This window comes from Poeciliopsis prolifica, unplaced genomic scaffold, assembly GCF_027474105.1.
Source record: "Poeciliopsis prolifica strain line A6 unplaced genomic scaffold, Auburn_PproV2 SCAFFOLD012, whole genome shotgun sequence".
NCBI classification, from domain to species: Eukaryota; Metazoa; Chordata; class Actinopteri; order Cyprinodontiformes; family Poeciliidae; genus Poeciliopsis; species Poeciliopsis prolifica.
The window spans coordinates 8,033,972-8,135,000 of record NW_026562387.1 but is presented as its reverse complement, the minus strand read 5'-3'; the positions used below and the strand labels follow the sequence as shown (position 1 = coordinate 8,135,000).

The 101,029-nt window shown below is 41.3% G+C and overlaps 4 protein-coding genes across 10 annotated transcripts in view; 3 read left to right on the top strand and 1 right to left on the bottom strand.

Moving 5' to 3' along the window:
- Positions 1-2,712, bottom strand: part of skida1 (SKI/DACH domain containing 1) — a 5,107-nt gene extending 2,395 nt beyond the window's left edge. The window contains exon 1 of the mRNA XM_055037885.1: positions 1-2,712. This exon is cut by the window's left edge and continues 2,395 nt beyond it. Within this exon, the coding sequence (XP_054893860.1) occupies positions 373-2,712 (2,340 nt within the window). The 3' untranslated portion in view covers positions 1-372.
- Positions 2,713-10,903: 8,191 nt separating this feature from the next.
- On the top strand, positions 10,904-55,506 carry mllt10 (MLLT10 histone lysine methyltransferase DOT1L cofactor). 5 transcript variants are annotated; one of them, XM_055037484.1, is made up of 20 exons: positions 10,904-11,320; positions 13,930-14,009; positions 15,730-15,784; positions 18,350-18,459; positions 18,551-18,654; positions 19,020-19,113; positions 28,330-28,428; positions 29,641-29,977; positions 30,720-30,938; positions 31,726-32,205; positions 37,908-38,068; positions 45,942-46,053; positions 48,206-48,278; positions 49,261-49,457; positions 50,678-50,827; positions 51,622-51,680; positions 51,763-52,046; positions 52,230-52,253; positions 52,865-52,949; positions 53,044-55,506. In XM_055037484.1, exons 1-20 carry the CDS (start codon positions 11,158-11,160, stop codon positions 53,314-53,316), a joined length of 3,159 nt encoding a protein of 1,052 aa, XP_054893459.1. In that variant the 5' UTR covers positions 10,904-11,157; the 3' UTR covers positions 53,317-55,506. The 5 variants fall into 5 exon arrangements, with proteins under 5 accessions (XP_054893459.1, XP_054893460.1, XP_054893457.1 ...); XM_055037485.1 differs by having other exon boundaries at positions 31,723-32,205; positions 52,233-52,253; XM_055037482.1 differs by having other exon boundaries at positions 31,723-32,205.
- A 28,767-nt stretch (positions 55,507-84,273) lies between these two features.
- commd3 (COMM domain containing 3) lies at positions 84,274-89,195 on the top strand. The gene is made up of 8 exons (XM_055037503.1): positions 84,274-84,440; positions 85,150-85,261; positions 87,561-87,624; positions 87,735-87,769; positions 88,294-88,354; positions 88,444-88,500; positions 88,609-88,662; positions 88,982-89,195. The coding sequence occupies exons 1-8, from the start codon at positions 84,302-84,304 to the stop codon at positions 89,039-89,041; spliced, it is 582 nt and encodes a 193-aa protein (XP_054893478.1). The 5' UTR covers positions 84,274-84,301; the 3' UTR covers positions 89,042-89,195.
- Positions 89,196-90,244: 1,049 nt separating this feature from the next.
- On the top strand, positions 90,245-99,394 carry bmi1a (bmi1 polycomb ring finger oncogene 1a). Of its 3 annotated transcripts, none has more exons than XM_055037501.1 (10): positions 90,245-90,646; positions 94,883-95,004; positions 95,099-95,195; positions 95,455-95,510; positions 96,068-96,115; positions 96,212-96,320; positions 96,841-96,880; positions 97,111-97,209; positions 97,346-97,426; positions 98,812-99,394. In XM_055037501.1, the coding sequence occupies exons 2-10, from the start codon at positions 94,893-94,895 to the stop codon at positions 99,193-99,195; spliced, it is 1,026 nt and encodes a 341-aa protein (XP_054893476.1). In that variant the 5' UTR covers positions 90,245-90,646; positions 94,883-94,892; the 3' UTR covers positions 99,196-99,394. The 3 variants fall into 3 exon arrangements, with proteins under 3 accessions (XP_054893476.1, XP_054893474.1, XP_054893475.1); XM_055037499.1 differs by having other exon boundaries at positions 94,834-95,004; XM_055037500.1 differs by lacking the exon at positions 90,245-90,646 and having other exon boundaries at positions 94,020-95,004.
- Positions 99,395-101,029: the final 1,635 nt, after the last annotated feature.

Here is a 101,029-nt window from a genome sequence, read left to right as displayed (position 1 = left end):
TCTGAAACCCTGCTACCAGTCAATCCAACAGGTCGAGCAAACCAGGAAAACCGACAAAGAAGATTACGCCAAAAAAAAAAAAAGATAAGGGAGCAAAACATATTGCTTAGATTGAATAGCTTATTTTGAAAAGAGGTTTTCAGGCATTAATCCACGAGATGTGTCTCACAGTCCTGTGGAGGCTTCAAGTGGGATCTTGTGGCTTTTCTTCAGGGAAGTGAGGGGAGGGGGGCATAAAAACGGAATGTAAATCCCAGATAAGGAAAAAAAAGTTTGAAAAATAAAACAAATAAAGGCAAAAAGGGTGAGCACCTTAAAACACAGGATACGTGGAAATTGACATAGTTGGGACGTTTTTGTGTGTGTCTCAGCTCAATATTTCCTGGTTCTCTGAGTGTGCAGTGGGGGAGGGAGAATCTGGCCGCCTGGCTGCCACTTCCACACGGGGTGGGACGGAGGAGGAGGCCCGGCTCCCCTCAGCGAGCTCAGTGAGTAAGCAGGGCACAAATCCCCGCTGCTGTCAACGACGAGCGACGGCGGGGATGGGAAATTCGCCATCAGGGTGAAAGGCGTTTTTGCCGGAGAAGACGCTGCTACTGCTGCTGCCGAGCTGCTGGCGGTGCTGCGTTTGCGTCTGCTCCGTAAATCCTCCGCGGTGGAGGACGACGAAGAAGATGAGGAGCAGGAAGAGGAAGAGGGAGCCTCGTTGGCTCTAGGCACGTTTTGTTTTGTGTGCGTCCGGGAAAATCGGGGTTTCTTTGCCTCCCGCCCCGGAGCCCTGCAGGTTTTGTTTCTCTGCTCCCCCTCCTCTGCGCTGGGGGCGTCCTGGTTACTCCTGCATTCCTGAGGACCGGAGGGGGACCTGGGGGCCACGTCGGGGCTTTTCTCCGCGGCTTTAATCCCGCTGCTGGAAAAGCCTCCATGTTTGATGGCTCCGCTGAGATCCGCCTTATCTCCTTTACATTTGACCGCAGCGGTGTGGCTCTGCAGGTACTCATATTCATCGCAGCTTTCCTCAACTTTTATTTTCACGTTGCTGAGATTGAAGGCTGTCCTGCAGCTGTCGGGGTCGGGGGACGCGGCTGCGTGGGGCTCCTCGCACTCGGTCTTTATCCTTTTCGGCGGGGTGCTCGGTTTCAGCTTCTCCCGCTTGTCGACGCATTTTCTGTTCTTTCCGGGGTCATCGTGTGCGCTGAACCCCCGGGACCTGAATGAGGCCGGGAGAGAGGCCTTGTTCGGCTCGAGCCCCGGGGAATAAGGGACCGGCTCCTCCTCGGTGCTGTTTGGGTCGAACGCTTTTTCTTTTGCCGGCTCGGTGAAAATGCTGCCGTTAGCCGCCGGGTTTAACTGTAAAGAGCCCTTCCGTGGTTCACCAAAGTAACACTTTTGATGTTTGTCCTGCCTGATGTCGCCCTGACTCAGCGTCCTGTGCTGCTGCTGGTTGTTGTAGTGGAAGGTGGGCTGCAGGACCAAAGGTGCTTTCCCGGTGTGCAGACCCACCCGTGCACGTCTGAACCGGATGCTTTGGACCGAAACGCGGCTGGAGACGGAGCTCGAGTCGGACTGAGTGGAGCTCTCCTCATCTTCATCAGAGCTGACCTCTGAGCTCTCCGACTGGGTGTCGTCCTCCTCCTCCTCCTCGGAGCTGCTGCTGCTGCTGGAGAACCCGGAGCCGAAGTCCGAGTCCTGGCCCTGCGGGTCCGAGTATGTGCTGCAGGATTCGGTGTCGCTGCTGTAGCTCTCCGCGAAGCCGGGCTCGTTGTTGCTGCTGCTGCTGTTGTGGTGGTGGTGGTGGTGGTGGTGATGGTGGTGGTGGTGATGGTGGTGAGGTCGCGGGTCCAGATAGAAATCCGGAGTGAGGTGGAAAGCGCCGAAAGAAGCTCCAGAGGATTTGGGCTGGACTAGCAGCACCGGCGGCGCGTGCAGATGCACGTGTTTGCTCCTGCCGCCCCCCTCGCGCCTCCTCTTCCTTTTGTGGAGCGAGTCGCCGGCTGAGCGCAAGAGCCTCGACTGAGCTGCTGCGGCGGCGGACTGAAACAAGACCGGCTGCCGGAAAAACGCGTGCCTTTGGCTCACAGCGAATCTGTTCCCTGTAAATTCCTCAGTTTCATAGTTTTTGACGTGTTTGCGGCCGGATTTGGTCGTCCAGCGGCAATCCCGTCCGTGGGCTTTGTGGTAAAATTGAGGTAGTTTGGCGTCGGTATGACAAGAAGAAGGACTCAGCTCCCTCCTCCTCCCCTTTCTGCCGTGCAGCGCGAGATTCTCCGGGACGCCGTGCAAACTGAACCAAACTTTTTCCTTCCACATCAGCTCCGCGTCCGCGCGCAGGACACCCGAGGGCACATGTACCTCCTCGTCAGCGTCCACGCGAGGGCAAGCCGCTGTCGCTCTCCTCTTCTTCGCTGACTTCAACACCCGCTCCGTCTTGCAGGAGACGTACAGAGCCTCCACGTCCTCCCGCGATATAAGTGTACACTTAGCGGCGTGGAAAGCGATGGAGTTTATTGCCTTGAGCTTCCGAAGCTCCTCCAGGTCGCACTGGTGCTTCTTCACCTTCAGGTAGTCCATGCGCTTGTGCACCGTAGTCCGAGGGATGTTCTTCAGCAGGTCGGTGAAGACCTGAGACAAAGCAAACATTTGCTTCCCTTTGATGAGCAGGTATCCCAGTCTCACTCCTTGCATTTCCTCAAACCCGCAAACCAGGTCTCCCATGTTTTGGCACATCAATCCATGCAGTCTCTGCTTGGACTCTGTGGATTCACCAGCAAATGGCACAGGGTCTCGGGCTCAAGGCATCCTGCATACCTTTAATCCATCCACTCTGCTGCTGCTGCGTCATGAAAATGCAAACTTTGACATGCGGAGTTTTAAACGGGGCTGTCCCTGTCTACCAGCTTGCCGACAGCGTCCACCCCGGTCCGGCATGGTGAAGGAATGCGCAGGGATGCGTCCACCAAGCCGGGGGCCGCCGTTGTTACCTGCCTCCGCCCGGCTCCACTCCCCCTCTGGTCGGCAGCAGGACGAGGGGTAGGTGTGCACCACTGCCTCAGCCAGAGGGATAAAATAGCGAGAGGAGGAGAGGGAGAGAGGGAGGTATTGCGAGGGTAGGGAGGAGGGAGGGAGGAAAGAGTGAATCGGAGACAGGGGAGAAGCAGAATAAGAGCTAAAAAAGCAGCTGCTTTTCTGGCTGCTGGCTAAGCCACAAATAAAAAAAAGAAAGAAAAAAAAGACCGACATGCAAAGGGAGGTGGACCAGTCTGGAGACACCTTCATCAATTAATGCTGGCGGAGCGGACGCCCATTGGACGGCGCTGACAGGTGATGCAATAAAAATGGATATTCCATCCCCAACCCCCTCCCACACCCAGCCATTACAGTAGTTTACAATTGTGCCCACAGTCTGCCGTTTGAGCAAATAGTGCTGTTCTAGAAGGAGCGGATGTTTCTGTAGCTACACACACACATATATATACACACACACACGTCTGTACACTCACAAAACATATACTATTCTTTATTTCAAAAATAATCAGCAACAACTCTGGAATCCGGTAAAAACCGGAATGTATGTTGTTCCCTTTCGGTTGAACAATAAGGTGTAATATGTGTAATATGCGCATGCTTCTAAAATAGATCCATTTTATGTTGGCGTTTGTGTGTCGACGTGACAGCGCATTTTAAACAAATTGAAAAAAAAATAGCTATATATATTTATTTATTTATTACGTTCCAATTATGCTATCTTTTTCACGCTTGCGCAAAATGACCCACATGTAAGATTACAGGTTGGGGTTTTAATTCTTTGACTATTTAGTTCAAAAGATGTGGATATTGCTGTAACATTTCTTATGCGTAATTACGCACGGCTTATTGAGCGAAAAGTAAATAACAAGTGCCTCTTTTAATACGTTTAAGGTGTAATTATAAAGGTAATTAAAGGAGAACATATTCAACGTTTTGCTTTGTTATTCCCTTTTTTGAGGCAAGCAGGGAACAGTGCAGAACAGACGTAACAGTCAGGGTTGCTTTTCCCTTTCCACATATTTTTTATTTATTTATTTATTTAATTGACGACTTTTCTAAATTCTGATGTGGCCATTATAAATACACTTTGGGACAATTATAGAACATATCATATAATAAATTATAATTAGTTTATAAATTGACCCATGGATACTAATGCATTTCTGCAGAGCATATTTTTAAAGAACAAAAAAAAGCGCTGAATGTAACTCACCCGTTTTGCACACACTTTGTCTTTGCGCAGCAACTTTGCGGTATAAAATGAAGACTCGTGCATGTACGATTTTTTTTTTATTTTTCATTTTTTGCACGTACTGACTCAGACGCACACACACACACACACACACACACACACACACACACACACACACACACACACACACACACACACACACACACACACACACACACAAGTCTTGACTCGTAACCTGAAACGAGCGCGCGCGCCCACCTCATCCATCCACACACACCCGACAGGCTTCTCAAAAAGAAAAGGGAGAGAATGCAGCTGAAGCCTCCACCCTGTGGGCTCTCCGAATAACCTATTGGTACCATTATCGGTTAATTATTTGGAGGGAAAGAAGAAGAAGAAAAAGGAAAAAAAGAAAAGAAAAAGAAAGCATTTTTCTCATTCGATCGCCCATTGTCCCAGCGTCACATTTTCTCCAACGCTTCCGTGCTTCGACATTGTTTTCTGGATAAAACACGTGAGTCCCCCGTGGCCCCGTCCCTCACGGGGTCAGCCTCAAGACTGGGCATGCTCATCTCCGCAGCATTAAGCCTGCTTATGTTTATTTACAGGCTTGCCAGCATGTATTGAATAATACCGACGTCACCTTGGCGTTACCTCGAAATACGAGCCACTTTTGCACAGGCTGGTGAATCACTGAACACCTTCTCCAACGTGGAGACGCGCAGTCACCAGAAAACCAAGCACAGCGAAGAAAAAAAATCACAAAACTTTTTAAGATGCAAGTTTGTCGTTGTACACCCAAATTACATTTTGGATTAGGCTACAGAAGATTGGAGTGTGTGTGTGTTTGTGTGCGCGCACCTTTGAACTCCTATCTGCGATTATGTGAGGCCAAGTCTCTTTAGCTCAGAAAACTCCCACTGCAGCTCAGGATCATTTGACCCACATTCTCAACGCTTCTACGTGCAAATGGACATCTTCTGACTTTGTTTACGGCAGAAAAAAAGAGAGACAAAATTGAAAAGTGGCTTTCAAGTTTTGTTTGTGCATGACAGCAGAAATGCACTCGGAGTTTCACAGGAGCTACTGTGGGGGTAAAGTCCGAATTGCGTGTGTGTGTGTGCGTGTATGGAGAGGGGGGTACGGGGGGGCAGCCCAAGGATCCCCACGCACAACCACTGTGCGCGCCGTGTCCGTCCTGCATGGGGGAGGTTTGGAAAAGGACAATCAGGGCTTGTTTCATCTTAACGTCTTGCTCTTCGGATAAACTGGATTCCTTCTGGTGGAGACAATAAACTCCCTTTGTTTTACTGCCTCTGATCTCGTTTCTCCCAGCGATGTTTTATACTTTCATTTGGCGAGAGTCAAATCGTCTCAGCTCCTCCCACACCTGTTTCTGCTTCTCGCTTGATGTCAAATAAATAAATCTGTTTTAGTTTCCACCTGTTTGAGTTTCTTGCTTCATTAAAAGTTCAGCTTACCTGTCACGAGCTGTTGTTTTTCGCAGCTCCTTTTCACCGTTTTAATACTGTCTGTGTCTCACCAGATTCAATAAACCAACACATCTGCCTGCATGCGCAAAAAAATAAAAAAATAAAAATATGCGCACAACTCAACACAAGGTCTGAGCACATTTCAGTGACGCGGTGAAGCCCCCCCACACCTCCCACAGTTCAGTCGTTTGAGGGGGGAAATAAATACATTTATTTCACTATAAGACCAGGGTTTCCTTCCAGATGCCACACAGCCACAGACCTCCCCCTCTCCATGCGCTTGGAATCTGGTCGGGTCTGCTGGGGAGGAAGTGAGACCAAGAGTGGCCGAAGCAAGACACCTCAAACTCGGTGGTAATATTTACAAGCTTCCGTCGAGGGGCATGGCGCCCCTCAACGAGACGAAGTTTTGGACGTCCAAACTGTCCCAAAGCCCTGGCATAAGGTTCCAACTTAGCATACCGAGTTGGGCTTGGCTGTAGCAACAGATTGGGGCTTAAGGGGAATCAACAGGACGCAATTTAATAGTTTTGCTCAGTGGAACTGGTTTTCAATCCTCAATTCTGGTAAATGAAAGCTAAAAACGAAACGTGGAAAACTAAATAATCAAGATTTTTTTTGAATGAAAAACAACTTAAATCTATCTATCTATCTATCTATCTATCTATCTATCTATCTATCTATCTATCTATCTATCTATCTATCTATCTATCTATCTATCTATCTATCTATCTATCTATCTATCTATCTATCTATCTATCTATCTATCTATCTATCTATCTATCTATCTATCTAAGAGGAGCAATTAATTGTCTCCAGCTTTCAATTTACATAAACCAAAAATTCTGACATTGATATTGACATCAATATTCTGGAATTGAGGGTTTTGTATATTTTTCTAAATAAAACTTTCCACACTCAACATTTCATTTCGGCCTGTGCTTTTTGCCACAAAGCAGCAGAGCAAATCTCCTGAGCCCCCCCTCGCCACCCCCTCCACCCCACCTCATCCCGAACACTCGTCCAGCCGAACGCGTCGCTCCTCCCGCTCCGCCGCTGCGGCTCTCATTTGTTTCGCATTCAGTTTTATAGAGACACTTGGTCAAGGAGGCGCTGGCACTTGTAAGAGCGTGGACATTTTATGACACAAACCCACTGCCCCATGCCAAAAACAATGGATTCCTCTCCACCCCCCACCGCCACGAAGAGAATGTGATTTTTACTTGCAATCCGAGCCTGAAGTATGCGCGGACAGTGGTGGGGGGAGGGCTCTCTTCACCTTTCACCCCGCCGTGTTGGGACTGTTTGTATTTTTCTCCCCCCCTCCAGCCCCTCCTCGGTCCCCTGTGCTCCGTCAGTTAGCTAAATACTGATGAATGCGGTAAGCAGAAAAAAAAAAAGGCACAATTGGAGGGGGTCGGCTTCACCTTCCTGTGTGTATCTTTGCAGGCATACAACAGACATAAACAAGCCATCGCTGTTTACTGAAATATCAGGTCTTGAGGAAGGCTTCCTACAACCACTGGAAGAGGAGATGCCAAGAAAAATAACTTGCAGCCTGAACTGATGTCAGGTTCATTTGGTTTCACTTTTGCGTTTGCTTGGTGCAGTGGAATTTGCATTTATGCAACAGGGAAATGCATGCAAATATCACCCCCTACCACACCCCCTTTCAATTCTTTAATTTTAAAGGTAAGTCAGAATTAAGTATGGCACATGACGCACCAGCCTCCCACAACACTGCAGGGAAAAGAGATGGATGAATGGATGTTTCTCTCGCAACATTTGAAAACTTTTTGATTGAAAAGCTTTGGTTGCTAATCTTCATTTGCAACATCCAATTTGTTAATTATCATTTTAGTGTTTTTTTTTAATTATATATCTCACACACATGAAAAAAATAAATAAAAGAATAATAGTTTAATAGTTAATAATAATAGTTTAATTCCAAAGGAAGTGTTGCTTAAACCTGTAAGGGTGATTGCTTGAATGCAGATGTCCTAATTCACACACATCAGGATTTATTCTGCAATCCCCTTGTGAGTCCCCATTTCCCAACACACACACACACACACACACCCACACACACACACACACACACACACACACACACACACACAAAACATTTTAAAATGCAATATTCCTTTCTTTCTTTTGGTAAAAGAAAGAAAGGACTCATTACAAAGAGTACAGCCTAGACATCTGATTTGCAGGATGCATTGCTTTTGCAAGTTGCTTCTTTTTCTGCAATTCTTTCTCCTTGCATGCTCCATGTTTCCCATTATACACTTACGAAACTCTAAAATTTCACCCGTCTTGTAAAAACATAGCCACAACCACATGAAAAGTGTTGTTGTGGGGAGAGGAGGGACAAACTAAGTGGAGTGTATTTTTTTTTAAAGTTTGTCCTTAACTCTTTTAAGCATTTGCATGCTAAGTTCACGGTGTTGCTTAAATTCTCAAAAATTGAGTTGTCAACTGGTTCAACTACAGTGCAAGATTTCTGTCTGAATCCAAGAATAAAGTCAACTGAGCTAATAACCAATAGAGGAGATTGTGATGAGCTTTTGCTTTTTTCTGTGTGTCTATCCATGGCTGGAATAAAATACATACTCTTTCAAGAAAAAAAAATCAACTAATTCTGTTGGTTTAGTTTTTAGTTTAAATAGAGAATAAATTACATAAAGTATTATCTGCAATTTGGGGACTTAAACAGGAAGAAGGCAGCATCAGTGCTGTTTTCTGTTTGCAAAGACATCTTTTCTTTGACATCCCGAGCAGCATTACGTGTTATTTGTGCAGACTCTGACTTAATCAAAAAGCAAGTTATAAAAATTATTTCCCATTTTCAGCATTCTCATCAGCGATACGGGCCTTTCCACCATCGCTGCCCCCCTCCTTTCGCCTCCCTTTGTTCTCTCTGGCTCTAATAGGTTTCCCCCTGCCACACACCATTCACTTTTTTTTTTTTTTACTTCTTCTTCTTTTTAACCCCCACCGCACACACACACCCCCATCCCCATTTTAGTGCAAGGTCCAGTGTCGACTGGAGCATTTGAGCAATTTGAAATTAAAGCAAACAATGGGCAGGCACTCCCAGGGACCTCTCGCTCACCATATTACACGGAGGACGCTCGTGTGCTCCTGCACATTACTGGCAAGTCATTACGTTTCTCTGGAAACCGAGCGCAGGAGCACGCTCACAGGAGTCACTGATGCAAGCAGCAGCTGAGTGCTTGGAATGGCGTGTGTGAGTGTGTGTGAGCATCCTTGACAACGGCATGGAGAACTGTCAAAACAAAGCGGACTACTGACATGCTGATATGCAGCTACATACAATACATACCTTCGCAGGTTTTACGTTTTAGGGAGTTTTTTGGCTTAAGAACTCACCTTTGTGCTTAAATTTCCCTTCGTAATAATAATAATAATAAAAAAAACTGATGGTGATTCTGTAATGATTTAAGGTGAAGCACTTAAATCGCACCATTCATTTGAAACTTTTGCTGTTTCAAATGTATGGTTTAACTTAGTTTACAGCAGAATATAAACATATACATTCACTGGAAGGAAAAGAAAAAGGAAATTAAGGGAATAACTTTATATTTTTCCCCCTGGCAGCCAATGCAATGTGGTGGGTGCGGTTGCCCTGCAGTGTCAAAAACTTCAGAAACAGATTTTTTTTTCGTTTGTTTTTTAATAAAATGATTTCATAATTGCATTTTTAAATGTAAATAAAACAGTTTCGATTTATAACCTCGCGAGTCGCCATGAAACGTTTTCCCAGTGTGAAACACAGAGGCTAATTGTCCTTAACCACTGTTCAAATGAAGAAGGAGAAGTAAACAAAACATTGGTAAAAGGCAGGTATGTGCTGATCTTCGTAAGTCTGCAAACGGCTGCAAAAACAGAACTGCTCACGTAAACATTTCAATATTTAGAGTCGGAGGAAAAATGTAAAACTGTGACAGTAACCCAGACGAACAAGGCAGGAAGAGGACCAGAGTTTATTTGGCTGCAACCGACAGTGGGGGAGGGTGAACACTGAGAGTAAAGGAAAATACACAAGATTATTTAAATGGGCAACTTTTAACATATAATCAATAAACATCTCAAGTGACATAATGTGGGTGAGAACAACTTGGCTAGTAATAAATTATGCACAATTTTTTAAAACTTGTTTGCTTACTAAACAATAAAACCATTAGAGTTGATGAAATGTGGAGTTAGATCTTTCTTATCAGAGTTTTGCTACATGAATTTAAGCAACAAATCATCATTACAAGCGTTTCCACTTGAATAACCTGTATTACAGTCAACATCAGTTACTAAAACCATTTTGCATTTGGTCGAAACTTATTCATTCATAGCATTTAATCCAAAGTTTCCTTGGTGCAGGGCGACCCGGCAAAGAGAAGTGCCTTTAAAAAGAAATTATTTTCCAGGATTCACATAGAAAGTAGGAGCTGACCTTGCACATCTCTCTCATGCATGTAATGAGTGCAACGTTTCAATGGCAAAATAACCACTTAGTTTGAAGTATGTCAATATAACAACTTGTAATTTGAGAAAAAAAAATCTATTGAAAATATAACAGCTACATTCCAAGTTTTTCTTGGTATGTATTTTGCACAATTTCAATTCGTCTGAACACGAAGAGTTTAGCAGAGCATTGTTCTGTCTGAGGTATATAGTCACAAGTGCAAACGTTTAAATTGCATTTAATTTTTTTTCAAACATATATTTGTTTTGTGCTGCCGCAATAACAGTCATGTTTCACTACAAAGGATGCAGGAAGAACTGACATTGGATCAGATTCTTTAGGGAGTGTAACTTTTCTCAGAGGAAATTTTTTTCAAACCACAACCTAAAAGCAGAGCTAATGGATGTAAGGGATTCCCTCAAATTACCTTCTCCTTGACTAATATGCAATATTGTTAAATTAAATCAATCATTCATTTATTCTCTTTAGCTTTTTTTTGTAAGCAAACTTAATCTCTAATCTTTCGCATAATATTTTCCTCAGAATTCAACATGTCTGCGCAGCTTCTTGTTACTCTGTTGTTGACTGAGTTTAGCAAAGTGGAGTCTCCTTTCTTCCCACGTCCATGAGGGACCCAAAATAAAAGAAGAAGAAGAAAAAAAAAAACCCGAACCGTTACTGACGTCGCTCTAATCACTCACCGTGCGTCGTTACGCATTTCCTGTTCGCTACGAAGTTCCCCCTCTGCTCCACCGTCGAGCCCTGACGGCGATGTTTTGGTGAAAACAAAATAGTGCCTCGAAAAGGAACGCAAACACGCCTAAAACATGACATGTCGGTGGAGTGGCACCTAGAACGGCGCTGCGGATAAAACGACGGTCGTCTTCGACGAAGTTTTTTTTTTTTTTTTTTTTTTTCTGCGGTCAGTCCTTGTGTGTTCCTCCGCATGTCCGCTTTCCTCGTAGATGGTCTGCGGCGAGCGTTGTCTGACGGCGGACGACAAGCTGTTGACGAGTAACATGAAGGAGATGATCGGCGGTTGCTGTGTGTGTTCGGACGAACGCGGCTGGGCGGAGAATCCGCTGGTGTACTGCGACGGCCACGGCTGCAACGTCGCCGTGCACCAAGGTGAGCTGCTAGCCAAGCTTTAGCCGTTAGCCCTCATGCTAGTTAGCGTTGTCTTGTTGAAAGGTTAGCCTCCTCCTCCTCCTCCCCGCTCCTCTCTGCCTGGTTCCCACCAAGGCCGAGCCGAGGTCAGGCTCCGCACATGCTGCCGGGCTCCTCGCTGCTTCGGCTCGCCGGCTAGCTCAGCTTGCACGCTGATGGGAGCTGACAGCGGCAGCATGAACACGTTGCTGGCTGCGAGCTGTTGCCATTGTTTCCTTGTCAGAAGCTGTTACGAAAGAGGAAAGGACCACACTCCCTTTGGGGGGCGGGAGGGGGTGGGGGACTTCAAATTGAGGTAATAATACTGGTCTAAAATCAGGCAAACCTAGAAAGCAAACGTCCAAGTGCAGTCCGAGCACCACAACACTCTGCAGGCAGGGTCCCACTACAACAGCTGAGATGACTCAGATGATGATGTCTGATGTTTACATTAGCAACAGCTATCCATGTGTCCACTTAGTAAACACAGCCAAAGACAGAAGCTGCTAACAACTGTAAACAGATCCAAACAGCTGATCAGCGTGTTTTGTTTTTTGTCTTTTGGAAGCTGCTACTGAACTTTTGTTGGCAAATACTTTGTTAGTAATTCGGTTCAAAAAGTGGTACTTGTATATTTGTAGATTCAGTACACCAAGGCTGTATTTTGAGTTTTTTTTTTTTCCAGTTAGTTTTATTATGCCTTACACCAAGTGAAGAATTAAGACTGTTACTTTACAGCAATTTTGAAGACAAATTATGTCATTGCTTTATGGCATGGCCATGTTAGACTTGCTTAAACATGAGGACGACTCATAATTTGACAACTATCAAGAAAACTGTCATTGCCCAGAAGAGTGCTGTCTTGGAGATGTTGTATGTATAGAACGTTGAGTGGAAGGAAAACAGTATGGTAGGGAAAACAATTGGATGGACAACAGGCCTTAAATAAAGCCCTAAGAAGATTGCAAAGCAAAGCCCAAAGAGTCCATATGAGATTCATGAGGCGTTTCTAAAAGCTGAAAATTTTGGAGTGTTTTATGCATCTGAACTTACATTGAGACATATGAAAAGTTGTGACCTATTATCAAAAATAGAGACTCCCAAGAAATGCCCAGCAAGTGTTGTTTTTTACTGAATGTTATAGTTTTAGTCATAAGAAAACTGGTCCCTTTATTTTGCCAAAGGCACAAATTTATTATTGTGATTTCTTTTTTTTCATACTGAAAGCAGCTGCAAAGAACGTATTGCCTTGAATACAAAATTGATTTCAGATTATTTCCGTTTTTGACCGACTTTACTTGGCACAGGAGTCGGAGTTTTACTTCTCAAATCAGTTGTTTTTTTTGTATGAAAGTAGTTGAAATCATTAAAATAAACCACTTAGCTGTTTTAAAAAAAATCCCTCAGCTTTAGGTAAAATAAACACAGTCTCATTGCACTGTACTTCAAAACCATGACCCATTTATTTTTGTAGCAGGAGTGAAAAAGGAAAAAAAAAACAAAGAATGATACTCTGGGTGTGTTTTATTTGTACTATTGGTCAGGATTCTCACTACCATGACAACAACTTGAACTCATTTAGCATCTAAACAGGTCGATCCGTCTGTCAACGCAAAGCCTGGGCATGTTTTTCCCACACCTTGCTGCACGCTGCTGGTGAGCAGGCTGAAAGATAAAATAAAAAAAACTTCTCCAGTTGAGAGCCTGAGCAAAAATCTTGGCACCCAGAAGAAGAAAAGTAAAAACAGATGAACTATTAAACCGCAACACAAAAACTGGAAAGCTAAAAGACAGGTTGCTATACTTTACAGCTAACTGCTCAAACAGTGTGTTGTCAACTAAAATTGGGATTATATGTTGTGTTGTTTCTCCTAAAAAAAAAAAGCAAGAATTTGGAAGCCAGTTCTTTTTCTGTTAAACATATGCAATATTTATTTAGCTTGGAGTCCGGTTTAGTTTGCCTAGCAACATAAAAAAGTCTCCCAAGCCTTTAAGTGATTGGATCAGCTGTCCTTGTTCTCAGGATTTTGGATTATAGCTTTTCATTCCAGTGGATTATGGGCCCTGGTCACATCAGAGATAATCTGGAAATGTGTAGGGGTAGGCTATTTAAGATGCTCTTGCAGTATTTAGGGCAGCTGGATCGGTGTGTTTACCTGCATTGTTGTGTAAATGCTTACGTGCCAAAAAATGTGGTTTGATTTTGGAAATCTTTTTTTTTGTGTGTGTGGATGCTGATGAAACAGGGGCTGGAGTGAGATTTGCTGAGCTATGATGGGTGTTAGTAGCAGCATTGGAAATGTACATCCAGAGCAACTGATAATTGTAGCCAAACTGCTGATTTAATGACAGCTGGACATTTTTCCCCCCTGACCTTCAATATTTGTTTAAAAATTATACATTTACCCCGAATGCTGCTACATGAGCTTTTCATTAATTATTCAGTGACTACATGTATGGAACTTTAAGAATGAGGTTAAAATAAAGCACATAGGGTAAATACACCGACAGACTAGTTTTACTGTTTGTTGTAATAATGATCGTAAATGTTTTACCTGTAATAATGTCTGATTATTTCTGCCTCTCTTCAGCTTGCTATGGAATTGTTCAGGTGCCGACTGGTCCGTGGTTCTGCAGAAAGTGTGAATCCCAGGAGAGAGCGGCCCGTGTGGTGAGTACTTTACTTTTTCTTTCCCTTTTGTCTTTTTAGGACCTATTTTGGTTGCTTAATCATAAACGAAACATAACATTACACACCATTTTGACACGTTTTCCAAAGTTATTAAGAAATGTCTGCGACGAGCCTTGGCCATCACACCTCTTGGTTGGAACCAGTAGTAGCAGCTTTTATCTTAAGATAGTGTCAAGGGGTAGGGTAAGACGTTTTGCTCTATTCTACCACTCTTATCAGTGGATGTGACACCAATTTTTCGCTATAACCATTGGTTTTAAAATTTGTTCTTATTTGTAATCTTTTGCCCAATAAAATGGCAAAAATGTTCACATGCATTAATCTTCCAGTAGTATGTTCGAGAGCACCAGAAAGCAGAAAAATAACTGCAATTTGGAAAGGCTATGGCTAATTTAACATGCAACACTGCACTTAGATGGAGCAACATCCTTTGTTCTTTTATATACCAAAGCCTTCCTTAGGTAAATGCACAGCTCAATGGCTGGTAAAACTAATTGAGATTTGCAGTCTCAGACCTGTGGCTACACAAACTACAGCAAACTTAATAAACTGGAACAAAGCTTTGAAGAAAAGTTGGCAAAACTTCTTTCGCCATTATAAAACAGACCTATCTGGCCTTGTTTAAACAACAATCTTGTACCTATTAGAGTTAACATTGGCTGAGACTGCTGGATGTAGTAATACGCCACATCAGCTGAAACTGGTCAGTTTGCTTTGTGCGGCCTTGTCAAGAGTGGCAGAAACTTGTGAATTTGTTATCAGTCAGGTCTACAACGGTATCCATGTTTGTGTGAAAAAGAAAAATGCAGGAAGCACAGATGAGAGAGGGGAGAAAAGAGGCATATATCTGATATTATTATTGCAATATTTACCAGTATTGCCTCCTTTGCAAAAACTTCTAAAATCATGCAACTGTTGTACCTCTTTTCTATTGTAGTTCTTGATTTGGACCATATGGGCAGTTGCCCAGGGTGGTATTAGAATAGGGAGCACACACAAATGCTAGATCGAAAAATATGTAACATATCAGTCACTTGCGCATAGACCAAGTTTTCTATTGTTATGACTGCATACAGTCAATATGCATTGACTGTATGCAGTCATGTGGTATCACATGTAGTGGCATGTGATACCACTACATGCGTATCAACTTGTTAGTTTTATAATAAGGACCAAATGTGGCAAACTGACCCAGAGCTTTTGGCTGGATGCTCCCTAAGTGTAAATATTTGTAAAATACTCATGGTATGCTGCTAAATAAACCATAACACTTTTCAGTAAACCACAATATTTGTAATTGCCACCTTTGCTACCATTTCAAAAGCAGCATTTTGATGGAAGATTTGTTGAGGGGAGATTAAGCTGAAGCATTTTTAGGTTTTAAAGGGATTTATGAAGCAACCCTAAAGTTAGTTAATATCACTTTAGGTGATTTGTGACAAAGTGTAGCTGAGAAGGAGCTGACTCATCAGAAGCAATGCAGAAAGCTGATGGGCTGGAACCTTCCCTGTGCTTATAGTCCCTCTGAGGAATAACGGACCTCAGATGGCAGATGAAATTTGGGTGTTTTCCTTAAACGTTGCTGGCGGAACACCCCACAGTTGGTACCAGTCCAGCTCAAGTCCAGAAACACTTCCGTTCTCTTGTGTTGACTTGTTGTTCCTGACCCATTTTTTTCCCCCCCTTTTTTCCCCGACAGAGATGTGAGCTCTGTCCCCACAAAGACGGAGCCCTCAAGAGGACGGACAACGGAGGTAGATCCGATCCCACACGCTCCCATGTTGTCATTATTTACACGTCGCCGGCATGTTGATGGACCGTTAGCCGACTGAGAGAGTTATGTTGCTGTTTGTTGTGTGTGAGTGCGTGTGTGTGTGCACACCGGTCTGTTTTATAGGAGTGTTTGAGTGTGTGTGTATGTTTATGAGGGGGCGGGCTGGCATGAGTATAGTGCACGGCCTGTGAGGAGTCTCCCCTTTGGGGTTCATGGAGAGGTCATCTTGGTGGAGACTGTAAATATTCTCTGTGCATGTAAGTGTGTGTGTGAGGCAGTCAGAGAGAGGCACAGCTGTGGGATTGTGTCCAGGCCTGCAGGGAGGCATGGGGACAACACTAACACACACCATTTTACTACTTTCTCTTTTATTTTACCCTTCTCATGACCCCTCTCTGTCTCTTCTTTCCTTCCTCACCAAACCCTTTCCCTCATTTCTTCCGGCTCTTGTCGGCCCCTCCTCACTTGTTAGTGTGTTTATTTGTACTTTCAGGTGGGACAGTAATAAGGCAGAGGAGAAGAATTTGGGGTCGTTAGCGGTATTTCCATTACAACTGTACGCAAAACTTTGGGGATATTCCAGTAATTCCAAAAACCCCCCAGCAAATTCAAAGTTATCGTCCTACCACTTTCTCTCATCTTATTCGCCTTTTCCACCAGCAGTAACATCCAGATGTTGATCACACAATTCGTGTGATGCAAAATAAAAACAGTTTTACGAAATGCAGTAATTTCGATACAGTTGAAAAACCACTTGACCCAAACGCAAAAACCTTTAATCATAAACCGTGAATTTTCTCAAAATTGACGTTTCCATTAAGTTAATTTATTTTTGTAATTTCAATTTGCGCAATTATGTGATCAATGGAAACGCAGCTATTGACGCAGCATTCATTTGCTTGTTGTTTAGAGCAGAGCAATACTGAATTGTCATGGAGTTGGTTACATCAGACACATCTGTAAAACACAGTGGAAAAAAAGTTCAAACGTGAGGCAGCAGATTGAAAGTTTAGCTCCTGATTTAAAAAGTCTAGTTTAGTGAGGAAACCAAATTAAAGCTTGTTTTCTTGGCGTCTTGAGCTAAGATGAACTAAAGAGCAAAAAAGGTCAATGCCTAAACTGAGGAACACTGTGTTGCTTTTATAGGCCTGTTTTATTGGGCTCTTCCAGATTCTTGGAGGGTCTTCCAAACAACAACATGCCCACATTTCACACCCGCTCCACCCTGCCGTCCCGCCCCTCTGGCCTTCTCCCCCAGTCCCACTCAGCAGGTCAAAGGCAGGTCATGGGTTCAACTGTAAGTTTAAGCCTGTATGTGTTTCAGCTGTTGATGGGAGGGGGAACAGACACCTTCAGTGTGGCTGCAGAGACTCCCACCTCCATTTGACCTGCTGGTAACCTCGGCCAACTCCTCCTCAACTTATCGTCAATTTTGTTGCCCCTGCGACCGTGCCCTGCTGTCACTCTGCAGCCCTGCAGTTTGTCTTTGTTGACGGGGCAGCTGTGTGTGTGTGTGTGTGTGTGTGTGTGTGTGTGTGTGTGTGTGTGTGTGTGTGTGTGTGTGTGTGTGTGTGTGTGTTTTAGAAGTCAACGAACAGATGCTTCAGAACAGAGGCAAATAAATTAAAGCGGTTGACTATTTCAATGTTTTTATTTTCACCTTTTTAATGACAGATAAAAATAGATTTAAAAAATTGTAAAAAGATTAAAATACTTTTTTTTGTGCTGATTTCTGTTACGTTTTCACTAAACGGGCTTTTATGAGACTACATATAACTGTAAGAAAAAAATGTGCTGGTATTGCAGTTCCACAAAAAAACTATTTTTACTGCTACTAAAATGGTAATTATTTAAGGACATATCTAAAACAGTTTCTATTGTTAATTAGATATTGATAAGTAGACACATACACACACACATACAATTAAAACATTCAGCAGAACAGTCCCAGTTTAAAAATAACAAATTATTTAATCTACATATGTTTTCAATATCAAGAATTACATTTTACTTCAGTTCTAAAAACAAGATTATATTTAGAGTTTATTTTAGTCACATTATTTCAACACATGTAATGTTGGAAGGCTTGACTAAAATGTAGGAAAAAAGACTTGTTTAATTTTGTAGCAGTCCAAGAGTTTCTAAGTAAAAAATTCTTAATGTGCAAGATGTTATTGGAGATACTTCAATTAATGGGCCAATAGGATAGGATTGGTCTGCAGAAATATGTGTGAACTGGTCAGTACAACACTTTCTTTGAGACGTCAAATTGTAGGAATCTTAAACTGGAACTTTTAAGCTCTTTGATGCGTATTTCTTTACTGTCCACTTGTTGGCTTGGTTTTTCTCTCTGAACAGTTAAGTCTTTGTTGGACTCCTAGAAGTCACTACATTTTCTGCATATTTATTTCCTCCTGCTTTAAATTCACAAGTTACAAGGAATGGATTAAATAAATCCACACATCACATCAAATGTTGCAGAATTTGTTACACATGGTTAACATTTTCAAACCGGTATATGTTTATTCTTTGTGGGTGTTTTCAGGCTGGGCCCACGTGGTTTGTGCCCTGTACATCCCTGAAGTGGAGTTTGCTAACGTTTCAACCATGGAGCCAATAGTTCTACAGTCTGTCCCCCATGAACGCTACAACAAGGTAGAGACACCACAGAAAACTTGCAAAATTTAAAATGTGAAAATGTAAGTTTTTCCTTTCCTACAATGAACTTTGGTCGCTCTGTGTGCAGACATGTTACATCTGTGAAGAGCAGGGCAGAGAGAGTAAAGCCGCCACTGGAGCCTGCATGACCTGCAACAAACACGGCTGCAGACAGGCCTTCCACGTGACATGGTGAGGCTTGCGTGGGAGCCAACTCATCGGCCACCAGCGTTTTCCTGCTCCACATTTTTATTCTGGGCTCCATGTTTCTCCTCAGCTGTGTGCTAACCTTTATGACATGTTGAGCTAAGAAATTGGCCCAGGAATTTAGTTTTTTTAAAAAAAAAATACAATTCCTGCAACTCAACTGCTTAAAAGCACTAGGAAAATTTTTGCAAAAGCCATGAAGTTTTCTGTCTGTTAGTTTAGTCAACATTAGTTTTGAAGGCATTTTCTAATGTTGCCTAAAATATATGTAAAGTCTTGGAAATGTAGTGCATTTACTAACCAAAACCTATTTTTTATTATTTTTTTAATTTCATCTTCTGCCTCCACAGTGCCCAGTTTGCAGGACTATTATGCGAAGAACAAGGCTCTGATGCAGATAACGTCAAGTATTGTGGATACTGCAAATACCATCACAGCAAACTGGTAAGTGCCCCAATATAATGATTGCATGCCTTTTATTATATACTAACACACAATTTCACACCACATTGGATTTAAAATTCTCTTTGACTTCAAATGGTTGGTCTGGGTCAGCAGTCATCTGCTTTTGTGTACGTTTCAGCCATTAATAACGAGTGAAATGAATTCTTTTTCTTTCTTTAATTCAAACTAGACTTCTGTGGAGAGCAATGTAGTAGATTACCTTCTGAGAGACTCAGTTTTGATGAGCACACACATCTCTTTTTTTTTTTAACACCTAAAGCTCAGGATAATTAAGCCGAAGACAAATTCTGTCTCAAAGAGTTTTCCTTTGTTACAGAAACCAACCTCATTAATTTCATTTTTCTTCTTACAAATGTGCTTTTCTCGTACATATTTGTCTTGGTTACAAGGAAGACAGTCAGCTGAAAGAGTGAAAGGTCATGGTGTGAAATCTGAAGGAGTGCTGCCCATTATGTGTATTGATGGTAGTGTTTTCCTGAAATGCTACAGCAGACTATAGGCCAGCTACATGTGGCCTGTAGTCACGTGTGGCTAATTAACCTACTAAAATCACCTTGCTAAAATCATCCTCTGAGAAGACCAAATAACAGGAAGTGATTATATCTTAGCATGTATGTTAAAAAAATTCTGCATACGTCTGTAAAAAAAAAAAAAAAAGAAAGATAGAAAACAAATATTTGACTGAATTTTCCCAGTTCTTGTGAATTATACTCTTATTTCTTCTTTGTTGAGCTGATAAAGAATTTTTTTTAATTACTTGCCCCAAATACATTTCAAATAGTGATTGTCAGCACTTCCACTTGTGCTCTCTATGTCCTCTTGGGTGTTGATGTATCAAAAGCAGCACACATGTTGATTTTTGTTTTGTTTCTGCTTTTCTTTTTGTTCTTACTTTTTTGGCTTCCATTTCTCTTCTGTCCTTCCTTTAATACTGCTCTGTTCTGTTAAAACCATGTGTTTTGTTATCTTCTCTAGACATTCTTGTGCTTCCTATCTTTGGTCTCTCCAATACTTTTAGTGTGCTTCACAGAATCCATCATGGCACTCCTTTTTTCTTCCTAATATGGTTTCAATTCATCTGTCCCTCTCCACCTGCCATTGTTCCTCCCTTTATTCCCTATCTATTACGATACTACTCCCCATAATTTACATATGTTGAAAATACTGAGCTTGGTTTCAGGTTTTTGACTCGAATAGTCCTTTTTGCTGAAACTTAATGCATTTGAAAATTTGAAAGCGATTTGTTATTATCTTAAATTTCACCAGCCTTTACAATCTGCAAATTATTGACTCCTTTTGCATGATCACAGCCATTTGTAATCTCTGTTTTAGAACATCTGTTCGTTGTCAGAGTGAATGCAGTCCCAAAGTAATAAGAATAGGCAAATACACCAACAGAAAATAGACAACAAAATTCAACACTTGTTTGCCGTTCGCACATGGACTGAAAAGATCAACTGTTGTGTTTGTCTCACGCTCACCGCCCTGGTCACACATGTCTGCTAAGCATCGGTTGGGGGCAGGGAGTCGAGTGTCTCTGACAACGAAGAGCTTGTACCACTGATTTGCGGAGCAATGGTTGAATAGAGTTGAAGCTACTGTGCACAAACACGTCCATACAGGCAGCATTTTCCAGTGTTAACAAATGCTGATGGAAAGACTCATGCTGGCACATTGATTACATTGATCGTATATGATTTGCTTTGGATGCTGGGGTATAATGTCATTACGATTGGACTGTCTGGATGACAGGAATGTACGCGGGGGAATTAATGATAGGGAAAAAAAAACAATGCTGTCAACAGAATGGGTTTCATAAGATGGCTCTTGATGGATATTTACGCCATGTTAGCAACATATGGTGTTTGACTGGATTTGGTCTGTAAACCTAATTTCAAATTATGATTAATCTGCTTAGCTCTTGGGTACAGTGAATTCATTTTTCATCCTGTGTGAGTTATTTTACTTCTGTTTATATATAGATGCACCACCTTTCATATTCTCCTTTACTGGGGAGCTCTGGGAAGCTGTTGTTTTTGGACATGTTTATGGCCGAGAGCAGCAAGCTTTGTTGCAAAACTTTTGAAACTAGTCTTTGGACAAGATCCAAGAATGGTTCAAGTCAGTTCTCTCAGTTATACTGTAAACAGATGTCATTTGTTGCATTATTTGGTTTATCCTGTGACTCTATTTTGAGCAAGAAATCCCCCCCAAACAATGAAACTCAACATAATGACATTCTGAAACTTAACACATCTTTTACCGCAATCAAACAAAAAAAATGAAAGAAGAAAACACACTTTTTTGCTTTTGGTAATTTTTGGCCTGAAAATTAAACTTTTTTTTTTTTCATACGAACACCTACTGCCACAGTACTTTAATTTTTCCCCAACAGGAACCTGACACATGGCGATTTTTAAACAAAAAAATTATTATTTTCTTTGCCTGATTTTGTCCATAATTTAAGTCAACTTTTTTAGTTTATTCTTATTGTTTTCTTTCTGATCTCAATTTTTAAAAATCAACATTTAGGCTTTTTTTTTCTCTGTGGAGTTCTATCCGGTAACTTGGAGTCCTCTTTACTTTTTAGCGAAGGAGCAAGGGCCGTGGTAGTAGGTCTCAAAGCTTAAGTGACTCTTCCTCACATTCTATGGATAGACCCACAGAGCAGGACAAGAAGGTAAGACAGCTCTGTGACCTTACCACCCCTATGCCTCCCACCCACGACTGTGACTCTTCCAGAAACATAGACCGGGCTCACATTGTGGAGGGACAGGAGAAGGTACATTCACTGGGAGTGAGACATAACCCGTTTCTCTTGTTTGAAGGCTTTTTTTGTGTCTAATCTGTGTCTTGTTAAGGCCTTTTATACACCACAACAATAAAAATCCACCAGTATGCACTTTGCACTTTCTGTAGTGGTACATTAACAGCTCAGTGCATTTACTCAATATAAATAATGAAACTTGAGTCTCTTTCTATTTTGGGCAATGCATGGAATTTTTCATTACTTTATAAAAGGTAGTGCTACATCTATTAGAATAGAATAGAAAAAAAAGAAAATACCCTTTACCGTCCCACAGTGGGTAAATTGTGGTGCAACAGCAGCAAAGTGGCACACAATTGAGGCATGTATAGTGACAAAAGGCATAAATGTAAATTATAGAAAGAAAACAGAATTGATATACTGTGAGGGAAAAAGTACAACAGAAAATACTGTGCAGTTTTTAAAAATAGTATACTCCAATCTAAAGTAATGTGCAAATAAGTAGGATAATTAAAAAAATGTACAAAATGTGCATGTGCATTTGTGCATTAAAAATTTACAATCTGAATGAATATGGTTTTGACAATTAAACTTTACTTATGATGCTGGCTTTCATTTGGCTGTAACAGAGATTACCAAGCAGCAAACAACTTGCTCTCCCTACAACACAAAGTAGCAAATTCAGCTGCACATCAAGGTCTGGATGTGCTGTGCTCTTTACAGAGTAGCTCTCTTCTCCCAATGTGGGAGTAGCGCACACTATTCCAGATTGTGCATGTATTCTGTTGGCTGCGAGACCTTGGGAAGTTACATTTTTCAGACTGCAGTTTAAATGTAAAATGTTTTTGTCACAATGGCGATGTGAGGATTAGGCATTGGGTTTAGGAGTTACAGGACACAAGGTGGTAAAAGTTTGAGTAGCAAGTTAGGGGAAGTTTGTTTAAAATAAAATTTAAATAGCTGCAGTCTGGTTGCTAACAGAAAAGAAGCTTGGGCTTCAAAGCTCAGATCAGATTGATCAGCTCAAAACAGATTATAGAGCTGCAAAATATAGTGAATTGCTGTTATCAGAACAGCAAAGTGTGCAGCATTGCAATTAGGCATATGTCTAATTTGATGCAATATAGTGATTGTTTTTGATACTCTTAAGATACTACAGCTGCCATACATGTGACTTATGCATGAATACATAGTCATATTCAATAAATTACACTCTCATTTGTCAGATTAAAAATACCTTTTGAAATTAACTGCCTTTAAGAAGGTATTAAACATGTAAGCCCACATTTCTACTTCAAAAAATAGTTTCTTTATTGGTGTGATGCAATATCATTTTAAATTTGAATATTTAAAATGACATATTCTAATTCTGAAAATTTCATAACAGCTAATGAAATTTTCCACTTTCATGAGCTGCAAGTGGAAAATGGTCATAATTTACAGAAAGGCTTTCAAGCATCCACCATTTTTCTATATCATGTGTTAGTGATGATATTCTTAAAATAAATGGTCTTTCAAATAATAGTCTAATTACATAGATAGGTTTTTGACTTGTTGGATGAATTTCTACTGTTATCTAGGCTCAAACTTGATTTATGGGTTTAGTGGCTGACATGCTAAAACTCATAATGAGTTGCAGTGACATTGTGATTAAGGACTGGAATCGTAAAATAAATGTAAATAATATAAATTAATATTTAGGAGCAGTGCCACATTTCCATGTTTTCTTCCTGTCACAGAATTTTATAAATTTTTGTTCATGAGTGCACAGAGTCCTGGGTAAAATCTTTGCTCAACATGAGACACAATGTAATGCATCATAATAATAAGCTTACTATGACTAATTATGTCCAGTGTGAATTTGGCCTAACAGACTGCAGAGAACCCCAGACTCATTTATCCCCATTCACAACACCTCTGGGATTTGAACTCTGATTCAAGAGTATAAGTAAAGTTATTAGTGTTTAACTTTATTTAAAAAAAAACACACACACTCGCATCACAACTGGCCTTTTCAATGCATCTGTGGAGTTGTTTGTTCACTGCCTCTGGGTTTTCATCACCAAACTTTCCAACAAGTTCTAATTTGAAGAATCCATCCTCCTTTGCTGGATAGCAGCTACAGGGACGAGTGTTTAAGACACGGGTTTTAAATTATAAGAAATTTCCACTGCTTCCTTTCGAGTTTGATTCGTCAACATGAGGACTTTATAAAATGATCAAAGGATTGTGCTCACACAAAACACCCAAGGACAAACACTTCACAGGCTCAGATACTCAAAGAAGGAGATTATTGTTTAGACGTGTGCCAGCGTGAGAGCGTATTTTAGCCAAGGCCATATTGGAACAAGCTGTAGATATCATTTTGTTTGGTGAAACAGCAGGGACGTCACCTACAGTCCATTTCTGCTGTGGAGTGTAGTTTTTACTCCAATTACTACCACAGAAGTTGTAGCTGCCACAATCATTTTCACAACCCTCTCGTTGCCCTTTGCACTGACACAGATTTAGGAAACGTTGTCCTGTAGAAGTTATGAACAAAGCAGCTTGAAGTTGAGCAGTTTCACTACATTAATAAGTCCTGCACCAAATTAACATTGCACACATTTCAAACTGAAAATCAAACCTTTTCTCTAATTTTCTAGAAAATATTGTTCAGATTTTTGTTCTTTTTTTTTTTATATCTGGTGATACTTGAACCTGTTAGGAATAGTAGCAAATAGAGGGTGTAATTCCTTGAGCCTATTTTTTGCATTTTGTTTGTCAGTTTGGGAGATGCATATGGAATAATACTTGATTATGAATTGGAAATGGGCCAGATAGGTTTTTGTTCTCAGTGGTTTTCACCAGTCCAGCTACAGGATGAGTGTTTGTGAATCAAAGTTGTTTCAGTCCATCTCGCTGCTTTTGCTTTTAGCTGTTGTAATTCTCTCTGAGCATTTTGGGAGCATTAAGAGTATCCCTCTCTCTTTCTGCTCAGACTCATAAGCACATACACACCCTATCCCATTTCTTGGGTCAGGGATCAGTCGGGTGAGGTTTGTGTGTGCGTGTTTGTCTGTCTGTCTGCACATGCATCTGTAATGCACTTTGGAGCCTCAGATGTGTGCCCACCTCATGTTAGAGCCTGCAGTCAACCTACAGCAGGGGCTTTGAGATCCCCCACACCGGCTGCTCCGAAAGACCCGCAGGAAACGCACACATCCATACATACATACACAATGACTGGTCAGAGATCCTGCAGGAAGTGGCACAGGGGAATTCCTGCCAGACCAAGGCGGATTATTTTCTCCTTCACTTCCTGTTCTTCTCTTTCTACCCGTCTTCCCTCGCTTCTCCTTCTCCGTCTGACCTCCACCTCATGTGCCCTCTCGTCCTCTTGAGGCCATTGATTTGAACTGGGAAATATCTCAAATACAGCTTCAATCTGAATCAGATAAAACTTCACCATTTTAGCCTAAAAAGAACAATGTTTTTATGCATAACAGCATATTGGAGCTTAATATTTTTTTTTGGTTTGTTTGTTTTTTTTAAATATAAATGTTACATAAAAAAAATCTGTCTCAGTTTAAACATGTTGGATTTAAAAAAATGTTCTTTACTGGATTTCTTATCCTTTTACATCTAAAAAATCCAAACATATAGTAGAAAGATAACATGTCATACTGGTGAAGTTAGATTCTAATTAAATGCACTGAAATCAAATATAAAAGTGATATGAAGTCATTGTTTGCTTAGCGTTACATTTTTCTGTGATATACATTATAATCTTGAAGCTTGTGATTTTGGAGCATTATTCATTACGACAGCAGTACAAGTAAAACTGCAGATATTTTATAATCAGGTTTGTGTGCAGATTATAAGACGAATATCAATGTTAAAAAAAAAATATCTGAGCTCCTCATTAAATGTTTAAGTGCTAAAAGCTTCCACCATCTTCAGTCCTTTAAAGCATCAACATACATTTTGACACACTTTAAGATAAAAATACCACCACTAATAATATGTAGCCCTTTTATTGTCTGTTGAAGTCAAAACCTTTATCAAAAAAACATTGTACATTTTTTCCCATTTATGCTTTATAGTCCTTAAAAAAATCCAACCTGATCGGTGCATTGCTAATGATCATGGGGCTTTCTGCTCATTTTTTAATAGGAGTGCAAATCGTTTCACAAAAGCCTTTTCTATGTCACAAGTGGGCTTCCTGTTTCTGAAACCAGCATGACCATTTAGGAGACACGGATGCTTTTAAACGCTTTATTCAAATGACTCATTTTAAGAGTAACCGGATGCAGTTTCCCCTTTGAATTCACCCCATACAGATTCAGAGAGTGAAACGGTCTGGCCAGTGATGACCAGAGGAGCACATTCGCTGCTGAAAGCCGTCTTCGCTGTCTGTTTAATCAATTGTCCTGATTGATAAGGCTGTGTCGGAATCACAATGTGTGTGTGTTGTGTTTCCCACGGCCGGCGCTGTTGGTTCTCTGAGTGGGTGTGTTACCCGAGCCTCTCCACTCAGCCTCTGTCCATCAACACCTAGCTCTGGAATGTTAATGAAAAACAACAAGGGAATCCTGAAGACTTCAGCTTCCCTCTTTGTTGTCCTAAGATCTTTTTGTTGCAGCGGAGAATTTGGATTCATCCGCTGTCTTTGTAAAAACTCCACTGTCCCTCTGTTTGTTTGCCAGATCCTGTTGCAAAGTTAGGAGGGTAGGCACAGCACTTAGAGGACTATTTGATAGATTAGGCATTATTAGTTTTTTCTTTTAAATGAACATTGTGGGGAATAAACAAGAGATCAATAATGCAAACGTAAACTAATAGTCTTTTTGCTCACATTTTTATTTAGCAAATCTTGAATTTAATGACTGTTTCTCTTATTTTTATTATGTTCTTTTATTTCTTCAATTGTTTTTGATTTTATTCTTTTTATTATGGTTTTATTTTTCTGGACAGCACTTTTGGTCCCGTGTGACTTTTAAAGTGCCTTATAAATAAATTCAAATTGGCGATAAAACAATAAAATAAAATCACATTGGCTAAAACTTTTTCAAACTGTTAAAATATTACCTTTCTTTGAAGTTGTGAAAATGTTAAAGTCCTGTAAATATATATTTGTTTTTAAAAGGTTTTTTTTTTTTTACATGAATCTTTTTCTTTTTTTTTTAAATATGAGCTGAAATTTGCATTTGTGGCACGTTTTTAAAATAAACCAGCAAAAACAAAAAAATGTGCCCATGCAAATTCATTCCAAAAGTTGATGGTCGTGGCTATTTATCTACTTCTGCTTAAAATAAAAAACAGTAACGCTTTATTTTTTACTGGCATGTCTCTCAAAACATTTTTCTGCTAAAAGAAACAAGTGGGGTTGTTTTTAAGGAAAAAAAAAGTTCATCCCATAGCTCCATGTTACGACATAATCCTGTCCAAATAATAAGATAAATCTTGCTAAATGTCAGAAAGTTGTGACTATCACCCCCCCAAAAGATTTTAGACATGTAAAATTCTGTACAACGCCTCATCAGAATATCCAGATGTGACTCTTAACTCTCGCCCTGCAACATTATCAGAGGCCAGCATGCAGAGGAAACTCAACCAAGCTGCTAACTCGGGATGTCTGTTAACCGCCACTCATGAAGGAAGTCTGGCTAAACTTTCACAAGCCTCCATGCCGTCAGCCTTCAATAAAACCCTGTGGGAGAGAGAGCTGCGTTCAGGGTCTGGGGGGAAGGGCCCGTTTCTGCTGTTTCATATGTGTCAGAAAGTCCCAAACATGCTGAGTCCCTGCCGCTTCTCGGGATCTTTTGCATATTTTCACCATATTCTCCAGACTACGCATGACTGCACGCGTGCACAGAAGTGAGCATTTGAAGAGCTTGTGCACCTTGTCTGTGTGAATGCATATGCAGAAAAATGTGTGGGGGTTTGGGTCGTGCACGCGAGGTGTAAATGTGCTGGCACCCAGTCGCCACCTTTAGTGCGAGAGGAGGGTGACGGTGTCTGCGTGTGCCGGCGGAGGTGTAAATTGAGCTTTGATGGTCTGAGAGGAACGATATGATTGGCTGAAATGGAAAGTCCCTGAGCGGTTCAGCACAAACCACTTAGTACTCTCTTCTCTATACAGCAGCATGTTAAGCAGCCCTTTTTATCTGTCCTACATCACTCTGTTTTTGTGGCTGTCTGGGCTTTAATCTTAGATTGAGCCACTAAAATGCAGCAGCGCCTTTCTTTCCATTTCTGTTCTGATAACTTTTCTGGTCATCCTCCAAAGATTTCTTACAAACATGCTTCCTGAATATTTCAGTGATAAGATTTTACGCTAGTGTTCAATATTTATGAACATTCCCTTCACTCATCTGTTGTTGTTTTTTGTTTTGTTTTTTTGTTTGTTTTGTTTTTGTTTTTGTTTCCTTACTCCACATGGTCAGAAACACAAGGAGCGAGACAGACACAAACCAAAACACAAGAAAGGCTCCATGGACATGTCGCCCTCTCTTGTTCTTCCAAACATCATGGTCCCCGAAAAGGTGAGAGCATTTTTCATCCATTCATCCATCCACTCATCTTCCTATCATCCGTTTGTCTAACCAGCTATCAGTTTATCAACGGCCATCTTATCATTTATCCACCATCCAGGCTAGTTTGTGATTTAAAACAAAAAGGTTGGTGAAGATTATCTGCGCTATATTTCTAATAAACTTTAGTAATATTTTTTTGGGTTTTAGTGTCCCAATACAACTTTTTCACTTTAGATGTAAAACCGATATTAACCCGATGCGACAGCATACACTCCTTGATTACTTATATTGTAGTGTGGAGTGGCTTGATTAAGTGATAAACCGAGAACAAAGGTCAAGAACAATAAGTATAACTGTTATAAGTTTAACCTATATTGTGCAGTGCTGATTGGTGTCCTGTTTTCTTATTGGTTCTTCAGGGTGTCCTTAAAAGAGTCTTAAATTCAAGTATCTAAAATTAAAGCCTTAAAATGCACAAAATTAATAAAAAAAAATGTAAGTTGATCTTAAATGGCTTAATCACAGGTATAAAATGTGGGTGTGGCAGGATTCTTTAATCATGTACACATTTTCTTTTCACTGGACTTTTCTGACAGGCAAATATTTCCAATAAGTTGCATTTAGACATCTTCATTGCTTTCTGTGGTTCCAGGGTGTTGAAATGCTGCTAGCTAGTTGCTTATAAACTAGCCAGCTACCTTTTTTCTTGTATAATAAGTGCAAGTTGATCACCAGCCGGATGGACAATGTTATTTTTACCACTGATTCATTTCTGATTCCAACTGACACGAGGCCAGGTGTATTCTGTGCAAAAAACTGTAGAAAGATAAATGCAGTGCGAGAAACACGGAGAGTCCCCAGAAATTTTGCAGTTTTTGCTATGCCTGATATAGACATTGACCCTATACAACAGTAACACAAATCATACATGCTTTTATTACTTATTATGTGGTGTGAATTTTGTTATGCTTGGTTGTAACACAAGAGAATCCCCCAACCATTCCTTATGTTTAGATTTTTTCAGTCTTTAAATTCACTCAAGGTGGCATTAAATGGTCTTAAAAAGTCCTAACTTGAATCCTGCAGATCCCATACATCTGGGTTTCTTACACTAGGTTCTGTTTTGTTTTGTTGTTTTTGGTGCCTGTCATGGTTTTTGTAAGGTTTTGTTGTTCTCACCTTTTCCCCCCTTGTCTTTCCCTTCTTCCCTCCAACCCTCAGACCTATAACAGCACCGCTTCTGGGGGAGGAGTAACCTCTCTGCCCGCGTCCTCTCAGAAGCGATTAGACGACAACACTGGCCGCTTCACCAACGCCAACTTCCAGGAAGTGTCGTCCGCGCTCTCTGGGGGCGCCTCCAAGGATGGCCTGGCCGCAGACTCGACCAAGGCGGCGGCCGAGGGCAAGAACAAGAAGAACAGCGGCGGCACTCACACGGTCGGACAGAGGGGCGCCCGCAAGTCTCTCACCTCGTCAGGGAAACCGTTACCCTCAGCGGTGGTCACCATGGCTACCTCTTCCACGTCTGCCTCCGCTTCCACGGGGCCTTTCCATCAAGGTGAATTAATAGCAACAAATGTTTCCATATGTTAATTTTCACACAACTGGGAATTCTCCATGCGGTTAGAAAAGTGGAAAAGGGACGACAAATCATCTGCCGGTAGCAATCTGTCAAACAAAAGACCGGAACGCAAAGACCTGCAGCTGCAGAGCCCGACGATGCTAGTAAGACCCAAATAAGCAGGTGATTGGTGTGTTTTGTGGAAGCCCTGTGTCATTGAGTGGATCTCGCTCCACCACCAGACCCGTGTGTGTATTTGTGGCTTTGTAATCACTGCTTGGTCTTGACTGGCTCCTATAATCTGGGGCCCTGTCTGGAAAACACACAAACACAGACGCCGTGAGAGGCGGCGGCGTTCATACTGGACTCTTTTGTTTTGCTCTGTTTAACCTTAAAGCTCTTGTCAGCTCAATGTGTGTTTTGTGGTGTAGCTCAGTTTGTTTATTTTTTTTTGTTTTGTTTTTTTGGGGCGGGTTTATCTCTGTCCTTCAGAGACACTTCCTTCCTCTGATAAATGGGAGGACTATATGATTAGGAAGAGATTATATTTTATGATGGAAGTTATCTCGTTCCTCCCAAAAGAGTAAAGTGGAAACCTCCACAGCTGCAGTGCTTGTTTTCTTAGTTGAATTTTTTCTCCTCTCCAGTTCTTTCTCTCCCTCCTTTCCTCTCTTCATCTCTTCTTCCTTTCTTGTTTCCTCTGTTTGTAATTGTCTCAATGGTCCCACCTGTCTCCCAGGCCTGCTGTTGACCAGTTCCAGCAAGACCTCCGCTGCCCCTTGCTCCTCAGACTTCCTAAGTTTTACCGACCCGTCGCTGCGTCCTGGCAGTGGAACTTCGTTTTCCTCGCCGCCGTCTTTCAGCAGTTGTCTGGTCAAGTCGAGCTCTGAGGGCGGCGCATCGGAGGGAACCACCCCTCTCTTTGGTTCTCTTATGTCTGCGACTACGACTTCTGCAGGTACTGCAGCTATTTTCCTCATACAGTGCCTTGCAGAAGTGTTTGTAACCTTTGAACTTTGTCAACAGATTTTAGCGTTTTACATTTGGATTTCTGATATTGCCATAAGCAATTAATCAGTTAATGGTATGATAGATTGAAAAGAGTTTTGTAATTTCTAAATCTAAAAAGGGTAATTTTGTTTGCTGAGAGTTAATAATCCATTTTATTTATTTTTTGGTTTTGTGTGGCTTTTGTGTCCTTTTTTATTTATTGTGGTTTTTGGTTGTGTTTTACTTTGGATATTTATAATGTCTTCCAGTTCTAGTGTTAAGTGTTCTTTACAAATTAAAAGCTTATTAACTTGATTTGATTTGATTGTACAAACTTGCATTGTTATAACATTATCATTACTGTAGTTGAAACTGATCTCAAAACAACAATGTTGTCGTTTATCGCAATTATTTCTGGTCCAACTTTTCATCCATCACAATTTGTGAGATTATCTGTTGTCAATTCTTTAAACTAGTTGATTCGTTATTTACTGAGTGGGTTACTTCTGAAGGCAATAAGATCTAAGCTTTAAATCTTAGTGAAAGACATCAAAATGATCAAACACACTTGCACGCCACACTTTTTAGATTTATTTGTAGGAATCTTTAAAATCTAGATTTTTCTTCCACTTCTCAAGTATGTTCTACTTTATCAATCACATAAAATCCCAACAAAACATAGGTTTTGCTTGTAACGTAAAATGCAAGTTAAGTTAAAAATGATAATTTCACGTCTTTCTGTCTTCCTCCAGCAGTCGGTGGAAAACTGTACGAGAACTCCCACAGTCACGCAGCGAGCGAAATGACGAGCCTCGCCGGATCGACAGGCTACAAACGCTCTCAGCCCGCTGGCAGCGGCCTGGGGATGGGCACCGCAGTCGGTGGCGAAGAAGGCGTCAAGAAGAAGAAGAAGGGCAACTGGCGAAACCGATTCGGACCCTGCTTTACCACGGACGTGAAGCCCAACGAGGCAGCGTCGTCTCTGCCGCTCCCCACCTCTTCGTCTGCCGCCAGCGCCACCTCCTCCTCATCCTCCACCGCCTCCACCACTTCCTCCACATCCTCAACGCTCTCAGGCCGACCAGGCTTGGTTTCCAGCAGCGGATTAGGAGTAGGAATAGGTGGAGAAAGGGGGTTAGGGGTCATGGGCGTTGGCGTTGGCATTCAGAAATCCCCGTCGCTCCTCAGGAACGGAGGTCTGCAAAGCAACAGCAGCTCCACAACCGCTGGCTCAGGTGAGCAACACGTATAAACACACAACGCATCAGAGTGCAGAACCGAATCCCATGTTTGGAAACTTGAAGTTCATAGATGGTTTGTGTCAACTTAACAACAACTGAGCTGGTGATCATTTATTTTATTCATTTAAAATTTAAAATGAACAGAAGTTTTGAATGAAAAGGAGTAATTAGGAGTATTTTTTTAAAAATATAGTTTAAGCATCAACCAACCATCCATAATCATACGTCTTGAAACACAAAACAGGCAAAGTATAGAAAAAATAATAACGGCAAAGAAAAAAAATATTTTGTTTGTAATTATACAACAGTCTGCTGAGTCAATGTGCATCATCACATTTTGGTACAATATTATATTTTATTGTAATGCAGAGATGAACACAGCTGACTCATCATTTCCAGGTTTCTTTTAGATCTTGGCTCCTGATTGTGACCAACCCTTGTAAAAATTATGGAACATGAAAGGAAAAAAGAAACTTCTAACTTTGGAGTTTTATAAGCAACATAAAACAATTTTATCTGTTTTTGCCTACGCTTCCCACTTTATTTTTTATTAAACCCGAAAGTACATCAAAGGCCTTAACCTTTATGAATTGCGCAGAAATCAAAAAGATGCCTTTTTTTTCCGGTAGTTTCTAACCTCTGGCCGATTGATCAGTGCATCTCTGATTATTTACACTCCTTTTGCTCATCAGCGCTTGAACACCGTAAAACCACAATAAAAGTAACTTTTAATGTGGCACATTTGTGTCGATGTCTGCTCCACACAGCCTCAGCCTTTTAACAAATAAATCATTCAGAAAGTGTTTGTGGACAGCCTCTGCACAGCACAGTATTCAATTACCAATCACTAATGGCAAGGATTTGATTCACTTTTGTAATTGCCTCAATATTTGCATGCGTGTCTGTGTGTGTGGTGTATTATCCGTCTTGCTCACACACATGAAAAAGGCTCTGTAAACCCCCCTGCAGCCCCCCAATCATGTTCAGTTGCTTGGCAACTGTCTTTATGCTTTGGAGTTTCCCTGGGCTGATGGAAGTGGCTCAGTCTGCTCCACACTTCCCACACCTCCCCTTTCTGCCAGAACCATCGCCGTTTTGTTCCTGCGTCAGGCTTTCAGCCACCGTCTCGTACCTGTGGTCCGCTCATCACTCAAACCGTTACTGCTTAAGCAACTCGGGTGGAAGGAAAGGTGAATCCCTTAGTCTGATTGGAGACTGAAGATGTAGTTAGTTTTGTGTTTAAATCGGCAACAAAGCTTCATCTTGTGGATCTTTTTTTTTTTTTTTTTTTCCCACCTTTCGCAGTTTTAATTCCCCATGAGAGAAACATTTGAATTCTGAGTATTTTAAATCCACCTTTCCTTTTAGTTCAACTCACATTCACCATTTACAGTAACTTAAAACAAGCCTCCTAACTTAAAAGTGCGCTGCATTTATGAAGTATTCATATAGAAATACAATACACGTTGCGGCACAGCAACGTTTGCTGGCCCTTTTCCCGGCATTTACTTTGAAGGCCACAATAAAATGTCCCACAACCTGCAGCAACATGAAGCATTAAGTGATTGTGTGTTAATGCAGCCAAAGCTTCGTCCTGGTCCGGCTGTTTTATAGACTGCTGTCTGAGCAGCAGCGGCACCCACACTCTGACACAGAGCTGTGGAGGAGGAGGACACACACAGACACACTCCACCAGGCTTCATTTGCCTAATCTAGGTTTACCTTGAATTTAAGTGGAAGAGCTACAGAATCAAAGCTGCAAAAAATACTTTAGCTTTTTGGAATAAAAGTGGAATTTTAAAAGATTAGAACAGGTTAAAAAGTTGCTTATTTTTGTTTCTATTACAGAAGCTGTTTTGTTAGCATTAGATTAATTAAAGTAATTGGTTTTTTTGTTTTGTTTTTTTCTATTTTTATGGGGGGGTTTTCCAGCTGCTTCTCTCTTTTAATGTAAATAATAAATACTCACTACGCACCATAATAATTATATTTTATCCAAGTGGAATAAATAGGAAACATTGAAAATGCTGCATATTGGGAATAAAACTGCATTCAAAAATTTAACTTCCTGTTTACCCATGCTTAATTTTATATTTATTTTATTTTCTAAAGTAGTTTTTAACTACTTTTGTGATATTTAAAAATATTGAATATTGAATAAAAGGAAAAATTGATATAATTAATTTGTTATTAAAAATATGAGCGCTAAAATTAACATCAGGTTGTAAATAAAGTAATACATTTTATTACTTTAAAAATAAAAAGTATTAAAAATGTGCGTTTGATGTAGAGCTTTCTATAAATAAATAAATGAATAGAAAGGTTGTTTTGTTGCTCCTGAAGTACAGATTTTATCTAATATTATCCATCTGTTGGAAGTTTTTGCTTTATATTTGATTATAGCGACTCAACAGGTTGGCGCTATTTTTGTTGCATATTTCTTATTGTATCTGGATTTTAAACAGGCATGTTTTCTTATTTGTTGCCAATGCTGCTTGTGTTCACTGGCAATGTTTTTATTTACTATTTTAAAAATGTTTCCAAAGCCTAGCAGATATTTTTGCTGGACATACTTCTCCGAATTTAACATACCACATAATGTAAATACCCTACAGAAGGTCATATCCTGACACAATGAGTCAGTTTTCGGGTCAGAATTCGGTGTCCATCTCGAGTTTTGCGCTTTTCCCCCAAAGCGGCGCCTCCATTTCTCAGTACAACGGGTTGCAGGTCAGGCGAACAGCGGAGCTTGCAGACGTCTGTGCTTCATGTATATTTGTGCGCGAGCGAAAGAGGGAGAATTGTGTGTCCTGCTTACTGTAAATATTTAGCTCAGGGTTAATGCAGGGCAGTAATGGGAAGGATCCTGGCGTTTATCTGCCCCCACTTTCCTGTCTGCTGCCGACTCCACAGCGCTGATGGATAGATAGTTAGTCTGATAGATACGTGTTGGTGGATGGGGAAAAGCAGGGGTTAGATTTTGGCTAGGTTAATGTTTGATGGCTGCGGGGTCACTGATGGGACGGCCAAGCATAGTCAGGTGGGGGGGGGGGGGGGTGGGGGCGTGGGTGTGTGTGTGTGGCAGAAAAGATCCTGGATTTATTCAGGCCAGCTGGAGTTTAAATGCATAACGTGAGGGGAAACCAGGCAGAGCAAATGAAGCTCCTTATTGCTGTGTATTTATTAACTCATTTCAAAGATCACATGTTTAACTGTTGGCGTCGATCCCTGGGAATTCCTAATAATATTAAGCAGCTTTGTCTCACCGCAAACACGTCGGGGGAAGTTGTGAAAAGCAGCAAAAATATTCTGCAGCTGATTTTTAATTTGTAATGTTTCTGTTGCAACTGAGATTTTTGAAATATATATTATAATTTAAATAGAAATAGTTGTGTATGTTTTCCTTTTTTTTTCTTCTTTTTTTTACATTTTCACAATATGTTGGATCGTCTCAAAATTAGAAACGTTATTTATAGGGGCTGAAAAGTACCATAACGCCTAAGCTGAATTACTTTTACCAATTAAAGTCAGTAAATCAATTTCCAATAAAATAAAATTTTCACTCATAATTAAAATCACAAAAAAACAAAGCATCATGGAAAAAAAAATCTTTAGGAACCATTTTATTTATTTATTTATTTCTCAGTTTAAAACTGTTGTTTTTCTGCTTTTTTCTCATTTCTTTCTTGCCCATGATTGCTGCAGCGCCTATATTTCTCTTGGTGTTTTTGTGAGTGGCTTGTTTTTATTAGACTGAAGCAAACCTCCCATGCATTTTTGTTCCTTTCTCTGATCAAACACACACACACACATTCACACTATCATCAGCCGCCCTCGTTCCGGCTCTAAATTAGTTTTCGTTTGTCTTTGTTGGTGGAAAACTCTCAGGAAAACAAATGTCTCCGTGTTGTTGTGGTTACACTTAGCGTGCCTTGTGATTACATCAGCTCTGTCCTGCTAAAACAAGCTAGAAAGGCTCTGCTTTTCAGCTTCATCTCGCTGCCTGCGGATTACCCTCAGTATTTACGCCAAGTTGTAAAAATACAGATTTGTCTCGCTGATGTCTGATTACGAAGCGACCTCTTGGTTGTTCTCCTTAGGAAAGACTTCACTAAGCAATGGCTTGACAAAATAGCTTTTCTGTTGAGATAAATGAGACTCAAATTGAAGAATGTAGATATTTTCTAAGCTTGTCGGAAGACGGAGCAAGAAGAAAAAATTAGAGGAATGCTGGGTAATTCAGACCAGTGGGTTTCTGCCGCTGAACTGCACTGATTGCACAAGTACGTTTAAGATCTTTTGCTTTTAGATTTCCCTGTAATTATATTTTTATTCTGTTATTTATCTAATTGTATAATATATTTGAAATAAGCATGGGTAGTAGCTGATGCTAAAAACCGGTTTTGTTTTTATTTAAGGAATTACAACTTTCAATCTGATTTCTCATGTTTTTTTTTTCTCTTCTATTCACAGCAAGAAGTCGAAATGTTTTAGAATAAATCAGTGATGTTTAAAGAATTTCAAAAATGTATAAATTGGTATTTTTTTAAAGAAATAAAAAATTGCTACATCTGAAATTTGATTTTTTTTTTTTTTGTATTTCACAGTTTTTCTCACCATATTTTATTTTTTTTGTAGAACATTTTTTTTATCCACTGCAGTAGCCAAACTCTGATAAATTGTTGGTTTGCCCTCTAATCCAGCTGCTGAAAACCTCGCAGAAACCCCTTCCCCCCCCCCTGCCCCAAGCCTCACCCACCCTGCTTTGGGGATCAATTTTTCTGCTGCATATTGCAAAGCGTTATAAATAGTATGTCGGCCCATGTAGTGTTCGTATCTATCGCTCCCTCCATCCCTCCAACCCCTCCCCTCCTGGCACAAAGATCTCTTGTTCCCCCAGTGAATGCGTGCTGCCCTGAGCCATTCAGGCTTTTGTGGGGCTGAGGGCCCCTCGTCCCCCCACCCCAGCCCCCTGCTCTGCTCTCCTCCTCTGCTGGGGTCAAAGGAAGGCAGGGCTTATCCGTGGTGAGGGCAGGGGTGTGTGAGGGGAGGAAGTAGAGATACTGAAATGGGGCATGTGTCGGGGGGTTGAATTACAATTATCACCTGAGTTTTGGGAAGTTCAGTATCTATATTTTTATTTTTGGTGAAGTGTATACATTTTTAGAAGTTTTTGGTTTTCTGATGTCTGAAAAGAAAAGTGGATTGGCTGTGATTAATTGAAGTTATATAACTTTTTCCAACATTTCAATGTTTTTATTACTATTATTTTAAGCTTTTTTTGTACTTAAGAATTTCTACTATTTTGTTTTTGTTTACGTTTGATATTTTCCATTCCTCTGAAATTTTATTTTTGGTGTTAGAAACTGTGGTTTAAGCGAAAAAATAAATTTGAATCTCAGCATTTATTTTGAATTTTCATTAAAATCTGCAGCTTTTTTTTTTTCTTTAAAGACAGTTTGACTTAAAATAACACAAATCTTCCCAGTCACCATTTCAAAATCTTTTTTCTTTAAAGCTATTCTGTCAGTCAGAGCCAATGTCTGCAATGTGTCTTTACACATTAAACATGCACACATTAAACCATAATCAACCATAATTACACATCATCTTCCAAAATGTATCCCCGCCCATCTTATCGGTTTTATTGTGATTGAGGATTAGGGTGACGCTGTTAATGTTTTATCTCTCCACAGGTGTCTTCTCCGCCGCCGACGGGTCATCGTCGGGGACAGCAGCCGTCGCCATGGGCGGGGCGAGCGCCGAGTTGTCACAGCAACAGCAGCCCACACCTTCCCTGGCGCCTCCCTCGCCATTCACCGCCGCGGCTCCACTCAACAGCACAACCTCCACACACGTGAGTCCCAACACGCAACGTTTGCTGAAAACTCTCCTCACCCCCACTGCTCTGCCCCGCACCCCCTCACCTCACTCTGGCACGCATGAAAAAGCATCAAACCCACGGCGACGCACTCCATTTCTCCCTTTTCTTTCACGCGCGCTCTGCTTTTATTCAACAAACCCCCGCATCGCTCAATTCACCAACACCTCTCACATCTTTGAGCTCAAGTGTAGATAAACCGCACGAGCACAAACAGCGTGCAATTAAACGTCGTCTGTGGCAAATCTCTCGGCGCCATTATTAAACTTCTGCACGTTAGTTATCTGTAAAAGAAAGAAATAAATAAATAAATAATAAAACGTGCAGGTTCCGACCTTGTGCAGAGTCACTTTTTTATTGCGAGATAATCTATTGCCAATGTTTGGGTGCACCTGTGGAGGGTCGTCCTCATGCATTGAAAGAACAAAAGTAGACCTTTATTCTGGTTCTCCAAACGCATCATTAAACGTGTGTATTCTCCTGACAAATTCAGTTCTATTAACCCCAGTGAACAAGGTTGTGATGGATTCCTGCTAATTAAAACGCACAAGAGTTTTTTTGGGGGGTCTGGGGGGCTGGTGGTGTAAGTGGAAAGAAATACTCAAAATCATAATACACTTGGGTCCCAACATAAAGAATAACTGGAGGGAAACTGCCAAGGCTGCATCCATGCCCTATTATGTTTTTATATAATTTCCTTTAACGTGGAGAGCGTCTCAGAAAACTGGTCTTGGCCAAGTCCATTCTCCAAGCATCATACCTTAAAGTGGGTCTGAAATCAAGGCTGCGCTTCTAAAGAGTGATGAAATGTTTAGAGTTCTTTCAAAAAAAAAGAGAGAGAGAGAGAAAGAGAAATGATGAAAGTAGAAATCTTAAATATAAAAGCTTTAGTTAATCACCAAATTACCAAACGCTTCTTTTCAGAGTGTTTAACGAGTTGTGGTGTGTACTTCTAGCTTTTATTTAAGCTGACGTCTAGTTTCCAAATGTCAAAAAAATTTTTTTTTTTTTTTTTTTGTCAGTAGGAAATAAAATAAGAGCCCAACCTCTATCCTTGAATGAAGTCTAGATGAAACATTTCTAAGTTGGAACATTTATCCAGGTTGAAGTTATTATAATGTTACAATTTTAAATAGAAATGACCCAAAACAAATTTGTATTCTGCTACAGTGTTAGTGAACAATCCAAGGTTTAGAATTCTTATCACAATGAAGCACCAAAACGCGCCATTTGCTTGAGTTTGCTGTATTTTTAGACTTTATATTTGAGAAATTAAGACATTTTGAAGATAGATAAAATAATGCTTAGTGAGCAAACTTTTATTCAGTTGCTTGCGATCTTCAAAATGTTTTTTATTGTCTAGTTAATTTACTAAGATTTTTTTAGATTCCTTGGACTATTGGCATTGTAGCCTTAGCTTTAGGTGTTCTTTTATTATTATTGTTAATAGAGCAGAAGATCTGAGATGCCACTTCCTTTTAAACCTTCATGATAAAAGCCCAAAATAAATATATATATATAAATATAAATAAATATATATATTATATATATATATATATATATATATATATATATATATATATATATATATATAACTAGAGAAATACCAGGGCCTCAGGGAGGAACTGGAGAGGGCCTGGAAGGTGAAGACCACAGTGGTGCCTGTGGTCATCGGGGCCCTCGGGGCAGTAACCCCCAAACTGGAGCAGTGGCTACAACAGATCCCAGGAACAACATCAGACATCTCAGTCCAGAAATGTGCAGTCCTTGGCACAGCCAAGATACTGCGCAGAACCCTCAAGCTCCCAGGCCTCTGGTAGAGGACCCGAGCCCAGAGGATAAGAACCACCCGCGGTGGGTGAGAAGGGAATTTTTTTTTTTTTTATATGTATATATATATACATATATATAAAAATTCCCTTCTCACCCACGCGGGTGGTTCTTATCCTCTGAGCTCGGGTCCTCTACCAGAGGCCTGGGAGCTTGAGGGTTCTGCGCAGTATCTTGGCTGTGCCAAGGACTGCACATTTCTGGACTGAGATGTCTGATGTTGTTCCTGGGATCTGTTGTAGCCACTGCTCCAGTTTGGGGGTTACTGCCCCGAGGGCCCCGATGACCACAGGCACCACTGTGGTCTTCACCTTCCAGGCCCTCTCCAGTTCCTCCCTGAGGCCCTGGTATTTCTCTAGTTTCTCGTGCTCCTTTTTCCTGATGTTGCAATCACTTGGTATTGCTACATCTACCACAACGGCTTTCCTCTGATGTTTATCCACTACGACAATGTCTGGTTGGTTCGCCATTACCATTTTGTCTGTCTGGATCTGGAAGTCCCACAGGATCTTAGCTCTGGCGTTCTCCACCACCTTTGGGGTGTTTCCCACTTTGATCTTGGGGTTTCCAGTCCATATTCTGCACAGATGTTTCTGTACACTATGCCTGCCACTTGGTTATGTCGCTCCATGTACGCTTTCCCTGCCAGTATCTTGCACCCTGCTGTGATGTGCTGGACTGTCTCAGGGGCCTCCTTGCACAACCTACACCTTGGGTCTTGTCTGGTGTGGTAGATCTGGGCCTCTATTGCTCTGGTGTTTAGGGCCTGTTCCTGGGCTGCCAGGATGAGGGCCTCTGTGCTGTCCTTGAGTCCAGCTTTTTCCAGCCATTGGTAGGATTTACTGATATCAGCCACTTGGGTTATTTGCTGGTGGTACATCCCATGTAGGGGTTTGTCCTCCCATGATGGTATCTCTGGCACCTCAACCTCCGTTCCCTGTTGTCTGAGACATTCACTGAGCACATTGTCTGTTGAGGCTTTGTCTCTGATGTATTTATGGATCTTAGTTGTTTCGTCCTGGACAGTGGTTCTCACACTCACTAGTCCTCTGCCTCCTTCCTTGCGGCTCGTGTACAGTCTCAGGGTGCTGGATTTGGGATGGAACCCTCCATGCATTGTTAGTAGCTTTCTGGTCTTAATATCTGTGGCTTTTATCTCCTCCTTTGGCCAGCTAATTATTCCAGCAGGGTATCTGATTACTGGCAAGGCATAGCTGTTTATCGCACGGATTTTGTTCTTGCCATTGAGCTGGCTTCTCAGGACTTGCCTTATTCGTTGGAGGTATTTAGCTGTGGCTCCTTTCCTTGTGACCTCATCGAGGTTGCCATTTGCTTGTGGTATACCTAGGTACTTGTAACTGTCCTCTATGTCTGCTATTGTTCCTTCTGGGAGTGAGACCCCTTCTGTGTGGATGACCTTCCCCCTCTTTGTGACCAGCCGACCACATTTCTCTAGTCCGAATGACATCCCAATGTCAGTGCTGTAGATCCTGGTGGTGTGGATCAGTGAGTCGATGTCTCGCTCACACTTGGCGTACAGCTTGATGTCATCCATGTAGAGTAGGTGACTGATATTGGCCCCATTTTTGAGTCTGTATCCGTAGCCAGTCTTGTTGATAACTTGGCTGAGGGGGTTCAGGCCTATGCAGAACAGTAGCGGGGACAGAGCATCTCCTTGGTATATGCCACATTTGATGGACACTTGTGCAAGTGGTTTGCAGTTGGCTTCAAGGGTGGTTTTCCACAGCCTCATCGAGTTTGCAATGAAGGCTCTCAGAGTCCTGTTGATGTTATACATCTCTAAGCATTCAATGATCCAAGTATGCGGCATTGAGTCATAGGCTTCTTGTAATCAATCCAAGCCATGCACAGGTTGGTGTGTCGGGTTTTGCAGTCTCGGGCAACTGTGCGGTCTACGAGGAGTTGGTGTTTGGCTCCTCTGCTATTTACACCGATACCCTTCTGTGCCGTGCTCATGTGTTTATCCATGTGTTTGCTTATCTTGGCCGCTATGATGCCTGACATGAGCTTCCAGGTTGTGGAGAGGCAGGTTATTGGTCGGTAGTTGGGTGGGACTGGACCCTTTGATGGATCCTTCTGGATTAGGATTGTCCGCCCTTCAGTTAACCATTCAGGGTGAGTCCCACTTTGTAGCAGCTGGTTCATTTGGGCTGCCATTCGCTCATGGAGAGCAGTGAGTTTCTTTAGCCAGTAGGCATGGATCATGTCAGGCCCTGGTGCTGTCCAGTTTTTCATACCTGAGACTCTTTCTTGGACATCTGTCACAGTGATGGTTACCGGGGCTTGCTCAGGGAGGTTGCTGTGGTCCTCTCGTAGAGAGATCAGCCACTGTGCATTGCTGTTGTGGGACGCCTCCCTTTCCCATATGCCTTTCCAGTATTGTTCCGTCTCCAGTCTTGGTGGGTCTGCTCTGTTGTTATTGTTACCCTGCCATTGAGAGTACACCTTAGCTGGTTGAGTGGAGAAGAGCCGGTTAATCCTTCTGGATTCATTCTCCCTTGTGTATCTCTTTAGGCGGCTGGACAAGGCTTGGAGCCTCTGTTTGGCAGTCTCGAGTGCTTCAGGTATGGGCATCTGCCTGTACTTTCTGGGTACTGGTCTTTTCATTGCACCCTTGTGGAGCTCTGACAGTTGGCTCACTTCCCTCCTTGTTACCTTGATTTTAGCCTCTAACCGTCTTTTCCATGGTGGGTATTGGGTCTCATGGTTGCTCTTATAGCCAAGTATCTCAAGGATCACTGATGCTGAGTTGTAGATCAGCTCATTGGTTTCTGTTATGGTGTTGGTAGGGATCGTTCTCAATGCTGCATTCACATTCTCAATGAGACTTTCAGATGGTACTTCACTCAGCCGTTGTAATTGGCGCCGGGGAGGCCTGGTTGTCATTCGGGTCATGATTCTCTCTCTCAGGTCAGCAGCTGTCTCGTTCAGCTCTGTTTCGCTCATTGGGGCCGTGTATCCCCTCACTGGGTGGGGACTTGTAGTTAAGTCCCCACAGTCCTGACATCCGGGTTCCTCCCTTTTGCCGTAGCATTTGTGTTGTATCTCGTCAATCTCAAGTTGTGATAGCAGTTGCCGTTTGTGGATGTTGGAACACTGAGCTACTAGTTGTTTAGCGCTTAGTGTTGACTGGGGATGTCGAAGTAACCATTCCTTCCCCAGTCTTTGCATGTAACCTCTCTCACTAGGGTTACTTGAGTAGTAGCATTCCAACAGATCCACATTTTCATCTCTCGCCCATTTCCGTCTTGTTCCAGTAGCCCATTTGTCATCAAGGTGCTCTGGTTCCCCAACACCTGACGCAGACCTTGTTTGGCCGGGCGACGTCTGAGCCGGCATGTTATGCAGCTTAGTATCTCTCATGGTATGAGGTAGGCAGTAGCTTGAAGGGTCTTGCCTAAGGACCCAGACTGGATTCGAACCCTGCCCTCTCGGGTGATATACTGATGCCTTATGTATTGAGCTATCCAGTCAGCTATATATATATATATATATATATATATATATATATATATATATATATATATATATATATATATATATATATATATTTAGAATGTATTTTTTTCAATGGGTAGAGCCTGAGCTTGAAGCAATTTGATTAGCTTCTCTTTTACCAAAAGTGTCGACTGTACAGATGATCTCAGCTACTACTTCTTTCAAACCTTCACAATAAGAGCCTTTATTTGCAAACTTCACCTATGTATATTCAGGTATTTCCATTATAAGAACATTTCTAAAGATAAAAACAAGATCCATCCATTCAGCAGTCTGTTGATGAGAAGTTTAATTTGTGACTGAATGAATATTTGTCGATGCTAAATTATGGGATATTTATGCTGCACAAAAACCGATTAATAAAGTGCAATTACTTCTGGATGGATCAACATCTTTTGCATATTTTAAACCTATTTGAACAAATCTTGATAATATCAAGAACATTAATTTATGGCATGATAATCAGGATTTTAAAAATCCTCCCGACTAATAGTATGTAATGCTCAAATTTCCCTATCTTTGTCCACACAAGTCTCTTTTTTTCCTCCAGTGTCCTCTCAACACTTTTTTTTTTCTTCTCACCCTCATCCCTCCATTCCTCTTCTTCCTCGTCTTCCTCCTCTGTTGTCCTGTGATGTAATGACAAATGACAAGCTCCACAGTAGGAATGGAGAGATGGATGGAGTGAGGGCGGGGTGGTTGTATGGTAAAGGTGGAAGGTTGGAGGCGGTATCCCTCAGTTTAACATGTTCCAGAGGATGAAAGAGAAAAAGTGTTTGTGTGATTCAGACGGTTTTTTTCTCACTTTTCCTCTGATTTTTTTTTGTGTTGTTGTTTTTTTTAACGCGGTGGCCTGTGCATCTGGGAAACATGCAGACTTTGAACTAAGCCAACAACAGGCTTCCCCGGCTCAGTGTGTGTGTGAGAGCGAAAGACTGAGACGGTTTGGTGTTTTCGGTCCACTAACAGACTCTTGGCCTTCTGCTATTGGCTATTTGCCTAAGATGGGGGGGGGGGAAAGGGAGTGTGAGAGAGACTTAAATGAAAAATGAATGCAAATGAAAAATTAATGTTGATGTGAAAGGGGGAAGGATTATGGAAACAAGGGATGGAGGAGGAGGGGTTAGAGAGAAGGGAACAACTTTCTTAGAAATTAAACTAGAAAGATTTTTTTTTTCTAAACTTGGATAATTTAGATTATTTTTAAGACATTTAAATTGTTTAAATTTAAATGTCTTGAAATTTAAAGACATATTCAGCAACTATCTACAGATTTTGTTTTATACATATTTTTAAACAGTGCAAATAATTTTGTGCTATATGCAGCATTCTATGGATTTTGTTGTTTGGACACAATAATATGAAGCAAACATCTCTCAAAAACAAATAATGTAAATAATATTTTTCATTATTTATATATTAATATATTATATACCATATATTAAACTCATTAGCAGATCCTCACATTGAATTCTACAGCGCTGCATTCTTCAATCAGTTTTCTGCAGCGTCACATGTTTTTCTTTGGTCACAGGTTTTTCCACTGCATTTAACAGTCAGCCATTTTGTTCGGTTAGGTGGAGTGAATTGCCCTCCTGACGCTCCACCTTCCCGCCCCCACCCCACCCCACCCATCGCACCACAACCCCTTAGTTGGGAAATGCCTTAATTGGATTAAACTCTATGCATCAGAAACACTTTGTCAGCATGTCAGAGTCTAGGGGTGCCGGGGCGCTCGGAGTCCCGCGTAAATACACAATAATACACTTTTGATTTTCACCTAAAAATGTATTTTATTTTTTGTCTTATCTAGTAATTATAATTAATAAAATAAAAAGATAATTTGAATATATTTTTTCAACAATTATTTCTACAATTCAGTTCTCTTTGGGGTTGATTATATGACAAACACACACATGTGTGTGCGTGTGTTTCTTTATGAAAATCGGTTGTTGCTTTTTCTGTATGAAATATATCAAATGTCTATTTTGCCTATTTTAAAATAAATAATTACAATATTATTTAGGTTAATTTTGATACAAAAAATATTTTTTTCATAAGATTTTTTTAATGAAATACACAAAAGTGTTTCCACAGCTTTCACTGCAAGCTGCTTTTTGGACACACACACACACACACACATATCCTTTCACTTCTACACAAACTGAAGACCATGTTTTGACTTCCATTTATTTTAGAAACTGCATAAATGGAGTGAAAACATTTTCCCCTTTTCCTAGCCATAAACAGTCTATTCCAAAGCTTAATTCACACATTACCTCTAAATCAAACCTGTAGACAGTGGAAGAACTGAAAAAATTGGAAAATGTCCTCATTTCCGGAAGCGACCTACCTTTGTTGGTAGATACTGTGAAAGTGGTCCTCTATATGCAGCATATACAAGTACACGCATGCCTATAAAAATCCAGTTATATGTTTAAGTAAATATAAAAAAACAAGATGGTTGAATGTCTGTTCTGTGCTGTGTGTCCCATGCTAGGCTCTGCCGGGCTCCGTGTTCAACCTGGCCCCCCCCCACATGTTCGGCAACAGGCTGAACCCCAACTCCAGCATGGCGGCTCTCATCGCTCAGTCCGAGGCCTCACCAGCAGGTACCCTCATACCTAACGTGGGAGTGTGTGAAGGAAAGACAAGAAGATAATGCATAGGTCACGCCCTCTTGATCCCACTGTGAGGTCAAGGGTCGCTGATAGTCTCGAGCTCCTCCTTCCTACTAGTGGGTGGCGCTTCTAAAGATTTGTTGCATTTTTTTTTTAATGCGTAAGAGGGAGTAGAGGGTCTCTGTGACATAACAACTCCCCCACTACATAATAAAAAAGTTCAGCAAAGAGGGAGTAAGAAGTGGTTTTAGCAGGCAGGAGTAGCCGCTTCCTGACGCGAGACATCTGGTTGGCCAGAGAGTAGAGACGCAGGAGAGGAGAGAGGAAGAGGGAATAAAGAGTGAAGAGGAGGAAGTGGTTCCTGCTGCCAGTCATCAGAGCCAGATCCACTCTGACCCACAGGTCAGCTCACTAATCAGACTGAATGTCAGGGGATACAGGCCTTTCTTTCTCTGTGTGTGTGTGTGTGTCTTACTCAGAGACTGTGCAGGGTTAGCGTTAGGACATTCACAACCTGTGTTATCAGTCTTTATGTGAAAAGGATTCAACCTTACTTCACTTCTTCAATTAAAGTTAAGACGTAATTTAAACAGATCTAATGCAGAAAAAATTGCTACGAAACTATAAGGCATCAAGAAAAAACGTGAATAATTTCCAACTTTAAAACTATGGAGACATAAATGCAGAAGCGGACTAGTTTTTAATTTTTAAACATCCTTGTCGTGTCATTTGCTTAAAAATTAAAACATTAATGGGAGATTTATTCTTATTGCTTGACTGATCCATGAACCTTTTCACTCCAGATACAACGAGCACTAAAAAGAATTTCTGAATTTCAAATTTTGTCAGTGTGCAGGAGTCATCTAAGAAGTCATGCAAGGTGTGTGTGTGTTTGCATGCGTGTATATAGCCTGTTTACTTTGGCACCCGACTGGCGTGAAACAGAAAGGGTTACGGCGGAAACGGCACTCGGGAGGAAGGAAAAAAAGAAGGGAGTCGACGACTGGAGTGGTGACCTGGTGGAGGGAGGACGAAGGAGAGGAAAAAAAAAAAAATTTGGGGTTTGACTGTCTTAAGTAGAGGGGAGTTTGCGCGAGTGTATAAATGCAAAAGTGTGTGCGCATGTGTGATTCATTACTCTGACTGAGGAAAATGAAAAGAAGTGTCTGGCCAGGGGCCCAGAAGGAGGAGAGGTAGAGCGAGAAAGAGAGAGAGTGAATGAAAGCTCATGTCTTGCAGAGATGGAAAGTTAAGGAGATGCTTGTAATCTTGACAGAAGAGCAAAGGGTCAGATCAGAAAATATAGGGTTTTTTTTTAATTATCATCTAAAAATAAAAAATAAAACGGAGCAATGATTTCAGTTTTAGTGTAAATAGAAGTTAAAGGAGTTGAGCGTTAGGAGTCATTCAGTGATGATCTTTGTGGTATAATTGACGCACCGTGTGGTGGAAATGACCAGGATCCAGATCATTTTTGCTCTTAAAAATTAAAGACCTAGCATGCACTCTGGACCGCAGCCAAACATTAACGCACATTTTGTACGTTTTAGAGGTAAACGAAATTTGTGCTGTCTTTTCTAAACCCAGCTGGGTGTTATTGAACAAACACCCAGTAAAGTTAAAGGAATATCCAGAATATTATATCATTTTGCAATTTCGATTTTGAAAAAGCAACACTTCTTTCTTTCCTGCTGTGCTCAGCAACAAGTGGGGGAGGGGCAGCACCATATTGAAAACTTCCCATGGAATCTCGTTTAAATGATTTAAAGCTGTGGAGACAACTTTTTGGAAAATTTCAGCAGTTTTGGAACCATCGCCATTCCTAACATCTTCTAACCAATAAAATATGGTTGATGTATGTTTACATAGCCTGCAGTTCAATGTTTATTTCTGTGCATTAATAATGAATCAAATTATTATAATACTACAATCAAACAAGGTGTAAAATGTATATATTTTTTCCTCTCAGACAGGAAACAAGAGCTTTAAGTTTGTCTAAAATGTGGAAAGCAGGAGGGCAGAAAACAACCATTTCACCGTCCTTTGTGAACATTGTTTTTGTGAACAATCTGCCTCCAACTTAACATCCGTGTGTTCTTAGATGTCCGATTGATTTTCTGTGTGTGTGTGTGTGCGCGCGCAGATCAGGAGGTGGGAGACGGCAGCAGCGGATCTCAGGGCTTCTCCATTAGAGCTTCTCCTAAGACCACCCCGCGGTGAGTGCACACACACAGACACACACACACACACACCCTCTTTCCCTCCCTCTCCATTTACATTCCTCTCTGCCCCCCATGCTTCACCCACACCACACACCCCTCTTCACTCTTTTTCTTCTTGCTTTTCCCTTCGCCGGCCCCTCGTCTCCTCTTCCTCTCGGTCCGCTCTTCCACACATTCCCTCTTTCGCTTTTAGCCCTGCAGGCGGTTCTCGCTCTCTTAGCAAACGATAACTTGTTTTAAAGGAGGTAACCATCCTTCAGGTTCACTTAGATACTTTGTTTTTCTCCTCGGTTTTAAATCAGCCATGGACGGACAGTCGGAGGATTTACTGTATCTTCTCCTTTTGGGAATACTTTCATGGATCTTTCGGGATGGGAATATTGATCCCAGAGATACAGTTCTGCTTGTTTCTTCCACTTTGTGGGATGGCTGATGCATCTGATGAGGTTGGTAACACTTGGATGAGTAGCGCTGCACTTAAAGTCAGCGGTGTTGTAAAATGTTGTGGCGGTACCGCAACTTAGATTAATTTGCGCTGTGTTTTTGACTTGAGAAGTGCATTTTCTCTGCCTCTTTTCTTCTCCGCTCCCCCTTAGCGCTGACTTTAACCTTTTAAAAGCAAAGTGCAAAACTCTTGCCATCTCTTTTCCGCCACATCTCCTCTCCTGCTGTCCCTCGTTTCCCCTCTTTCACACTCAACAGATTGTCTCAACAACCAAGATTTATCGCATGGCGACATCGCGCTGCGTCCTCCCTCTCTTTTCCCCCTGCTCTCGCGCGCAGACGGAGAGCCTGGCCCCTTTTCATTAGAGGCCACTGTAACAACAAATTGATGTAGTTTTATAGCCAGCAGTGTCTATGTTTGTCTGACATTTATGTTGGGTCGTTAATCTCCCTATTGACCTCTCCATCTCTCCTTTTTCCTTTCCGCGCTCCCTCTTTTCTCCACCCCACCCTACCACCCCGCTCCTTTCAGCTCTCCCATTGGCGGCCTGCAGATCCGCTATGACTCCTCGGGGTCGTTGCCGGGGCCAGGGCTGGGGTTGCTAGGGGCCGGTGGCGTCGGCGGTGGGGAGACGCTGCCCCCGGTGGCCACCAGCATCGAACAGCTCCTGGAGAGGCAGTGGAACGAAGGGCAGAGCTTCCTGATGCAGCAGGGAGCGCAAGGAGACGGTGAGTGGAAGCCAAACATCTTCCTCCATCGCCTCTTCTACAGCTAAGGTGAAAATGGAAAAGTGAAGCGACAGCAAAATCTGTCCTTCAGCAGAGGCTGTCAATTTAAAACGACTTTCTCTTTGCCTCATCTCGTCGTCCTGGAGTCTAAATGTGCGTCAGGGTAACTTTGACTCATTTTGACCTTTGACCTTCATGTAGAAAAATATGAATCGCTGGATATTTGAGCATGACTGACTGCTCGTCTTTCAGATTTTTCTTATCAGTCCAGCCACACATACTGTATTCACAGCATGTCTGTGCATCCTTAAGTCTTTAAATTTAGTCATCTTAAATAAATTAGATGCTAAATTTAAGACTTTGAAAGTCCTAAATGTATGTATCCAAATTTACAGCCTTAAAATGTCTTTAATCTTTTAAACAAATTTGCATTGGCCTTAAGTACATTAATCACAGGTCTTAAATTTTGACATAGCATGGCTATTTATTATGTATTCTCTGTATTTTTTTTTCTGTAGGGCAAAGTCTGAGTCATAACGCTACTGCTAGCTAGCTGCTAATATATATTTCTTTGCATATTTTTGCAAGCAAATTTATTGCTGGTTTGCTGGATGATGTTTGTTTTTGCCACTGACTCACTTCTGTCTGTCACCATCCCGTACTTGACGAGATTCATTCTGTTAAAAAAAACTTGGCGGTTAAAGCTGTATAGAGCTATATGCAGTCTGATAAACAAAAGCTACTGCTAAACAGACTTCAAAAATTTCACAATACATGCTATTTTTGATTCTTTTTAAAGTCAAGAAAATAATGGACAACCTTCATCTTCATGAGACTGTCTTGGGAAATCAGAGTGTCTTCAGCCAGAGGCTTCTTCAAATTCACTGTTATACAGGCCGCTAGAGGAGATCTGTCCTGCCAGACATACAATAACTCATTGAATTAATACGAGTTATTTTAATTTCCCTTTGGGATCAATAAAGTATTTTTGAAATTTGAATTGGTAATACCCTAAAGTTATCCCTGATATTTCTAAAATTTTTTGGTCTTAAATTTCAATCAAGGTGGTGTTAGAAAGGTCTTAAAAGTCTTAAATTTGACCTACTGAAACCTGTGATTTGCTATCTGTACCATTAAACCACCTGTATGTAATTTTTATGTTTCAGTTTAGCGCCATAGATGCCATAACACAATGTTTTCCTTCCTCTTCCTCCTATCAGTGGTGGCCATGTTGAAGTCTCTCCACCAGCTGCAGGAGGAGAACAGGAGACTGGAGGAGCAGATTAAAACCCTGACCATGAAGAAAGAGAGACTCCAGCTTCTCAGCGCACAGTTATCAGTGCCTTTCACCCCGAGCACTGTTTCCTCGGGTAAACACACACACACACACACACACACACACACACACACACACACACATACAATTTTGTTAGAATTCAGGGTGAATGGCTTTTGGGAGATATTTCTTTACAAGAGATGAAAGAAATGTGAAGAGAGAGTCTTGGAGAGTTTTTGACACAGAGAGATTTGCTTTCTACACCTGTTTAGACTAAGGGTGCCCCCTATCTTATTTTTCAGCCCATCAGGACAATAAAAGGGAAATTCAACATGAAGAATGTATAAAGCTGATAAATGTGAAGTCGAAGAAAAATTCTGTGCCTTTTTTTCTCATCATTTATATCTGACATACCTAAATAAAACCTGGTTCAACCAGTTTCAGATTTTCTGTGGGACGGTCTGTCAGCACATCTATTATTGATCGTTCACTCCATAAACCAGCTTTTCATGCTGTGGAATAGTTGAAAAAATGCCATCTTTGAATTTTGTCACAATGTAGGAGACACAGCAAAGATGTGGGAGAAGATTTTCTGATTATAGTAGAGTTTAGATTGGCTCCACCAGCTCCACTTCTTTGAGTCTCACATCCCAGACGACTTGCACTTGACTCATCGCACGTTTATAACAAGCGACAAAATGGAGCCGGAAGATGTTCTCCTTCCAGTCTAGATTCATTCAAAGCAATTTCTTTCCATAATTGCTCACTGCTTTGTTTTAGTCAAAATTTCAATCAAATACATAAAGTTTGCTGTTTTAATGTTGTAAAAGGGGAATCAGTACTTTGGTCCTGCGGTTTATCAAGCCAACACTGTGATTGTTTGTGTAGGTGATGTGAAGGGGTCCCACCTCGGAGCTACAGATTCTTCTTTACCAGTGACGACTCAGGTAAGGAGAGGAACACGGACACAGCACGGCTCTGCCGTGCCATAAAACACCTGATGGCAGTGAGTCTGTGTCTGTTTCAAAGGACACTGCGTCGTGCGGCGGTCACAGCAGCAGCGGCTCCACCTCCTCGCTCTCCACCTCGCCCTCCGTCTCCCAGAGCCCGCCTCAGCCGGCGCTGAACGGCATGGGCGCCACGGCCGCACTTGGCGGCGTCGCCGGGCTGATGGGCGCTCTGGGCGCAGGAAACGCGCTGGGCATCGGCGGGATCGTCGGAGCGCTGAACGGCGTGATCCAGACGCCGGCGGGCCCCGGCAGCCCCCACACTACAGGAACAGCGGCAGGCATCATGCTCCCCGTTAACAGCAGGTATCCGACTTCCTGACCTACGAGGATCTCGCCTGTAAAAGCATGAAATCATACAAAAAGAATTGTTTATTTCTCTGAAAACATTCAACAAGCGAGGAAGCTGTTTGTGTCTTTAGGGTAAATTGAGTGAAAAGTTCACAGTTTCCTCTTTTTCTTCCCTTTTGCCTTCATGCTGGATTGAAGCAGCGCAACAGGTAGTAAGAGCAGGTGAGACAGGAACCTGCACAGCTGCATCTCAATGTAGTGGAATGTTATCAAACAGCTTATTCATTTCACTTATTAAGCTGAAAACACGAGCTCGTGTTAGATTCATTAAACACAGACCGTGGCTTTCAGATAATAAAACCCCACATGTTTAACAAACAATATGAACACGATGAAAAAAATTCAATCATTGTACAGAACTCTTGCCAACTGAAATGTCCATAAAATGTGATCAGGGCTCCTTTCCAGCATTTACTTTGCGTCCTATCAGTGCTGCAGTTATTTCTGTACAAGTTTGCACCTGATCCACCACAGATCTTCCTTCCATTTAATTTTCCATTAAAAGGCTTAGATACGCCACGCTGTGAGCAACAACCAGATTCTTGTTTTCACTAGTTGTAGGTCAGAATCATCTTTATTTTTTTACCTTTTTAATTGGAGTAAGTGAAATGAATAAACTTGTGATGATGTTCTCATTTGTTGAGATGCACCTGTTGCGTCCCGTGTTGTTGGTTTGTAGCAAGAGAAACACTTTTAGTGTGTGTGTGTGTGTGTGTATGTTGCTTCAGCAGCTCCAAGTTTCTCTTCTAACGTTGTTGCCTTTGACCCCGCAGTGCCGCCCGGCTCGGCCTGCTGTCCGAACAGCAGCGTCTGCTTCAGCATCAGCTGCAGCAGCTGCTGTCCTCCCAGTCGTCTGCGGTATGTCACTTCCTCAGGAGCCGAATTCCCATTTCTCCTGTCCAGGTTTGTAGCGTAAACGTGTTTAACTTTAACCTCCCGCTCTTTGACACAGGACCAGCAGCAGCAGGCGCTGCTCCTGCAGCTGATCCAGCAGCAGCATCAGGACCTGCAGCAGCTGCAGTCCCTCTCCTCCACGGCTCAGATGCCCTCCATGCCGCTGTCCGGCGCTCAGCTGCCCCTCACCAACCTGCAGAGCCAGGGCGCCATCACCGCCAACCCTTTCCTCGCACTGCAGCACGCACACACCGACACACACAGCTCAGGGCCGGGAAAGCCCCGGGTGGCAGAAAAAGCCGTGGGCATCACCGGCCAAGAGAAGACATGACACTTTTTTTATTGTTTGTGTTTAATTGACTTTTTTTTTCTTTTTTAAAAAAATACTCTTTATTAAATATGCACAGTAGTAAGATCAACTTTTTGGTCAGAGTCCATCAGCTGGACAGAAGAGCAAACGTTAAAAGTGTTGCCATTCGTCTCATGGATTTCCTCCCTCACTCAAACTGGGCCGGCTCACTTCGGTTCTGCAGCTTTTTCTGGTTTAAAACTTGACCCTGAATTCTGTTTATGTGTGTGTGTGCTATTTATTTCAGTCTAACTTATAGTTGTGTTCTTTTTAACTGCTTCTTTGTCCTTAATGTCTTTAGTTGGGTTTTAATTTAATATTCCTATTAGTTTCTCTATAAGTTAGTTTCACCATGTAGCATTGGAGTAAAATACATGTGTATTTTTTTTCCCTCATGTTTTTTTCTTTATTTTATTTTATTTTTTTGGAGCTTGAGTCATCTAAAAGGTCAATTTCCAAGAAAGTTTAAAGCTAATCTTTTCTGTCATAATTCTGACTCTTGTCTCGTCTCGGCTTCTTCTCTTCGTTTCTGTCACGATGTTTCACTCTCAGGGGCCTCCGCTAACCAGAGCTGTTAGCTCGACAGCCGAGCTGGCGCACAGAAAACCTTCAAACCTAAAAATCACAAAAAAGAAAAAAAAAAACATCAACAAAAAAACGGAAACAAGCAGCAATACATGAATGAGTATAAAAGTACACTTCCCTAGAATAGCACTGAACAGTAGCAGATGTATGTTTGACATCTGTCTCGCAGCAGTCCCGAGGGGAATATCGGGTCAGCGTTGTGAAAAGAAAAAAAAAAAAGAAAGAAATCGCCCCACATGTTTCTGGCTGCTGCTTCTCTCCCAACGTCTCTTTCACTCTGCGCGCTGCAGATCCATTAATGTCAGCGAGCCAAGCGTCGCACTGTCACCGCAGTAGCCTTGCTGTCGTCTGTCTCTTCCCTGGGCCAGATAACGGGGGGCTCAGTCATGTGAGACACTTACAGGATGGGGTTTGGAGGAGGGTTAAAAAGAAAACTCAAGATATAAAGGCAGCTTGTTTCGAGATGCTGTAAACCACGTAGCTTGGAGTCCAAAACAAAAAAAAAAGTCATGAACTTGTCAGCAAACAAAGCCTCTTTCCTGCCCCGTCTTCCTGATTGAGTCCCCCGCTTGCACCTACCTCTTTGAGCAGGACCTAAAAGGCCAACCGCGGCGGTCGCTTTTTTAAAAAAAACAACTCAACAGTCAGGACTGGCCGTTCAGGCTCCAAACACAAGTGCCTGAGGCCAAATAGGTGGGGAGGGGGTGAGATTTTTGTGTTTCTTTTTACATTGCTAATTTTTTACAGCGCTCCTGGTGATTATGCTGCATCTAATTAAATACTTTCCGACTCTTAACAAAACGAGGAAAATTTATTCAGCTGCATTCTGTAATATAAAAAAAAATACAAAATACAACTTTTATGTGGTGTTTTTTTTATTATTTATCTGGAGTGTTTGTGTACTGTGTGTAAATTTCTGTATTTTAAAAAACAAAGTCACTGATTTTCTTTTTTTTTTTTTGCAATTGAACATAATTTTGTACTACTGTGTACAGGTTTTGTTTTTGTTCTTTTGACCTCCAACACAGTCTGATTTGCTGTAAACTCCCTCTGATGTCTGCTCTGTGTCACGTGTTTGAAAAGCTACAAGCTATTTAATAGTTGCTTGATTTGGGGGAGGCGGGGGTGTACATAGCTGCTCGTAGGGGCAGAGGAAGTGTGTTTGGTGGCACAGTCTTTACCTCGTTAAGTGTACATAAACCTTTCTCATTGGCCGTTTGGTGTACATAAGTGATTGTGATTGGCCGTGACGCCAATGAAGCCTCAAGTTTGTGTGTGTGAGAGTCTTTTTAGGACCAGAAAAATAAGATTTAACAGTGACTGGACACACAAAAGTATTAATTTATTTTTATATGTGCAGGGACATTGTGGTTTTTTCCGTTTTTAAGGTTTGCACCATTTTCTCAATTATTATTATTATTATTATTATTTTTTTTTTTTTTTTTTACTTGGGCACTATGATTTAATTTGTCCACACAAATGTGTTTCAATCAGTTTTGTAAAAGTGGGGAAATAATTAAGGTGGATTGAGGAGTGGGGTCTCATATTGTATTTCAAAATGCAAAAATAAACTCTGGATTAAGAAAATCTTTTGTTTTAGTCTTCTGTATGATAGAATTGATGCTAAAAATATAATGGCAATTTTTTAAATTGTAATTTTTTTTTACATTTTCTGAATTATTTTTGATTTTTTTACAGTGTATGTTGATGAGGTTTTATGTTTTCAAATTGAAAACATACATTTAAAAAATTGAGTCCATTTCATAAGTTATTAAACCATTTTCTTTTTTCTATGAGGTGATATTTAAATAAAATTGCAAATAAGTAAATAAATAAAATTTATAATGTTTAATAAATCAAATTTGTGACTTAATCTGAAAGGCTTTATTTAATTCTTTACATAGAAACATGACTCCTCTCTTTGAATTATAGCCTTGCACAAAAATGGTTCTAAAGGCTTGTTTTTTTTAAATCATAATGAATATTTACCTTTAAAAGATGTTTCTGTTCCTAATAAACACACACCCTTGTTAAAACTGATGGGTTCCTGCTGCTGGATGCTGAAGGGGGTCGTCGAGTGACGAGTGGGATCTGATTTTGTCTACAACTGCTGAAAACCAAACCGCGGAAAAACCTCTGCAGTAAAAAAAAAAAAAATCAGCTCTGCTGTGTCTTGCTATCCTGTGTGTATACACCACAGGTTGTAAATATTTATTATATTAGATTTTTGTTTCTGTACTCTTGGGTGTTTTTTTTTACTTCTTTTTTTTTTTTTTTGCACAATTTAAAAAAAATAATTTTCTATTTTTTTTAACTGGCTTCTAATTGTTGCTGAAGTTAAGGACGCGATCCTTAACTCTTTTTTTGTTGTTATGACTTTAAATTCAAAGCAAATTTAAACAGACAAAACAAATTCCTTTGACTATTTGTGATCAGTTATGCTCGGCTCAGCTTGTGAGCAAATTTTTAATTTTATTTATTGCTCGTACACAACCACTAAATTATTTTTCAGACGGTATCATTAGGCGGAGCAGCAACATGGTTTCATTTTGTATTGGAAGAAAAGCGGAACCCAAAAAAACAAGAGTGTCTTTAACAATAAACGGTGTGCTTTCAGTCCTAATAAGTGCACACATACTGAAACAGATGAATTCCAGCTGTTTGGGAGGGTGTGTGTTGGAGGAAAAAAGAAAAAAAAAAGAATAAAAAACGGGAAAACATCTGCTTGTGTGCTGTTGAGGTGGGGCCACCATTCTGCTGCATCTGCCTCTGTCCTGGTAATTAAAAGCCCACTTTCCTCCCTCGTCCTCCCTCCAGCAGCAGTTTTTAGTTTCCAGCCTCCCTCCGCCCCTCTTCCTCTGATACCTTTCTCTTCTCTTTACCCGAGCACTTGCTCAGCCTCCTCCTCTCGCCCCCCATTCTCCCCCGGCCCTGTCAATCAAAGCCGGGCTGTTTAAACAGCGTCACCCCCTCGCAGCCCTCCACCCGCCCGCCTCTCTCCATCAGAGCCGCCCCACAAACACACACAGAGCAGAGCCGCTGTGGCCATCATCGATCAACCCCCCTCTCCACTCCCACATCTTCTGAGACCCCCCTCCCCACCCCACACCCCTCTCTCTCTGCAGGGGAGGGAGGGCTTCACAGCTGATGGTGGACCCCTGTGCGCTGCCCCACCAGGTGCCTGATCAGAAAGTCCAAACCCCAAACGAAGGGTTGTTGTCGGGAGATGATTAAACAAATGTAGGGCCGGTTGTGTGTGGAGGCCCCTGCTGCAGCAAACACGTCTGACTATTGCAGCTGAGGAGGTCAAACTGCCTCTTGACTAACTTAGAAGTCGACAGGATCTTTAGTTTGTTTGTTTGTTTGTTTGTTTTTGCAGAAGGTAAAAGGTTGCTTGTATATATCCATGCATACAGTTAGACAAAAATAAATCTAAACACGTGACTGTATTTCTAGATATGTGTTCTAGTGTTCACGTGTTGGCAAAGTGTATGAGCACACAAAAAAATCAGTAAAATCTGAATAAAAAATAAATAAATGTCATGGTTTTAAAATGATCTTGTAGCGTAGGGATTCTCCTGATTACAATTTGAACTTGAAGAAATTAAAGCCAGCACGAGGCGGTATGTGAAACTCAAAAGACCAATTACCTGGACAGAAACATGCAGATCAATACAATTAGAATATTTCTTTTTGAACTTAGAATTGAGCAGTAACAGGTGGGGGAGGGGCGCTACGCTAAATGCTTCAAACAGTCATTCTGCTGCTTTCTGTGGCAGCTCATTAGCAGGACTTCAAACTGCATGAACTTTAAAACCTCAGTTAAACCTTGACACTGACCAGCCCAGGGGTAGGGGGGCAAATTGGCAAATTGGGTAGGGGAGGAAGGGGCAGTTGTAAGGTTTCGTTTATGAGCGACAACTCTTAAAATATTCCTATTTGTTAGTCTACTAACAAACAGTCACAGTGCTCATGGAGTTTACTTTTCAGCTTGATTGCAAGAAGCAGAAATGATAAATATTACACTAGACATGTAACTATAAAATGTAGAAGTTTTTTTTTTGTTTGTTTGTTTTGTTTTTTGTATAGACAATTAGTCCGTTTGTAAACATGTCTTGTGTAAATCCTGGTGCTTTTGGCTCCATGAGCATCCATAGAGTCTGGCTCTTTATATTCAGAAACTAGTTCCTAAAACAATAATATAAGCTCTATTAAAGATAAAGACAAAAGAGAAATGGCAGGACCAAATATGCTTCTGTAATTTTCTCATCCTGTTCCTCAAGTGCCACCTGTAATTCCTACACAGGTTGGGACATATTTCTTGATTCTGTTAACCTGCTTGAAGACCCCCGGACCTCCATCTGCACTGGAGATGCAGCAACAAGCTAGGGAGAGGCTCCAGTCAGTGCAATAAACCATTAGCAAGAGGCGAGCATGGCGCTGGTGTGTACAGTAATGCCGTGTAAATCATCTCAGAGTGGCTGCCATTAGGAGGCTTAATCCTGGCCAGGAATATGGAGTCAGCTGCCAGGGGCCCCGATCCGGTGCCGAGTGGAACCAGATCCGGCCAGTGGAGGTGTTTAGGGCTGTCAGTGCAATGGGGGAGAAAGGGGAAGGGTGCAGGGGGGAGTGCTGTGGGGGAGAAACAGCTGAGGAGATTCCCAGGACACAAGTCTGTGTGTGTTTGTGTGTGTGTGTGTTTGCTCCCCCCCCCCCAACCCCCCCTCCCCCTCTCCCAGAGGACGCTCTCCTGTGGGATAATGGTGGCAAGGAGAAACAGCAGGACTCGGCCTCATCCCTCTTTATTCTCAGGCTGCTTGTATTTGCCTGTATTTTCCTGCTGCAGTGATTCTCCTCTGTCTCCCGCGGCTCGCAATCACACAGTCACATACAAATAAATACAAATATAAACCACCTGGAGTCATTTTTGAGGAACAAGCACATGGAACAGATTTTAAAAAATTACATATATTCAGCATTTGCATGTCTAAAAGGTTTTGTGAGATATATATATATATATATATTATATATATATATATATATATATATATATATATATATATATATATAATGTCCAAGCACACACTGGAGAGGATGAAAAAAAAATTCAAATACAATGCACATTAAATACATTGATGGGAAAAACTTTAGTTGAGTCATAGGAGTTTGTTGTATACTGAAGATTTGCATGTCTGTAGTCGGTAAAACCGCCCTCATTGCCCTGATGCCCCAAAATGAAATTGCAAAGTGCTCCACGGACACTAAAACATACCAGCAATTACTGCAAGGGAAACATATTTACACTCTAAGGGCCACTAAATTAACTATTCATACTCCTATTTAAATATTAATCTAATATTTGTCCTATTAAGCAACAACAAATAAACACAGAAACAACTCAATAAAGCATATTAAAGTACAGCCTACATATTTAATTGTAGCCTACTTATCACTTATTATGCTTTGACTAACTTCTTTTTTTTAAGACAGCACTGGTTTTGTTTCTTTAAAATATATTTATGAAATAATTTAATGAATTTGCTTACAGTGTTAAAATACGCGTGAAATTCTGGACTTCACCAAATTTGCAGCATTAGAACCAGCTGCAGTTTTATGATAAGAGTTTAGTTCCCTCCTCGTACTTCCGGGTGTGCAGGACCGAGTCCCGCTGACTCAGCGGTGACTGGGCGACTCGGCAGCCGCACGGAGTGAAGCGCGGCACGGCCAGAGAGTCGACCGCGCACCGCCACACGGCGCTTCCACCAGCGGCGAGAAGGAAGGAGCGACGAAAACCACAACAACCAAAAATAAATAGGCTAAGTGAATGGATGAAGGCAGGGAGGACAAACAAAACAGGGCCCAGCCGAGCACAAAGACACAATGAGGGGAGAGTGTGAATGTGTGAGCGGGTGTTTTTCCGCGGTCTGCTTTTCCCCTCCGAAGGGGGAAATGCAGCTCCGCGGCGCGGCGCGGCTCCTCCGCGGAGAGAGAGAGAGCGAGCCGCGGGCTGCAGCCTCTCTGTTCGCCGGGCTGCGTTTTTCCACAGCGCCACGTTTCCTCTAAATCTAATCTAATGGGCTCCATCTCAATTCAAACGTAGCTACATCACGCGTGGGAATAATTTGCGCCGCAATTTTTATCTGGGGTTTTGCGTATTATTTTTTATTATAATTATTATTTTTTTTATTATTATTAGGCTATTATATTTTTTTAATACGACAAAATTAAACATTAATTTTGGTATAAATTACTCGCATGAATTTCTCAAAAATGTAATTAAAAAAATGCATTTGAATAAGTTTATGCGGAAAAAAATACATTTATATTTATATGTTTATCCACGTTTAATTTTACACTCGTGACTTATTGTGATTTATTAATGGTTATTGATAGGAATAAATCAAAACTGTCCCTCTGTTACCAGGGTTTTACTATCTAATTAATACCCACGACGTTCAGATCCTATTTGGTTCTTCATATTTGTTGACCTCCAGCCTGCTGGTTTGCAGACCATCGACCAGAACAGCCAGCTGCAAGGAAACCCACACCACCCAAAACAGAAATCTACTGAATTATGCATAAATTCAATTCAGCTCATTCAGAAATCCACTTCTTCTTCATTGCTTGTGCTTTTGAACATGTTGCAATATGTCAGCGTTTTTGCTTATTTGCAGAGGGTGGCTTCGCAGATGACTTACAATAAACCGTAACACGCTTTACTAAAAACTATTGCTGATAACCCCTGACCCCCTCCCAAAAAAAAGCAAAATAAAAACCACTCTTCCTTAAAAAGAAGAAAGAAAAAAAAAACTTCCTGCCTGGACAGAGAACAAGAGGCTGCATTGTATTTCCTCTTGTATTTACCTTCACATGTGAACCGGGCTCTGGGTGAGGAATGAAACACCATTAGCAGGACAGGTGGCGTTGGCAGAGATGAATGTGATCTTTTGGGGTTATAATGAATGTCACGGGATATAGATCTGAGATGAGATCTGGTTTGATCATCAGGTAAAAATAGATCAGTCACCAGCAGATCATTACTGATAATTACTTTCAAATGGTCGCCTATGTGAGGGGTCTAAAGGTGTTAAATAATTCCTGCCCTGGATGGTGATGGCAGGTTGAGAGAATCTCACACGCCGGTGTCTTATATGATAATTAGATTAAAACGAGTGAGTAGAACAGAGGTGAATCATTAATTATTCCTCCCCATTTTTTTTTTTTTGGACTTGTTGTCAGATGGGGAAATGTGATTTTTTTATTTTTAGTATTCATCAAATGCACAAAAAAAGCTTCCAGATGCATAACCTATTATTTACCCCTCTGCTGCTTTCCCATTGTATTCTAATGACGAGCCGGAAGGCAACAGGGAAGGCTGCAGGACCACGGAGGGTCTCGCACACAACACACACGCCTTCATTGTTGTGGGATAAATGCCTTGCTCAAGGACGCCAGGCTCTCTGATAAAGAACAGCTCCCAGTGGGGACGTAAAGCCAATTTTGCGTCTTGAAATCTGAGCAGCCCGAGTTAAAGAGACAGCCTGCAATCAGGATGAATTAGAGAACAACAGGCGTGTGAAGAGAGAGCAGGGATTTCTCTAGCAGCAGCTGTTAAATGGTATGAACCCAAGCTGCCGAATGGTACAGGCCGACGTGGGTGAGCGAGGAAACCTTGCCTCCCACCTATGAGCAAACCTCATCTATTATGCAGACTGGAGACCCTTGCTTGTGCTTGTGCTGGACGGAGGCTTTGTGTGTGTGTGTGAGTGTGTTTTGGAAATAGAGGGGAAGGAAAGGAGGTATTCGTGAACACGCATGCACACGTACACACTCCGAAACGTCCACAACTGATTCCTGATTCAGTTTTTTTCCCCCCTTCTCCTCCCTGAATATGCGCTGGGAGCAACGGGCCGTGAGGCGTATGAAGACTGATGTTGAACGTGTTGCTTCAGCTGTGATAACTGAAATGGGACGCCAATAAACGCTGCTTAATCATCAGACATGTGTGTGGCTTGCACGGACCTGGAAAAAACACGTAGGAGGAAACTGCCACTCATCTGTCTGCTCGAGTCCCGGCAGTAGCACTGGTCCCCTGAAGCAGCAGGCCAAATTAAAGGAAATGAGAAGCAGAGCTTTACTTTATTCAGCCTGTCCGATTCAACAAATAAAAGGTATTTACTGCAAAGGATGATGGGATTTAATCGAATCAAACCATGCTTCCCAGTTCTTGAGGTTGAACTTTGATCCTCGTCATAGGCGATGTGAGATCCTTCATTCAAGAACAAAATAAAGATTTGCATTGTGTAAAAATATATAGCAGTATTATTTGATAGCTTTCATCATTTATGCTTTTAAGATTTAATTCAACTTTCATGCCGATGATACTTTAGTAATTGTTGCCAAGAAGATATTTTAGTCAGTTCCATAAAGATTGAAAGAAATTGTTTTCATAGTAATGAAACTATGCAAGCCACTGATGTCCTTACTACTGTTCTTATTTTCCACATTGCAAACTTTTTCCTTTCTTTCTTTTCCTAACGTTGTGAAACATTAACACAACGTAACAAATAACTAAACGTCTTGCAAATTCCCACCTGAAGAGATCAAATCTAAACTTCCTGATGGAAGTTTAATTCGCCATGTGAAGGGAATCTAACACATCACATCATCCTGAATGCATCATCTCCACTTTGAATCTCAGGGGTGGCGGTGTTACCTGTATGGATGCTTCTCTTCAGTCTTCTCAGGTACATTTGGCCTGAATTAATATTTCATTTCGACTGACGGTGCAACGTTTTTTAAATCAATTATTTATGGCAAACGATTCGGTTTATTCACTTGGCACGACACATATATCAGTCACCAATCAAACTGATGACATGATGCAGACAGATTCACATTTGTTCTCATTTGATTTTGGTTACAGCCAAATTCTAGGTTCAATTCATTGATTAGCCCTTTCTTCAGTGGCTGAGTGATGCAGTCATATTGTTGCCTTGCAGACTCCGCTTTACCACAGTGACTCCTCATCTTGTTTATCAGTGACTGGACCAAAAAAAAAAAAAAACCCATTAGATCACAGTAACTTAGAAACAGGGCTCAATAATCTGCCTTGATACTCCACACATGATTACGCAAGAGCCTAACACAACTCCCGCTCTCTGCTCCCGTCTCTGGGAGGTATTCCTTGATATCGGAAAGTAGTATGTTCCATTAGTCTCCCTCATTGCGAACTGTTAACATGCATTAGCGGCGCAATTATAAAAGCCGCGGTCTAATCTTTTAAAAGTCCCAGGGTAACGTTGGAAATGGCCAGAGGAGAGGAGGAGAGGGGGATGAAAGAGGGATAAAGGGAGGAAGGGGAGGAGAGAAACTCAATCTAAAGCACCAGGTGCACCTTTTGTCGACATAATCTCCCAGCCCTTGAGACGGCGGCACACACCAGCCAACATATACAACCTTTCATACGTACACATGCTGCTTTCTCCACCGAGGGGGATTTGAGTCCCGGTCGACTCTGGTCATATGTAAAAGGGACTCCAAGGTCAGCGTTCAGCTAGAGCAAGGTTTTTTTTGTGTGTGTGTGTGTGTGTGTGTGTGTGTGTGTGTGTGTGTGTGTGTGTGTGTGTGTGTGTGTGTGTGTGTGTGTGTGTGTGTGTGTGTGTGCATTGGGTCAGTCCACATAATAACACAAAATCATCAGCATGATGCCTTTCCCAGACTCTATGTTGCTTTTTAAAAAAATTATTTACAAGTTTATATATTTTGGTTGTGTTTGTTTGAAAGCCACGCAGTTGATGAATGACCTTAAATGAAAATGGCGACAGACCCACCAAGACCTCGGCGTACGTGTTGACGCACGTGTTTGTCAGCGTTTGTCATCCGAAGTATGAAGGCAACCCGACGAGCTTCGACCGCGCTGATGGACTATTTGAAGGCGGTTTATGCCTCTCTGTCACTGTTATGTGTGTGTTCCAGCAGGCACCGACAGCCAACATGGTCAAAGGTGTGATCGTTTATCATTACGTGTGTTTACATGTTCTCCAGCAGTCACTAGCAGTGGCTTTCTGTTGGGATAGGTTTTGGCTTTTTTTTTTTTTTATTTCACACAATTTCTAGTGTAGAGGAAACATTCAAAATTATAAAAGGTGCATGACCTCGTCAATTACAAAGCTTAAATTGTATTTATTTTGTCTTTGTCAGGACCCAAACAGTACAGGATGCAGAAAAAAAAGCTGGGTTTTTATTTACCCCAAAGTAGGAACAAGGGTTAACACAACAATTAGACAGGCGTGCAAATAAAAGAGGTCGACGCAAAGACACAACTGATGCAAGACAGACTGACCTAAGCTGAAATGACACATAATGGGAACGTAAGAACTGGTTTAGCTGAACCACATGGACATGATAGGGGGAAACAAAATGGCTGCCATCTGACAGCTAACCCAAAACACCCCCCAGCATGAAGCGTGTGGTTCAGTCCAATCAGGCCATCAGCAATACTTCAGGAACCTCTGCACTTTGCCACACCTTTTGCCCACCAGGGAGGGGGAGCCAAACACCAAACACCCAGGAAACTCAAACAAAGATGATATCAATACAACATAACTGAATTTTGACCTTGCACTGTTAATATGTGTGCATTCCATAGAAACATTGCAAGGTGTTAGAAAATAATATAATCCACAAAACAAGCTAAAGTGAAAACCAACTAATGATAAGGTGTGGATCTTACCCTGTGAGGCTCGCCATCACAGTCTGAATGCCTGTCAAACTCTCCCTGTTTCAATGTTTTATTATTGTCATTTAGAAATTCTATGAGTTTTGAAATCTCTGTTAATTCATGTCAACAACAAATACTAAAAAACTGTTACAGGTGGATGACATTTCTAGAACTTCAGATTCAAATTAGCTTTATTTTTGCACATTTACAACAAGGAAACGAAATGAAACACTATTTTACGAACCAATAACTTAACAATAAAAAAAGAAATAGTTTGAGCCGAGGCTTAACCTTCTCTGAATCAAAAGATGGGGTTTTTAATTGTGTCGTCTGATTGGCTGAACAATACTCTGTGATAGCTCCTCCCCAGAAAATAATGACAGAATCAAGAAGATTTTCTCCAACCAGATCAGAAAGATTAAATTCTTAAATTGAAATTAATATTTCTATCTACTTCACTGTTGTATTTTGTATTTTGTTCAAGGTTCCATAAAGATTTTATTTTGTTTTTTTCCCATATCTTCAGTCTGTGCTCAGCATAACCTTTTTTTAACTCGTTCCCCTTTGTATCCAGCTTTGTATTGTATCATCTGTATTGAGGGAACCTCCAAAGATCCAAAGCCCGTTGCCAGAAGAGACAAGTAACATCTTCCTGTCTTAGAGTTGACCTTTAGCAGACCGAACAGCTGCTGGAACTGAAATGTGATGTATTCCTATGAGAGAAATACCTGAGCAGAAAGGTAAACTCGTTCTGCACAAAGTTCTGACCCGGTAAGGACCTCTTTTCAGTTTTGTTGAGATGCTTCTGATGCTGAAAAACTCTGAAAACATTTTCAGTAATCAAGTTTCACATTAATTTATTGGTAAAACTAGAAGGAATCCATCCTTCATATTGATATTTGTAGATTATACATTAATTGATACATCAACATTACTATAGTTGGTATGAATGTCACTTCATTGTGAATAATTAAAAGAATTAATCGGGGACATTTTTGTTTCTATATATACACTTATTGAGGCCTGTTGATAAGCTTCTCTGCAAAAACAATGAAAAAACAAAGGACTGTCTATATTATCGTAGCACATCTACAAGCTGAAAAAACAATCCTTAAAACCTTGGACTGAATAGAAAAACGAAAACAAACAAACAAAAAAAAAAACGTCCTTGAATAACATTACAGGCTGTGATAATCAATGGCTCTTACCACAGTGGATTTAAGCTGGCCCGGCGCCCCTTGTCCACACACCCTCACCCGTCATTCTTCAAGCTCGACCCCTACACTCCTGTGAAGTGGGGACGGAGCCAAGGACGGAGCGGGGTGCTCATTGTGATTTAATCTCTCTCTGCGTCTCTACTGCCAGAACAAACATCAAATGTGGCCTCCTTATCAGACCAGGCCCACTCTACCGATCGCCAATCGATGGCTCCTGCTTTGTGTGGACCGGCTTGTTCATATCTGTGTGTATCCTCGTCCAGCTACGCCAGTGAGGACCGTGACTTTTGTATGACAAAGTGAATACCTGTTTGCAAAATTGACGACCTTGGGTTGGTATTTAACATATTCCGCGACTGTTTGTAGAAACAGGCTTGTTTTTATGCTTAGAATGAGCTTGAAATCGGGGCAAAGGTTCAGGTTTGGAGCTTGAATGCGCCGGCTGGGGGGTTTGGGAATGCCTCGTGTCAGTGAATGAGCTGAGGGAGGCAGATTCGTACACATCTGTGTCTATGCCCGTGTGAGCAGGAGAGGGAGTGAGTGTGTTGGCGCGAAAGAAAGTCTCTGGGGCTGTGGTAACCGAGGTCAAAGATCAGGTATAACCCTCCAGTGTGGAATGACAGATGTTGCCCGAGGAAAACAAAGATAAAAGAAAGCGGACACCAAAAAAGAAAAAAAAAAGAAAGGCAAGAAAGGAGAGATTTATACCAGTTGCATGCGCGATGCTGACAACAGATCAGAAAAGACAGGAGCTGTTTTGATTGCTGTCGTTTCTGTGGCAGAGAGGCTTTTCGCTCCAGGCGACTTCGGACGAGCTCACCTGAACTCAAGAGCCAAGAGGAGAGGAGGTTTTGTCAGGGTCTGACCACCAGCTCAGAGTGGTCTGATCACATCCGATTTTAAACTTCTCTTTTTTTTTGCACTGATGCTTTTAAACGTTTCTACTAAATGGCACCTTATCTGCTCCAGGTAGCCAAACTGACTGATTAGCAATAATAAATTCCTTAAAATGAAAAACTCAATGTTAAGATCAGCAGTAAGAAGTGGTCTTGCATGATGTAAACAAAGACACCTGAAAAAAAAAAGGTTTTATTGAACTGCCAACACACACTTGTACGTTTTACAGGGAACTGTAGCCATTTTAATTAGAAAGTACTGTTTCTCATAGCAGTTTTCAAAGTAAATAAACCAAATTTAAACATTTTATTAAATTATGAGCAGTGCAAAAGTAAGTTGATAAAATCTACCACATGGGTTTTAATTTTTACACTGATACTCCTGAATAAAATCCAGTTTGTTTGTTCCACAAATGTGGACTTTATGGAGAAGTGGAAAATAATAATTTGTTGCTAAAAGCCAGCAGCTTCTCTGCTGCTGAAAGAGAGTGGTGGCGGCATCATGCTGGGATGGAAAAGCTGGGTTGATGTGAAAATCCTTGAAGATGAAAACCTGTTAGAGGCTCTAAAGGACTTAAAGTTTCACATTATCACAGGAAAACCACCGAAAACATTGAATTGAATGGTTTAGGATCAAACTAAACTAATTCGTCAGAACCGGCCCAGTCAAAGTTTATACCTAAATCTGAATGGCCATCAAATCAGATAAAGTTCGAGCTATGACGCAATGAAAACAATTTTCTGCCTCTAGATGCTTCAAAAGAAAAGAGAAATAACCCAAAGATCAGCAGCAAATGTTTGTTCTAGAATGTCTGAGTTATACACCCCACACTTTTCAGATTGTATTTTGCTTTTAAAGGGGAAAAAGCCCAACAGAACCATAAGATATTTTTTTCTGCTTTTCAGGAGCATCTGTTGGTCTATTTCCCAATCAAGCACGAGTCCGCCGCTGTAACAAAAACTAGCCTGTAACTTGTTTTCAGTCAGGGTAATCTGATGCAGCCTCGGAGAGTACCTTTGTGGAACTGCCTCCGGCTAAACGAGCGTTGTCTCAACAGTGAATGTGGTTCTTTATTAGATACTTCCCTCAGTCACAGCGAATTGGATTGGACATCAAAAGCTGCGGTCTGGCCCCGTCGTTCCTCCTCCTCGTGAGCCAGGAGGACTCACTGTTTGGTGTCTGTATGGATTTCCCGAGGCCTTTGACCACCACAAGCCAGGAATACAACAAGATGCCTATTATAATGCTTTTTGCCCGCTTGGATGGAATATTTTCTTTGTGAGGGAAGGTATGGATATGCCTTGAAATTCGGTAGCTCTTAAGGTGATAGTAAAATTTGTGAGCTTCTATTCACCATGACGCAGCTCCATAAAGCTGCTGAATTCAGTTGGAGATAGATGAAGCCGAGGCAGAGAGAGAGAGAGAGAGAGAAGTGAGGGGGGCGATCCTTTGTTCTGTCAAGGACTTAACACAATCAGAGGGTACAGTGTGTCAGTAGCGCACAGGCATATATCAACTTCAATCTCTTTTTAATGAAAAATCCTGCCCTCTCTAATATGTGCAAATTAACCTCTTCTCCTCCCTCCTCCCTTCCTGCCGTTTCCCCACCTCTTTCTCCGCCTCACAAAGGCCCCTCAGCTCCCTCTGTTTCTCTCCTCCGTTCTTTTCTGCTCTTTTGCTTCACTTTCACCAGTTTTTTTCCACTTCGGTCGCTCCACAGATGTGTGGAATGAGACCAGGAGTGAGAGAGTATGGGACCAAGTCCCCTCCACCCCCCCACCGGTCCCCCAACGCCCAGCCTCAACCCCTACCTCCACCCCACCAACCCCCTGCTTTGCATTAGCCTGTTGCTTCTCTCACTCAACCAACCCCATGCAGCACGGCAATTATCTAGATCAGTTAGTTGTGGAGGGAGGGAGAGAGAGAGAGAGAGAGAGAGAGAAAAAAAAAACTAAAATCATTAAAAAGGCAAAACAGAAAAACAAGTGAGAGTCAGTGTCCGGCAGCATTAAAATCCCCCCCTCCGTCCTCGTCTACCCGTTTCGCTTTTCATCTGGCTCGCCCGTGCTCCAACACACACTCACGCCGGATCATGCTATTACCCTGATTATCCTGATGAGCCGGTCAGATCCTCGCCTTCTCATTCTGCCCATGCTGATTGTAATTTAGAAATTACACCTAATGAGGAATTTTTAAAAACACGGTTGCCGCTCTGTACCGCCAGCTCCACGCCGCTCCCTGCCCTAATGGATTCCCTGGTATGGAATCCATTTTTCCCCCCTTTCCGCCCTGCAGGGGGTCTGGCTGGCCAAGTCCTCCCTACCTCCCTGCCTCCATGCCTCCCCTCCAGCTCTCACCCCCTCCTCCTCCTCTTCCCCTACTCCAAGCCTCTACCCTACTCCACTAATTGGGGGCGACTGGTTTTAGTGAAAAGGAGTCATAATCATTGTTTCTGCTGCTAATTTAAGTGGTTAAGTGCTCAAGATCTGGTCAGAGAACAAGAAAATGAGGGTGATTAAACAAACATTTTTCAAATCTTAGCAGCTAGAGTACCAATTTCCTGTTTTTTTGTGTGTTTTTTTCTTTTTTTTTTTTACAGATTGCATGTTTGGAAAAGTTAAACAGCGTATTGCAAGACAAATGCACCAGTCAAAGTCACATTTTTGGAGTTTTGTTTGGACGTTTGGTGCAGAAACCAACAGACTGAAAATCAACAACTCCCTCCTGACTTCTCCCTCTTTTAAGATTCTCCATCGCATGTCTGCGGATTAATAGTTTTGACCTGCCAGAGGCACAGACACCTGTGTGACGCGTGTTTCAAGAAGTGTTTCTCAGAAATGGTGGGAGGTGTGTGGGGGGAGGGGGAGGGAAGGGGGACACGCAGGCACGCATGCAAATCAAAGCCATCAACAGCTTGTGATGAAGTGAGATGTCGTGGCATAAACAGAGTGTGTCGTTACCATGGAAGCCAATTTCACCTCGCAGGCCGAGAGACAGAAAAGCACAAAGAGCCACGGGGAGAAGGGGAGGGAGCGACAGAAGAACAGAAACAGACAGACAGACAGACAGGCAGACAGAGTGTTGCCGGCTCTCCGTTAGCAATTTGTAGCAGTTGTTCAAGCCTTCACTGAGATCAGCTTACCTTTTCTTTTGTTTTTGTTTGGCAGGGGTGCTGGAGAAAGTTTTCTGGGAGCGTGGCGAAAGAAGGAAGGAGAGGAAGAAAATATTGTCCTCTTACAGATGAGCCTTTATTTATTTTTGATGTTTTTCATTTCAAATCTTTCAGGTCATCAAATTTGTTTTAGTATCGAAGATAACATCATAATGTGCAAATTGTATTCCTTAAATGTTGACTTCAAGGTAGAAAGCAACGATTTTAACTTCATCCCGGTGTTAAAATGTGAGTTATCAAAATGTTTTGTCAGACCTGTGCAGCCTGAAAATTCCTTAAATAGAGCATGTCTGACAACAACAACAAAAGATGTTAATAAAATAACACACAGTGTTCTGATCTCAACAAAATTCCAGGATGTAGAGGAACAAAGATACTAACGTCTGTCCGTCTCTAAATTGTCCCCAAGCCACTCCTGAGGCTGTGGGACTCTTAGGAAGACTCTGAGAATACCATTATCCACAAACGGTAAAAACATCGAGGAGTAGAAGACCATCTAAAAAGTGGTCAGTCTACCAAAATTAGTCCAAGAACACGCCAATTAGTTTTACAAAGTATTTGACATTATAGGCAATTTGAAAGAGGTTGAAAACTGACTTGATTATGCACTCAGATTCAATGACTGGTGCAATAATGGTCAGGAATTGATTTGAAACAATTCAAGTTGAATGAAAGTAATAAATGAATACATGTTCGTCTCCTCATAAATCCAAGACAGAAAATATGTAGTGCATATGGAACTGATGGTGCATCAACAAATGAAAGCGTGAATAGGGTCGTATTTTTAAAGGTTTGCATAGCAAAGTAATAATTAACAGCATTTTGGGTGTTGAACTTTCATCAGGTTGGATAATTGAACACAAGACTAAAGGAAAATAACTTCAAGCTTTTTCTACAGAATAACCACTCCTAGGATCAGAGAGTGAAATTTTTATTTAAGCTGCTTAGTTTGACAAACTTTGCTTTAAAGAATATTCTTTACATCTAAGAGGTTGAGGTGGTTCCCGGCGCTTAATGGTTCCCTGCTGTATCAATCGAAAATCCGGTTTCTTTTGTGTGTTTGGGATCATTTCGGTGTTGGAGCGCAAAGTTTGAGTCATCTAGTTGTTGAGTTGGAGACTGGTTGTAAACTGTCGAGGAAATAATGGCAACAAAGCAAATCCACCACCAGAATTAAAAGATCGAACATTATCCCCGTGTTTGTGAGCATCACCTTGACTTCTGGAAACATTTTCCTTCTCGTTGAAGCCATGTAGCACAAATCGTCGGCTCCTCTAACCGTGAAACTATTTTTTTGCGCAAGAGATAAAAATCTGTCCCTTTTTAGGGCGCATCGATTTTCAAGCTGGAAAAAGTTAATTGTGGCATATGGACATCTTTCACGGTCAGCACCTTCTCATCCAAAGGAGCATCTAAAACAATGGCTGGGTGAACGATATCGGTTTCTCTTGCCAGCAGGTTGATATTACTAAATTTTTCATGTTTTGCGTGTGTAAAGCATGCTAACTACTCCACTACCACTTATCCCAGTTTGTAAAACGTTCTACTCACGAAACACTACATTTATTTACCTGCCCAAACTAATTAAGTCATTTTAGAATTGTATTGTTACCTGAAATCGTTTTTTTTTTTTTTTTTTTTTGGTGCCACGGCTTTGGCAAGAGCACATTTTGTACCACTCTTTGCTAACCAGCCGTGCACGTGGCGTCCTTCATGATGAAATCCATAAACAAGGTTTTAAAATTCACTTAGCTCAAACTGGGACAAATCACCTGCCCGCAATTTCTGCCCCTGCAGCCAGTGTCCACTTCACTCGTCGATTCATAATAATCCAGCCTGCTGCAGGAAATTGGACAACCTGCTCAGGACCCATCTGAGCGCAGAATGGCGGGAGGGGAAACGGTGCTCTGGATATTTCTCTTCGTTTGGCAGGGACACTCATGACAAATTTTCTTCCTTTATTCTTTAAAAACGAATCCTCTCAGGACTAATGGAAACCTTTATCCCTTTAATACAGCTCATTTTCTCTCATGGAGACGTAAGGCACGGTCACATAACTTGTAGAAGGGCAGACTGAAGAAGATATCAGCTAAGATGGGCCTTTGAAATGTTCCACTGGTGTTCCCAACTCAAAGATAATGGAATATATTCTGAAATATATATATTTTTTTTTTGTTAAATATCTGGTAAAGTTTTTTAGGTAAAGTTATGGTATATTTGACCTTTTGTCTGCCTTAAGGCCTGATTGGGGCCAAGGGAAAAGAAGCATCTAGACTCCATGCCTTCGACGAAAGGTCGGACGAGCAAGGCCATTCTGGCGATGCCGGCTTTGAAGGTTTGTCAGGGAGGCGGCAGGAGGTAATCAGAGGAAAGTATGTCCTCTCCTCCTCTTCCTCTTTTAGACCTCCATTAGACCAGCCTGCCTGTCGTAGAAAATTGATTTTCTCCCTCCTCTCTTGTTTCTCCTCCTACCTTTCCCCCCGCCGCCCCCGCTCCCTCTCTCTTCTGAGGCTCGTTCATTCGCTCTCAAGAGGAGTTCTGCCAGAGAGCAGAGAAAGGAGAGAACAGCGCAGGGAGAACGACAGGTTGTTCACACATACCAGCCCCTAACAGGAGCCATGAGGGCAGGAGCCTGATCATCTGCAGAGGCCTGTGATGCTTTACACCTTCCTTTTCCCCTCTTTATTCATCCGCCTAATCCTTTCCAGTCTTCACACTTGCAGCTTCCCTCCCTCCAAGACTTGGAGCCAAGTCTTGGATCAATGCACCATTGATTTTTCTATCAATGAACATTAGTATGGATCAGGCTGCTGCTTGGACTATCCTGCCCTGAAATACTATACATACACATGCACACGCTTTCAGATTTAAACGTACATGCAACGTCTGCAACGTGATTTAGTTGCTGCCAGGGAGAAACGTTCGACAGAAATGACGGAGGGTGGGAATTGATAAAGAAAAGGTTCTAGGTGAAAACACAGCAGCCAATCAATGAGAGGCATGAAAGAAAAGGTAGGAAATGAAATCAGACGGAGCGGAGTTGGTGTTCGGAGCAAAGGAAGCAGTCATTGGTCAACTGGCTGCAAGTCGATTTGCGGCAGAATAATTTAGCTTGACTGGCAGCCGGTTGAAACTGCTGATGATAGCTGCTAATCATGACAGTGAATGTGAGAGATAGACGCACCTCTGGTATCTTCCTTTCTTTCTTTCATTCTCCCAACTCAGACACACACATGCACACACCCACCCTCCTGTTTCAGTCTATAACAAGGTCCCGGTCAGGTGGAGGCTGTTGTTTTTTTGTTGTTTTTTTTTCTGTCACCCTCCTTTTGTGTCCAACACTGGATTTAGAACCACACAAGTCAAACGGGTCTGTTCCACCTCCCATCCTAAAAAAGTGTCATAATTTTTAATTCCCAGTGCAAAAAAAAAAAAAAAAGATATCTGTGCTGAAATAATATTTTTGGTTTTTGAAGGAAAAATTGCAGCATCTCCAACAATTATTTCCCAGTGAAAAAAAGGACAGTTGATCACCACGACAAAATGCATGCATGAGCACATCATGTCACTCCAGTGCATTCTGGGAATGTTCTGAGACACTGCAATTGAAATTACAGCAGCATGCTGTGATGTGGTTGGCATAATGGCAGGATTTCATCTTGAAATGCAATAAATTTATCAACTTAAGAGGAATACATTGTTTTTCACACTTTTTCCAACCTGTTACATTTCATTTATGTGAAACATTTTGGGTCCTCTTACTAGTATTAGCATAGCATAGCTATTTTGATTGCAGTTTGAGGTTAAATTGATAAACTGATAAAAAACAAAAAACAAAAAAAACTGTAGTATATAGTATGCAAATTGCATTAAAAGATGTCAGTAACTGTTTCTAAAAAAAAAGCTACATTTTATCTAAAGCAAGAAAGAATATTCTTATTGAAAATCTCTGGTTTAACATCAGGAATGTGAGTTTTGGTCAGATTAGAAGGAGTTTTATTAGTTTGTTATACATTTTTAAATTAACATAAGCCTCAGAAATTGATTTGTGTCATATATATATAATATACACTATATATATATATATATATATATATATATATATATATATATATATATATATATATATATATATATATATATATATATATATATATATATATATATATATATATATATATATATATATAAAACTTACAGCAGAAAAGAAAATATGAGGAGTATGTTCATTTTTTATTTTCCCTCGTTTGGAATTTTTAAATTGTAATTACAAATATATGATTCTGAATTGTAAGTAGGTTGCAAACATTTAAGCATTAGCTACAGTAGACTGTACTTATATCTACTTACTGTTATAAGACGTGTGGTGAAGAAAGTTTCTGCGTTGAAGTGAAAGTTCAGTTTTATATTTAGCTTTAACTAAAGTGGTGACGACGCAAACTGTAAATGTGCTAGCGAGTGAACTTCTCAACTCAGAGGGAACTGTTGCCAAAGAACATTATGGTGTGAAATCAAAATAGATTTTAGGAAGTTTTATAATACCTCAGGAACTTTTTGTACTTTTATTACAAACCAATTTAGATGTTTTGCTTGTTTGTTTGTTTAAACCAAATGGACAAAAGTCATATTGATGGTTAAAAGAGAGTCGATTTAGTTGAAAATTTTCATTTTAAAAATGCTTTGGCGATAATTTATGTTTTTTAACTGTTAAAAAAATGTATATTTGCTCTGACATATTGATAAGCTATTGAATTAAAGGCTATTTAAATCATTCTAATAATTTTACTAATAATATGTCTCACTAGATGTGCTCTTTATGATGCATAATACTGCAGACATGGATTTTAAAACATTTCATATTACCTGAATTTTTATTATCACAGAGGTGGATTAGCCTACTCTAATGACCCCTGCTTTTTTTGTTAGCTCATGATAATTTGGTGTTTTATTTCAGATATTTTGGGAATAATATTAAGTTCCATAAATTAACGAACAACAATGTGCTGGATAAAGATTTATGTCACTATGAAGATGTTCTAAAGCTTCACATGATCCCAGATTCTGTTGTCATTTTCTGCTGCCAGTCACTGTTCCTCAGTGGAAAAATATATTTTCCCAGAAGCCCTTTTGATATCGATAGTTGTCGCTTGATAAGTAACATTTTTCACTTTCCTTCAAAATGAAACCATTCTGCAGAATATGTTTCTCTAACTGCGGTAGAAACATTGCTCCAGTAATGCTGGAATCCGCCGTTAGCCGGCGTAAGCATACAAGGTCTCGTTTCTGAAGTTGTTCTGTAGCTTTAATAATTTCATTTCCTTAAAAGTTCTACTTGTCAAACTGAAAGATGCCAAGAAGCTGAGTTAGGATGGTCTTAATAGAAAGCCTTTCAATGGAGGGAACCTGCAGGAAAATTGATCCTCTGATAAGACTCCCTGTGTTAGGAAGCCGAAAAGCCCCAGGGCCGTCTTTTGCCCTGCCTGATTGGAGAGCATTTTAATTTGGGCTGTAGAGGACACCCTTTTCCTCTGACTGTGTGTTGGACTAACCTTCTGTGTTGTATGTATGCGTGTGTGTAAAAATCTTGGCAAATCACAGAAAACCAATGTCCTTCTTTATTTCTTTAACGATTCTCTTTCAGCAAACTATTGCATAACGTGTCTTTATTGATTTATATAAATTCTGTAACAATGCACAAACATCTTGATACGATTACTACGACTGTCCCAGGAGGACTTTGAAACTAAAAGTGAAAAATGTGAAGTGACAAGAGCCCGGGTTGAAATTACACATAAAAGTATTGCTTCCAGAGGCAGTTTTAGAGCATGTTCAGAGCCAAATCTGTGCAAACCTAAAGGAGGGTGCAATAATAAAGACGCTAAGGCCTATATTTATTTAGTCATGTGACAGTGACACTTTGAAACCATCAATGATTCCCTGTATATGACAGTGGGATAATAGAACACCGTTATGGCATTTTGAGTTTAAAACTAATCAATCAATTTTATTCAAAATTGCTAAACCCAAAAACAATACTGTCACTCTGTCCCTAAACATCAAAGGTCAGCAATTTGCATGCCGTTTACAAGGTACAGACTGGTGGCATGAAAGGAAAAAAAAAAAAGTTTCTCGTCTGATTCAAATCTTCGCAAAACATTTGGTGCAAATTTTTGCACATGGTTCTCCAGGGCCGGTTTCATAGCAACGGCCCTCGGGTGTTTTTCCCAACTGAGTGACTCCTCACCCTTTAAGTTATTTAAAAAAAAAAAAAGTCTAACCCCTTCTGATCGTTACATCCCAAGAGGGTTAAAAACAAGAACGGAGTGTGAACTCGTCGAAGCTGCAGCCAAAGTGTGTTGAGTCTCAAACCCACAACTGCAGAAAACCTGTGGGAGATGGGGGAGCATATAAAGTGGGGAGCTCTCTGACATACTATCTGAGGCTGTAACCTTTCTAACCACAAAATCAAATTACTCACTTAGCTCTCTTTGATCCACACGCCCTGACTTCTGCATGATGTAAGTTTAATTACTGGCAAAAATGAGTGGTTAGGTAGAGCTTCAAATGAACTATTCAGACTGAACCACTTCATATGATTTAAAACAGAACTTCTACACCAGCAGCGACTGAGCTCAACAGACACAAGGAGGCTGGTACATCCCGGAGAGTTTACTGTGTGTAAAAAGCTGTCTTGACAGCTTTTAACTTTAACATGCTGTTCACCACAACAACAACAAAAAAGTCCTCGGGAGGCACAGTGTAGAGATAAATGTGAAAACCGCGGCTGATCTGACCCTCAATGAGCCAGCGAGGGGTTAAACATGGCGGGTTTCGCAAATAATAAAAATAATAATGATGATTTTAAAAGATTTAATAAAATAAAGAGGAAAATATTGCCGTAATCTGGCAAAAGTTACGAGGCGTGTCGCTGCGCAGCTCTCCAATCGGAGAACTGCGTTCCTGAAACACCCGCGGAGCTGCCGGGGAGGCGAGTGAGACGTGGCCGGGATCAGAGCTCACGAGTGCGGGCGCCGAGGCAGCGGCAGCCCGCTGGAAGCTGCTTTTCACCGGCGGGCAGGGGGGGGGAAAGAGCCGCCCCTACCCGGCATGCACTTATGAAAATGGCTAACCACACTAACTAACTGAACCCATTCACACGCAATAAATAAACAAATGTCAGTTAATTGTCTTTATTTTTATCTGTTTGAAGTGCTGATTCATGCATGGAGCCCCATCGATTCAATTTGGTCATATTTTTTCTCTAGACTGGTTTTTCTGTAACAGGCTGGCACAGAAAAATAAAAACAGTAAGTCTATACACTTACTGTTTTTACTGAACCGCAGGAGCTGTTGCTGTCGCACACGCAAACACACACCGAGCTCCGCAGGGTTAACCAACTTTAACTCACTAAGCCTAAATAGGGGCTGCGTCTGGTAAAAAACCACCACGGAGGGATAACATGCTCTGCTTCTCGGTCATTGCTGGTTGGCTGATGGAGGTGGTGATGGTGGTTCTGGGCATGACATGGTGAGTTTAAACGCGCGCCGTCGTAGAGGCATCCGCATTTCCATATAAGACCCCCCACTTCTCCTTTTCCACATTCACACTCCCCCCAAGCACACATGGACACACACATGGACACACACACGGACACACAGCTTCGCGACCCTCCCCTACTCTTCTCCCTCCCCGTTTCTCCCTTCTTTGTTCCCCTTCGACGGTTCCCGAGCTCCCCACGCAGAGACACCACACCACTGCCACCCAGCGGCGGAGAAGACGCGCGTGTCCGAGTGCGCGTAATCTTTGTTAATCTCTCTTTTTTACTTTTTTTCAATTTGCAGATGTTGCATTGCAATAAATGAATATACAAATAAACAGCAGCAGCAACAACAACTACAAAATAATAATAAAAAATATATAAAAAAAAAAGCTGGCTGCTTTAAATCAACAAGGCGCCTCAGACGCATGAAGGGCGCACGCGCCCACGCGCGCTTCTGAAGTGTCCTTGAGCAAGACTCTGACCTGATGCTGACCTCAGCGGGAATAATAGGTGAACTGGTAGAGGGTGTAGAGGGGGCATGGTCATATCACCATCACCATCATCATCACCATCACCATCATCATCATCATCATCGTGGAGAGTTATTTCTTATTTCTGTTCATTGCCGTATGTGACGGCTTGCACAGCCGGGTGATTCAATAAGGAGGAGAATAAACGTAGGCTGGACAGAGCGGTGATTTAATTAGCTCTGCGCGCAGCCCAGTTAATGAGGTGCTTAATAGGAAGACGTTGATTACAGATTCTATACGGTGCTGCTTACTTCTGCAGGGCACACTTTACCGTCTGTGCGCAAATTCATCCACTGATACGAACTGCATTTATTATTATTATTATTATTATTATTATTATTATTATATTATTATTATTATTATTATTATTATTGTTGTTGTTGTTGTTGTTGTTGTTGTTGTGCTTCTTGAATCATTCATCGAGCATTTTGGATGAGAGTGGAGGTGTTGTTTTTCCAACAGGGGGCAGTCACTCTGCGCAAACTTTCTCCAGGTTCCCCCAGCCCGTCACCCCCCGCCCCCCTTTCAAGTGTCAAGTCAAAGCTCGACGCTCGTTCGTTCAAGCAAAGACCTCGCAGCACGTGCGTTCTTTTCTTTCTTTTTGTTTGTTGTTTATCTCAAACATGGCAGCCCAGAAATGAATAAAGTGTGATCTGTGTGCGCGCGCTTTCATAAATCAGCTTTTGACCTACATCAGAAAGCTGCAAAAAATAAAAAAATAAAAAAGGAAAAGAAAAAGAAGTAAAGTAAAAGTAAAGTGATGTGATGTACGATTTGAAGATTTTGGAGCGTTAAACTTGTCTGCTCAAAGATGGATTTGCGTGCGTGATCTGATGTTTGGGAGCCGTTGGAAGTTTTGAGTGAATTTGGTCTTTCTTTGGTTCCTCCGGGGGCTTCAGGTCTGGACCCCAGGAGCCTGTTGCTTGGGACCTGGTTTCATGCGTCTCATCGTTTAATTCACTTTTAACTGAAGGAGAATTGAGCTGCTTGATCTCAGCTCACACATAAGCAAATAAAACACGACATTTGCCCATTCTTTTTCCCTTTGTGCTCATTTCCCTAAAGGTGTGTTTATCCATCCTGAGGAGGATTGTTGGAGGGAGTTGGGAATCCAACTGTTTCAACTGAGAATTTTCTCTCTACTAATATATGTATATCTATATATGTGCCTGTTTTTTCTGTTTAATAAAATCAGCATAAGAGCATTGAGGGTTTTTTTTTTTTTTTTGCCATTTTTATTCTTCTCCACCAGAAGGGATGCTTTTGGAAGAGTTGCAAAATTCAAGAAAAAGATACGCAGATGTGACATTTTGGGGGAAAAACTGGAATGTTTTTTTTTCTTCTTCTTCTTTTTAATTCTACACTCCTCTGCACATTTTTTAAAAATCCAGAAAACAAATTATTCATTGAATTATAAGCTTTCATAATTCAATTTAATACAAGTGAACTGCAATACTTTCCATCTTTTTGACTGGTTCAAGGCAGTCGTGAAGAAGAGATCAGTGAAATATCTGAGTGACTGATTTGCATGGCAACTGGCTTTTCTGAACAGAGTTAGCTTCTGAAATCTACCTTTATTAGTTTCAATATTCCAGGATTTTCAAACAGATTTTATCACTCTCAATACATTTGAGGAAAGATGAGAAATAGACTAGATTTTTTTTCTCTCTCTCTCTCTAGGCTTCAATTGTTGGTTTCCTGTTATTCAGACATGTTCCACCTTAACTCTGGAACAAATGTAACAATACCCCCAGTTCAATGTATTTACTTATTTTAACTTTTTTTTTATCATTATTGCTATTTTTGTTTTTTAGGACAGCCTATCAGCTAACATATAATTATAACACAGCCAGGTTCAGTTAAAAATCAGGTTTGAGATTCTTTCCCAGATGCTTTCTCTCATGTAACAAACTGATTGAGTCATTTTAAAGCATTAATTGAGTTAGGCTTTAATTTAGTCGACACATTGTGGCTTCTGAGTCATCTGAAACTGGTTAAAAAGTTACTCTCTGTTTATTATTTTTATGAAAAAAAATAGACAGACAGACAGACAGACAGACAGACAGACAGACAGACAGACAGACAGACAGACAGACAGACAGACAGACAGACAGACAGACAGACAGACAGACAGACAGACAGACAGACAGACAGACAGATAGACAGATAGATAGATAGATAGATAGATAGATAGATAGATAGATAGATAGATAGATAGATAGATAGATAGATAGATAGATAGATAGATAGATAGATAGATAGATAGATAGATAGATAGATAGATAGATAGATAGATAGATAGATAGATAGATAGATAGATATTGGAGGAGTCTTTCTCATTGTTGGTGCACATCCACTCTTCAGACTCTTCTTTAGCCCAGCCCTGAATAGAAATATAATTATAGATTGATCAGTCCACTGTTAGTATCAGACTCTGTGTTAAAGGTTTTTGGAGTGACTGATGGGAGGTTTGGTTTCCCGAGAGCCGGAAAATAAAGTCAAAAGAAACAACAATCAAACAGGATCCAGCAGCTCAGATTTTATTCAGCAGTAACGTTGAACGAACGATTTCTAAAAAGAAAGAAAAGGGGAAAAAAATGGGTCATGCTATGAAAAAAAAGAAAGAAAGAAAGAAAGAAGAAAGAAAGAAAGAAAGAAAGAAAAGAAAGAAAGAAGGAAAGAAGAAAGAAAGAAAGAAAGAAGGAAGAAAGAAAGAAAGAAAGAAAAAGAAAGAAAGAAAAGAAAGAAACAAAGAAAGAAAGAAAGAAAGAAGAAAGAAAGAAAGAAAAAAAGAAAGAAAGAAGAAAAAAAAGAAAGAAAGAAAGAAAGAAAGAAAGAAAGAAAGAAAGAAAGAAAGAAAGAAAAACGCGTCAGAAACAACTCGGAGGTCTCTGTGTTTTTATATAGTCCTGTGCAGTTTAACTTAACCAGAGCTTTGATGAAATACGTGAAGGACTAAAATCGAAACGCATCTCGTCTTAAACCAGGAAGTAGCACACGCTGCCTGGCGTGGTTTCCTTACTGACTTGTGCAGCGTCTTAAAGGAAAGTTGATCTAAACAGCCAGAGCCATTGTGTACTTTCAACAAATTGAGGAATGCAGATCTAGCAAATTATTATTATTGTTATTATTTTTTATTTTGCAAAATTTTGCAGCGTAATCTTATCCAAAAACCTATGAGGACAGCAGGTGAAAATGATCTGTAATGATTTGCTTCCTTTCACCTCATTGGTCACAGATAACACTCACTGTGTCTCGTAATGATTCACCGTCTGAATATGAGTAACACAGATGGGCTATGTAAAATAAAAAATAAAAAAAAATATTAGATTTGATCGGAGTAATTATAAAATCTACGCCAAAAACGCCTTTCCATAAATAGATTGCCAGCAATATGCATAATTACCGGTTTGAGAACTCTGGACCAGATAACAAAGAAGTTAAAAAATAATGGGAATGCTGCGAAAAGAAAGACATGTCGCATACACACACACACACACACACACACACACACACACACACACACGCACACGCACACGCACACGCACACACACACACACACTCACACACACACAGACACGTACACACACACACAGACACGTACACACACACACACACACGCACGCACGCACACACATGCACACACACACACACACATGCACACGCACACGCACACACCCACACACACACACACACACACACACACACACACACACACACACACACACACACACACACCAACGAGGAGAGAGACAGAGAGACAGAAGAGGCTGATCTGTTTCACAACCTGGAGCCAAAATGGACTTTGGACAAAGCGCAGAGTCAGAGGTCACACGGATAGTTGCTGTGTGCGTATGCGTGTGTGTGTGTGTGTGTGTGTGTGGGTGGGTGGGTGGGTGTGTAGGTGTGCGGCCGCGCAGGACGCTGCAGCCTCAGTTCCTCCATAATAATCCCGACCATTATCTCTCATTTGTAACGTCGCCTCATCTCTAAAACAGCGCATGCAGCTTTAAATAACGGTGTGAGTCCGCGATGAGACGGCGACCATGTGCGATTTAGGGAAACGGAGAAGCTTCCCCAGTGGGATTTAACCCGTTACTTGCTGAAAAAATAAAACGAAATATACATAAATCAGAAGCAAAGTAGCTCATGAAAACTGAGTACAAAGAAGGAGGAAACTAAAACTTTCAGCCGGATCACACCCACAGATCCCCTAAGTTCATCTTATATTCCCCACATCATAAGAATTAAATAGATCAATTTGGCTTTTCTTTAAAAGTCGTTATGTAAACATTCCACATGTGGATTTTGAAGGACGACGCCAGATGTCATGAGCTTTGCCCCGGACTGTTTGCTGCGTGCGGATCTCAAAGTGAGCTGCAGCCATGACTGTGAAGTCCCCCATCATTCTCTCAGAACGTGAAAACTGCACAGTCACACGTAAAAATGAAGACAGCGAGAAGAGCGAGATGACTAATATGATCGCTGAGGTGTCGGTCGATAACCGAAAATAGGCCCATGCATGCAATGACATTAATTACACCATTAGTCGACTGCTGTACTGAGTGCAGATCAGGTCCCAGTATATCCAGTAGGGTTTCAAATGTGTCGTTTTTTCTTCAACCTCGTTAAATTCCACTTTGACTTGTGTCGTTGTTGTTTGCAAGTTCTGCTTTGCTTCCTCGAAAACAGGCTGTGTAAAAAATATGCAGCCATAAGCAAAACGTTTATCTTCACAAAACGCGCAATCATTTCATCTAAACGACCCACAATGTACGAGCATCCTTTTATGCAAGATTTTATGCTGTTTTTTAAAAAAATATTATTATTATTGTTATTATTCAAAAATGCTGCACAACAAATTATGTTTTGCAGAGCTGCCTTTCATCCAAGCGTTAAAGCGACAGACAAGTTCTGTTTTATTTGAATGCATTCCCCTAAAAATAGTTCACACGGTTTGGATTGAATCATTAAAGCTCTGGCTTTAAGACCTCCCCTAATATTTCAATGATATAAAGTGTATAGTAGTACAAATTGACACAATGGCCTGTTTGAGACAGTTTTTGTTGTTGTTGTCTTCTTTTGGGTGGCGTTTTCACAGGAAAAGTACATACAAATGAAACTCAATGCCAGAGAGGAAATCTAACCACACAGGAGGAACAGAACATTGGCAGGCAGGGCCAGCACAAGGCAAAGCAAACTAAGCCCTGGCTCAGGGATTCAAAGTCACCAGGGTCTCAGTGACAGGCTTGAATTTGAACTCAGATCATGGATGCACGTTTTCACATTGGTTTGTTGAGAAGGAGTGTATTTGAGGAGTGAATTTGATTTGACGCTTTCAGCACAGAAGAAATAAAACGATTTTAATTGATAGGAATTTCAAGGATTGCCTTTCTCTTTGATTATTGTCTCTTCAACTCCTTTGTTTGATGCTCGTGTTCCCATAGTAACAATCTGATACGAGTTCAAAACTTGTCTTTGTGTTTCGAGCTCGGCTCGATGACAAGTAGGCCTACATCTTGACACATGACAACCGGCGACCAAAGACTGCGTCGAAACTCAGCCGATTAATCGTCGCCCAAACCCTGAACGTGAGCACTTGTTCGTGGGGGTTGACGCTTGTAACAGGAAGAGGGGCCCCAAATCTAACTCAGCTTGAGACCCCGTGTCACCTCGAGCCAGTCCTGCTGGTACAGTTTCACCTGATCGTAAAAGTCGTTTCCTCCAGCTGTAGCCAGCCAGTCACTGGATGCGTCACTGGACGCCGAGTTAAAGGAAAACAAAGTAACGTTTTAAGCGTCACATGAGGAAAAGCTCTCCAATCTGCTTCTGTGATTTAAAAATGAAAATAAATGGAGCAGAGACTGTTTTCATGACAGAAAGAGATCCGCGCTGCAGAGCGCCAGGTGTTGAAGGTCACCCGTTTTTAGTCTGCGCCCTGATCAAACAGATACAGCTGCATTTGCATGCATTGTGTGTTTTATTTATTTCTTTATTTATTATTTTTTGATTGGGTGATGAAGAGTGAGCGGCTTATTTCTGGAAACCACCTGTTTGTTCTTCCTGTTTGCCTTTAACGCTTCAACGCTGCGCGTGTCGAGCATGTTAAAGGAACCATAGACGAGCTGCATGAGCCATCAGAAAACCACAGCTGAGAGCTGAGAGCTGCTGACAACCTCAGTGATTTATGGATCTCTCTCTCTCTCTCTCTCTCTCTCTCTCTCTCTCTCTCTCTGCCTCGCCTTCTCTCTTCTCCACGCGCTGGATCAGCTGATCCGTCACGTGACTCGCCCTTTTGCAAGATGGAGTTAAGCGAGTCTGTGCAGAAGGGGCTGCAGCTCCTGGCCGATCAGTCTGCCGTGAACCACAGCAGCTTTCAGGCGCTGCTGGACGCCTCCTTCCGGGGGCTGCTCTCCTCCCGGGCCGACCCCACAGTCCTCGGTGAGCCGATGTCTCTCCCCCCGCCACCGCCGCCGCCGCCGCTTTGTCTCCGCTCCTTCTTCCGGTTCCTCCATGTCTAGACTCGAGGTTTGCGGGTTTTGACGGGACTGCAGCGCCCTGGATTGTGCACGTTCACGTAAAAGAAAAAGAAAAAGGAGAAAAAAAGCGGTGTGGGTGGGGTGAACTGGGAGCGCGGTTGTCGGTGTTAACGCGTTCTCTCTGACGGGGTTTCTGTTGCCTCTTAAACGGCCACCAGGGCTGCACAACACATCACAAGGATCACAATGAAGTATTTCAGTGCCAATCACTTTGGATCGAAGTATTTTAATATTAAAATAGACAATCTGATCTTGCACACATTTTTAGCCCGCTCCGTTTTTGCTGGTCGACTTTAATTTTCGAATAAAAGTCTACAAATCACACCAAAAAATAAACGATTAAAGTGACGGGGGGTTAGCGGTTCGGTGTGAGAATTGTTTAGAAAATGAAATGTTCACCAGACAAACAAAGAAATGACCCCGGACGCCCCCCACACACCCCCTCTGCACTCCCGGCTGATGCAGCTGAGGGGTCCATTCACATGCAAATCGTCATTGATTTCCATTCTGCGCGTCAATCTGGGAGAACCCCGAGGAGAGGAAATGGATCGCATTGGCACCAGTGTGATCCCATGCAGCATCATCTCGCTTCACTGTCCTCCTGGTTTCAGATCAGCCCGAGCTGAAGCACATGGACCGGATCCTGCTGAAGCAGAGCCACGCAGCCCTGGCCACCTTCATCCTGGAAGCGGTCAAACACAACGCAGACAAGTCCACCTTAAGGTAAGGCAACAGCAGACCTGCATGGAAACCAGAGGAGCTGATGGGATTGCTTCATGTTGCACCATGAAGCTCTCTGGATCTGCAGCAGTGGATGCGGGATCTTGTTTTCTTTTACTAGAAATGAAGAAACTTTTTGCAGAAAAAAATAAAAGGAGAGACTCCAGTGGAGTTGCCTGCTCACACTGTTTGGCTGCATGTTGTTGAGAAGCGATTATATATGGAAAGAGGAACAAATGGAGGAAAATGTGCTGATGTGGCATTAAAGGCGGATCAATGATGACCTTTGTTTTTGTTGCACCTTTTTTCAAAATGTCGTCTTTTATGCAAACTTTTTGTGGTTTATATTACAACATCTGATGTTTAGGATGTTTGGCATGAGTTTGTATGAGAATACGTGTGTCTGTGCATGTAAGAGACAACATTCAGCTGTGAAAACTTAAGAACTGATGTGTTTCTTATGGAAAAGTATCAATAAATCGGCGATTGACTGACATTGGTAAAAGGGAGACCCGACAACAGGGGGAAGAAAATCAGTTCTCTACCTCTTCATTCATCGAATGAAAACTTAGAACTCGTTATTTTCAGTCAACATACACCAACAGCAGATTGTCTGATGCATTTTTTGTAAAACCAGGTGAAGGTCAGTGACTCGTTATGTTCACTCATCGTTTTCTGATGGATTTAAAAAAACGATGGAGGTTTCCTCTGTCAAGAAACCTCCAGAAAAGAATCGCCTCTTTTCTCACTAGTGCTTTGTAATCGTGACATGAAATCGGAATCGGTAAAAAAATAAAATTGCAGTCAAATTTTAAATGAAATCAGAAATCGGTGTTGAAAACGGCTGATTGGTTCATGTCTGATTTCATACTTGTCTTGTGGTTTTCTCATTCTAAAACCAGATGTTTGGCACAGACTGCTGTCGTTTCACAAAGTTTCATTCGTAATCTCGGATCCTTTGTTCTGCTTCAACTGTATGAAACTATTAAAAAAACAGTCATGTGCCAAACATGAATACCCGTTAAAAAAAAAAAATCAAGTTGTGTACCTTCCCAACTAATCTATACATCTTGAATAAGAGAATGTCAGTTGGGTTTCTGTACCAAATGAAAAACACAACTTCCCCTGAATTTTTGAGAAAAAAAAATAGCAGGATTGTGATTTATTGCAGACTCCTCAGTGAAAGTACTCAAACTCACTTACTTGACGAGATTTTGTCTGAAAGTTTTAATCAGACCAGAACAGATAGATCGACCAAAAGCTTTGGAAATATTGTGGAAAACTAAGAAGTTCATTGTTATGTGTTTGTTTGAGATCTGACCCAAAGTTGGAATCTTCTTGACAGAAATGAAGAAAATACTGGAGGATATCTTGCACTTTACAGTTTGGTATCAGGCTGGTTTAAATGGCTTTATCAGAACATTTTAACATTAAAAAATTCTAACAAAAATGAATAACATGATTTAATTGCTGTTCCTTAAGACACAACAGATAAAGGCAGATCATATGTTGATTTTACTACATTAAGTGATTTTAATGGGTGGTACTTTCAACACCGTGACTTTCAGGGTTTTTTTCAGGATTGGAAATAGTTCCAGGCAGCCAAAGTTGTTCCTCTTTTGAGAGAGGTCAAAGTGTAAAAGCCTTCTTTCAGCCAGCTGACTAGCAGTTGGCAGCAGCAGTTGGGAGAGGATCGGTGTTGCGTACGACTTGAGAAGATTCAAACACTCCATGTGAGATCCCATTAAAATCCTTTTAAACCACAGTGCTGAAAATTTTATTTTATTTTATTTTTTTTACCTTGAAACAGATGACCAACCCATACCTCTCGCAGACAAAATTCAAGTTTTGCGGTCTGATTTGAATCTAAACAAACATTTCTGTGAGATGCTTTAAAATCAGTCTATGCAACATTTGGATTTCATCAGGAACTCCTGCCTGACATAATCTTACTTTGTTTCATAGGCTGATAGATCGGATAAATTGTGCTCTGCTAGCTTAATGTTTTATAGTCAGATGGTGTTTGTGTGTTTTCAGCCAGTGCTGCAATGCTGACGCTTTCCCACTGGCCAAGATGGAAGAAACATTTATGAGGAAATCACCTTTTCGTTTCAGTTCCAGGCTCATGTTCAGCACACGCTTCCAAATATTATGTTCATTTTGAAGAAAATGGGAAGTCCACGATCGCTACAAGTTAACATTTTGAGTAGAATGGTATTGAAGAAAGGCATCTTATCAAAAGCAAATAACAATAATAAAAAAAAGATGTGAAATTAAGTGTGTCTCTGTTTCTTTCTTGCAGCTCCTGCCTTGAGGAGCTCACATTCAGCACAGACAGAATAGAAATATTCTTCAGCACATATCAGGTCAGATCATGTTGATCTCAATAAAAATAATAAATAAATAATTACATTTAACGTCTGCAGTTTGGACTAACTTGTGTGGCTGGTAAACTGGGGTTTGTTTTGTTTTACAGAAACATAAAAAAGACATGGAGCATCTGTTGAGCAGGTAAGGAGAAAAACTGGAGATTTTGTCTGTTTTTGCCTCTCTGATCTCATTCAAGTTAAAAAAAAAATTTGATAGATGTTTAGATTCTATTGCTGAGCTGAATAAAGTTATCGAAAGACTTGTCTCACGGAAAAATGAGCTTGGTGGTGGGAGAGAAATTGACTGGATATGTATAAATCAGGGCTGAGAAAGTATAATTATCAGCAAACTGGTAAACTGGTCTGGTATGAAATTTGAACATGAGGACCAAAGCGGATGGATTTAGCCTATAATTTCCTAAACCCACAATTTTCCCCTCAATAACAGAGCCTGAATAATAATAATAAAAATAATAATATAGAATGAAAGAAATGGCTAAATATATAATTTTCTTATTGGTGTATTTATTTTTGTGTTATGTGGTCACCACTTTAAAAAAAAAAACTTTTTGGATACGCCCCTGGCAGATTGAATGAACTTATTACACATTTATAAGCCAGTTGCTACAACAAGCTGTTCCCTCTTTTAACTTTTTCCCTCTCTAGCATGGGCAGACGTCCACCTCACGTTAATGACGTATCATGGCGTCTGCAGTATCACATGAAGGTACAGACGCGTTGCGCCAGAACCTGTGCGCCAGCAGTTCTTTCTGCGCCATTTGTTATGAGACTCTAACAATGTCGTCCCCCCAATAGAGCGGGCAGCTGGATAAGATCAACGAGCCTTTCTACCTGATCTCACTGAACACGGAGGTAAATGCTGCGCTGGACTCCTTCTGCTTTCCTGCAATTTCTGTAGGAGTGCGCAATAAAAATATATATATATTAAAAAAAACTTTTGTTTTATTTATTTATTGTCAGAATGAAGGATCCTCTCAGGATGTTAACTTCACCTGCACAATGGAGCAGCTGCAGGTAACAGAAAAGCGTGTATTTGCACACTGAAAAGAGTTTAATCATCAGGAAAAAACATAACGAATAATAAAAGCTCGCTCTATCACAAGATGTCTGACCTGCTTGATGCTTTTTGAGAAGGGGGGAGGGGGGGGATTTCGAGCTCAAGGTATTATTTGCGCGTTTGACATGAAAGGAGGAGCTGAACTAAATTGAATTGTGATCTTCTTCCTTTGGAATATTTCCCGCTTTTCTCCGCTGCTCTTGATTTGTGCTGGATGTGATCCGTGTTTTTTGGGTTTGTTTGTTTTGTTTTGTCTTTTTTCTCTCTCTATTCCAGGATCTGGTGTCAAAGTTGAAAGATGCTGCCAAGAGCGTGGAGAAAGCCAGTCAGATGTGACGCCCTGCAGCCGCAGCAACTTCACTCACTATTTTCTATCAGCTTGTTGTTGTTTAATATACTAATATACTTGTTCCTGTTTTGTACACCAGTCTACATAACGTCACACATGTTGGAGAATAAAATCTGAAATTTGAAAAAAAAAGAAAATGTATTCGTATATATATGTGTGTATTTATTTGAGTCGCGCCAAACCTTGAAATATTCTCAACAACCTTCTCACCCGACACCCGGTGTGGAGTTTTTTTTTTGTTTTTGTTTTGTTTTTTTTGTTCCCTGAATCGCTGACTAGAACTTGAAGAGATTTATACATTGTTTTATTATTATTATTAACTGCAGTTTGACATCATTGCCGTTCACTTTCAGCAAGATGCTTGGAGCCAAAAACCCTCCCGATTAATTGCCTGGAATTTCATCCCCTCCGAGTTTACACCCACATCAGCTGCAGCTTCAAAGCTCCTCAGTTGGAGCTGCACAGCGGCTCGGATTCCATAAACATCCCCAAATTCCTCCAAGCTCGGGCGGCTGCGAGCAGTATCAAGACTTCAGATGCTTCCAGCGAACGTGGTTGTGCGTTTTATTTTATTTTATTTTATTCTAACTTTTATACATGGGCATGTGGAGAGGAGGACTGGGGGATAAAAAGGAATGTTTGACGCCATTTGTTAGTGCGTCGGTCTTAGAGGAGAGCTTTAATAAAGCAGCTGCCTTCTGCCACAGCAGTCTGCAGGAGGGCAGCCGCCTGTGCTTTGCGGTTATTTTTAACACCAGCGAGGCTGTGGCGCAATAAAGTGATCGCTCGCATGTTACGCACGCCGACTGTGGCGCAAAGTGTGCAAAAAGTGCATGAACGTGGATTCGTGGATCTCTAGAATCACGTTCCCGGAGGAAAAAACAAAAACTAAAAACCTCAACAGCAAATTTCGCTGCGCCTTTAAGCGTCCGCTTGATCGCGTTTTTATGCGCAAATCGCAGCGTCTTGCGTGGTTTCGCTTTGAGAGAGACGGGGGAAAAAAAGAAAAGAAAAGCACTATCATGTGCACACCTTTGGTCTTCTTGTGTTTCGTGTCACTCAGAAGATTTTTGGGCAAACGTTCATACACCGACAGTAATTCCAAGGCACCCTTAAGCAAAAATACCACGTGACCACGGGGCGGTCGAACTACAAGCCATTTTGGGGACTGTGTCAGTTTCCACGGAGCACACGCACATACACACACACGGAGAGAGAGAGCGAGAGAGAAAGAGAGAGAGTGTGCTGCGTTTCAGCTCTAGAGACGAAGCGGATATTTTGGAGGCAAAGTTATCAGTGCTGAAGTGGACGGCCGTCGGAACCGAAGCGGCGGGATTTGGATCCGTTGGATCGGGATACGCGCGGCGCAGGAGGAAACGAGGAGTTTTGTTCCCCCCGTCGCGCCCCTCCTCTTCTCATCTTGGCGCATCTGAAATGCGCTGCGCTCCGCCGTGCGCTCTCCGCCACTGACAGCGTCTGCAGCCCTGCTTCAAGATGGCGGCTCGGCTTCTATTCATTTTCTGCTGATCTGCCTCCCAACTTTCATTGTCTCCGCCGCGTCGAGAGCCGCCGATCGCCAGCCGAGCCTGCAGGTTCGTCCCCTTCCGTTTCGTCTCTAACTATCAGCGGTGAAAGGCGACGTTTAGGCGGTGTGCTTTTGTGTTTTTCCACCTTCTCTCTCTCTCTCTCTCTCTCTCTCTCTCTCTCTGTGTCTGTCTCTCTCCCTCCGCGCTGATCCGATCCAGCGGTGGATGTGAAGCTCTATCACCGACGTGGAGCTCAGTGTGTCTCATGCGCACTACTTTTCTTCCCCCCTGCAAAAACAGACCCGCTCTCGGTTCTAAAAGCAATTATCGCCGACTCTTGCTCGCGGACGCGTGGTGCAGAGCTGGGTTCGCTGGCTCTGAAGGTTTGGTCTCGATTAAGGCTTGCTTTGCGTCGTTTGGATTTATGTAAAGTGGGAGAGCCGAGGCGAACCAAGCCGGGTCGGCTGAGATGACAGCGGCGGCAAGTGCTTCAAACGCTCCGTGGGGGCTCGGGTTTCCACGCAGGGGCTTCATTTTATAGAGCTGGGATGGTGGAAGGGTCTCGAACCGGGTCCAGTTCGACGTTCGTGTGAATTTGACCCGGTTTCGGATTTTTTAACTTAACATGGATGGCTACCGGAAACGTGCCGTGGAGGTGAAGCGTTTCATTTGTGTCTTAATTATTTCATTACCGGTGATCGATAGGTGGCTGGTTGTTAGGAAATAGGAAAGTGTGCGTCTTCTTCGACTGTTGTGTGGCGGTTTTGCTCGGATTGGATGGTTAAAGTTTGAGCAAATTAACGCAAAAAACATGGGGCGAGACGTCGGGGTGGATACAAAGAGGTGGCTGAGTCCTCCAAAGCGACTGTTCAATTTCCACGAACTGTAGCCTGGACAGGATGTTTGTTTTTTATTTTATTGAGGTGCAATATTTTTCACATTTCATTCAGCTCCATTGCACGTCCACGGTGGCTCTTGTACAGTATGCTGAGCTGACAGGTCTCCTCTATCACGCGGAGAGAGAAAAAAAAAATGACCAGTGTTCATTATGAACGCTTTTACTAGAGAGAGAGAGAAAAACTGGAATATTTTTTCATTGGTGGTTGTTTTCAGGTCTCTGGTATAAATGTGGTCGTGACGTTTTGTTGAAATGAACTGAAGCTCCAATAGGTTGCCATTCATTTTTATTTTTATTCTTATTATTTTTGTATGTTCCACTTCATGTATCCAGTCACGGCGGCGGACAGTTTTCCTGCTGTTTCTGTTCATTTCATCGGGTTCTAATTATTATTTCAAAGGACTGTCGGGCTGTTTGCAACCAGAGGAAACGTCGCGACAGGCGACGGAATCGTTTGAGGATAAACGAGCAGCATCTCTTTGCGTCAATCGCGAGGACTTTTGGAAATCTAGACTTGTGCGGCTTTTTTCCATTTTTTTAAGGCTCATTCTCCATAAATCGCTGCGTAGAGTAAATTCATTCAAGTCGGAACGATGGACACAGTTGGGAGTTCATCTTCCCACTGATCCATGGAATAAACTTGTTTTAAATTTTATTTTATTTCTGTCGGGGCACCGACTCGAAGTCATGTCGTAAACGGGAGCAAACAGTCCCGCTCCCACAGGACGGAGAAGGGAGAACAGTTGTCCAAACACCAGGCGATCGATTAATGGCGCAACAGGCTCCTCCTTGCATATATGCGGACATTATCCGCCATTGTGCGGGTCTGTGGCATCCATTGGAGCAGAGACGCTGTCCAAACGTGCCCTCTCAGGGGTCTTTGAGAGAAGTTTGGCATCACGGAGCTGATGGTGGGCAAGACTGGCTCAGTCAAATCCAGTCGTTTTTATTTACTTATTCAGACATGCATATATATATATATATATATATATATATATATATATATATATATATATATATATATATATATATATATATATATATATATATATATATATATGTATTCATTATTATTAGCACACCATGACCTCTGATGTCTTTGCACACACTTGGTGACAACTTATATTTCTGGGAAGAAAAAAAGGTCACGTCGACATTTAGTTTAGATTTGTCTTGTTTTGCCTCCAACCCAGCATAAAGTCTTAAAGCCTGAACTGTATGAAAGCAGAGCCAGCTTAAGGTATAAGCGAACTGAGCTGCTGGCTGGAGCTCAGGAGACTCCAAGATGACATCACAGTGTGTCATGACTTATTTACAGTTTGCTGTGGATCAAGAATGAGTCGACTTATAAATGCCCGGGATTATTTTAAGAAAATGATGTGAAAAGGATTTAAAATGGCTGAATTCGAACCATATAGTAAGTCATGTTTGCTCAAGATTTTATGTGTTATGGTTGTAGATATTTTAGTTTTTTTTTTTTTTTTTTTTTTGCTGTCACTTTAACAGGCTCTATTTTTACTGTCAGTGCTGATCATGCACGCTCTAAATGTGAATGGTAACAAGTTGAATGTGATTTCCCTCTCTGTCTGTAAGTACAGCTGATTAAATTCGACACATCCATCCCAAACACCAAGTCTGTATTGAAACATTGTGACTTTCTACCTCATCTCCACAAAACTTTTTGCATTAAATAAAAGGAGCAAAGTGAGGCAGTCGATTAAGGAGATTCGCTGTTGGGTGTAGTTGTACACCACACTTTTTTAATTTGCACAATGAGCAAATTAAAAAAAGGGTGGTGTTGTGGTGGCTATGTTGCCCCCGAATCAAATTCTTCCTCAGACTAAATTGAACCTTGGATCGGCACTGCCGATGAGCGTCACCCACAACTAACTTCTGTGAAGTTACTTGTTTATAAAACAAATATGCGCTGAAAGGTGATCGCCAGGCTGCGTGAGAAGGCTGGTTCTGACGCAGAACAAACGCAGCCTGTGTTCCAGTTTGCGGGTTTAACTTCGGCGCAGCCTCTGCTGTCTGGCCATGTTGCTGCTGCCGCTGCCGCTGCAGCACCGTGCTCTCTATCTCACACACGCCATGAAGCAAAGCGCTGCTACTCGAAAAGCGAAGCCGCCCTCCGACTGGGACACCGTAGCCTGTAGCTCTTTATAGCCCAAAAGCTTCGGGTTTGTGCGGGGCTTCAATGCGCCCCCTCTCTATCGTAGGAAACCCCGCAGCCCCGCCGAAACGATATGAGCTTCTCTTTCTCTCTCTCCCTCTCTCTTTTTTTTTTCTCCTCTCCCCCCCTTTACAAAATGGCAGCCGTGCTGTCGGCAGCCTGGCAGTCCAGCGGCGGAGGGGACGGAGAGAGAGACTCGGTCCCTCCTTCCTCCTCTTTCCCGCTCAGCCTCACCGGCAGCTCGCCGACTTTTTGTTTTGGTTCGACATCCTGCGTCGTTCTGGTTACTGGCGAGACGCTGCGCGAGCTCAAAGCAATGGGAGTTGCCATAGAAACGGTCAGGTTAACCCCCCCCCCCCCGCCCCCAACTCCCCACCACTGCGCGCTTTCGTCGCCTGTGTGGCACACCTGACGCAACCAGCGGGAGCCTGGAGTCACCGCTCCCCTTCTGACCCTCGCTGCCGGAATCCGCCTTATGCTCTCGGTCATGTGTTCCTGTATGTTGAGCGGCATTTGCCGCTCGGTCGCTGGATTGTTGCGATTTATTACCGGTTCTGCCTCACCGTGCTCGGTGGAACTTCTTCTCCAGCTGTTTGATGATGTAAAGCAAAAATTTTAACTCAACGGACCGCGTTGAAAATAGGCTACCACATCCAGGGTTGGAAAAGCTGACTGGTTGAGGCGACTATTTTTTTTTCTTCTTCTTTTTTCAAAATTTGAATCACCTCGACATTTGGATTTGCTTTAGGTGACGGTCATATAAAGTGGCATCGATTTCCCCACGATCTGATTGATTTATGATATTTTACTGCCTCCTAGCCGACTGAATGACATCTCACTGCCCATCAATCTGCCCCAGAAGGGGGTAAAAAAAAAACTCTCTCCTTTGGTTATTTTTTAATTAGCATAAAAGATGGTGTTGATTTAACACAGTCGAGCAAACAGCATCTTTTTCCCATGCAAATGGTGCTCGAGTCTTTGAATGATGACTCTCAGTTAAAACATACTTTGGGGTTTTGGTGTGAACATCATGATGGAAAGGCTATGACTCTTGAAAATATTTCAAAAGAAAAAGTCTTCCTGAAATTCCAATCAATGATGATAGTCATAGTTGTTCCTCAAATGGTCTGCAGCAGCCGTCCTGACGCGTTCCCTCTTTCTCTCTCCTTCCTTCCCATGCAGGATTTTTCTTTTTCTTCCTTTTTTAATTTTTTTGTTTTTTTTCGTAAAGTTTTGCCAACATGCATCGAACCACCAGGATAAAGATCACCGAGCTCAACCCTCATCTCATATGCGTCCTCTGTGGAGGATACTTCATAGACGCAACCACCATCATCGAATGCCTCCACTCTTGTGAGCAGCACAGAAGCTCTGATGCACCGTTTGTCACTCAGCCCAGATTTACACTCTAATTCTTTTGTTCTGACTGATATTTTCTCTGTTGCAGTCTGCAAAATGTGCATTGTGCGCTACCTGGAAACGAGCAAATATTGCCCCATCTGTGATGTACAAGTGCATAAAACAAAACCCCTGCTCAACATTAGGTGAGACAGTGTTGCTGTTGAAGTCGTTTTCTTTGACACACTTTGGCCCTGGGTGTGCCTTTTTGCTATTAATCGCAGATGAAAAGTGCTATTATGTTTTGCAACTCTTCCTTTTTGACTTGCCCTTTGTGCGGATGAATCAGCCATTCATTGTCATCTGTGTAAAAGCTGTAATTTGTCTGCTCATCCAACACATTCATCCTGCTGTGTCAGTAGTTTGTGTTTGAACATGACAGGAGTTTCTCCTTTCCCTCTGCAGATCTGACAAAACTCTGCAGGACATTGTGTACAAACTGGTCCCAGGCCTCTTCAAAAGTAAGAACATTCGAATCTCTTCGTTGTCTATAGAAGTGGGAGCTTGTGAATGCTCCAGAGTAATGGGTCCTACAAATATCAATCATACTGCCCAATATCATTTTGTCAGTACTCGTACTCACGTGTGGATCACGTCTTGTAAGGTTGTGAAGTTTTCAAATGCCACATTTTGAGATTTCAAAGTCAGGTACCGATTAGAAGCTGTTCCAATTTCAATGCAGTGATGAAATGAGAAATTATGGACATATTGTTTGTTCTGACGTCTTGCAAAATGGTATTAGTAAAGAAAAATCAACCAATATGGGTCCAACTTGTTTGAAATGTTGACATTTTTCTACTTTTTTTAAAGGCTTTTTTTTAAACCCTTTGGATTTGTTGCCATTTTTTTGGGATGTTGACAAATGTTCCGAAAGACCCAAATTATTTCCACAAGTCATCCCATTTTGCTATGTTACATGGTGAAATTGCTGCTTGTAACTCTCCCTGGCGGCATTTCCTCTCTCCAAGAGTTTGTGAGAAGTGCAGCTGTACTGACTTGTCTTCCTCAATTCCTGCAGATGAAATGAAAAGACGGAGAGACTTTTATGCAGAGCATCCTGTAGACGGTGAGTCAAAGATCCAGCCTTTTTATATAAAGTGTGAATGGTTCTCCTTAATTTTCCTCTGTAATGCAACCTGCACATTTTCTTTTCCTGTCAAAGCTTCCAACGGTTCACATGAGGATCGTGGAGAGGTGGCGGACGAGGATAAGAGAATTATCACAGATGACGAGATCATCAGCCTCTCCATCGAGTTCTTTGATCAGACCAGGTGAGCTTTCGGTCTGAAAGTACACGGAAGCGACTTTTATCAGGTCATAATTAAAGAAATTTAACATTTACTTCGTTTCCAAATGATCATTCTCTGCTCTAAAATGGTACTTTTACTTTGGTAATTTATTTGCAGTGTCTGAAAAAAAAAATCTGTTTTGGATTTTATTGTTCTTGAACATTTAACATGTACTTGCCTATGCAACATGGTGATATTTGTTTAAAATGTGAAAGATTTATAATTTACAAATATCAACTATAATGCTCAGTGGATTTTGTCCAGTGTGTCATTAGTAAAGCATCCTTTTTGGTTACCATGGAAAACTACATAAAAATCACTGCAAAATCATGACTGTTAATTATTTTGACATTTATTTATTTTTTTATATTTCTGAAATCAAAAAAGAAAATTATGCTTGCTGAGAATAGAATGGCAAAAACTCTTAATTCCGAGAAGCATTGTATGTTGACTAAATTTCGCTTCAACAAGAATGGGATGAAAATGTGTGTTTTATTTTCAGACTTGTAGGCGGGTTGGAAGACAAGCAAACAAAAGATCAGGTATGCACCACTGATCTGACAACCTCTCTTCACAGAATCTCAAAAAAAATATATATATAATAATAATAATAAACCCTACCTGTTAAAAGGAGCAGCCATATTGTTTCTGCAACACAAATGTTGTCGTTTTTAACAACCAGCCAAATGCCTACTTTTTTATCAAAGTATATTTTTTTCCAATGCTTTTAGCACAAGATGCAAAATAACTCTTTATATATGGATATCTGCAGGTGGCTAACAAGAGGTACCTGCAGTGTCCAGCCGCCATGACGGTCATGCATCTGAGGAAGTTTTTGCGCAGCAAGATGGACATCCCAAACACATATCAGGTCTTTTATATTGTGTATTTTTCTTATTTGAGCTGATACTTTTAGATAAATACAAACAAACTGCAAAATCGTTGTTGTTTTTTTGTTGTTGTTTTTTTTCCATTAAATTTGTTTGCATACATTTTGTGTGATCCAGGTTGAAGTCATGTATGAAGACGAGCCTCTCAAAGATTACTACACATTAATGGATATAGCTTATATCTACACTTGGAGAAGGGTGAGTGGTCTCCTTGGGTATGCTTGTCAGCATCCTTATTAAAGCATTAGTCCTAAAATCTACAGGCAGTTATATCATATTGACCGTTAAATTTCTGTCCATTTGTAAGTAAATTTAGGCATAAGCCGATCCAATGGGATGTTATTTTAACACATTTTAAAGATATAATTAACTGCAAACAATAAACTATTCCCCCTTTTCATGTCCAAGTTTTTACTGGAGAAAATATAAAGTATGAATTTTAATTTATTAATATTTTGAGAAGCTATGGTGCTAATGATTAGATCACTCTGAAAAAATATTTCATGCTTTCCAACCCCCTGATAAAATTTAGAAATGCTTGGAAAAGTGTCCAGAATTCCCCCTATTAACTGAAATATATTAAATTGAAATGCCTGAAAAATAAAGGGCTTGTTGATGTTGATTTTGTTTTACATACTGCCTTGTATTTTGGGGTTTTACAACCCGAGTCCTAACTAATTAATTTAGCATTTTAGTTTTTGAAATATTGTTTAAAATAAACTCAGCCGCCCCTTGAATTCAGCCGAAGTCCTGAACTTTGTGAGATGAGGATACCACTAATCACAAAGTAATATTTAACTCTTCCGTATTTATTCAATCAGAATCTTGTCTGCATTTTTAAATATCTGCATTTTCAAGCTGCTCGGAGAATTAAAACAAATAAAAAATGTGACAACTGATAACAAAAACAAAATAGGCAATGTCATAAAATGCTCAACATATGATAGGTGGAACAATATATAAAATAGAATCTAGAAAATAATTATTTTGAAGAAGGAAAAAAATGCAGACTAAATATGTGTATATTTTTGTACATGCACAGTGAAGCAGATGTTTCTCCAATGTTGGTTTAACTTTTACTTGGAAAGCTTAAACTTGTAACTAAAGGGTTCCATAAATTAATAACATGTTATCAACTGTTTTGAAGTTTTTTTTAAAAATTAATTTCACACCTTTCAAGTGGTTTGATTTTATATCTCTATTTGAAGCTTCACTGGTGTTCCATTCGTTGCAGTTAGACTGGCACCTTGAAACTGAATGGAAATTGCAATAGAATGAATGATGAGAGGGAGAAATCTGACCTGCAAAAAAAATTCTAAATGTACCACAATGTGTAATCGTGCCTATGTGACTTTCTAGAAATTCAAAAATGCCTAAAGATTATTTTTTTTATATTCATTAGAAATTAAGAATTTTGGAAAATAAAATATTTAGTAATTTTTCATTGAAATAGGCTATTCATGTTTTAAACATGCAGCTTTGATAACTAAAAGAAAAAATAACCATATATATTTTTTTATGTAAACGATGCACTATCTTAATTTATTTTAAGGTTTCATTTTCTCTTCAACCCATCTGCACAGAACGGACCCTTACCTCTGAAGTACCGGGTCCGACCCAACTGTAAGAAAATGAAGGTGAACCAGCAGGAGGGTCAGAACAATGCAAGCAGGTCCGGCCCGGAGAGCGACTCCGCCAGCGACAAAGCAGGGAGTCCCGTCGGGGCTCCCTCCACCTCGTCGTCCCTGCCAAGCCCCGGGACCCCCGCGCAGTCCCCGCATCCTCAGCTCCCTCACGGCCCGGCCAACAACAGCAGCGGCAGCGCCGTGAACGGAAGTCCAGGTGCCGTCTCCGCCGCGGCGGGAGCTCAGACCCCGAGCCGGTCCTTCAGCCAGTTCAGCGGCGGCGGCGGCGGCGGCAAGCCGCGGAAGGTGTCCCTGAACGGCTCGGCGACTTCATCCGGATGACGCGAGGGCTCCGGAGCCGACCTGCCAACGCCAGACTCCTACATTTTCCACGCCAACGTAGTTCCCACTGTGTAGACAACGTTCTCTCTCTTTCTGTCTCCATTCGTCGTTCTAAATATTATGGCATCATTTGTAAGTTGAAACGTAGTGGAATCAGAGACATTTCGAAATAATAATAAAAAAAATAAGAAGGATGAAATGGGAAATTCAGTCTGAAAGGAAAATGTTGGAAGGGGAAGAAGAAGAAGAAAGTTGGATGTCATGTCTCTCCCCTTCAAAAGCTACATCTTTATTTTGCAGGAGTGGCTGAAGCTGACACTTAGATTTTGTTTTTATGTCTCTTCAATCTAAAGGTGTTTCTCATGATTAATTCATGTGTGTCGGGGTATGTTGAAGCACAGCTCAATGCGCATGCTCATTGTGACTTTTCTGTTCAGGAAGAGGCTTCAGGGTCCGTCCCTTTTCTAGAGTTTTATTATTACTATTTTTTTTTTTTTTTTTTGGAAGCGCTTTGGACATCCGGAGTTTGTGAAGCGGGAAGCATCAATGGGAGACAAATAAAAGCATTTCTGCCTTTTACTGGAAAACAAACAAAAAAAAAGAACACCCTTCATTGTAGCTGGACTGTTCATCCTTCACGTCTTTTAAAGGTTTTCGCGTGTAAATAGAGACAAAGTGCATATTTAATCAGCCATGGTGTTATTCTCTGCCCTTTGTTCGAGAGGAAGGACTTGGCTTCATTTCATGTCTCTGTTTTCTGTATTTGTATCGCTCAATTGTATGAACAACTTACCGTATTGTTACTGTTGCACAGTATAAAACATCTAAATAAAACATTTTACACTTATGCAGAAAAGACACGTCTTCATTCTGCTTTTCTCCTAAGACATGCCTTTGCACGACAGACAAAAAAAATCATTAAAATAATACAATAGAATCGAAATACAAAAATGATTGAGACAGGCACGCAGCAGGTTCGGTTCTTTCACACCGAACCTGCGGTTCCGATACATTACCGCGGAACGTATTGGTTTTATTTTGGCTTATGAAGTAACTCCTACCGCTTTGGAGGAGCTAAGAGTGAATGAACTTTTAGTTCAACTTTTCAAATAAAAATAATCCTGTTTATTAATACAAAATAAACAATATAGATGTAAACGGTGACGTATAAAAGAAATGTGGAGCAATTATGCTCAAATTTGCACAAACATGAGCCCATTTGTTGCAGAGATCTCTGAAGTCTATTCCTGTCATGATTCTGGCCCGTCTGTCTGCTCTGTTTTCCTGCTCTCATCTCTCCAGTCATGCCCATGCTACTGCGCTGCAGTGCAGTCAGGCTCATCTGTTCATTATGTTCAGCACTCAGGCAGGCTGACGGTGGCAGATTTTTGAAGGCCTTTAGTGTGAGGTAAGGTGAGGTCATTTTATTTATATAGCACATTTTCAGCTAAAAGGTAATGCAAAGTGCTTTCCAGGAATTAAAAGGAAATACAAACAAAATATCAAACCAAAGGAAAGAGCAAAAAAATAATAATAATCTAATATTGATCTAAACTAAAAGTTTGTAGGTGCTCCGGTTCAGGGTTGCTCAGTGTCCTCTGGTCTAATTCAATTTGTGGGCTGGAAGAATAAGAGTCTAATAATATTGATCCAAAGTATATAAACTAAATACTCTTATTCAGGGTCGCTAGATAAGTATAAGTAAGTATTGTCTGGGATTTCTGTATGCTCTAAATATGTAAAAGTAATGAGTACTAAGTAATAATAATAATTAAAAAAACACTTAATGTTCTGGAAGAATTTTTATTTTCTGGATTTCAAGTTCATTCTAATT

Bases quoted from the DNA above. Each gene is read 5' to 3' on its own strand.
- mllt10 (XM_055037482.1), top strand. From the start codon at position 11,158: ATGGTCTGCGGCGAGCGTTGTCTGACGGCGGACGACAAGCTGTTGACG. The intron at 32,206-37,907 runs GTGAGCAACACG...ATCTCTCCACAG, and splicing joins CTCCACAACCGCTGGCTCAG to GTGTCTTCTCCGCCGCCGAC. The intron at 51,681-51,762 runs GTAAGGAGAGGA...TCTGTTTCAAAG, and splicing joins CTTTACCAGTGACGACTCAG to GACACTGCGTCGTGCGGCGG.
- commd3 (XM_055037503.1), top strand. From the start codon at position 84,302: ATGGAGTTAAGCGAGTCTGTGCAGAAGGGGCTGCAGCTCCTGGCCGAT. The intron at 88,355-88,443 runs GTACAGACGCGT...TCCCCCCAATAG, and splicing joins GTCTGCAGTATCACATGAAG to AGCGGGCAGCTGGATAAGAT. The intron at 88,663-88,981 runs GTAACAGAAAAG...TCTCTATTCCAG, and splicing joins GCACAATGGAGCAGCTGCAG to GATCTGGTGTCAAAGTTGAA.
- bmi1a (XM_055037501.1), top strand. From the start codon at position 94,893: ATGCATCGAACCACCAGGATAAAGATCACCGAGCTCAACCCTCATCTC. The intron at 95,196-95,454 runs GTGAGACAGTGT...TTCCCTCTGCAG, and splicing joins AAACCCCTGCTCAACATTAG to ATCTGACAAAACTCTGCAGG. The intron at 97,427-98,811 runs GTGAGTGGTCTC...CCATCTGCACAG, and splicing joins ATATCTACACTTGGAGAAGG to AACGGACCCTTACCTCTGAA.